Source organism: Salvelinus fontinalis, chromosome 37, assembly GCF_029448725.1.
Source record: "Salvelinus fontinalis isolate EN_2023a chromosome 37, ASM2944872v1, whole genome shotgun sequence".
Classification (NCBI taxonomy): Eukaryota; Metazoa; Chordata; class Actinopteri; order Salmoniformes; family Salmonidae; genus Salvelinus; species Salvelinus fontinalis.
The window spans coordinates 20,206,453-20,335,215 of NC_074701.1; the positions used below are offsets into that span (position 1 = coordinate 20,206,453).

A 128,763-nucleotide genomic window follows, 5' to 3' on the forward strand; every position below is an offset into this window, starting at 1 on the left:
ACTACATGGCCCAGGGGCGTCATAATAACACATGAACAACACCCTCCCTAATGACACCCTCATCACTACATGGCCCAGGGGCGTCATGAAACCACATGAACACCCTCATCACTACATGGCCCAGGGGCGTCATGATAACACATGAACAACACCCTCCCTAATGACACCCTCATCACTACATGGCCCAGGGGCGTCATGAAACCACATGAACACCCTCATCACTACATGGCCCAGGGGCGTCATGAAAACACATGAACAACACCCTCATCACTACATGGCCCAGGGGCGTCATGATAACACATGAACAACACCCTCATCACTACATGGCCCAGGGGCGTCATAATAACACATGAACAACACCCTCCCTAATGACACCCTCATCACTACATGGCCCAGGGGCGTCATGAAACCACATGAACACCCTCATCACTACATGGCCCAGGGGCGTCATGATAACACATGAACAACACCCTCCCTAATGACACCCTCATCACTACATGGCCCAGGGGCGTCATGAAACCACATGAACACCCTCATCACTACATGGCCCAGGGGCGTCATGAAACCACATGAACAACACCCTCATCACTACATGGCCCAGGGGCGTCATGATAACACATGAACAACACCCTCATCACTACATGGCCCAGGGGCGTCATAATAACACATGAACAACACCCTCATCACTACATGGCCCAGGGGCGTCATGAAAAACACATGAAAAAACATTCAAATTTTAGCTACTACAGTATCTCGGGACGGCAGGTAGCCTAGTGGTTCGAGCGTTGGGACACTAACTGAAAGGTTGCTGGATCGAATGCCAGAGCTGACAAGGTACACATCTGTTGTTCTGCCCTTGAACAAGGCAGTTAACCAACTGTTCCCCGGTAGGCCGTCATTGTAAATAAGAATTTGTTGTTAACTGACTTGCCTAGTTAAATCAAGGTCAAATAAATCTAGCTTTTGGTGGAAGCGTTCAGTATTGTGTGTGTGCAGCACAAGGTAACTGGTTGGTTAGGTAACTGGTTGGTTAGCAGCAAGGTAACTGGTTGGTTAGCAGCATCCCATTTTTATATATATATATATTTATGAAGTTTGAATGGCTCAACTAGCAAGCTAATGTTGGACACATTTAAGCTAGCTTTCGTAACACATTGTCAATCCAAATGGCTCAGCTAGCAAGCTAATGTTGGACACATTTAAGCTAGCTTTCCTACACATTGTCAATCCAAATGGCTCAGCTAGCAAGCTAATGTTGGACACATTTAAGCTAGCTTTCGTAACACATTGTCAATCCAAATGCTGCTTGTTGAAGTTGAAGTACAAAACTCAAATGGATGTCAAATAGTGGGAGTTGTTCACCAGAACAAACCTCAGCATTATGAACAGATGTTTTAGCTTCGATTCATGCAGCCTGTTTTGAGGATGAAACGGGGTTCGGCAGACGATGTCACCGGGGTAATATTTGGGAATGTCAGACAGCACATTGTAGCCGGACTCCATTTAATCTCTCCCATTACGCTTTGATACGAGACAGATCAGTGCTATCTGATGTAAGAGAATGACCTGTCGACCATCTCTGTTTTTCAGATTTTCTCCTGGCTCTTTCCTCCGTCTCTCTCTCTCTCTTTCCTCCTTCTCTATCTCTCTCTCTCTCTCTCTCTCTCTCTCTCTCTCTCTCTCTCTCTCTTTCCTCCTCCTCTCTCTCTCTCTCTCTCTCTCTCACTCTCTCTCTCTTTCCTCCTTCTCTCTCTCTCTCTCTCACTCTCTCTCTCTTTCCTCCTCCTCTCTCTCTCTTACTCTCTCTTTTCTCAACATGCATCATCACACACTCCCGCTCTTTCTTCATTCATCTCTTTCACTCCCTCTCCACAATCCCCTCCTTTTCATTCTCCGTTCGTTCTACAGGAAAAGAAGAAGAACAGGGAAGGAAAGACGTTTTATTGTGCTTCATGTTCATCTCCGACAGACCAAGGAGAAGACTCCGGAATCTCAGAGATCGTTGTGGTGACCACGTCTCTCTCTCTCTCGCCGTCATGTCGCAAGCAGGAAACGCAACACAACCACAGAACACACTGTCAGTCTCTGTTTCCTGTTTACCCAGAATGCACACTGTCCAATAGCGAGTTGCTCCTCCTTCCCTTCTCCTTCTTCTTCTCTTGTCATCCTTTACACAATGTTTCTACTTTTTGTCACCCAGCGGTATCCATGGATACCAAGGGCTGCTACAAAAAAATGCATTATTTAAAAAAAAGAAAGCAACACAAAACAGCAATCTAACCAACAAACGGATTAGTTTACTACGTACATTTAGATACCTGCTATTTAAAGAAACAGCTTTGTGTGAGGCTTTAAGAAGAATCTTTGTGTAGCATTTAGAAAAATATGGTTGAGAAAACCATCGAAAGATGAAGTGAAAACTTCAAATTGTCATTTACACACCAAGAAAATAACAACTGTATAAGGCTGTTTAGTTAACAGGGCTAAATGATTTAAGCACATATAAGCAGTCAATCAATAAATCAATCAATAAATACATCATGATCAGATCATATAAGGTGTCAATATCAATCAATCAATACATCATGATCAGATCATAAGATATCAATATCAATCAATCAATACATCATGATCAGATCAATATACAGTGTATCAGAGAGAAATAAAGAGAGAGAAGCAGAGGAAGAGAGAGAGAGACAGAGAGAGAGAAAGACAGAGAGGAAGAGAGAGAGAACGAAACAGACAGAGAGGAAGAGAGAGAGAAAGAAACAGACAGAGAGGAAGAGAGAGAGAGAGAGACAGACAGAGAGAGAGGAAGAGAGAGAAACAGACACAGAGGAAGAGAGAGAGAGACAGAGGAAGAGAGAGAGAGGAAGAGAGAGACAGACAGAGGGAGAGAAAGAGAGAGAATTACAAAACGGTATCTGTCAGCAGGATCAGTATCAGCTGCCGTTTACTTTTCATTATGTAAAGAAGAAATACATTCATCTCCTGTAGTAGGTGTGTAGATATGGATACGCCCCATATGGCACCCCGTTCCCTATATAGTGCACGTGATTCCACTTCCTGTGTCCCAGCATCCATGGAAACCAGGAGCTGTATCCATGGAAACCGAGGGCTGCTATAAAATGGTAAAAATAAATAAATAGCAGCAACCAAACTAACGAATGAAAAGGTTGTTGTAACTATATAGGAAACAGGCTGTCATCTGAGCCCCAGCCAGGGTGTTTGGGGACAGACTGGGCTAGAAGGACGTCTGGGAACTTCTGCTACCACAGCACTTTGGTCATAGAATGATTTGGGTTGAGGTACGGGGAGATTCGATGACAGTCGGCCGGTCGGTCCGTATTGTGCCGTTTGAGTTGTGATTTGGCAGAACTAGAACTCAACTGAGGATGGGGACTGGGAGGGAGGAACTACGGGGATTGGGGGAGGGACAAGGAAGGGACAAGAGAGAGGAATTGTGGGTAAAAAAAAAAATGAATCTGGGAGTTGTAGGCTACAGTGTTTTCAGGGAGGGCGTTTTTAGAGTTAAGAGACGTTTTCTGATTTTGAACAGTGCAGTAATCATCCACGTTAGGGACTTGAAGACATTCGTTAGAGATTGGTAGGATTTCAAAATCAAAAACGTACTGCAGGTTAGGTCAGTTTGGAGCTGGTCTCTCAAAGTCTCAAAGAAGGTTTTCAAATCCCCTCGGTAGAAACACACTAACTAGCTAACTAACTAACAAGACATATTTTTATGCAAATATAGAGCTTTTTCTCTTTCTTCTGAACAAGATCATTCCCCCCCTTTTTTGTAGTTTCACAATAAAAGTCCCCCCGTGTAATACGTCAAGGAACGTTTCCAAATAAGAGTCTGTTAGCGGAGGAAAATAGTGTTCCTTAAGGAAGAGAGAAAGAGTCCTCTGGTAAAAAGAAGAAGAAGAGATCACGAAATGTCTGTCTTCGTCGAGGTTGTTCGTCTGCGGACATTTTGTAATAAGGTTGTGCGACGGCCATTTTGAGTTTCTTCTTTTCTCGAAAGTCACAACAATAGTCACTGTCACAGGACATAGCCATGCGATATTCAAATAATAGCAATGATAATATTAATAACAATAACAATAGTAAGAATCACATTCTTATTCTAACTTGTTTAATATGTATAAAAGAGTGATGAGGCGGGAGAGAGGTTTATACAGTGTTCTACGGTTCTCCTCTACGGTTCTCCTCTACGGTTCTCCTCGGTTCTGCGTCTCAAATCCCACTCTGTTCCCTTCTTCTCGGGAAGAAGGTGCTGTCATCTGAGACCCAGCCAGGGTATATGGGGACAAGAAGGTGCTATGTGAGACCCTTGTTGATTTGGCACATACACTGTAGCGTACCACCAGTCCATATAATATCTTGTGTTTGTTGTGTTTATTTTTTGTTGTGTTCATCCAAACCCTAGTTTTAGTAGAAACAGCTACATAGAAGGGAGAAATAGTCATAATAATAATTTCTCTTGATCTTCTGTTAAAAAATAATGTATTTTTAATCAAGATCTTCATTCGTTGTTTTTAAATCGTATTCATTTCATTTTGGTCCATGTTTTTTTAAAGCAGAGAGAGGTGTGTGTGTGTGTGTGTGTGTGTGTGTGTGTGTGTGTGTGTGTGTGTGTGTGTGTGTGTGTGTGTGTGTGTGTGTGTGTGTGTGTGTGTGTGTGTGTGTGTGTGTGTGTGTGTGTGTGCGCGTGCGCGCGTGTGTGTGCGCGCGTGTGTGTGCGCGCGTGTGTGTGCGCGTGCGTGTGTTCAGCTGTACAGATTGAAACTTAGCTGTCCCTGCTTCAGCGGAGACGGTGAAACGCTGTCAATCAGAAATGAATGGCGGAATCTGTAACGCTTCATGTTTCCCGGTGGAATAGAGCCCTTATAGTCTCCATACGACCTCCGTCCTCCTTTATGCCCAAGTAGTGCCAGAGCCTCATCACATCACGACACCAGCCGCTTCACGACTTCTGCTGTGCCGAGACACCTTTCCAGTAGTCCAGTATGTCGTGCAGATCCTCGTCCTTGGCGACCTGCAAACTCCTCCTCAGCGCGTGTCCCGCCGCCATGTATTCTTCCCCGTATTCCTCATCTCTGTGTCTCTTCCGATGGAGCTTAAACCTCTCCCAGATCCCTAGCGACGGGGTGCAGGAGTACTCCGGACTGGACTCATAGCTCAGGTTGTGGTACTGCGGGGACAGCTGGGCGTAGGCTAAGATCAGACATTAGAACAACACGTTATTCATCCCTGAGAGGAAATTGGTTTGTCAACCTCAGTGTATACACACAGTCAATTAATCAATCAACCAACCAGCCAGCCATCCAACCAATCAACAAACCAACCAACCCACCAATCAATCATTCAACCAACCAATCAACCAACCAACCAACCAACCAACCAACCCACCAATCAATCATTCAACCAACCAATCAACCAACCAACCAACCAACCAACCAACTAACCGACCAATCAACCGACCAACCAACCAATCAACAAACTAACTGACCAGTCACCAACCAACCAAACCACCAACCAATCAATCCACCAACCGACCAATCAAGCATCAACCAACCAACCAACCAACTAACCAACCAATCAACCAACCAACCAATTAATCCACCAACCGACCAATCAACCGCCAACCAACCAACTGACCGATCATCCAACCAACCAATTGACCGATCATCCGATCATCCGATCATCCAACTAATCAACTAATCACCAACCAATCAACTAACCAACCAATTTGCCGATCATCCATCCACCAACAAACCAACTAATCAACCAATCAACCAACCAATCACCAACTGACCGAACCACCACCAACCGACCAATCAACCAACTGACCAATCAACCAACCAACCAATCAACTAACCAACCGACCAACCGACCAATCAATCAACCAACCAACCAACCAACCAATCAATCAACCAACCAATCAACCAACCAATCAACCAATCAATCAACCAATCAACCAACCAATCAATCAACCAACCAACCAACCAACCAACCAATCAACCAATCAATCAGTGTTACCTAGGTCTCTGGGGTGCCGCCCCAGGGTGAGGGGTTCCAGGATGGAAGAGGGTTTCCTGCTACTGAGTTCCTCTAGCTCCTCAGAGTCAGGGAGGGGGTGTTGGGGGCCCGGGTACGAGTGGCGCTGCTCCTTGTACTGTCGGACCTTATAATACAAATAACAATAACTCATATCATAATACTACTATGTAGTTATCCACTAAACTAATACTACTGTAATACTACTATGTAGTTATCACTATACTGTATTAATACTACTGTAATACTACTATGTAGTTATCACTATACTGTATTAATACTACTATGTAGTTATCACTATACTGTATTAATACTACTATGTGGTTATCACTATACTGTATTAATACTACTGTAATACTACTATGTAGTTATCACTATACTGTATTAATACTACTGTAATACTACTATGTAGTTATCACTATACTGTATTAATACTACTGTAATACTACTATGTAGTTATCACTATACTATATCAATACTACTGTGATATTACTATGTAGTTATCACTATACTGTATTAATACTACTGTAATACTACTATGTAGTTATCACTATACTATATCAATACTACTGTAATACTACTATGTAGTTATCCTATCATTATACTATATTAATACTACTGTAGTGCTGCTATGTGGTTATCCTATCGCTAACTGATATTTATACTACTGTGATACTACTATGTGGTTATCACTATACTATATTAATACTACTGTAATACTACTATGTAGTTATCACTATACTATATTAATACTACTGTAATACTACTATGCAGTTATCCTATCACTATACTATATTAATACTACTGTAATACTACTATGCAGTTATCCTATCACTATACTATATTAATATTACTGTAATACTACTATTATAATTGAAGACCATTGTCGAGCCCGATAACTACATGTACTTTTGGTTTGTGGTTTTAAGCATCTTTGAGATGATCTGTATAATAAAAAGAGCTGTATAAAACAAATCTATTATTATTATGATGATATAACACATGTAATACATTTGTTTTGTCGAGCACTTCTATTTGTTTTCAGTTACAGTTATAAACAGTTACATTATCAATCACAAAGCTTTGTAGTGACATGAGCAGCAACTTAATTTCTTTCAAATAAAAATGATTTAAAAAAGTTTTTAGCCAAAAATGAAAAACATATATATATATATATATATAGAAGGTTAGTACACACACACACACACACACACACACACACACACACACACACACACACACACACACACACACGCACACACGCACACACGCACACACACACACACACACACACACGGTACAATACCTTCTGAGCCTCTGCTCGTAAGATGGCGGCGGCGGGCGTCACGGTGAGGACGGTGTCGTCGGTGGTTCCGGTCGGCGAGGTCTTCTCGATGTACTTGGTCTCAGAGGTTCCCCGGTACGGCCCGTCGGAGCGGAAGGTGCGCGGGGAGCGGACGGACCCGCTGGAGGAGGTCGAAGGTCGTTTGGACGGAGCTTCCATACTGTGGTGTCTCTGGAGAGGGTGGTGGTAACCTCCTTCAATCATAATATTAATAAATATTAATAATTTGGTACATTTGTAAAGCGTTTTTCATTATGATAATAATCTCAAAGAGCAAAGTAAAAAGTAATAATAATACGTTCTAACACATAAGTTATAACATTTAATAAGTTATAACATTTAATAAGTTATAACATTTAATAAGTTATAACATTTAACATTTAATACGGTATAACATTTAATAAGTTATAACATTTAATAAGTTATAACATTTAACATTTAATACGGTATAACATTTAATAAGTTATAACATTTAATAAGTTATAACATGTAATAAGTTATAACATTTAATAAGTTATAACATTTAATAAGTTATAACATTTAATAAGTTATAGCATTTAATAAGTTATAGCATTTAATACGGTATAACATTTAATAAGTTATAACATTTAATACGGTGTAACATTTAATAAGTTATAACATTTAATAAGTTATAACATTTAACATTTAATAAGTTAACATTTAATAAGGTATAACATTTAATAAGTTATAACATTTAATAAGTTATAACATGTAATAAGTTATAACATTTAATAAGTTATAACAATTAATACGGTATAACATTTAATAAGTTAACATTTAATAAGTTATAACATTTAATAAGTTATAACATTTAATAAGTTATAACAATTAATACGGTATAACATTTAATAAGTTAACATTTAATAAGTTATAACATTTAATAAGTTATAACATGTAATACGTTATAACATGTAATAAGTTATAACATTTAATACGTTATAACATGTAATAAGTTATACCATTTAATACGTTGTAACATTTAATAAGTTATAACATTTAATAAGTTATAACATGTAATAAGTTATAACATTTAATAAGTAATAACATTTACAATAATTCAGATATAACAGGTGGACATTGAGGCTGGTGGTAGATCACTGCCTCCTTCATATCAAAGTGAATCGGTTTATTTTGATTTAAAATTTTTTAGATAGAGTGAAGAGACCGACCGACTGACCAATCAACAGACAGATAGACAGAGAGGGCGGTGCACAATTGGCCCAGCGTTGTCCGGGTGTGGCCGGGTGTAGGCCGTCATTGTTAATAAGAATTTGTTCTTAACTGACTTGCCTAGTTAAATAAAGGTTAAATGAAAAATAAAAAAAGATACGGACGGACGGATGGACGGGTGTGTGTTTACACTGTAATGACAGTACCTTTATACTGCGGTGACAGGAACCCTGACTGTCTCTGTGGCTGGTCTGAGATCAGCTCTAGTTGGGGTTCAAAAGATACAGACGGGTGGACAGGTGTGTGTATACACTGTAATGACAGTACCTTTATACTGCGGTGACAGGAACCCTGACTGTCTCTGTGGCTGGTCTGAGATCAGCTCTAGTTGGGGTTCAAAAGATACAGACGGGTGGACAGGTGTGTGTATACACTGTAATGACAGTACCTTTATACTGCGGTGACAGGAAGCCTGACTGTCTCTGTGGCTGGTCTGAGATCAGCTCTAGTTGGGGTTCAGCGGTCGACACAGAGCCCGACTTGACCCCCTGGAACGACGTAGACTCTGACTTGAGGACATCAATACAGTTGTTGATGATCTGGTTCACCTTGTCCACCTCTGAGGCGATGGTGGAGATCTCTGCTACTGAACCCTGAGGAGGAGGAGGAAGACAAGGCGGAAGAATGCTTTATTAATCCTCAGGAGATGGGATTCTGCTGTATCCTGAGGAGGAAGAGGAGGAGGAGGAAGAAAAGGATGAAGAAGAAGAATACTTTATTAATCCTCAGGAGATGGGATTCTGCTGTATCCTCCTCCAATACACACACTAGGTTGTACAGACTGGAAGAGTTCATCCACAGTGCAGCCACAGTACAGCCACAGCGTAGCCACAGTGCAGCCACAGCGCAGCCACAGCGCAGCCACAGCGCAGCCACAGCGCAGCCACAGCGCAGCCACAGCGTAGCCACAGTGTAGCCACAGAACAGCCACATTACAGCCACAATGCAGCCACAGTGCAGCCACAGTGTAGCCACAGTGTAGCCACAGTACAGCCACAGTACAGCCACGGTGCAGCCACGGTACAGCCACGGTGCAGCCACGGTACAGCCACAGTGCAGCCACAGTACAGTCACAGTGTAGCCACAGTACAGCCACAGTACAGCCACAGTACAGCCACAGTGTAGCCACAGTGCAGCCACAGTACAGCATCAAATGAACAGGTTACCTGAGGGTTGTCTTGTGGAGAGAGACTACATTCCCTCTCTCTCTCCCTCTCTCGTTCCCGCTCTCGTTCCCTCTCCCTCTCCCTCCGGTCCGGCAGGTCGCCCACAGTTCCTCGCACTTCAATATAGTTCCCTTTCGCTGCCTTTGGAGTATCAATGATCTCCTGTAGATTGTACTGGTCCATCTCACAGGTTCCACCCTGGGGAAGGTAGGGCATCCGCGTGAGACTCTCCCCAGCCGAGAGCATCTGTTTCTGGGATAGCTGAGAGATGGACCCCCCTCCTCCTGTTCCTCCACCACCCTCCAGGTCAGCGCCGTATTTCAGCTCCATCAGGCTCTTCTGTATCTTTCCAATCTTCTTGTTCTTCTCGTCTCGCTGCCTCTTCTTCCTCAGGCAGTGGAACACAAAACTAGAAGAAGAATATTTTATGAAACCATTTTCGAAATGGGGAAAATTTGATCATTAATCATTTTCTCATTTCCGATTTTTTTCCCGCATTTAAATCATTGTGTTTGCCTCTGAACTCTCCATATTACCGTGACTAAACAACAGACTGCATTGGAATTGTAATGAAGTAAGTGCTGACTCTTCCTGTCTGTGGAAGACTAACCCTAGTATCAGGACCATGCTGAAGAGACTGCCCAGTATAGTCATGATGTAGTGGGTAGCAGAGGAGTCGTTGGAGGTCCTCTCCAGACCTGCCTTCCTCCCGGTGGAGATGGACAGACAGGTGTGGTTATAACGGAGCTGGTTTCTTATGGACACGACGCAGTAGGTGTAGTCTGAGAGAGAGAGAGAGAGAGAGAGAGAGAGAGGGGGAAGGAGAAGGGGAGGGAGGGAGAGAGAGAGGGGAGAGAAGGGGAGGGAGAGAGGGAGGGAGAGAGAAGGGGAGGGAGACAGAGAGGGAGGGAGAGAGAGAGAGGAGAAGGGGAGGGAGAGAGAGGGGAGAAGGGGAGGGAGGGAGAGAGAGAGGGAGGGAGGGGAGAAGGGGAGAGAGAGAGAGCGGGGGAGGGAGGGAGAGAGAGAGAGAGGGAGGGAGGGAGAAGGGAAAGGGAAGGACAGAGGAGGTAGGGAGGGAGGGACGGAGAGAGGGAGGGAGGGGGAAGGGAGAGAGAGAGGGAGGTAGGGACGGAGAAGGTAGGGAGAGAGGGAGGGAGTGACGGAGAGAGAGGGAGGGAGGAGGAAGGGAGAGAGAGGGAGGGACGGAGAAGGTAGGGAGGGAGGGAGGAGGAAGGGAGAGAGAGGGAGGGACGGAGAAGGTAGGGAGGGAGGGAGGGACAGAGAGAGAGAGGTAGGGAGGGGAAAGGGAGAGAGAGAGGGAGGGAGGGAGAAGGGGAGGGAGAGAGAGAGAGAAGGACAGAGAGAGGGGGAAGGGAGAGAGAGAGGGAGGGACGGAGAAAGTAGAGAGGGAGGGAGAAGTGAGCGAGAGGGGGTAGGGGGAGAGAAAGAGAGAGAGTAACTTACATGACATTATATTGATATATAACTGCATAGGATATTACATGATGCCATTTAGTATGCAGACATTGTCTCACACACACACACACACACACACACACACACACACACACACACACACACACACACACACACACACACACACACACACACACACACACACACACACACACACACACACACACACACACGGTTGGTAGGGATGATTGAAACTATGTCCTACCCGTGTGGGCTTTCAGGTTGTTCAGTTCAATCTCTTCCTTGTGGTTCTTCAGGTTCTGAATGTCAGTGAAGAAACTGTTGTTGTAGAGGACCAGGATGTACATCTTACTGAAGGGGTGAGGGATCTGGACCGTGATCACTGCTGAGGTGTGGGAGGTCTAGAGAGAGAGAGAGAGAGAGTAGGGAGAGAGAGAGAGAGAGAGAGAGAGAGAGAGAGAGAGAGTAGAGAGATTGAAAGAGAGAGTGAGAGTAGAGAGAGCCCTCTACCAGACCACACCAAAATCACAGTCTACTTGAACAGAGCAATACTCAATCATGAGGCATCAAAGCCAAAGGAACTGAGTAACATTAAGAAATGCTATAGATGGAAGGAATATAGTTTGGAAACTAACTAACAAAAAACTATTAGGCAACAACAAATTCAGTCCCTTTCAGACAATTTCCTGGGTAAAATGTTCCACTGTAATAGTGAATGTGTAAACTTGTCAGTAGAAAATCTTATATTTGACCTCTCAGCTTCTCTATCAAATCGAAACATCTCAAATAGAAAACTGAAGAAAATGAACAACAAGGACAAATGATTTGATGAAGAATGGAAAAATCTAAGAAAGAAATTGAGAAACTTGTCCAACCAAAAACACAGAGACCCGGAAAACCTGAGTAAGACACAACAGAGAACCTGAGTCTACACCTTCACTGTGGTGAATCACTAAAACAATACAGAAATACACTACGGAGAACGAAGAAACAGCACGTCAGAAATCAGCTCAAAGTAACTGAAGAATCCATAGACTCTAACCAATTCTGGGAAAATTGGAAAACACTAAAACAACAACACAAAGAGTTATCTATCTAAAATGGAGATGTATGTATAAACCACTTCTCCAAACTTTTTATCTCTATAACAAAGAACAAACAGCAAAAACATATACATGATCAAATACAAATCTTAGAATCAACTATTAAAGTGTACCAGAACCCACTGAATTCTCCATTTACCTTGAATGTACTACAGGACAAAATACAAACCCTCCAACCAAAAAGGCCTGTGGTGTTGATGGTGTTCTCAATTAAATGATCAAATATACAGACAACAAATTCTAACTGGCTATACTAAAACTCTTTAACATCATCTTCAGCTCTGGCATCTTCCCCAATATTTGGAACCAAGGACTGATCACCCCAATCCACAAAAGTGGAGACAAATTTGACCCCAATAACTACCGTGGGATATGCGTCAACAGCAACCTTGGGAAAATTCTCTGCATTATCATTAACAGCAGACTCGTACATTTCCTCAGTGAAAACAATGTACTGAGCAAATGTCAAATTGGCTTTTTACCAAATTACCGTACAACAGACCATGACCTAACTGAAAAACAAACAAACCAAAACAAAGGCAAAGTCTTCTCATGCTTTGTTGATTTCAAAAAAGCCTTCGACTTAATTTGGCATGAGGGTCTGCTATACAAATTGATGGAAAGTGGCGTCGGAGGTAAAACATACGACCTTATAAAATCTATGTACACAAACAACAAGTGTGCGGTTAAAATAGGCAAAAAACACACATATTTCTTCCCACAGGGCCGTGGGGTGAGACAGGGATGCAGCTTAAGCCCCACCCTCTTCAACATATATATCAATTAATTGTCGAGGGCACTAGAAAAGTCTGCAGCACCCGGCCTCACCCTACTAGAATCTCAAGTCAAATGTCTACTGTTTGCTGATGATCTGATGCCTCTGTCACCAACCAAGGAGGGCATACAGCAACACCTAGATATTCTGCACAGGTTCTGTCAGACCTGGGCCCTGACAGTAAATCTCAGTAAGACCAAAATATTGGTTTTCCAAAAAAGGTCCAGTCGCCAGGACCACAAATACAAATTTTATCTCGACACCGTTGCCCTAGAGCACACAAAAAAACTATACATACCTTGGCCTAAACATCAGCGCCACAGGTAACTTCCACAAAGCTGTGAACGATCTGAGAGACATGGCAAGAAGGGCCATCAAAAGGAACATAAAATTCAACATACCAATTAGGATCTGGCTAAAAATACTTGAATCAGTCATAGAACCCATTGCCCATTATGGTTGTGATGTCTGGGGTCCGCTCACCAACCAAGAATTCACAAAATGGGACAAACACCAAATTGAGACTGCATGCAGAATTCTGCAAAAATATCCTCAGTTGTCACGACTTCCGCCGAAGTCGGCCCTTCTAGTCACCACCGATCCATGTTTCAGTTTCGTTTTGTTTTGTCTGTATTACACACACCTGGTTTCAATTCCCCTATCATGTTCCCTATTTAACCCTCTGGCATACATTTCTGTTCTGTCCGTGATTGTTTGTGTCGTTAGTGATTGTTGTATGTGCTAGTGTGCTTGTTATATTTCCTATGTGAAATTTTACTTGTATTTTGAGTAAACTCCGTTGTGTTGCTCAACACCTGTGTCCTACGCCTGACTCCGCTACATATCTGCACACAATCGCTGACATCAGTGTACAACACAGAACACCAAATAATGCATGCAGAGCAGAATTAGGCCGATACCCGCTAATGATCAAAATCCAGAAAAGAGCCATTCAATTCTACAACCACCTAAAAGGAAGCGATTCCCAAACCTTCTATAACAAAGCCATCCCCTACAGAGAGATGAACCTGGAGAAGAGTCCCCTAAGCAAGCTGGTCCTAGGGCTCTGTTCACAAACACAAACACAACCCACAGAGACCCAGGACAACAGCACAATTAGACCCAACCAAATCATGAGAAAACAAAAAGATAATTACTTGATACATTGGAATTAATTAACAAAAAAACAGAGCAAACTAAAATGCTATTTGGCCCTAAATAGAGAGTACACCGTGGCAGAATACCTGACCACTGTGACTGACCCAAACGTATGAAAAGCTTTGACTATGTACAGACTCAGTGAGCATAGCCTTGCTATTGAGAAAGGCCGCCGTAGGCAGACTTGGCTCTCAAGCGAAGACAGGCTATGTGCACACTGCCCACAAAATGAGGTGGAAACTGAGCTGCACTTCCTAACCTCCTGCCCAATGTATGACCATATTAGAGACACATATTTCCTTCAGATTACACAGATCCACAAAGAATTCGAAAACAAAGCCAATTTTGATAAACTCCCATATCTACTGGGTGAAATACCACAGTGTGCATCACAGCAGCAAGATTTGTGACCTGTTGTCACAAGAAAAGGGCAACCAGTGAAGAACAAACACCATTGTAAATACAACCCATATTTATGCTTATTTATTTCCCCTTTTGTACTTTAACCATTTGTACATTGTTACCACACTGTATATATACATAATATGACATTTGTAATGTCTTTATTCTTTTGAAACTTCTGTACGTGTAATGTTTACTGTTCATTTTTATTGTTTATTTCACTTGTGTAGATTATCTATTTCACTTGCTTTGACAATGTCAACATATGTTTCCCGTGACGATAAAGCCCCTTGAATTAAATTGAGAGCGAGAAAGAGATAGATAGATGAAAGAGAACAAAAGAGAGAGAGAGTAGGGAGAGATGAGAGAGGGAGATGAGTGAGAGCGAGAGAGTAGGGAGAGATGAGTGAGAGAGAAAGAGAGAGCTGATTAATGAGAGAGAGAGAGAGAATGAGAGAGAGAGAGTAGGGAGAGATGAGTGAGAGAGAGAGATGATCAATGAGAGAGAGAGATAGATGAGAGAGAACAAGAGAGAGAGAGAACGAAAGAGAGAGAGTAGGCTTGTTGTTCAGATCAGGGTAGGTGGGGCTCACCTGTTTCACCTTCATACTAGGCTTGTTGTTCAGATCAGGGTAGGAGGGGCTGATGCTGATTGGGTCCTCCGGGGACATTCCAGAGGGGCAGTCGTCCAATCCGCAGGGAGAGTACGGTGGGAGGGTCGTAAAATCGGACTGAACAATGATGTTCGGCAAAGAGTTGCTACCGTCGTCGGTACACACCTATAATAATAATCATCATCATCATCATCACCATCATCATCATCCTAAATATAACCATACAAATATTTTATAAAAGTAATCATAAAATCAGAACAATAACAATAATTAATTTGTATAGCTCGTTTCCCACACTCAATGAATATAAAATATAACATGATGTAATGTATTCTAACTGCTATGAACGATATACTGTTACTATGACAACATACTATGGTGTTCTACAGTGTCTCAACACTCTATCATGCATCATACCAGATGTATTTCTGCATTTTTAAAGTTTACACATCTTGAAAACATGATTGCTGACAAGCAAAACGTTTTGGGACAATATCAACAATGGACAAATGAAACAAATACCAAAAGATAGTTGATTTTAGGGTGGATTTATTAAATAAAGGATACTAATAACGATATGTGTTAGTCTACAGACCACATTGAGCATGTGCAGAGCGTTGCGGTTCGCAGGCATCCTGGGGTTCTGACTGAGGAGGCTGTAGCCTGAAAACCCGGCCGGAGTATCACACACCATCCTCTCGTTGGTCCTGGTCGGGAACACACGGCGGTTACCAGTGTTTGGCTCAAATCCAGTTCAAGGCAGTCAATGTAGGAAGTCATTTTAATTTACATTTAAAAAATAAATAAAAGTGAAACACTTTTGAAATAAATAGCTTATACTTATTGACATGTCATTGAAAATAGATTGAATATTACATTTTGCTTCAACTTGTGCTTTTTACCTGTTGGGGAAGACTGCCAACCAGCGTAGAAATCCCAGCAGCTCACAGGAGCAGTTGAACGGGTTGGTGTAGAGTTCACACGTGGTTAATCTACCGAGCCCCGTAAACAAGCCTCCGTCCAGCACCTGGATCCTGTTCATGGACAGGTCAATGTTCTCTATGTTAGGACACTCCTCAAAGGTGTTGGGGGTGACCGCCTCGATCAGGTTGGCCTGGAGGTAGAGGTACTGCAGCTTCCCCAGCCCTCTGAGGATTCCCTCTGTTAGGTTCCTCAGACGGTTAAACCCCAACTGCAGCACCTGGTAAGAAAGATAAGGTAAGAAAGGGTAAGGTAGGGAAGGGTAAGGTAGGGAAGGGTAAGGTAAGGTAAGAAAGGATAAGGTAAGAAAGGGTAAGGTAAGGTAAGAAAGAGTAAGGTAAGGTAAGAAAGGGTAAGGTAAGAAAGGGTAAGGTAAGTTACGAAAGGGTAAGGTAAGAAAGGGTAAGGTAAGGTACGAAGGGGTAAGGTAAGAAAGGGTAAGGTAAGAAAGGGTAAGGTAAGGTAAGGTAAGAAAGGGTAAGGTAAGGTAAGAAAGGGTAAGGTAAGGTAAGAAAGGGTAAGGTAAGGTAAGAAAGGGTAAGGTAAGAAAGGGTAAGGTAAGGTAAGAAAGGGTAAGGTAAGAAAGGGTAAGGTAAGAAAGGTTAAGGGAAGGTAAGAAAGGGTAAGGTAAGAAAGGTTAAGGGAAGGTAAGAAAATGTAAGGTGAGGTAGGGTAAGAAAGGGTAAAGTAAGAAAAGGTTAGTTAGAGTACGGTATGAAAGGTTAAGGTGAGGTAAGATAGGGTAAGGTAAGAAAGGGTAAGGTAAGAAATGGTAATGTAAGGTAGGAAAGTAATGTAAGAAAGGGTACGGTAAGAAAGGGTAAGGTGGGGAGAGACATGGTAAGGTAAGGTAGGAAGGTAAGGTTAAGTATGAAAGGGTAAGGTGAGGTAGGAAGGTAAAGTAAGAAAGGGGAAGGTAGGAAAGATTACGGTAAGGTATGAAAGGGGAAGCTAAGAAAGGGTAAAGTAAGGTAAGGCAAGAAAGGGTAAGGTAAGAAAGTGTATGGCAAGGTAGGGTCATAAAGGGTAAGGTAAGAAAGGGTAAGGTAATAATGAGTAAGGTAAGAAAGGGTAAGGTAAGACAGGATTAGGAAAGAGTAAGGTAAGAAATTGTATGGTAAGGTAGGGTAAGAAAGGGTATGGGAAGGGTATGGGAAGGTAAGAAATGATAATGTAGAAAAGGGTAAGGTAGGGTAAGAAAGGGTAAGGTAAGAAAGGGTAAGGTGATGATGAGTAAGGTAAGAAAGGGTATGGCAAGGTAGGGTAAGAAAGGGTAAGCTAAGAAAGGTAATAAAGGGTAAGGTAGGGTAAGAAAGGGTAAGGTAAGGTCCAAAAGGGTAAGGTAAGAATGAGTCAGGTAAGAAAGGGTAAGGTAAGAAGGGTAAGGTGAGGTAGGGCAAGGTAAGAACCAGTAAGGTAAGAAAGGGTAAGGTAAGATACGTGGGGTAAGGTAAGGTTGGGTAAGAAAGGGTAAGGTAAGGTAAGTGGGGTAAGGTAAGAAAGGGCAATAAAGGGTAAGGTAAGGTATGAAAGGTACGGTAAAGTAAGAAAAGGTAAGATAAGGTAAGATAGGGTAAGGTAAGAAATGGTAAGATAAGGTAACGTAAGGTAGGGTAAGGTAAGGTAAGGTAACGTAAGATAAGGTAAGGTAACGTGAGGTAACTTGAGGTAAGGTGACGTACGGTAACACAAGGTAAGGTAATGTATGGTAAAGTGAGGTAACATGAGGTAAGGTACCGTGAGGTAAGGTAAGGTAACGTAAGGTAAGGTAATGTATGGTAACGTGAGGTAACATGAGGTAAGGTACCGTGAGGTAAGGTAACGTAAGGTAACGTGAGGTAAGGTAACGTACGGTAATGTGAGGTAAGGTAATGTAGGTAAGGCATGGTAACGTAAGGTAACGTGAGGTAAGGTAAGGTAACGTGAGGTAACGTGAGGTAAGGTAACGTGAGGTAAGGTAACGTGAGATAAGGTACCGTGAGGTAAGGTAACGTAATGTAATGTGAGGTAAGATGATGTAAGGTAAGGTAACGTAAGGTAACATGAGGTAAGGTAAAGTGAGGTAACATGAGGTAAGGTAATGTGAGGTAAGGTAACGTAAGGTAATGTGAGGTAACGTAAGGTAAGGCAACGTGAGGTAACGTGAGGTAAGGTAACGCGAGGTAAGTAACGTGAGGTAACGTGAGGTAAGGTAACGTGAGGTAAGTAATGTGAGGTAAGTAATGTGAGGTAAGGTAACGTGAGGTAAGTAACGTGAGGTAACGTGAGGTAAGGTAACGTAAGGTAAGGTAACATATGTTAAGGTAATGTGATTGAAGGGTAAGGTACCAAATGGCACACTTCTCCCTACATAGTTCACTAGAGCGCCAGGAATCCCTGTGAAGTTCAGGACCAACCTGTAGGTTGAACTGGGCCGAGAAGGCTCCATCCTCCACGTACGAGATCTCATTCTTGGTGAGGTTGAGGTACGTCAGGTTCCCAAAGCGGCTGAGCGATGAGAAATGGATACTCTTGATCTTATTCTCGTTGAGCCTCAGGTCCACGATGGTGCTGTTCAAAGCAGACTTTTATTTAAAGTGCATTTAAACTTGCAATAAAATACACTTTACAAAAGAAACTGACGAAGGTCAACAGGTTGATAGAGGGCTTTCTTTTCTTAAAAGGCAATTTACAGTGAAACAATCACATTTTTTTTTTTTTTACATTTATTTAACTAGGCAAGTCAGTTAAAGAACAAATTCTTATTTTCAATGACGGCCTAGGAACAGTGGGTTAACTGCCTTGTTCAGGGACATGACAACTAGTTAAACCTAACTGGAAGTAAACATAGACGAACAAAAAGGAAAATAAGACACACAAAATGCCTCAACAATGCCGTCTGCCTGGGGTTGCAAAATTCCCGTAACTTTCCCAAAATTTCCCAGATTATCCAGAAATCCCCGGTTGGAATATTCCTGGAATCAGTTGGGAATAAGCAGGAAATCAAATCAAATCAAGTTTATTTTATATAGCCCTTCGTACATCAGCTAACATCTCGAAGTGCTGTACAGAAACCCAGCCTAAAACCCCAAACAGCAAGCAATGCAGGTGTAGAAGCACGGGAAATCTGGGGAATCCAAATTTATGCAATTCAATAAAATGCGTTCAATCAAATGAAAATAAGAGCATGCATTCAAGAACAGTACGTGGGATAATAGAACATATTAATAACACAAATTATGTTTAATGAACCAAATAAAATCACTGATTATAATCAGGATTTCGGGAATCTCTGGAATTTTGCAACCCTATTGCTGTCATGCTTACCTGTTGTGGGCAGGGATAGCTTCATACAGGGGCTGGTTCTTACCTGTTGATGTGGGCAGGAATAGCTTCATACAGGGGGCTGGTTCTTACCTGTTGATGTGGGCAGGGATAGCTTCATATGGGGGCTGGTTCTTACCTGTTGTGGGCAGGAATAGCTTCATACAGGGCTGGTTCTTACCTGTTGTTGTGGGCAGGGATAGCTTCATATGGGGGCTGGTTCTTACCTGTTGATGTGGACAGGAATAGCTTCATACAGGGGGCTGGTTCTTACCTGTTGATGTAGGCAGGAATAGCTTCATACAGGGGGCTGGTTCTTACCTGCTGTGGGCAGGGATAGCTTCATATGGGGGCTGGTTCTTACCTGTTGATGTGGGCAGGAATAACTTCATACAGGGGCTGGTTCTTACCTGTTGATGTGGGCAGGAATAGCTTCATACAGGGGGCTGGTTCTTACCTGCTGTGGGCAGGGATAGCTTCATACAGGGGCTGGTTCTTACCTGCTGTGGGCAGGGATAGCTTCATACAGGGGCTGGTTCTTACCTGCTGTGGGCAGGGATAGCTTCATACAGGGGCTGGTTCTTACCTGTTGATGTGGGCAGGAATAGCTTCATGTGGGGGCTGGTTCTTACCTGTTGATGTGGGCAGGAATAGCTTCATATGGGGGCTGGTTCTTACCTGTTGGTGTGGGCAGGAATAGCTTCATGTGGGGGCTGGTTCTTACCTGTTGATGTGGGCAGGAATAGCTTCATACAGGGGCTGGTTCTTACCTGTTGATGTGGGCAGGAATAGCTTCATGTGGGGGCTGGTTCTTACCTGTTGATGTGGGCAGGAATAGCTTCATACAGGGCTGGTTCTTACCTGTTGACGTGGGCAGGAATAGCTTCATATGGGGGCTGGTTCTTACCTGTTGACGTGGGCAGGAATAGCTTCATACAGGGGGCTGGTTCTTACCTGTTGATGTGGGCAGGAATAGCTTCATACAGGGGGCTGGTTCTTACCTGTTGATGTGGGCAGGAATAGCTTCATACAGGGGGCTGGTTCTTACCTGTTGATGTGGGCAGGAATAGCTTCATACAGGGGGCTGGTTCTTACCTGTTGTTGTGGGCAGGAATAGCTTCATATGGGAGCTGGTTCTTACCTGTTGTTGTGGGCAGGGATAGCTTCATATGGGAGCTGGTTCTTACCTGCTGTTGTGGGCAGGAATAGCTTCATATGGGGGCTGGTTCTTACCTGTTGATGTGGGCAGGAATAGCTTCATACGGGGGCTGGTTCTGGCTGCAGATAGCCAACCACACGAAGCCCTTCTCCCCCTCAATCAGCCAACAGTCGCCCGTCACCGTGGGAAATTGGATGATTGACAGTAGGGCAAAGCCATAGAGGAAGGCAAACCAACTGGTTGCCGACAACGCCACCGAAACCCCGCCCACTCTGTTGTTAAGCCCCGCCTCTCGGGGTTGTGTTGTCGTTCTAATGATGACGTCCATGTTGTTGATTATAGTTGTTTTTGTTTATTGATTAGTTTATTTATCCAGGTTAGCGTCACTGCGAGGAAGAGAAGTGTAAAGAATGAAGATTGTTACTAATGTCCAATTTCCATCTGGCATGGATTAATAAAGTATTCTGCTCCTTCTAGTTGAACCTGTCCAACGAGCACCTTGTGCACTGTGATCTCCAGAGCTATACAGCCTCTACCCATGTTAGCGCTCCACTGTATTGTTAGTCCACTCGGCAGTAAAAGGCAGGGTAGGGTTGGAAGGAGAGAGTTTTGCTGGCCGTTCCTAGTCTTTGTCTCAGGTTAGTCCCACACAAAAAGGTTTTAAAAGGAAAAGTGTGCACTCGTCTTTCTCTCAGGTTAGTCCGTAGGAAGGACCCAACATTTTTTGGACTTGCGGACCCATTACATTTTTTTGCTTATCCAGATTCACTGGGGAGGTTTTTTTCTCTCGCACCAACCAACGTTTTTTGGGGAGATGGTTCTCTGATTGGTCTGGAGGAAGGATGGTCCTCATTTGATTGGTCCGGAGGAAGGATGGTCCTCCTTTGATTGGTCGGGAGGAACGGAAAAGAGTTAGAGGGAAGTACCTTGACGTAGCTCATTGGACAGAGTCTCTGCACCTTTTATTTATGCACTGACATCTCAATCTGAGCCTCCATTTTGTTTCCCGTGTTTTCCACAGTGTGTGAGAGTCAGGGATGACGAGGCCCGCCTCTGCAACTACATTTGTCTGTGGTCCTGGGGACTGTCGTCAGGGAGACGGCTGGGTGTGGCTCTGTTCTTTTCCTCCCATCTGATTGGCTATTTCACCATTTGATGGTTGGTCTTCGGCATCCCTGATTGGATCCCTGTCTACTCTCCTGCCTCCTCATTGGTGGTTCATAGGTTGGCCAGAAACTGGAGAGAAAGGAGAGAGAGTACATCAGACAAACTTCAAAATTGGGGAAAAAACAAACGAATGAAATCTTAAAAGGGAATACATGTTTTCTCCCCTACTGATGTACAACATCCTGACTTAAATGTGCTGGAACATCAGAAACAAGGTTTCTATATTGCTGTCCATCAATGACACACAAACACATTTAGTGATCTTGAGAAATGTTGACAAAAAAGGATGGGTAAATGTTGCCCTAAGAGTTGGTAGAATTTAATTTTAAATGAGTCCCAGCTGTAATGGCTGCCAAATATGCTTCCACCAAGCAATAACTCTGGGGCTGTGAAGACTTACGCAATCAAGACTTCTTCATTTATATATTTTTTATTAATTTGATACATGTTGAGTAGGTTGTGTAGAGAAAAAATCGAATTCCCTTTTGAGATTTAAAGGAGGTTAAATGTGAAGACCGGGCCGGAGGTGTGTAGACTTTAACTAGCGACTGCATCTTCATACAAAACATCAACGTTTTCAACCAAAACCCATCGTAATGTTCATCTCTAGGGACTAATCATCTCTGGTGCTGTTACTAGAGACTAATCATCATCTCTGGTGCTGTTACTAGGGACTAATCATCATCTCTGGTGCTGTTACTAGGGACTAACCTTCATCTCTGGTGCTGTTACTAGGGACTAATCTTCATATCTGGTGCTGTTACTAGGGACTAATCGTCATCTCTGGTGCTGTTACTAGGGACTAATCATCATCTCTGGTGCTGTTACTAGGGACTAATCATCATCTCTGGTGCTGTTACTAGGGACTAATCTTCATCTCTGGTGCTGTTACTAGGGACTAATCATCTCTGGTGCTGTTACTAGGGACTAATCTTCATCTCTGGTGCTGTTACTAGGGACTAATCATCTCTGGTGCTGTTACTAGGGACTAATCTTCATCTCTGGTGCTGTTACTAGGGACTAATCATCATCTCTGGTGCTGTTACTAGGGACTAATCATCTCTGGTGCTGTTACTAGGGACTAATCTTCATATCTGGTGCTGTTACTAGGGACTAATCGTCATCTCTGGTGCTGTTACTAGGGACTAATCTTCATCTCTGGTGCTGTTACTAGGGACTAATCATCTCTGGTGCTGTTACTAGGGACTAACCTTCATCTCTGGTGCTGTTACTAGGGACTAATCTTCATCTCTGGTGCTGTTACTAGGGACTAATCATCTCTGGTGCTGTTACTAGGGACTAATCTTCATCTCTGGTGCTGTTACTAGGGACTAATCATCTCTGGTGCTGTTACTAGGGACTAATCTTCATCTCTGGTGCTGTTACTAGGGACTAATCATCTCTGGTGCTGTTACTAGGGACTAACCTTCATCTCTGGTGCTGTTACTAGGGACTAATCTTCCTCTCTGGTGCTGTTACTAGGGACTAATCTTCATATATGGTGCTGTTACTAGGGACTAATCATCTCTGGTGCTGTTACTAGGGACTAATCGTCATCTCTGGTGCTGTTACTAGGGACTAATCATCTCTGGTGCTGTTACTAGGGACTAATCATCTCTGGTGCTGTTACTAGGGACTAATCATCATCTCTGGTGCTGTTACTAGGGACTAACCTTCATCTCTGGTGCTGTTACTAGGGACTAATCATCTCTGGTGCTGTTACTAGGGACTAATCTTCATCTCTGGTGCTGTTACTAGGGACTAATCATCTCTGGTGCTGTTACTAGGGACTAATCTTCATCTCTGGTGCTGTTACTAGGGACTAATCATCTCTGGTGCTGTTACTAGGGACTAACCTTCATCTCTGGTGCTGTTACTAGGGACTAATCTTCCTCTCTGGTGCTGTTACTAGGGACTAATCTTCATATATGGTGCTGTTACTAGGGACTAATCATCTCTGGTGCTGTTACTAGGGACTAATCGTCATCTCTGGTGCTGTTACTAGGGACTAATCATCTCTGGTGCTGTTACTAGGGACTAATCATCTCTGGTGCTGTTACTAGGGACTAATCATCATCTCTGGTGCTGTTACTAGGGACTAACCTTCATCTCTGGTGCTGTTACTAGGGACTAATCTTCATATCTGGTGCTGTTACTAGGGACTAATCGTCATCTCTGGTGCTGTTACTAGGGACTAATCATCATCTCTGGTGCTGTTACTAGGGACTAACCTTCATCTCTGGTGCTGTTACTAGGGACTAATCTTCATCTCTGGTGCTGTTACTAGGGACTAATCATCTCTGGTGCTGTTACTAGGGACTAATCTTCATCTCTGGTGCTGTTACTAGGGACTAATCATCTCTGGTGCTGTTACTATGGACTAATCTTCATCTCTGGTGCTGCTACTAGGGACTAATCTTCATCTCTGGTGCTGTTACTAGGGACTAATCATCTCTGGTGCTGTTACTATGGACTAATCTTCATATCTGGTGCTGTCACTAGGGACTAATCATCTCTGGTGCTGTTACTATGGACTAACCTTCATCTCTGGTGCTGTTACTAGGGACTAATCTTCCTCTCTGGTGCTGTTACTGGGGACTAATCTTCATCTCTGGTGCTGTTACTAGGGACTAATCATCTCTGGTGCTGTTACTAGGGACTAATCATCTCTGGTGCTGTTACTAGGGACTAATCATCATCTCTGGTGCTGTTACTAGGGACTAATCTTCATATCTGGTGCTGTTACTAGGGACTAATATTCATCTCTGGTGCTGTTACAAGGGACTAATCTTCATCTCTAGGAGGGAGGGAGGGAGGGAGGGAGGGAGGGAGGGGCACAGATAGATATGGAGGGAGGGGGAGGGAGAGAGAGAGAGACAGAGAGAGAGAGGGGAAAAGGCTCAGATAGAGAGGGAGGGAGGGAGGGAGGGAGGGAGGGAGGGAGGGAGGGAGGGAGGGAGGGAGGGAGGGAGGGAGGGAGGGAGAAAAAGGCTCCGATAGAGATGGAGGGAAATCAAGAGATAGAGACAGATCACTACTCTGCTTACCCACTGTAGAATCTGCTAGAACAACCATACATCTGCTTTCTCTCTGAATTAGATTGGATGCATTGAAATGGGGCCTTATAAACTGTGCCTTTGTCAGATAAAGAACTGTCACCCTTTTATATACATACAGAGAGGGATGAAAACATGTAAAGAGAGAGGGAAAGTGTGTGTGTGTGTGTGTGTATGTGTGTGTGTGTGTGTGTGTGTGTGTGTGTGTGTGTGTGTGTGTGTGTGTGTGTGTGTGTGTGTGTGTGTGTGTGTGTGTGTGTGTGTGTGTGTGTGTGTGTGTGTGTGTGTGTGTGTGTGTGTGTGTGTGTGTGTGTTGGGGTGGTGGCGCTACCAGCCACTCAGCACAATCTATAATTGATGGTGAGACTTCCTCCTACGTAGCATGAGACAAACTACCCACTGTGGTGAGGCCACTGCCTGCTGCCAGCCTTCCAGCCTTCCAGCCACACACACACACACACACACAACAGGAAACGTTAATTCTGTTGCAATACAATAAAACATTTTTAGCTTAGAGAAAAATATAGAGAGAGAGCGAGAGATAGAGATAGAGATAGAGATAGAGACAGACAGAGACAGACAGACAGACAGACAGACAGACAGACAGACAGACAGACAGACAGACAGACAGACAGAGTATAGAGAGAGAAAGAGAGAGGGAGAGAGAGACACAGTGAATATAGAGAGAGCGAGAGAGAGACAGAGAGAGAGAGAGACAGAGAGAGAGAGAGAGAGAGAGAGAGAGAGAGAGAGAGAGAGAGAGAGAGAGAGAGAGAGAGGGTGAAATACCAGTGTGCATCACAGCAGCAAGATTTATGACCTGTTTCTACAAAGAAAGGGCAACCAGTGAAGAACAAACAACATTGTAAATACAACCCATATTTACATTAATTTATTTTCCCTTTTGTACTTTAACCATTTGTACATCGTTACAACACTGTACATAGACATAATATGACATTTGTAATGTTAAAGACATTCTTTTGGAATGAGTGTAATGTTTACTGCTAATTTTTTGGTTTATTTCACTTGTGTAGATTATCTACTTCACTTGCTTTGACAATGTTAACATATGTTTCCCGTGACGATAAAGCCACTTGAATGTAATTGAATTGAGAGAGAGACATCAAGTTGTCAGTTAAAATGGGCAAAAAACACCCATTTATTCCCAGAGGGCCGTGGGGTGAGACAGGGATGCAGCTTAAGCCCCACCCTCTTCCCAGGGGGCCGTGGGGTGAGACAGGGATGCAGCTTAAGCCCCACCCTCTTCCCACAGGGCCGTGGCGTGAGACAGGGATGCAGCTTAAGCTCCACCCTCTTCCCACAGGGCCGTGGGGTGAGACGGGGATGCAGCTTAAGCCCCACCCTCTTCCCACAGGGCTGTGGGGTGAGACAGGGATGCAGCTTAAGCCCCACCCTCTTCCCACAGGGCCGTGGGGTGAGACAGGGATGCAGCTTAAGCCCCACCCTCTTCCCACAGGGCCGTGGAGTGAGACAGGGATGCAGCTTAAGCCCCACCCTCTTCCCACAGGGCCGTGGGGTGAGACAGGGATGCAGCTTAAGCCCCACCCTCTTCCCACAGGGCCGTGGGGTGAGACGGGGATGCAGCTTAAGCCCCACCCTCTTCCCACAGGGCCGTGGGGTGAGACGGGGATACAGCTTAAGCCCCACCCTCTTCCCACAAGGCTGTGGGGTGAGACGGGGATGCAGCTTAAGCCCCACCCTCTTCAACATATATATCAACGAATTGGCGAGGGCACTAGAATAGTCTGCAGCACCCGGCCTCACCCTACTAGAATCCGAAGTCAAATGTCTACTGTTTGCTGATGATCTGGTGCTTCTGTCACCAACCAAGGAGGGCCTACAGCAGCACCTAGATCTTCTGCACAGATTCTGTCAGACCTGGGCCCTGACAGTAAATCTCAGTAAGACCAAAATAATGGTGTTCCAAAAAAGGTCCAGTCGCCAGGACCACAAATTCCATCTAGACACTGTTGCCCTAGAGCACACAAAAAACTATACATACCTCGGCCTAAACTTCAGCGCCACAGGTGTGAACGAGCTGAGAGACAAGGCAAGAAGGGCATTCTATGCCATCAAAAGGAACATAAATTTCAACATACCAATTAGGATCTGGCTAAAAATACTTGAATCAGTCATAGAACCCATTGCCCTTTATGTTTGTGAGGTCTGGGGTCCGCTCACCAACCAAGACTTCACAAAATGGGACAAACACCAAATTGAGACTGCATGCAGAATTCTGCAAGAATATCCTCCATGTACAACGTAGAACACCAAGTAATGCATGCAGAGCAGAATTAGGCCGATACCCACTAATTATCAAAATCCAGAAAAGAGCCGTTAAATTCTACAACCGCCTAAAAGGAAGCGATTCCCAAACCTTCCATAACAAAGCCATCACCTACAGAGAGATGAACCTGGAGAAGAGTGCCCTAAGCAAGCTGGTCCTGGGACTCTGTTCACAAACACAAAGAGACCCCACAGAGCCCCAGGACAACAACACAATTAGACCCAACCAAATCATGAGAAAACAAAAAGAGAATTACGTGACACGTTGGAAAGAATTGACAAAAAAACAGAGATAACTAGAATGCTATTTGGCCCTAAACAGAGCAGAAACTGAGCTGCACGTCCTAATGTATGCCCATAGACACATATTTCCCTCAGATTTAACACACACACAAAGAATTCGTAAACAAATTCAATTTTGATATACTTTTGATACTTGCACTAACTGTGGACATGTGCTGGGAACCCTGTGAGGTGAGATGGAAGGCGTGTATGGTGAGACTTTAGAATAGACTGTTGGATATGCCAACTGCCAGAATAACTAGTAAAGTTTTCAATGGGATCTATCCATAGGGGGAGCCTGGGCAACTGAAATGTCTGATCTATTTCAATGGGATGTATCCATAGGGGGAGCCTGGACAACTGAAATGTCTGATCTATTTCAATGGGATCTAACCATAGGGGGAGCCTGGACAACTGAAATGTCTGATCTATTTCAATGGGATCTATCCATAGGGGGAGCCTGGACAACTGAAATGTCTGATCTATTTCAATGGGATCTATCCATAGGGGGAGCCTGGACAACTGAAATGTCTGATCTATTTCAATGGGATCTATCCATAGGGGGAGCCTGGGCAACTGAAATGTCTGATCTATTTCAATGGGATCTATCCATAGGGGGAGCCTGGACAACTGAAATGTCTGATCTATTTCAATGGGATCTATCCATAGGGGGAGCCTGGGCAACTGAGATGTCTGATCTATTTCAATGGGATCTATCCATAGGGGGAGCCTGGGNAGTGTTGACAAATGCATTGCAGACTTTCCATTTGTTGAGAGGATCTAAATTTGTCTCCGATTTGAATTGAACTCTAAATTATCGCTTAATTTGGTTCCACAGTGATGTATGCATATACGGTGGAACTCTCATTTATTGTCTTGGGATGGTGGGAGTCTTCTGTTGGTCTGGGAGCTAACTGGATATTTCTGTCCATCTGTAAACATCCATCTCCCTCATTTTCTCTGCATGTATTTCTTTCTCTTTCACTCTCTCTGCTGCATTACGAGTAGACTAGCCCCAGGGTTATGTCGCTCTCTGTCACTCACACACACACACACACACACACACACACACACACACACACACACACACACACACACACACACACACACACACACACACACACACACACACACACACACACACACACACACACACACACACACACACACACACACACACACACACACACAATATTTGAGGCCTCACTAGACAGAAGAGGTAGGCTATACACTGTATTGTTGCCTCTAGCAACCACATCACTCTGTGTCTCACTCCCTTGTCTCTTTTACTCAGACCAACTCCTGTGACATGTGACATGATGTCAGATAATAGCCGATCCCTAGGGCCCAAACAACACACAGAACCCAGCTCTGATTTCCACCCCCAAAACTGATAGTGAGCCATTTATTTCTCATTTGATCCTTCATCATGTAATTCCCAGTAGCAAAGAGCGCTGTCACATGTCAATACCCAGTAGGAATGGATTCTCTGATGGAACTGGGGCACTGAAAAGACAGTCTGACAGTTGATTGACTGGTACATGCTGATGCCATAGAGCCTATCGGGAAGGAGTAAGTAATAGACTAGTCATAACTCAAAGTGGAGATTTCACTTTATGCTGACATTGAAAAATGCACTCCATATTTATGTACCGGCATAGATTTAATCGGTTTGGCCAATTGACAATAATGAAATGCAAATCAGACTCTGTTTTTCAGCTGTATTGATGAAATACCAGAGTCTGTCAGAGCATAAACTACAGATCAATATAGACTGTTACACGAGATAAGGAGCCATATGATAGTGTCTTATGGGAGAACAAAGCAACACCATGTTCAATATTTTCTAAGCACAAGCAATTCATTGCATTTAAACAAATAGGCTACCTGATATGGTATAAAAACTCCAGAAAATCAACATCGCTGTCAGAGAAGGTGTAACCTATGCTGATCTCTGTGATGCCCAAAACCATGCAAGGATGTCATCAAACTTGAAGCCTATTTGCCTGCAACTAATCCACAATCTGAGACAGAGTCTATAGGCCTATACGTTTCCTGCTACAGGCTACTGGTTTACCTAGCTACCATATATATTTTTTTATCTCTTTTTATTGTAATGTTTGCTCAATTGGTCTGGTGAGGACAACCTGCAATTCAAATTCAAAGTCACGACAATAATTTAGAACCAAAGCAAACGTCTCTCCGTCTCTCTCTCTCTCGCTGTCTCTTTCTCTATCTCTCTCTCTCCAACTCTCTCTGTCTCTGTTGTTAGGGTGAGTTCATCTCCATCCTCAGCGGACACTGACGTGTTCCTCTAGCAGTATGACAAAGTATCCCTCTTTTTCCTCCCCTTTCCTCCAGTCTCTATCTCTCTTCGTCCATTCCAGTCTTCCCCGTCCGCTTTCTCTCCACATCGCAGTTTATCATCTCTCTGCACTGAAGCTCCCGCACCTGCTTCTCACCACTGCCCGCTAGACACCGACTCAACCAGCATCCAGCCCCGGGAATGATACCCTTTCTCCCGGACACTACGGGAGTAGAGGCCAGTGGATAGGTCTGCTTTTTGGTCTGTTTTATAAGCTATTTGTGGTTTATCGGAAAGGTTGTGGGCTGAAGGCATGTTAAGAGGGATTACCTATTGTTTTTAAGGGGTTCGCTTCGTTGCTCTGTTGTTCGAGGGATATGATCATCTCTACTTTTATCCGGGAAGAGACTCAGCAAACGGTCCCGACCCGACGCGGACGTGACTATGTTTTCATAACCCTAAAGGGGATGAATTTGGAGATTTATGACAGTTTATTGGAGATAACAAGAAACAAAGTCCTCATGTCAAAATAATGGTCTTATGTGGTCATTAAAATTATTTTGGATAGTGAAAATTGTCGCCGAACGTTCGAATAATGCTTGGGTGTGATGGAGTGAGGTAAAGTGAGTGCACGGCTCAGATGTTTATCCCCTAACTTCGGCAAGATGAAATCGCTCTTCTACAGCCGCTTCTTCATCCTCCTGCCCTGGGTCCTCATCGTCATCATCATGATCCATATTGACACAAGGACGTCCGTCGGAAGTCCATCCCTGGGCCGCGGAGTGGGTGCACATAGGCAAGACAGAACTAGCCCACCCCGGGCCAACCGCTCCGCTCTCCCGGTAATCTACGCCATCACCCCGACCTACAACCGGCCAGTCCAGAAAGCTGAACTTACCCGGCTCGCTAACACCTTCCGCCAGGTTCCTCGCTTCCACTGGATAGTAGTGGAGGACTCGAGTGTGCGCACGGAGCTGGTGGTGCGCTTTCTCGCCCACTCGGGGATGCAGTACACACACCTGAACATCTTTACGCCCCGCCGGTTCAAACGTACCGGGATGCCCCGTGCTACTGAGCAGAGGAACACGGCTCTGTCGTGGCTGCGGTCGCATCGCTCCAGCAAGGACGTGGGGATAGTGTTCTTCGCGGATGATGACAACACATACAGTCTGGAACTGTTTGAAGAGGTAATAATAAATCAACGACAGATACATAGCATGTCATTATCAACAGACCAAAGCTTAGGGACAGTTCGACATTTACTCGAAAATGCTTTAAAAAATGATTACCACCACAAATAACTATAACTGTAGCAACCCTGTATCAATAAACGTGTATATCTACCACTTCAGCATGGTTTTGTAGCACAGCAGATGCCATGCAGGGCTACTGAAGAGAAGGTTGCGGGTTCAATGGTTCGCCGATCACCATGGACCACCAGCTCACTCTCTGTTCTTAACTCATTACACTATGATCAGAGCGGGCTGCAGACAATGATCAGCCAGGGGGAAATCCGATGTTCAACATATTATCATTATATTAAATACTGTATGTGCAACGAATTTTGCAACCAACAGTTTTCTGTGCCCATGCACCACACATGATCAATGAGCAACGGAAAACTGCATATGCTACACACCTCTAGTGCTTCATCATGGTTTGCGTTTCAACACCACAATCAAATAGAGTATGTCAATAACAAAAAAACAAAAAATACATCCCTCCCTACTCAGTATCAATGGCTTGGCTTTACAACCTCTGAACTTCATTAAACATTCTGGTGTTCTGTAACAGATGTCTCTTTCCATTCATCAAATGGCCATGGGCAGTTTGAATGCTGGAATTATATTAGAGTGGAGTGGATGAAAGTGTTCAGATAGTATACAGGAGACTTGTGAAGTAGCCGACCTAATCAGGCTGATTGTGTTTCTGCCACTCATAAAGGGTAATACATTTGAAAAGTGAAATGGCAAATATTAAGGCTATGTTGAAGCATTAAGTGGATTCTAAGTCCTGGGTCAGCATCTAGGTTTGGCCTAGGGCCAATATTTTTCTGAGCTAATAGTTGGCGGGCCAAAACATAATTAGCATGATAGCAGCCCAATCCATACAGGCCCTCACTACAAATTGAACAAGATTTTAACACATCTGGTTAGTATATAATCAATGACAATAACATCATCATTTCGATCTGATTACACTGATAAAATGAACAATGGCTCTATTAAATTCGTTTTTCTATGTCAATTTCTCTGTGTATTGATTGCAGAAAATCAGCTTGCAATCAAGAGAACATGTAGCTCTCATAGCCTCAACAGAAAGGTGGATAATGAACATAGGAGTTTCAGGGAAGAATGGACACAGAAGTATGCATTCTTACCATATTTCTCCAGTGTCAAACCAGTATCTCTTTGCAAATAGTTAAGAAGTCCTCATGAATCTAAGCATAGCCTACTTTCAAAAGTTACCTTCCCACCCAGAGGCCCGACCCAACACAGAAAAATGGAAGCTTCAACTGCTGGCTACTTGTCCATTGCTTAATTAGGCAGAACCCAACAACAGAAGGTAACAAGTGCTTCCCTAAACTCTGCCTGGGTTTAAACATATTCTCTTTTCAGAAAGTGAATCGCTGAAACAGACATAATAATAGTCATTTTTTGTCTCCTGGAATATAGAAGGCCGTGGCTCAGCCTCAAAATGGAATAGAGATGAAGCAAATATATCACCATATGCTTTGGAGTCACAGCTTTCACAGGTATTGTTTCTAGCATAAGGCATGTGTGATGTAGTGAACACTATGCCATAATCCAGTCCGTGTATTCGTACTGTGGGATTCCAGTTCCATGTTTTACAGGAGCCAGGCGGGGGGAGTGATATGCCATGTGAACTGTGTAATGCCAGGATACTTCTGAGTAAAGTTAAACTAAAGTATTCGAACGGCCGACCTCAGTTCTTATAGACATAAGCAATCTAAGCAACTGTGGATGTTACAGCCATGTTTCTAGCATAGCCGAGCATCATTATAGAACGCTCTATGTAACTAGGTTCCTTTTTACTTGTTGATTTTCTATATATAAAGCTAACAATAGGTAGGCTATCCTTTTTGCCCAGCTTTCTTTAACAAAGGGCATGGCATTCCCTCACCAGTCATATAGATGTCGCTAACCCTCACATAGCCTACCACCTTAATTCGAGACCTGGTTTTAACCAAACCTTTGACATACACAGAGATATTTAAGGAGTGCATGGTGACAATAGGCCTATTGGTGGATTTGGCTACCAACTGAATCTGTGGATAGCATAATTGTGTTTGTCAAACAGGTAGGCCTACCTCTTATTTCTTAAATAGGAAGAAAAAGGCTTCAACAAAGCCCTCTTGTTGTTAGTGAAGGCAATTGTTGAAATTAATTAGGCCTACTCAAATTACTTTCAGCACCATTCGCTGTCCACCTCTGTTTGATTATGCCGCGGCCGCTGCTACAAAGCTGTCTGCTGCTTGCCTTATTAGCTCGTTGACTGTCTCCTGCACTCTCTTTTCTCATGAACTGAAGTTTAAATGTAACTTTTGCATTATTCAGGAGGGGTAACCTTCGGTTGGGACATTACTTTTGGATCATTTTGCATCACGGCTCCGAGATCATTATTATTTAAAAATTCTTAATATGTTTTTTTTAATGTGTGGTATAATTGCTAGTTAACACAAAATATCGTAATCAGTGACACGTGCAATGACACACCTGGCCTCTCTGCTGCCCATCACTTATTCCTCTATGTTCTTATGGCTTTATATTGAAATTGGTGCAGATTTGAATGATTTTGTGTGTGGTATGGTTGCTAGTTAAGCTATTGGAGATCTGCACAAACCACTATTGTCACTATGGATGGAGGTCAGGATAGACTTGTAGACTATATTGACCTGTGGTATAGCACGCACAGAAAAGCATAGTGCATAAGGGAAGTACCAAAACACCTAGACAGGGGAGGCACCTGCAAGCAGATGAGAAAATGTGGATATATGGAAGAAATTATAAAGTAAAACCTACTAAATGGGGAATGTAAACCAGGGAAAAAACGCACTGCCCTCCCCTGTGACCAATAAAAACAACACAACCCTCCTCAAAGCAAAAACAAAAGTTTGACAACCCACCCATATTTTGCCCCCCACCCCAGTACATTTCAAACTGTCCCTTATCAGTTTGCTAATCTAATATAGGGGTAATCAGATAGCATATGTGTGCATTCAGACACCAGATATGGAAATGAGGCTAGGATATCCTGAAGGGCCGACTCTGGTCCTTGAGGGCCACTATGTGTGCAGGCTTTAGTTCCAGTACTGATTCTGGATGGAATAAAAACCTGTACTTACAAAGTACATTTCAAGTTCCTTGGTGTCCACATCACCAACAAACTAACATGGTCCAAGCACACCAAGACAGTCGTGAAGAGGGCACGACAAAACCTATTCTCAGGAGACTAAAAAGATTGGTGCCAAGCTTCCTGCCATCCAGGACCTATATACCAGGCGGTGTCAGAGGAAGGCCCGAAAAATTGTCAAAGACCCCAGTCACTCAAGTCGTAGACTGTTCTCTCTGCTACCGCACGGCAAGCGGTACTGGAGCGTCAAGTCTAGGTCCAAAAGGCTCCTTAACAGCTTCTACCCCAAAGCCATGAGACTGCTGAACAATTAATCAAATGGCCACCCGGATTATTTACATTTGTTTTTACACTGCCCGCTACTCGCTGTTTATTATCTATGCATAGTCACTTTACCCCTACCTACATGTACAAATTACCTCGACTAACCTGTACCCCTGCACATTGACTCGGTACCGGTACCCCCTGTATATATAGCCTTGTTGTTGTCATTTTATTGTGTTACTTTAAAAAAAAAAGTACTTTAGTTTACTTAGTAAACATTTTCTTAACTCTATTTATTGAACTGCATTGTGGTACGTAAGCATTTCACAGTAAGGTCTACATCTGTTGTATTCGGAGCATTGGGACAAATACAATTTGATTTGATTTGCCTATCACTTGTTTTGAGCGAGTCGTCTCTGTGGCTGTGTAATCTTCAATATAATTTCCTGTTGAAATAACCTGATCGACAGCAGGGGCTCGTCTCTCATTGATTGCTCCGGAGATAGGAAGCAAATGGGTTTTGCGTTGTGTGCGTGTGTGTGGGCTGGGGGGGAAAGGGAAAGAGGAGCATTGTACCCTCATCAACCAGTGATAACTTCAGATATGATGTGACTCACACAAGGCCACCTCAAACATTCTCTAAATGTATTCTAACCCCCTGCCATGCCACCAGTTCAACTGAGAATCAGGGTCCGTATGTATCAAGCAAGCATCTCAGAGTAGGAGTACTGATTGCTCCAGTATGAAGTTGCCCTTAGACACCGTTATAATACCCTTTATGATTTGTGGAGATGATCCTAAATCTTTGCCTAATGACAAAGTCTACCTAACAAGAGAAAAAACTGCTGACGCACAACCAATTTTAGAAATTGCACCTTTTCTAACCCTCAACTGTAAGTTGATACACCAACTAAGTTCCTATATCTATACAGTATACAGTATTTGTAAGGAACAGTGGTGACCCGTCATTCATTCACCTGTTTCGAGACCCACATTTTCAGCACAAAAAAAACAAAATATATATATTGTCACGCCCTGACCATAGAGAGCTTTTATTCTCTATGTTGGTTAGGTCTGGGGGGGGTGATTAAGGGTGGGTTATCTAGGTGAATTCTATTTCTATGTTGGCCTAGTATGGTTCCCAATCACAGGCAGCTGTTTATCGTTGTCTCTGATTGGGGATCATATTTAGGTAGCCATTTCCTCATTGTGCTTTGTGGGATCTTGTCTATGTATAGTTGCCTGTGAGCATTATTTATAGCTTCACGTTTCGTTTGTTTGTTTTGTTCTTTGAAGTTTTCTTTTCCAAAATAAAGGATGGAAACATACCACGCTGCATCTTGGTCTACTCCTTATGACGAATGTGACATATATATATATATTTGTTTGTTCATTTGTTTTAGCAAGTCAGCCATATCAGCTATGTTTTTTTAAAAGACAGTAAATGAGGCTGAATGAACTGCTGCCAGACAAGGCTCTGCTGATAGCCAGGTGAAACAGTGGTAAGGTGTTGGGACTGCTGTTGGGACAGCTTTATGTAGGCCTTAATAGTTTGTGGGCACCGTTTGTCACCATTATAATGCAATTCATGTATTGGTTAATGTTGTGTTGTGTAGTGGCTTTGCTGGCATGCATCCCACATTTTTTCTGTTTGCCCCAACAAGATTTACATGCTAAAATCGCCACTGGTAAGGGATTATCAACGAGGGGCTATGCGTTCTCTGGAAAATAATCAACAACATGTTCGCGCTAGCGGAGTGGAACAAACCTTCCACAGAGTTGCGTTATTTTCCAGAGAACGCATAGAGCCCTGAGTTGATTATCAATCATTCAATCAAATGTATTTACATCAGCTGATGTCACAAAATGCTGTACAGAAACCCAGCCTAAAACCCCAAAAAGCAAGCAATGCATGTGTAGAAGCACGGTGGCTAGGAAAAACTCCCTAGAAAGGCCAGAACCTAGGAAGAAACCTAGAGAGAAACCAGGCTATGAGGGGTGGCCAGTCCTCTTCTGGCTGTGCCGGGTGGAGATTATAACCGAACATGGCCAAGATGTTCAAATGTTCATAGATGATCAGCTGGGTCAAATAATAATAATCACAGTGGTTGTCGAGGGTGCAACAAGTCAGCACCTCAGGAGTAAATGTCAGTTGGCTTTTCATAGCCGGTCATTCAGAGTATCTCTACCGCTCCTGCTGTCTCTAGAGAGTTGAAAACAGCAGGTCTGGGACAGGTAGCACGTCCAGTGAATAGGTCAGGGTTCCATAGCCGCAGACAGAACAGTTGAAACTGGAGCAGTAGCATGGCCAGGTGGACTGGGGACAGCAAGTAGTCATCATGCCAGGTAGTCCTGAGGCATGGTCCTAGGGCTCAGGTCCTCCGAGAGAGAGAAAGAAAGAAGGAGAGAAATAAAGAATTAGAGAGAGCATACTTAAATTCACACAGGACACCATGTAATAAGACAGGAGAAATACTCCAGATATAACAGATTGACCCTAGCCCCCCGACACAAACTACTGCAGCATAAATACTGGAGGCTGAGACAGGAGGGTTCGGGAGACACTGTGGCCCCGAACCCTCAGACAGGGCCAAACAAGCAGGATATAACCCCACCCACTTTGCGAAGCACAGTCCCCACACCACTAGAGGGAAAAATTCCACCACCAACTTACCATCCTGAGACAAGGCCGAAGATAGCGCACAAAGATCTCCGCCACGGCACAACCCAAGGGGGGGGGGGGGGGGGGGGGGGGGGGGGGGGGGCGCCAACACGGACCGGAAGATCACGTCAGTGACTCAACCCACTGAAGTGACGCATCCCTCATAGGGACGGCATGGAACGGCACGGCACCAGTAAGCCAGTGACTCAGCCCCCGCAATAGGGCATAGAATCCCTGTGGAAAGAGGGGACCCGGCAAGGCAGAGAGAGCAATGGTGCTTCTTTGCTCCAGTGCCTTTCCATTCATCCCTTTCATACCATGGCTATAATTTAGCATATTTATCTCTAGAAATGTGTTCAACATTCACTGAAGTAGCTAGCAAGTTTACTAGATAGTTACAGTAGTTGACGTGGTAACCAAACAAACAGACTTCCTAGTTTTGCTATCCAAACCATCAGTCCCATCTTGCTAGTATGACAATTTAATTCAACAATGCCAATAATGTTTTCTATTCTACTTTTGCTTTCAAAAGCAGCTCAAACGTAGAACATGTAAGAATGAAGTATATCCATTTAATCCTACCATGCAAATATAAGGTGCATTATAGGGATTTATACAATGGGTGGGTCCAAACCTGAATCCCGGTTGGTTAAAACTGTATTCCAGCCGGTGTACCACAGATGTACCACAAATCTATTACGTTAAAATGCCTACTCTGTTCCATCTGACTGCGCAATCCACTGTCTCATCAGCCAAGCCAGGCAATTGATAAAGTTGAAGTCGGAAGTTTACATACACCTTAGCCAAATACATTTAAACTCAGTTTTTCATAATTCCTGACTTATTTCAGCTTTTATCACATTCCCAGTGGGTCAAACGTTTACATACACTCAATTAGTACTTGGCAGCATTGCCTTGAAATTGTTTAATTTGGGTCAAACGTTTCGGGTCGCCTTCCACAAGCTTCCCACAACAAGTTGGGTGAATTTTGGCCCATTCCTCCTGACAGAGCTGGTGTAACTGAGTCAGATTTGTAGGCCTCCTTGCTTGCACATGCTTTTTCAGTTCTGCCCACATATTTTCTATGGGATTGAGGTCAGGGCTTTGTGATGGCCACTCCAATATCTTGACTTTGTAGTCCTTAAGCCATTTTGCCACAACTTTGGAAGTATGCTTGGGGTCATTGTTTATTTGGAAGACCCATTTGCGACCAAGTTATAACTTCCTGACTGATGTCTTAAGATGTTGCTTCAATATATCTACATAATTGTCCTTCCTCATGATGCCATCTAGTTTGTGAAGTGCACCAGTCCCTCCTGCATGATGATGCTGCCGCCCCAGTGCTTCACGGTTAGGATGGTGTTCTTCGGCTTGCAAGCCTCCCCCTTTTTCTTCCAAACATAACGATGGTCGTTACGGCCAAACAGTTCTATTTTTGTTTCATCAGACCAGAGGACATTTCTCCAAAAAGTACAATCTTTGTCCCCATGTGCAGTTGCAAACCGTAGTCTGGCTTTTTATGGCGGTTTTGGAGCAGTGGCTTCTTCCTTTCGGAGCGGCCTTTCAGGTTATGTCGATATAGGACTCGTTTCGCTGTGGATATAGATACTTTTGTACCTGTTTCCTCCAGCATCTTCACAAGGTCCTTTGCTGTTGTTATGGGATTGATTTGCACATTTCGCACCAAAGTACATTCATCTCTAGGAGACAGAATGTGTCTCCTTCCTGAGCGGTATGATGGCTGCGTGGTCCCATGGTGTTTATACTTGCATACTATTGATTGTACAGCTGAACGTGGTACCTTCAGGTGTTTGGAAATTGCTCCCAAGGATGAACTTGACTTGGGAGCATTTTTTTCCTGAGGTCTTGGCTGATTTCTTTTGATTTTCCCATTATGTCAAGCAAAGAGGCACTGAGTTTGAAGGTAGGCCTTGAAATACATCCACAGGTACACCTCCAATTGACTCAAATTATGTCAATTAGCCTATCAGAAGCTTCTAAAGCCATGACATAATTTTTTGTGAATTTAAAGTGAAATAATCTGTCTGTAAACGATTGTTGGAAAATTACTTGTGTCATGCACAAAGTAGATGTCCTAACCGACTTGCCAAAACTATAGTATGTTAACAAGAAATTTGTGGAGTGGTTGAAAAACGAGTTTTAATGACTCCAACCTAAGTGTATGTAAACTTCCGACTTCAACTGTAAACTTGATCTCCACTATAAAAAGCATCTAGACATTATCTCACATTTCTTTTAGACTAACATTTAGTTTTCAACAGCAGGGATTTGTATAAACCTCGCTGTTTGTCTCTCCAACATTTGCAACATTGTTTCAATATTAAAATTCAATCTCCAGATGTCCGATAGTAATGAACGTGTCTGGAGTCGAGACAGACAGGCATGCAGACAGCGTTTGCCAAACATTCGAAATCATGAATCAGCTGGCTTCCTTTTTATGGATATACAGTGCATTTGGGAAAGTATTCAGACCCCCTGACATGTTCCACATTTTGTTACGTTACAGCCTTATTCTGAAATGGATTACATAGTTTCTTCCCCCTCATCAATCTACACACAATACCCCATAATGACAAAGCAAAAACAGTTAAAAAAAAGATCACATTTACATAACTATTCAGACCCTTTACTCATTACTTTGTTGAAGCAACTTTGGCAGCGATTACAACCTCGAATCTTCTTGGGTATGACGCTACAAGCTTGGCACACCTGTTTTTGGGAAGTTTGTCCCATTGTTCTTTGCAGATCCTCTCAAGCTCTGTCAGGTTGGATGGGAAATATTGCTGTACAGCTATTTTCAGGTCTCTCCAGAGATGTTCGATCGGGTTCAAGTCCGAGCTCTGTCTTGGCCACTCAAGGACATTCAGAGACCTGTCCCGAAGCCACTCCTGCGTTGTCTTGGCTGTGTGTTTAGGGTCGTTTTGTGGTGGAAGGTGAACCTTCGCCCCAGTCTGAGGTCCTGAGCACTCTGTAGCAGGTTTTCATCAAGAATCTCTCTGTACTTTGCTCTGCTCATCTTTCCCTCGATCCTGACTAGTCCCTGCCGCTGAAAAACATCCCCACAGCATGATGCTGCCACCACCATGCTTTACCATGGGGATGGTGCCAGGTTTCCTCCAGACGTGACGCTTGGCATTCAGGCCAAAGAGTTCAATCTTGATCAATCTTGTTTCTCATGGTCTGAGAGTCCTTTAGGTGCCTCTTGGCAAACTCCACGCGGGCTGTCATGTGCCTTTTACTGAGGAGTGGCTTCCGTCTGGCCACTCTACCGTAAAAGCCTGATTGGTGGAGTGCTGCAGACAATTGGGTCCTTGTTTGTTGACTTGGCTTTCGAAGACCTTAGGAAGGCATGGTAGGATAGATATAGGTCTGTAGCAGTTTGGGTCAAGAGAGTGTCCCTCTTGAAGAGGGGGATGACCGCAGCTGCTTTCCAATCTTTGGGAATCTCAGACGACACGAAAGAGAGGTTGAACAGGCTAGTAATAGGGGTGGCAACAATTTCAGCAGATAATTTTAGAAAGAAAGGGTCCAGATTATCTAGCCTGGCTGATTTGTAGGGGTCCAGATTTTGCAGCTCTTTCAGAACATCCGCTGACTGGATTTGGGAGAAGGAGAAATGGGGAAGGCTTGGGCGAGTAGCTGTGGGGGGTGCAGTGCTGTTGACCGGGGTAGGGGTAGCCAGGTGGAAAGCATGGCCAGCCGTAGAAAAATGCTTATTGAAATTCTCAATTATAGTGGATTTGTCGGTGGTGACAGTGTTTCCTATCTTCAGTGCAGTGGGCAGCTGGGAGGAGATGTTCTTATTCTCCATGGACTTTACAGTGTCCCAGAACTTTTTTGAGTTTGTGTTGCAGGAAGCAAATTTCTGATTGAAAAAGCTAGCCTTGACTTTTCTAAATGCCTGTGTATATTGGTTTCTAGCTTCCCTGAAAAGTTGTATATCACGGGGGCTGTTCGATGCTAATGCAGAACGCCATAGGATGTTTTTGTGTTGGTTAAGGGCAGTCAGGTCTGGAGAAAACCAAGGGCTATATCTGTTCCTGGTACTAAATGTTTTGAATGGGGCATGCTTATTTAAGATGGTGAGGAAGGCATTTATTTTAAATAACCAGGCATCCTCTACTGACGGGATGAGGTCAATATCCTTCCAGGATACCCGGGCCAGGTCGATTAGAAAGGCCTGCTCGCTGAAGTGTTTCAGTGAGCGTTTGACAGTGATGAGTGGAGGTCGTTTGACCGCTGACCCATTACGGATGCAGGCAATGAGGCAGTGATCGCTGAGCTCTTGGTTGAAAACAGCAGAGGTGTATTTAGAGGGCAAGTTGGTTAGGATGATATCTATGACGCTGCCCGTGTTTACGGCTTTGGGGTGGTACCTGGTAGGTTCATTGATAATTTGTGTGAGATTGAGGGCATCAAGCTTAGATTGTAGGATGGCTGGGGTGTTAAGCATGTTCCAGTGTATGTCGCCTAGCAGCACGAGCTCTGAAGATAGATGGGGGGCAATCAGTTCACATGTGGTCCAGAGCACAGCTGGGGGCAGAGGGTGGTCTATAGCAGGCGGCAACAGTGAGAGACTTGTTTTTAGAGGGGTGGATTTTTTTTTAAAGTAGAAGTTCAAATTGTTTGGGAACAGACCTGGATAGTAGGACAGAACTCTGCAGGCAATCTTTGCAGTAGATTGCAACACCGCCCCCTTTGGCCGTTCTATCTTTTCTGAAAATGTTGTAGTTCGGGATGAAAATGTCCGAATTTTTGGTGGCCTTCCTAAGCCAGGATTCAGACACGGCTAGAACATCCGGGTTGGCAGAGTGTGCTAAAGCAGTGAATAAAACAAACTTAGGCAGGAGGCTTCTAATGTTAACATGCATGAAACCAAGGCTATTATGGTTACAGAAGTCATCAAAAGAGAGCGCCTGGGGAATAGGAGTGGAGCTAGGTACTGCAGGGCCTGGATTCACCTCTACATCACCAGAGGAACAGAGGAGGAGTAGGATAAGGGTACGGCTAAAAGCTATGAAAATTGGTCATCTAGAACGTCTAGAACAGAGAGTAAAAGGAAGTTTCTGGGGGCGATAAAATACCTTCATGGTATAATGTACAGACAAAGGTATGGTAGGATGTGAATACAGTGGAGGTAAACCTAGGTATTGAGAGAGATATTGTCTCTAGAAACATCATTGAAACCAGCTGATGTCATCGCATATGTGGGTGGTGGAACTGAAAGGTTGGATAAGGTATAATGAGCAGGGCTAGAGGCTCTACAGTGAAATAAGCCAATAAACACTAACCAGAACAGCAATGGACAAGGCATATTGACATTAAGGAGAGGCATGCTTAGTCGAGTGATCATAAGGGTCCAGTGAGTAGTGAGGTTGTTTGGGGTCACGGCGATTCAGACAGCTAGCCGGGCTATCGGTAGCAAGCTAGCATAGGATGGAGGTCTGTTTTCGTGTGTTTCCGTCGGTAGATTAGTGGGGTTCTGTGTGGTAGAGGGGATCAATCTAATTGGCAAAATAGATATAGTTATAGTGACCCAAGAAAAAATTGTCCGATAGACTTATTCAGATAGCAGCCGAAAAGACAGCTAACGATTAGCGGGCCGCAGATGGGCGTTCGGGTAACGTCGTGACGGAGGTGCCAGTTGGATAACTCCCTCGGGTAGATGACGTCGGTAGTCATTCATGAAGGCCCGGTGGGGCTCTGCATTGGCAGTAAAACGAGTCCGGATAGGTGATTGTAGCCCAGGAGTGGCTGATGGAACTCTTCAGCTGGCTGGCTCCGGAATAATTTATGTTTGCTCCGGGATCAACGTAAGCCAATAGTCACATGGGTAGCAGCTAGCTAGCTGCGAAGTCAAGGTATACATGTCCAGAGCTTGCGGTTGAAATCCGAGGATATGGAGAAAAATAGGTCCGGTATGTTCTGGTCTGAGTCGCGTTGTACAAAAGTGGCAATAGATTTTCGAGCTAAAGGAATAGCTGATGACCACAAACCATGGTTAGCTGAAATACTAACGTTAGCCAGTAAACTGGCTAGCTTCTGGGTAGCTTCTGGCTAGCTTCTGGTTAGCTTCTGGCTAGCTTCTATTGTGGATTTTCAGATTTGAGGTAAATAATACTTTTTTTTGTAATTGGTGAGGCGGGTTGCAGGAAAGTGTTTTGAAGTTCAGTTTTTGTAAAAAAATATATATAAAAGATATGCGAAGAAAGGTGTAAATATATATATATATATATATATATATATATACGGGACACGACAAGACGAGGACGTCTGACTGCTACGCCATCTTGGAAAAATATGAATGAGAGTATGAAGAGTCTTGATGTTTCCAAACTTCTTCCATTTAAAATGATGGAGGCCACTGTGTTCTTGGGGACCTTCACAGCTGCAGATATTTTTTGGTACCCTTCCCTAGATCTGTGACTCGACACAATCATGTCTCGGAGCTCTACACACAAAGCCTTCAACCTCATGGCCTGGTTTTTGCTCTGACATACACTGTCAACTGGGACTTTATATAAACAGTGTGTGTGCCTTTCCAAATCATGTCCAATCAATTGAATTTACCACAGGTGGACTCCAATCAAGTTGAAGAATCCTTTCAAGGATGATCAATGGAAAGCTCAAAATCGAGTCTTATAGCAAAGGGTCTGAATACTTATGTAAATATGGTATTTTTATTCGTTAATTTTATACATTTGCAAAAATGTATAAAAACCTGTTTTTGCTTAGTCATTATTGGGTATTATGTGTAGATTGATGAGAAAAACATATCATTAAATACATGTTAGATTAAGGCTGTAACGTAACAAGATGTGGAAAAAGTCAAGGGATCTGAATACTTTCTGAATGCACTTTATTTATGTAAATTATTGTTATTTATTTTTAAACATTTGGTCAGGGGCTCCCAAGCGGCCAGGGGCCCTAAGCGACCGCTTATGTCGGTTATGCCTAGGGCCAACCCTGCTACCTGCAGCTCCAAAGATAGGCCTGTGTAAAAATCTGTATTTTTATAGGCTGATAGTCACCCTGCTCTCTCCACCTTGTCCAGGTCATTACAGAACTCACCTACGTAGTAATAGTCTGTCATAGAGCATTAATGACCTGTCAAATTGTGGTAATAACATGTCAAACCTGTCATGTTGTTTATTTTAGCATTTCACAGATAGTGTAGCTGTCAAACCAAGGCTATTTATTTTCTCATAAAGCAGTTTTATATTCAAAATAAACAATATCAAGCTAGACCACATCAGAACTGGATTTGTAGAGTCAATGAGGAAAAGTAAACATTATGAAGAGCCTAGTATATTTAATCAATACGGCCTGAGGGGTGTGGTATATGGCCAATATACCACGGCTAAGGGTTGTTCTTAGGCACGACTCACCGGGTATACTACAGCTTTCAGCCAATCAGCATTCAAGACTTGAACCACCAAGTTTATAAAGGGAAATAATGCACGCTCTAGAATGCCCTTCTTTTTACTGCTCTAATTACGTTGGTAACCAGTTTATAATAGCAATAAGGCACCTTGGGTGTTTGTGTTATATTGCTAATATATCATGGCTAAGGGTGTTGCGTTGTGCATAAGAAATGCCCTTAGCAATGGTATATTTAAGCAATAAGGCACGAGGGGGTGTGGTACTGTATATGGCCAATATACCACGGCTAAGTGTTGTTCTATGGCACGACGCAACGCGGCCTTATTGCTATTACAGTAAACTGGTTACCAACTGGTTACCAACGTAATTAGAGTAGTACAGATAAATCTTTTGTCATACCCGTGGTATACGGTCTGATATACCATGCCTGTCGCCCAATCAGCATTGAGAGCTTGAACCAGCCAGTTTCTAATGGCATATAACACACCCCATCGGCCTTATTGCTTAAATAATGCCCAGTATATTTGCACGGTAGAATTCAATGGCTATAGTATATTTTTATGTTTGAGATGCTTTTGAAAGCAAAAGTCGAATTGAAAACAGTATTGGTATTGTTTAATACAATTTTCATAATAGCATTCTAGGACTGATGGTTTGGCTAGCTAAACTAGCAAGTATGTTTGTTTGGTTACCACGTCAACTACTGTAGCTATCTAGTTAACTTGCTAGCTACTTCAGTGGATGTTGAACACATTTCTACCGGCAAATGAGCACATTTCTAGTGTTAAATGTGTTAAATTATAGCCATGATAATCAGCTCGGGGCTCTGTGCGTTCTCTGGAAAACATTAGAATGCCTAGCCCTCATTGATTATCCCTTACATAATTAATAACACCACCATTTAATTACTGTGACTTAGTGAGTGAGTGGTGTCATTAGACTTACTGATTTTAGAGTAGCTGTTTGATCATCCTAGATGTTATTTCTCTCTTTTGTGTTTGGGACAGTTCGAAATATACTGGGGTGGGGGGGGGGGTTGTCTAACTTTTTTTGTGTGATATTTTTATTGGGAACAGGGGAGGGTAGTTCATTTTTTCCCTGGTTTACGTTCGCTCTTTTGCAGGTTTTACTTTATAATTTCTTCCATATATCCACATTTTCTCATATGCTTGCATGCACCTCCCCTATATCAATGGGGTTTTGTACATCCCTTATGCACTATGCTTTTCTGCACGTTAACTATTACTATGCCACAGGTCAATAGTCTACCAGTCTGTCTATCCACCATTCATAGTGACAGTAGTAGACGGTGGATCATTTGTCCGGACTTGAAATATGTTAACTAGCAATCATATAACACATAAACATTTATTCAAAGGTGCATCAATTTTCAATATGAATCCACAAGAACAAGTAGGAATAGCTGATAGGCAGTTGAGAGGCCAGGTGTGTCATTGTGCATGAAGGAACAGTGAGACACACAGATCAAAAAGCTCCCCTATTGATCTTGTTTAGGGACAATAGAATTATCCTACCTAGACTAGCCTACAACACCACAATGCAATGAATAATTGCATTACTGTTTTCAAGTGGGTACAACATTCTACTCTAGGCTAGAAACCGCAGTGAAAATGTCCTTTGAATAATGGTGCAAAAGCCCTGTGATTTGAATGTTCATTCCATGTGGATCAGTTGTGGGTCTATTTTCAACAGTTTATAAGGTCTATAAAGGGACAGTAGTAGCCCAGTCTGGCTGTATTTTAACTTCTGATAATGAGATGCTCTGTCTGTTGCAGACCATCATTCTCCCAAGTCGTCCTATAATAACGTGGCCACATATGCTCCCAGCAGTACCAGTCATTCAGGAAGGCTTAACACGCGCTCTGCCTCCTCTCCAATCCCAGCAGCTTTTCCTCACGCACCTAGAACCTAATACTTCAATATAGCCTAAATATTTTTCATTTAACTGTATTACCTTTATATGCCTTCTATTTGAGGTGGATATGTACATGAAGGCAGGGTAAAGTAACTAGGCATCAGGATAGATAATAATAAGACTAAAATAAAGAACAGTGTACACTCCATAAACACAACGTGTCACAATGTTTTAATTTGATTAGGCTACTTCAAAAGTCCTGTAGGCTATCTGTGCACGTTGTCCAAAATGTAATTCCAGCATCCAAACTGTGCAGCAGCCATTTGATGAATTGAAAGAGACATCTGTTACAAAACACTAAAAAGTTTAATGATATTCGGAGATTGTGAAGACAAGCCTTCAATACTGGCTAGGCCTGCAAGGTAGGGAGGGATATATTTTCTGTTTGTCAAGATTTACATAGTCTGTTTAATTGTGATGTTGAAAATGCAAACCATGATATTGAAGTGCCCGAAGTCAGTATATGCTTTACTTATTGGTTGTGTGGTGCATTGGTACAGAATCCTGTTGGTGGATAACTAGTTGCATATATTATATATAATTATAAATATAGCATCAAAATATAGAAAATCTGATTTCCCCCTAGTTGATCATTGTGCATCCAGCTCTGATTGTTGTGTAATGAAACAGGCAGAGTGAGTAAGCTCGTCTGTGGTGGTCGGCGAACCCTCTACCTTCTGGCCCGTAGCCCTGCCTGGCATCGACTGTGCCACAAATGCATGCTGAAGTGGCAAAGTCACTATCCATGTTTATAAACACAGGGTCGCAACTGTTATTTTTATTTGTGGCCGTCAACATTATTTTTAGTAAATTTAATGAGGGGGGAGGGTGTGCAATTTTTTTTACAGTACAAGGGGAGGGTCATGTGAAAATAGTTTTTACGTTGAGGATGGGGGGAGTACATCTTTTTTATGTCAACTACCAGCAAATTTCTAATGGTCCCTTATGTCTGAGTTTGAGAGGAAACCAGCTGATAATGCTTTGCATGAAGAAATAATTATTGGATGGTTTCTCTGTTATCAAGCATTAACAGGTCATGGCTCGGCACAATTCATTATGTGTGCCAGACATTCCACCAGCTTTGCTGCCTCAGAATGGAGTGTCAGCAAACAGAACCGTGCATATTTCACATGAATGCCCTGTGAGCTATCATAGCCTCTGGGTGAGTTTGCATTTTGCTCCAGGGCAGTGGGGCGTTGTGAGCTAGTGGTAACAGCGTAACTGCAGCACCGTAGCCAATACTGAATGGCTCCCAAGTGTTTGGGTAAGCATAGTCTGCCAGTCCGTCAGTCAGAAATGTGCATTGGTCTGACTTAAAATTACTGCAACCAGACAGCTTGTCAAATAAAGCTGTTCACTCAAAGGCTTAAAGGAAATGGCAGGCCTATAGTCCTTAAATCACATGTGCCTAATACAACAGGTGTAGACTTAACCATTAAATGTTTGCTTGCGAGCCCTTCCCAACAATGCAGAGTTAAAAAATACAAATAGTAACATGAGGAATAAAATACCCAAGAATGGAGCTATATACAGGAAGTACCCGTACCAGATCAATGTGGAGCTATAAACAGGAAGTACCAGTACCAGATCAATGTGGAGCTATAAACAGGAAGTACCAGTACCAGATCAATGTGGAGCTATAAACAGGAAGTACCAGTACCAGATCAATGTGGAGCTATAAACAGGAAGTACCAGTACCAGATCAATGTGGAGCTATAAACAGGAAGTACCAGTACCAGATCAATGTGGAGCTATAAACAGGAAGTACCAGTACCAGATCAATGTGGAGCTATATACAGGGAGTACCTGTTGCGTGCGCACTTAAGGTAAGTGAGGAGTCAAACGCAGGATAGCAGAAATGTCAGTGTAGAGTGAAACTTTTAATCAGGGCAAGTCCAAAACAAACACAGTCCAGTACAAATACCCAAAACCCAATGGGAACAAACAGTTCACCCGTAAGGCGTAGAACCACAACGCAACTTACTAAAATCAGTACATGCGAAAATACACTGAGGCAAGCCTCCACAAGCAACAAGAAAAAATAAACCCGCACAAACCTAAGCGGGGAAACAGGGGTAAATAGACACACAGAAATCAAAGCAAATGAAAACCAGGTGTGACAGAACCAAAGACAAAACAAACGGAAAAGGAAACATGGATCGGTGATGGCTAGTAGGCCGGCAACGCCGGCTGTCACCATAGGAACACTTTTTGAATAACCTTTTTGGGTTCCATGTAGAAATGGAACCCATGTTTGGGTTCCATGTAGAAACCTTTCTACAGAGGGTTCTACATGGAACCCAAAAGGGTTTTACCTGGAGCCAAAAAGGGTTCTACCTGGAACGATAAAGGGTTCTCTTATGGGGACAGCCGAAGAACCATTTTGGAGAAAAAAAAATAGAAGAAAGTAGCAGCAGCATATGATGAGTGTAAAAGTGTGTTTGTATGTGTGTTTTTGTTGTGTTGGTATGAGTGTGTGTGTATGTGTGTTTGTGTTGTTGGCATGCATGTGTGTGTCTTGTGTGTGTGCGTACAGTCTGTAGTGTATGTGAATATGTTTGTTTTGTGTGAGAGTGTTTGTGAATGTGTGCATATATAGTCTTGTGAGTGTGCATAGAATCAGTGCAAGATAGGATCAGTGCAGATAGTCCAGGTAACCATTATTTAACTATTTTACAGTCTGATGGCTATGTAGCAGTCTTATGGTTTTGGGATAGAAGCTGTCTCTGAGCCTGTTGGTCAGAGAGCTGATGCTCTGGTATCGTTTGCCGGACGGTAGCAGAGTGAACATTCTACGGCAGGGATGGGCAACTCCAGTCCTCGGGGGCCTGATTGGTGTCACACTTTTTCCCCATCCCTATCTAACACAGCTGATTAAACTAATTGCATTCTAAACTGAAAATCATGGTTAGTTGATTATTGGAGTCAGGTGTGTTAGTTGCGGCTGGAGCAAAAGTGTGACACCAATCAGACACCCGATGACTGGAGTTACTCATCCCTGGTCTATGGCTTGGGTGGCTAAAGTCTTTGGTAATTATTTTGTCCTTCCTCTGACACCGCCTGGTATAGAGGTCCTGGATGGCAGGGAGCTCAGCCCCAGTGATGTACTGGGCTGTCCACACAACCCTCTGTAGCGCTTTGCGGTCGAGGGTGGTGCATTTGCCATAAGTGGTGATGCAGCCAGTCAAGATACTCTCGATGGTGCAGCTGTAGAACTTTTTGAGGAACCAAATCTTTTCAGCCTCCTGAGGGGGAAGAGGCGCTGTTATGCCCTCTTCACAACTGTGCAGGTGCGTGTGGACCGTGTTATGTCCTTAGTGATGTAGACACCAAAGAACTTGAAGCTCTCGATGTGGATGGGGGGGGGGGGGGGGGGGGGGGGTGTACTCCCCTCTTTCTCCTGTAGTCCACGATCAACTCCTTGGTCTTATTGAGGTTGAGGGAGTGGTTGTTGTGTTGGCACCACATTGTCAAGTCTCTGACCTCCTCCCTGTACGCTGTCTAATCAGCATCGGTGATCAGGTCTACCACTGGTGTTGATTCGTGCATAGCTATGCAGTCGTGATTGAACAGGGAGTACAGGAGGAGACTAGGCACACCCTTGAGGGGCCCCCGTGTTGAGGGTCAGCGTGGCAGAGGTGTTGTTGTCTACCCTCACCACCTGGGGCCGCCCCGTCAGGAAGTCCAGGATCCAGTTACAGAGAGAGGTGTTCAGTCCCAGGGTCCCCAGCTGAGGGGACTGTGGTGTTGAACGCTGAGCTGTAGTCTATGAACAGCATTCTCACATAGTTATTTCTCCTCTTGTCCAGGAGGGAGAGGGCAGTGTGATGTGCAATTGCGATGGTGTCATCTGTGGATCTGTTGGGGCGGTATCTGAATTGGAGTGGGTATACGGTATCTGGAATGATGGTGTTGATGTGATCCATGACCAGCCTTTCAAAGCACTTCATAATTACAGATGTGAGTGCTACTGGGTGATAGGCACACGAGACGTGCTGGTAAAAGTGAGGTAGAACGTCCTACCAATTAATGAAAAGTGTCAAGGCTCAGGAGAAGACCCAGATGCAGACTGTTTCGAAGTAACAAAAGTTTATTACAAAAACAGGGGGGCAGGCAAACGACAGGTCACGGGCAGGCAGAGGTCAGTAATCCAGAACAGAGTCCGAAAGGTACAGGACGGCAAGCAGGCTCAGGGCAGAAAGAATGGTCAAAACCGTGAAAACTAGAAAACAGGAACTAGAGAAAGACAGGAGCAGGGGAAAACCGCTGGTAGGCTTGACGAGACAAAACAAACTGGCAACAGACAAACAGAGAACACAGGTATAAATACACTGGGGATAATGGGGAAGATGGGCGACACATGGAGGGGGGTGGAGACAATCACGAAGACAGGTGAAACAGATCAGGGTGTGACAGAAAAAAATTGAACACAATTATGTCTCTCTCTCCCTCAACAAGGGTAGAAACTATGTTCTGAAATGAGCAGACTATTAATTGGTGTGGAAGATAGGCCTACATACTTAAGGATAGGTCTACATACTTAAGGATAGGTCTACATACTTGGACTTGAACTACACTGACACATTGCCAGGACAAATTCAATCAATGGCCATGGTTTCATAGTGTTCAGTAGGCCCCTAGAAAGGGAACAAAGGAACAGCAAGAAAGAGAGGAAGAGCAAAATCTGAAATCCAATTCCATCAAACCCATGTGAGCAATTATCATAATTACATACTAGAGGGTTTTTTCTCTGTCTGGGAACTGAAGCAGAAAGGAGAGAATCCCACAGATAGAAATTGGCTGTCTGAGTAGGTGGTGGAGAGGAGGAGGGGGAGAAGGAAGGGGAAGGAAAGAGAAAAGGTAGTGTAGTGAAGAAGAGAGGGTGGTGAGAAAGATGGAGGAGGTGTGAGAGAGGTGAAGAGCGTAGAACAGGGCGTGAGAACAGACACTTGATTTTACACTAGCTCTGGTTACTCATTACTGCACTGGCACACCCCTTCTATTCTCCCGCGCTGTCTCCTCTCCACTCTCCTTCTCTCTTTTCCTTATTTCTGGATCCGTTCCTCTCTCATCTCCTCCCTGCTTTCCTTTTCCATCCTCTCCCACTCTTCTCTCTTTCCCTGTGTCCTCTTCTCTCTTCTCTCTTTCCTTGTGCCCTCTTCTCTCTTCTCTCACATCCTCTCATGTACTACCCTCTCCCTCTTTCTCTCCCTTCCTCTATTCCTCCCTCCTCATCCCTCTCCTCATTTATTTCTCCACCCTCAGGAGCAGTGTGAGTCGTGAGTCTGTCAAAATGCTGGCATTGTCTACCCTCCAACCCTGAACCCACCCCCCGCCCCACACCCAGCTGCTTAGAAGGATGGAGACAGAAACGATGCCCTTAAAGCACAAACACACACCCACACACGCACACACTTCATCATTCTTTCAGACACAGCAAACTCACCCCCAACGCCTTACACCAACCCGCGCACACACCATGTATCATTGCATCACCATTTCATAACCTCCTCATTTTCTCTCCTCTAATTTAATTCATCATTTCTTTCTCCCTCTCTCTCTTTCATAGCCCCCGCTATGCATATTAATGACACATGGAGAAGGATTGATTAAAATCGCACCAAGGAAAGAGTGTATGAGCACACAATTAAATGACAGCTTATTCTCTGGGAGAGGAACACATTTATAATGGATTTATACTGTGTCATTAAATATCCTATTGTATATGCATACAATTTACATATCACCTCTGTTAATATGGAGTAAACAAAAGCAGCCTAGACATTCACTGACTATGTTGCAACTCAATATTAGATAGATGACATTGTCTCAAAATTAGATAGATGACATCTTAAATGGTAACCTGAGGTATTCTCCTATTCCCCTTGTCAAAAGTTCACTCCGAAATCCACAGACGATGTAATTGACATTCCACTGCCCTTTCCCATCTGGACAAGAGGAATACCTATGTAAGAATGCTGTTCATTGACTACAGCTCAGCCTTCAACACCATAGTACCCTCCAAGCGCATCATTAAGCTCGGGGCCCTGGGTCTGAACCCCGCCCTGTGCAACTGGGTCCTGGACTTCCTGATGGGCCGCCGCCAGGTGGGGAAGGTAGGAAACAACACCTCCACTATGCCGACCCTCAACACAGGGGCCCCACAAGGGTGTGTGCTCAGCCACCTCCTTACTCACTCAATCATAAAGTTTGCAGACGACACAACAGTAGTAGGCCTGATTACCAAAAATGACGAGACAGCCTACAGGAAGGAGGTGAGGGCCCTGGCAGAGTGGTGCCAGGAAAATAACCTCTCCCTCAACGTCAACAAAACTAAGGAGCTGATGGTAGACTTCAGGAGACAGTAGAGGGAGCACGCCCCCATCCACATCGATGGGACCGCAGTGGAGAAGGTAAAAAGTTCCTCAGCGTACACATCACTGACAATCTGAAATGGTCCACCCACACAGTGTGGGTGGACCATTTGGTAGAGAAGGCGCAACAGCGCCTCTTCAACCTCAGGAGGCTGAATAAATTAGTATTTGCCCCTAAGACCCTCACAAAGTTTTACAGATGCACCATTGAGAGCATCCTGTCGGTCTGTATCAATGCCTGGTACAGCAACTGCACAGCCCGCAACCGCAGGGCTCTCCAGACGGTGGTGCGGTCTGCCCAACGTATCACCGGGGACACACTGCCTGCCTTCCAGGACACCTACAGCACCCGATGTCACAGGAAGGCCAAAAAGATCATCAAAGACATCAACTACCTGAGCCACTGCCTGTTCACCCCGCTACTATCCAGAAGGCGAGGTCAGTACAGGTGCATCAAAGCTGGGACCTAGATAATGAAAAAGAGCTTCTATCTCAAGGCCATCAGACTGTTAAATAGCCACCACTATCCGGCCTCCACCCAGTACCCTGCCCTGAACTTAGTCACTGTCACTAGCTGGCTACCACCTGGTTACTGAACCCTGCACATTGGAGGCTGCTGCCCTATGTACATAGACATCGAATCACTGGCCACTTTAATAATGGAACACTGGACACTTTAATAATGTTTACATACTGTATTTTACTGTATTCTAGTCAATGCTATTCCGACATTGCTTGTCCTAATATTTATATATTTCTTAATTCCATTATTTTACTTTTAGATTTGTGTGTATTGTTGTGAATTGTTGGATACCACTGCACTGTTGGAGCTAGGAACACAAGTATTTCGCTACACCTGCAATAACATCTGCTAAACATGTGTATATGACCAATAAAATGTGATTTGATTTGATTATCCTTTAAGGTATGACTTTTTTCTGTACCACTCAGACAGACAATGCCACTATGTGGAAAGTATACCTCCATTTCAGATAGAGACCAGGAACCCATCTACTGTGTCAAAATCCAATGTATGTCAATAATGGGATCTGGTTTCCTCGATGTCCCAAAACGCCAGCATAGAGCCAGTAGAGGTTATAGGTCACAAAGCAATTCTTTTTTTGGTCTATTTTTAGAGCTTGAATTCTCTGCAGAGTGGATTCTTTCTGAAGGGTATTGACTATTTCTCTAGCACAGGTATTATACGGTTGATGTTGGTTTTGACAGTCTGGGTCCATGCCTGCAGAGGCTGGAGCTTTTAATCAATCTTTACAGTTCCCAGTTCTGCCTTTGCTTTTTCTCTGAGGCCCTGGTCCAATTGAACATTCGTTCTTCTTACCTCCCTTCCTTTTTTTAATCACTGATCTGTGTGTGATTGGATAGCAATCATCTCCGATCTTGGAGTGTCTAGTGGGTAGGACTATATGGGTACTATGGGGGTACTTTGTAATTAAGAATACGTTGTAAGAATTTTTAACGATGTCTTTTAAACAACTGCTCCATCCCTAAGTCTCCATTCATTTGAGGAATTATGCATATCCAAACAAGGGTCAGGATCTGGACGAAACATAATTAGAACCAAATGAATGTCGACTCATTTTTTGCTGCTACCCAGTGTCAACTATTTGATTCCTCCACAACTGTCTTCATCAGGCTACTCAGGTTAAAACCCCATCAAAGACCATTAAGGCTGGAAACGATGCTGTACCATAAGGCTAACATGAAGATTACATACGGGAACAGTAAACAGTGAGCGAGCGGACATTCACTCTCTTTTCATCTCCGTTTTGATAGACGCGGCCAGTAGCCTTTGAAAAAAAACCTGCAGGAAACAGAAAGGTGGGGAAGGGTTTTAGCATCGCACATGCTCAAGGGGTACAGCATTTGAAGAGAAGACATCTAAGCTGTGTGCATGAGTAAAGGGGGAGAGAGAGAGAGCCTTCCCATCACTCCGTTGAAAGCTGGGAGGTAGAGAGGAGACATGAAAGATCTAGGCCCTGCCTTGACCTTTTGTGTGAAGAATCACACGACGACATCGTCGCTCTGTAATCCCCAATACTGTCTTGTATGTTTTGCGCCATGAGTGACTTCCTTCAGGTGGTTTGAGGTTCTGAAAGGAGAATAACACTAGAATGGAAATCTATACTGGAAATGATGTATGAAATGTTACACACACACCAACACACAAACAAATGAATGCATGCACACACACAAGCAAGCATATATACACACACACATAGTAACTATATACACACACTCACATGTGTTCCACACTCCAAGGCTAAACGCAATTTACACACTTACACACAAACAGTCTGGCTCTACCCTGCTGCCGGCTGTCTGTAATTAATTCACGGTGAAAATGTACCCGGGCCCCATTCTACTCTGCTATTTCATTTAGTGTAGGATCCAGTGAAGCAAGGAGTCTAGCCATGCTGATTTCTGCCTTATCAGATTTCTTCAGATATTTCATCCGACAATTGCCACCAAATAAATGTGGTTGTTGATCTACTTCACAGCTTGATTTGGGGAGGGCGGCGGTTCTACATATGGACACAGACGGTTCATCTCAAAAGTCTAAAACTGCCTCCTTGTCTGCTATCCTCTATCTACACTGATATGAACGAGCTGGAAAGGCCTGGAGCTAATTCACACCAAGAATCCTATTGCTTTGACCTCTACTGTTTTCGGATCAAAGTGCCTGTCTGTGTGGCCTATGGGGCTTCTGTGTGTTTGTGTTTGTGTGTCTAACTCTCTCTCGCTCTCTGTTTCTCTAGATGCGTTCGACGCGGGGTGTGTCAGTGTGGCCGGTGGGGCTGGTCAGTGGGCGGAGGTACGAGCGCCCCATAGTGGAGAAGGGCAAAGTGGTGGGCTGGTACACTGGCTGGAGGCCCGACCGCCCCTTCGCCATCGACATGGCAGGTAAGAGCACATCTAATCATCTAGGGCAGAGGAACAGTACCCAGTGGTTTTTAAAATCTGGAATGCAGCCCAACATGGTGTTGTAAACTGCTTCACACTATTTAGGGGCTCTTGTGTTTGCGGTGAGGAGTGGGCGACTGTTCTCGGTCTCTCTCTAAAAGGGTGCGTCAGGGAACGGTGCTTCTCAGCTGTAAGCACAACTAAAAGCAAAGTGGGATGCTGCTCACCACTTCAGCCTTCTCTCTCTCCCCCTCTCTCTCTGTACCTCTTTCTCTGCTCTGCTCTGTCCATAACAAACCCATCTAGTGGTCCCTCCTGCATTAATGGTTCCACTAACCACACACTAACACTCAAGCGTGCAAATAAAGGGACACAGCCAGACATGCGATACACATAGACACACGTTTTACCCATACTCTGTTCTTGCAAACACACACAGACAAATAAGACATTGTAACAGAAGAGCCTACTCCTATCCTCATCTTCTCTCCTCCTCCCCCCCTCCTCTCCTCCTCTCCTGTTCTACATCTCCCCTTATCAACCTTTTTCCTTTTCTCCTGTGCTTTCCTCTATTCTTCCGATCTCCCCTAGACTTTCTTATCTTTCTGTGTGATTCAGTTGGTAGAGCATGGCTCTTGCAATGCTAAGGTTCATGGGTCAAATTCATGGGTCATTGTCGCTTTGGACAAAAGCGCCTGCTAAATGGCGAGAGGTAGCCTATCGGTTACAAATTTGGGCCAGGTCGTTTCGGTTACTGAATTCCAAGATGGCAGAGCAGTCAGGAGTTTTTTTTTCTTGTCGTGTCCCGTGTATATATATTTTTTTCTTCGCATATTTTTTACAAATATTTTTTTAACCTCAACTTCAGCATACTCTCATGCAACCCGCCTCACCCAATGTGGTATGGATCTGCTATTTTCTTTACGTTAGAACCGAAACCCCCAACAAAGGCTAGCCAGCTAACTAGCTACTAGCTAGTAGTCAGCTAGCCACTGCTAGCGGGTCATCAGCTAACCTTTAGCCTGGACAACTCCTGCTAGTTTGCACAGCGCGATTTAATCCAGAGCGTATCGGACTTCTTTTTTCCATATCTCCGGATTCCTACTGCAAGCTCTGAACCTTTTCACATGGATCATCGCAGCTAGCTAGCTGCTATCCGAGTGGTTACTCCTGGCTAACGTCTCTGTCCCAAAGCAAGCACCAATTAGCCTGGAGCTAGCCTATGCTAGGCCCATCTCCCGGCTAGCTGGAGAGGTCCATCAGCCATTCCTTGGGCTGCAATAGCTATTTTTCCAATTGGCCTGGACCCCTTTTACTGCCGATATGGAGCCCCGCCGATCCATCACGACTGGACTACCGACGTAATCCGCCCGAGGGGATTTTCAACAGGCTCCTCCGTCGCGATGTCCCCTGAATGCCCATCTGCTAGCCTGCTAGACCCGGCCCGCTAGCTGTCTGAATCGCCAAATATTGTCTTATTTCACTGTAGAGCCTCCAGCCCTGCTCAATATGCCTTAGCTAACCCTTTTGTTCCACCTCCCACACATGCAGTGACCCCCTGGTTTAAATGGTGTCTATAGAGACAATACCTCTCTCATTGTCATTCAATGCCGGTGGTAGGCTAGTGATTAGAGTGTTGGACTAGTAACCGAAAGGTTGCAAGATGAAATCCCTGAGCTGACAAGGTAAAAGTCTGTTGTTCTGCCCCTGAACAAGGATGTTAACCCACTGTTCCTAGGCCGTCATTGAAAATAAGAATTTGTTCTTAACTGACTTGCCTAGTTAAATAAAGGTAAAATAAAAAAACTTAATGCCTAGGTTTTCACAGCCTACTGTACATTATGCCTTGAATCTATTCTACCGTACCCAGAAACCTGCTCCTTTTACTCTCTGTTCCGACTGTACTAGATGACCAGTTCTTATAGCCTTTAGCCGTACCCTTATCCTACTCCTCCTCTGTTCCTCTGGGGATGTAGAGGTTAATCCAGGCACTGCAGTTCCTAGCTCCACTCCCATTCCCCAGGCGCTCTAATTTGTTGACTTCTGTAATCGTAAAAGCCTTGGTTTCATGCATGTTAACTTCAGAAGCCTCCTCCCTAAGTTTGTTGTATTCACTGCTTTAGCACACTCTGCCAACCCAGATGTCCTAGTCATGTCTGAATCCTAGCTTTGGAAGGCCACCAAAAACCCAGAAATGTCCATCCCTAACTATAAAATTTTCTAACAAAATAGAACTGCAAAGGGGGCGGAGTTGCAATCTACTGCAGAGATAGCCTGTAGAGTTCTGTCTTACTATCCAGGTCTGTCCCAAACAATTTGAGCTTCAACTTTTAAAAATCCACCTTTCCAGAAACAAGTCTCTCACTGTTGCCGCTTGCTATAGACCACCTTCTGCCCCCAGCTATGCCCTGGACACCATATGTGAATTGATTTCCCCCCATCTATCTTCAGAGCTCATGCTGTTAGGTGACCTAAACTGGGACATGCTTAACACCCCGGCCGTCCTACAATCTAAGCTAGATGCCCTTAAACTCACACAAATTATCGATGAACCTACCAGGTACAACCCCAAATTCGTAAACATGGGCACCCTCAAAGATATCATCCTAACCAGCCTGCCCTCCAAATACACCTCTGCTGTCTTCAACCAGGATCTCAGCGATCACTGCCTCATTGCCTGCATCCGTAATGGGTCTGCGGTCAAACGTCCACCCCTCATCACTGTCAAATGCTCCCTAAAACACTTCAGCGAGCAGGCCTTGCTAATCGACCTGGCCCGGGTATCCTGGAAGGATATTGACCTCATTCCGTCAGTAGAGGATGTCTGGTTACTCTTTAAAAGTGCTTTCCTCACCATCTTAAATAAGCATGCCCCATTCAAAAAATGTAGAACCAGGAACAGATATAGCCCTTGGTTCACTCCAGACCTGACTACCCTTGACCAGCACAAAAACATCCTGTGCCATACTGCATTAGCATCAAACAGCCCCCGCGATATGCAACTTTTCAAGGAAGCTAGGAACCAATATACACAGGCAGTTAGGAAAGCAAAGGCTAGCTTTTTCAAACAGAAATTTGCATCCTTTGGCACAAACTCCAAACAGTTCTGGGACACTGTAAAGTCCATGGAGAATAAGAGCACCTCCTCCCAGCTGCCCACTGCAATGAGGCTAGGAAACACTGTCACCACCGATAAATCCACGATAATGGAGAATTTCAATAAGCATTTCTCTACGGCTGGCCATGCTTTCCACCTGGCTACCCCTACCCCGGTCAACCGCCCTGCACCCCGCACAGCAACTTGCCCAAGCCTCCCCAATTTCTCCTTCACCCAAATCCAGATAGCTGATGTTCTGAAAGAGCTGCAAAATCTGGACACCTACAAATCAGCCGAGCTAGACAATATGGACCCTCGCTTTATAAAATTATCCGCCGCAATTGTTGCAACCCCTATTACTAGCCTGTTCAACCTCTCTTTTGTATCGTCTGAGATCCCCAAAGAATTGAAAGCTGCCGTGGTCATCCCCCTCTTCAAAGATGGTGACACTTTAGTCCCAAACTGTTACAGACCTATATTTATCCTACCCTGACTTTCTAAGGTCTTCCAGAGCCAAGTTAACAAACAGATCACTGAACATTTTGAATCCCACCGTACCCACCGTACCTATGCAATCTGGTTTCCGAGCTGGTCATGGGTGCACCTCAGCCACGGTCAAGGTCCTAAATGATATCATAACCGCCATCGATGAGAGACAATACTGTGCAGCTGTATTCATCGACCTGGCCAAGTCTTTCAACTCTGTCAATCACCACATTCTTATCGGCAGACTCAACAGCCTTGCTTTCTCAAATGACTGCCTCGCCTGGTTCACCAACTACTTCTCAGACAGAGTTTAGTGTGTCAAATCGGAGGGCCTGTTGTCCGGATCTCTGGCAGTCTCTATGGGGGTGCCACAGGGTTAAATTTTCAGGCTGACTCTTTTCTCTGTATATATCGATGATGTCGCTCTTGCTGCTGGTGATCCTCTGATCCACCTCTGTAAACTCTCCTTCCAGACTCACATTAAGCATCTCCATCCAAAATTAAATGTAGAATCGGCTTCCTATTTTTAACAAAGCATCCTTCACTCATGCTGTCGAACATACCCTCGTAAAACTGACTATCCTACCTACCCATGACTTCGGCGATGTCATATACAAAATAGCCTCCAACACTCTACTCAGCAAATTGGATACAGTCTATCACAGTGCCATCCGTTTTGTCACCAGAGCCCCATTTACTACCCACCACTGCGACCTGTATGCTCTCGTTGCCTGGCCATCGCTTCATATTCGTCGCCAAACCCATTGGCTACAGGTCATCTATAAGTCTTTGCTAGGTAAAGCCCCGCCTTATCTCAGCTCACTGGTCACCATAGCAGCACTCACCCATATCACGCGCTCCAGCAGGTATATTTCACTGGTCACCCCCAAAGCCAATTCCTCCTTCGGCCGCCTTTCCTTCCAGTTCTCTGCTGCCAATAACTGGAACGAATTGCAAAAATCTCCATACATGGAGACTCATATCTCCCTCTCTAACTTTAAGCACCAGCTGTCAGAGCAGCTCACAGATCACTGCACCTGTACATAGCCCATCTGTAAATAGCCCATCCAACTACCTTATCCCCATACTGTTATTATTATAATTGTTTTGCTCCTTTGCACCTCATTATCTCTACTTGCACATTCATCTTCTGCACATCTATCACTGCACATCTATCACACATCTATCACAGTGTTCAATTGCTAAATTGTAATTATTTCGCCACTATGGCCTATTTATTGCCTTACCTCCCTTATCTTACCTCATTACCCCCGGCCAATTTGGATCCTTTATATTGGGCAGACAGACCAGTTCCCTACCTCCTCCCGCTGCTACCTGCCTCCTCCATTTTTGGGGTAATACTGTAATCAATTGGTTGTACTCTTGGATTGAGCAGACCTTCCCGTACATTTCTGATAACTCCATCAAGGACATAACTCTACCATTCCAATTTACAATATAATTTAAGAACAAAATACCCTTTTCAAACATCTTTCCCATAAATACAGGTATTTTATCAACCAGCACATTTCAGTTCAGCCATAATATTTTTTGTAATATTTGTTCTATCTTATCAGGGGGATGAAATTGAAATTGTAGCCAGCTCTGCAATGCTTGTTTGAAAAAGAGAGATACTTTGAAAAAAGTATCATTTTCAATTAATCAAAAATGAGACATGGCAATCTGCACAAAGGAAAAAAGTCAATTTTTAAACAATGGATGAGCTTTTCTTAGTAATCTACTTGAGAACCATTTAGGGTTCAAGTAAAACTTTTGAATAAGTGAAGCTTTTAGAGAGAGGTTTAGTGCTTTTATATTTAATAATCTCAACCCACCCAATCATATTCATTATATAGATAGGCACGCTTTATTTTGTCTGTTTAATCGTCCCAGATAAGCAAAATATATGATTTGAAAAACGAATTATCAGGAGTAGGCAGCGCCATAAGTAAGTGAATAAACTGAGTAATGACAAAGGAGTTAATCAGGGCAATTTTTCCATAAATAGACAGGTATTTACCTCTCCATGGTTGCAGGATCTTGTCTATTTTTACAAGTTTTCTATTGAAATTCATTGTGGAGAGCTTATTTATATCTTTTGTGATATGAATACCAAGTATATCTACTTCACCATCACCAGCCCATTTTATAGGTATATTGCAAGGTAATGTATAAGTTGTATTTAAGGATCCAATACGTAATATTGTACACTTATCATTCGGTTTTAGTCCAGAGAGTACAGAAAAATGATCTAGATCTTCAATGAGACATTGCAGGGATCTAGCTTGCGGACTTAATATAAAACTTGAGTCAATCATGGACACCTTTGTTTTTAAGCCTTGGATTTCTAATGTTATTGGATCTGATTTTAATAGCGAGCATTTCGATGTCCATAACAAATAGATACGGTGACAGCGGACACCCTGGTTTAACTCCTCTTGACAATTCAAAACTCTCTGAGAAGTAGCCGTTATTTACTATGACTGACCCTGTAAAACAACACATTTCACTGCACGTATCTGGTGTATGTGACAATAAAACACATTGATAAATACACTACCGTTCAAAAGTTTGGGGTCACTTAGAAATGACCTTGTTTTTTAAAGAAAAGCACATTTTTCTTTCAAAAGAAGGCCAGCATCCCGGAGTTGCCTCTTCACTGTTGACATTGACACTGGTGTTTTGCGGGTACAATTTAATGAAGCTGCCAGTTGAGGACTTGTGAGGCATCTTTCTCAAACTAGACACTCTAATGTATTTGTCATTTTGCTTAGTTGTGCACCGGGGTCTCCCACTCCTCTTTCTATTCTGGTTAGAGACAGTTTGCACTGTTCTATGAAGGGAGTAGTGCACAGCGTTGTATGAGATCTTCAGTTTCTTGGCAATTTCTCACATGGAATAGCCTTCATTTCTCAGAACAAGAATGGACTGACAAGTTACAGAAGGAAGTACTTTGTTTCTGGCCATTTTGTGCCTGTAATCGAACACACAAATGCTGATGCTCTAGATAATCAACTAGTCTAAAGAAGGCCAGTTTTATTGCTTGTTTAATCAGTACAACAGTTTTCAGCTGTGCTAACAATTGTAAAAGGGTTTTCTAATGATCAATTAACCTTTAAAAATGATAAACTTGGATTAGCTAACACAACGTGCCATTGGAACACAGGAGTAATCCATAAAAATGTCTACACTGTTTTTCTGACCAATTTGATTCTATTTTAAGGGACACAAAATGAGCTTTACTTTCAAAAACAAGGACATTTCTAAGTGACCCCAAACTTTTGAACGGTAGTGTACATATATTATATTCACCACCAAACTAGCAGTCACATTTTTTTGCCCACAAAAACCCCCTTTAATCACTATTCATCTGATGTAGAATGGGCAATGTTGAGCAGTGTGTAAATTGCAGCTTTTACCTTAATAACTTGTATTGTGGTATTGGAGGCTATTGTTAGCAGCCAAGTTGGCCAATTAATCCGTTCCAATGCTGCTCTATCTCATTTACTGGGCCACAATTGGGCCAGAGAAGGAGGAGATGGTTTAGTATTCTTCTGGTGCAGGCACACACACGCGAACACACACACACACGCAAGCACAGTTCTGTATATCTCATCCCACACACATGCACCAACACGCATACATGCAAAGCCCTGTCCTTCATTGTCTTGGAGTGGAGCTCTCACCTGAAGAGGATTTTGAGAGGGCAACATGAAAGTGTTTAGTGTTTACACTACAGCGAGTCAGTGGGACAAAAAAACGAGGGATGGCGCATGCTAACACTTAGTCTTTAATGAGTCATGCTATTGCTAATATTAACCCTTTTCTTGACCAATGGTCATAAGCCTCACTCATAAAACAGGAAGTAACCAGCTGTGTCACAGTATTCTAAAATGGGGTCCGACACATTACGAAAAATACATTACAGATTAAAAAAAACGTAACAATTGACATACATTTAAAAACATTAACATGTAGTGTGTGTGTGTGTGCGCGCGCGCACATCTATCAGTTACACATACAGTACATGTCAGTCAGTGGAGGCTGACTCATAATAATGGCTGGAACAGAGCAAATGGAATGGCATGAAACACCTGGAAACCATGTGCTTGATGTGTTTGTTACCATCCACTCCAGTCATTACCACCAGCCCATCCTCCCCAATTAAGATGCCACCAACCTCCTGTACATACACACAACACGTAGGTCACATGGGGGAGAGGCATTTGTCGTTTGTTTTAGAAACCAGGTTTGCTGTTCACTTGCGCAATATAAGATGAAATGGAGTTCTTTGTATCGTTTCTAACACGTACACTACATACAATGCATAGAAACAAAACCATAAAGAAAAGGACAAGGAAAAGAAGCCAGGAAAGGAAGCTGGATGAAACTATTGAGACAGAAACGGCATTGACAGACAGGCATTGCTAACAGATGCACTAATCTTCATACCACCTTAGCTGCAGGTTAAGAGATGTCTATCTTATAATTGCTTTCATACCTATCTATCATACCTGGGGTACAGCTTCTGGGCTTTCACTGCAGTATCACTCACAGCTCAGTAATATGCCTGATAGTCCACTGAGATCTTCCTATTGGGTCAGTCCCAACTCAGACACACTGTGTGTATGTGTGCGTGTTAAACCAGTGACCTTCTTTGACTCAAAATGCAGGAAATACGCAACACGCACTGGCACACACACACACAATCTCTCAGTGGAGTAGAAGGATACCCATGAGAGTAGAGTTATGGCCTAGAAAACCGTGTGCTAGAAACGTGGAGAGGCGAGTAAATGTGATATGCTATTCCATGCAGCCATCAGCACACCCCATGGTATCGCATATATTGTAACTGAGATAAGGAGAGTAATATGAGATACTGTAGTGGGATCTTCATGTGATACTGTCTGGCATTCTCAATGCATAGTCATGAACAGCAAACACACACACACCCACGTGCACACACTCTGCCGCACAGTTGAGATATATCTGATCTCCGGTCAGTTGCACCATAGTTCCAATAGTTCGAGGTCATATGTAGTTACTTCCAGGATGATTAAAGCAAGGAATTAACTGATCCCAAGATTGACATATGATGTGTGAGACATAATCATCTGACCAGGCATATGAACCTCTTCCTCTTCCTTTTCTCCAGGTTTTGCAGTGAACCTCCAAGTGGTCCTGGGGAGCCCACGGGCGTTGTTCAAGCGTAGGGGTTCCCAGCCTGGCATGCAGGAGTCTGACTTCCTGAAACAGATCACCAAGGTGGGGGAGCTGGAGCCCAAAGCCAACAACTGCACTAGGGTGAGTAGGCCATCATTGTGGAAACCCCATTAATCCTTGACCTCTAACCCCATATCAGACCCCAAAGCCTTGCTAATTGGTCAAAACAACAAGTTGGCATGACAGTGAGATTTTTTTAGTTGTGATGAAGCGCCATCTCCTAATATAGCATCTGTGTGTCCCCTCTTCATCAGTTAGGCTACCTCCCTCCTCTCCTGTACAGCTCATGACACTGTTAGTCATCATCATTATCAGCCCATTAGTTTAATGGGGCCGCTGCAGGCTGATATTAATACATACCATTAGCAGGATGTGACATCATCCATTATCACCCACCCCGGTCATATCGCCAGCAGTACGTGACATCATCACTAATAACAACCCAGCACTGCAGTACGACAGAACGGTGCGCTACGTTTTGGGGAAATGTGTCATTTTGTACAAACCATCATGCAACGTAGCAAACGTTGAACTGGACCCCAGGTAAAAGTTGCCTTTAGGCACAGATCTAGGGTCAGCTTACCTGCCCCACATGCTAACCTTAAAGGGGAAATTCTCAATTGAAACAATAAAAGTGTTTCCCCCGCCCCCGTTTCAGTAAAAAGCTGAGGGAGAGGGCTGGAGAAATGTAACCAGTCTCAAATTCATAGACACAGCTAACACAGCATAATATAAAATTGATAGTTTTCGCCATTTTTTTGAGACGATATGTACTTTGTTTACAAACATTGGAGTAAAACGAGCTTACATTCTGGGTTATGATGGGGTGTGACAGTTAAACTAAGCCCATGGAGCATTTCTAAGTTATATTCTTCAAGAATCAATGGGTAAAAACCACTGGGCACAGACCTCAGTTCAGAATCCAGTTTTGATTTACATTTGGTTGAGTTGTCCACTAACGTGAATTCAATGTGGAATCAACAACAAATGTCACCATATCATTGGATTTAGCTTAAAAGCTGGGTTAAAAAAAGACGAAATGCCGTTACGTTATTACTTTATGCAAATCCAATCAGTTTTCCACGTTGAGTCAACAACATCACATTGATTTTTTGGGGTTGAAAGTAGGAGAAAACAACATTGATTCAGCCAGTTTTTGCCCAATGTGATGTCATTCATTTTTTAAGTCCAAATAGATGTAGCAACTGTGGATGGCTCCTTTAAGCATTAGGGAGGAAATACAAAACTTCTCTAACTTCATCCTTGGAAACAAATGCTCAAACTGCTAAAAACTTGGAGTAGAGACAAGAGATGAGAAGGAAGAAGGGAGGGTTAAAGGAGAGATGGAACAAGAGAGAGAAGAGAGAGAGAAATAAATAGACAGAGATAGGGAAGAAAATTAGGTAGGAGAGAGAAAGATGAAAATATTTTAGACAGACAAAGGAGAATCCAATTTGGAAGGAGAGAGAGCAGACAGGAGATGTACTGCCATGGAGTCAGACTGTCTTTTAACTACTAGACACACTGGCACAGGGTGCTCTGCACACTCTGTCAACTCAGCACTTTCGGTGCCAATAGAGATTGGACTGCCTTTAACCTCCCCAAATCTCCCTCAACCTCTCCCATTTTATTACAGATGGGTTCTAACTAGATTCTACCTCAACCTCTCCCATTTTAATACAGATAGGTTCGAATTACATTCTACCTCAACCTCCCATTTTATTACAGATGGGTTTTAATTAGATTCTACCTCAACCGTTCACATTTTATTACAGATGGGTTTTAATTAGATTCTACCTCAACCGTTCACATTTTATTACAGATGGGTTCTACCTTAGATTCTACCTCAAATCGGCACTACAGACCAGACTAGAATATTGCAGAATTTTATGAGAGAGAATGAGAGTGACATGGAGAGAAGGGAAGAGGTGAAATAAGAGGGAAGGGATTTAGGAGAGGAACAATAGAATGAACAAAAACCTATGCCTGCTTCGCTGGCTGCAGCATTTGTCTCGTTAGATATGCAAAACGGCCCAATTAGCAGCCCCGTGTGCAGGAAAGGACATGTTCCACCTGAGTGGAGCCGGGAACGGATGGCACTGCACACCAACCATCCATCACTGTGTATGTGTGTGAACACAAATTACTGGGTTGGAAATAGAAGTGAGGCACTTTCCATGTAAAAGGTAGAACTATCAGTCTATTCGGTCTGATCCACTCCCTCCCTTTCTGCCACAAAAAGCTTTTTCTTGAATATTTTAACAAAGGCACCATTCCATTTCATAGTTGGTTCAGTGATATAGTGTAAGTTATGCATCTATCTGGTGTGTGCTCATCAGAGAACACACACACTAACCCTCTCTCCCCTTCTCTCAGGTGTTGGTGTGGCACACTCGTACAGAGAAGGTGAATCTGGGCAACGAGCCCAGACATCGACAGGACAGTGTGGTTATCGAGGTCTAAGGGGTGGGATAACCAAGGAGGAATAAGCAAGCTCATTGGTCAGACAGACTGACAGTAATTTCTTGAACTACACTACTGACATCACCTTGCTTGACCATAACCTTGATATGGATTACACTATGATGGACAGGACTTTGGACCAATTGCATGGATGGGAACTGCTGCCTGAATGTTGTGAATGGCTCAATGAGATCCCGGACCTCAAAGGGGACCATAATGCCCTGGGGTGACCATTGCTTTCCCAGGGGACTCTGCTCTCGTACTGCAATGTGGCCCAGTCCCTTATAAAAAGTGACTTCCTATGAAGTATGCAGGCTAAACAAGACTGTCTGTCTACATGTACGTGTGTATGTAAACTCAGCAAAAAAAAAACATCCCCTTTTCAGGACCCTGTCTTTCAAAGATAATTTGTAAAAATCCAAATAACTTCACAGATCTTCATTGTAAAGGGTTTAAACACTGTTTCCCATGCTTGTTCAATGAACCATAAACAATTTATGAACATGCACCTGCGGAACGATCGTTAAGACACTAACAGCTTAGACGGTAGGCAATTAAGGTCACAGTTATGAAAACTTAGGACACTAAAGAGGCCTTTCTACTGACTCTGAAAAGCACAAAAAGAAAGATGCCCAGGGTCCCTGCTCCTCTGCGTGAACGTGTCTTAGCCATGCTGCAAGGAGGCATGATGACTGCAGATGTGGCCAGGGCAATAAATTGCAATGTCCGTACTGTGAGACGCCTAAGACAGCGCTACAGGGAGACAGGACGGACAGCTGATCTTCCTCGCAGTGGCAGACCACATCTAACAACACCTGCACAGGATCGGTACATCCGAACATCACACCTGCGGGACAGGTACAGGATGGCAACAACTGCCCGAGTTACACCAGGAACGCACAACCCCTCCAATGCTCAGACTGTCCGCAATAGGCTGAGGGGCTGGACTGAGGGCTTGTAGGCCTGTTGTAAGGTAGGTCCTCACCAGACATCACCGGCAACGTCGTCTATGGGCACAAAACCCACCGTCGCTGGACCAGACAAGACTGGCAAAAAGTGCTCTTCACTGACGAGTCACGATTTTGTCTCACCAGGGGTGATGGTCGGATTTGCGTTTATCGTCGAAGGAATGAGCGTTACACCGAGGCCTGTACTCTGGAGCGATTTGGAGGTGGAGCGTCCGTCGTGGTCTGGGGCGGTGTGTCACAGCATCATCGGACTGAGCTTTTTGTTATTTGAGGCAATCTCAACGCTGTGCATTACAGGGAAGACATCCTCCTCCCTCATGTGGTACCTTTCCTGCAGGCTCATCCTGACATGACCCTCCAGCATGACAATGCCACCAGCCATACTGCTCGTTCTGTGCGTGATTTCCTGCAAGACAGGAATGTCAGTGTTCTGCCATGGCCAGCGAAGAGCCCGGATCTCAAGCCCATTGAGTACGTCTGGGACCTGTTGGATCGGAGGGTGAGGGCTTGGGCCATTCCCCCCAGAAATGTTCGCGAACTTGCAGGTGCCTTGGTGGAAGAGTGGGTAACATCTCACAGCAAGAACTGGCAAATCTGGTGCAGTCCATGAGGAGATGCACTGCAGTACTTAATGCAGCTGGTGGCCAAACCAGATACTGACTTACTTTGATTTTGACCTCCCCTTTGTTCAGGGACACATTATTCCATTTTTATTAGTCACATGTCTGTGGAAGTTGTTCAGTTTGTCTCATTTGTTGAATCTTATGTTCATACAAATATTTACACGTTAAGTTTGCTGAAAATAAACGCAGTTGAAAGTGAAAGGACGTTTCTTTTTTTGCTGAGTTTGTGTGTGCACCAGATCAGTGAGTATGAAACTGAACAATGTGTGTGTATGTCTGTAAAGACACACCAACAAGAACATGGGCCGTGATTAGTAGATCACCTGCTGGGTGTCGACTAACGATGGCCATTCGACATGCACAATCGTCGGGAAATGAACAGAAAATATCTTCCGATGTTCTGTGGTCAGCGGCGACCGGACGGCCAACCCGCTACGCACGGCTAACATTCCGGTTGGTTTTCTTGTCCTCAAGTGTCTGTGGGTCTGTGACACACTGGACCACAGAGACAAACTCCAGGAGTACAACTTTTATTCCAAATGACCCTCTAGTAAAAGCAGGAAAAAGAAAAGAAAAAACAACTTCACAATAAAAGAGTCATTGGACAAAAATGGTCACAATAGTTCATGGCTATTCACTGTTTAATGCACGGAAATAACATTTCTCTCTGTACTAGGCACCAGAAAATGTAAACACCACTAGAAATAAACCTGGAGGACATGCTGTGTGTATGAATTATCTTGTGTGTGTGTGTGTGTGTGTGTGTGTGTGTGTTCTCTTGAGTGTGTGTTCTCTTGTTATCACATGGCAGGGACCCTGTATGTGGATAGAATCTCCAGCTTAGAACTACACTAAACACGGAATGTCTGTGTTTGATCTATTGTTTGTTGATTCCTAGTGCACCACCTATTTCCCCCTGCAGTATTTCTTCACCTTCTTTCCCCACTATAGAATCTATAAATTGACATAAAGCAGGATTAGACCGAGATTATGTCATCATAGAGGCCAGGAAGTAAGCACACGTGATGTTAAGCCAACTGTTCCAATCCCTGACAGCTCCATTAGGCTCCCAATGTCAACACACTTCCTGAATCATCTGGAGCTTTATGTCACCACTGGCATCATCTCTTTCTTTGTCGTATTCTGGTCCCCTCCCCCTCCCATTTCATGTAAGCTCCCTGCCCCACCGACTGTAGTCCAGGTTTATTTGCCTCAAACTAATGCCTGATTCACACTAAATGGCCACCCCGAACCATACTGTGCTGGCTCAGATAATATAGTCTTTTCACTGTCATTTCCAGCAACTATGGTGGATGCGTAACCAGGCCAGCCCAGTATGGCTTGGCTTTATAGTGTCAATCAGACAGATCTGTGCTTCTTCTTGTTCTGCACACAACAAAACACCACAGTAAGATGGCAGAACACAACCTCACTGGGGGGGGGCTATATCTCACACACATACAGTAATACAGTACTGGATCATACAATGTCTTGCTACAGGAGCTTTGAATGCACAGAGGGGAGCACAGTATAATATACACACATGATATTGATTGGGGGGGTGGGGTGGTCACCAACATGTTATCCATATCTCTCCATTTAAATATCTATTTACTCACTATCGGTTTTGGTAATGATATATTATTATTATTAGACGCTTGTATTATCGGTCCAGCAGCTTTTCTCTTTCACCAATATGTTTTTTTTTAACAAAAGAAAAAAAGGTCAAAAGAAGAAGAAAGTAAAAGTCCCAAGTAAAAAGATGAACACACAGCTGCCAGTCTGTTTTCACCCGAGACTCCGCCCCCTTGCCCTTTGACCCTCAGCACACAGAGGGAGAGAGGGGTCTCTAAAGGAATGATAAACGGAGAGGAGGGAGAACAGTGGAGCAGTCCATAGACTGACCCATGTGCGTTGTTTCCTGTTTTGCAGTTGGTGAGTGAGGGTTAAGGAGGAGATTTGGGTTGACGTGGTTGTTCTGCCTCCCTCTCCCATTCTCCCCCCTCCCCTTCCTCACTTCCACAGCTGGGTACTGAGGGTCTGGCCCGAGGGAGGACCCACCCCCCCACCCATGGGAGCACCTGGTGGAACAAAGCCGGGTGGCGCTGCCACACCACCACTCATGGCGATGCCCGATATCTGCTGGGTCATCTGAGAGAGATAAGAGATAAAGAGACATGGTGTGTGAGAGAGGCAGAGAAAGAGAGGAGGGAGGGGCAGAGAAAATAGAGACCGTTAGAGGGTTGGACAAACCATTTAGACAATTCTAGAATGACAGCAACAACCAGCTTAAAGGGATACTTCGGGAGTTTGATAATGAGGCCCTTTATCTACTTTCCCCAGAGTCCGATGAACTTGTGGATACCATTTTTATGTCTCTGTGTCTAGTATTTTTATTTTTTTAATTTTATTTAACCAGGAAGGGCTCATTGAGATTTAAAATCTCTTTTTCAAGAGCATCCTGGCCAAGATAGGCAGCACCAAGTCACCACAAAAATTACAGACAAACAACATGAAAAACTACAAGTAATCTAGTAAAAACCATTGAATTCACAAGAGTATAACAAAATCAAAACAGCAAATTAAAAACATTGACAGGTCAGGGAATCAGCATCAAAATGCTTCATCAGTGATTTAAAAACACCAAATCGGGACAAGTTCTTCCAGTTTAAAAGTATTTTGTAAGGTGTTCCAAGACGATGGCGCAGAGTACATAAAAGCCCTTTTACCAAATTCAGTTCGGACATTTGGAACAGTTAGCAGGATAAAGTCCTGTGAATGAAGAGACATTTCTGAACAATAAAAATGTCCAAATAAAATGGTAGTAAACCCAAAATGTCTTTGTAAATAAAGGTATACCAGTGACTGAGCCTACGAGTGACTAGAGAAGGCCAGCCAACCCTGGTATACAAAGTGTAGTGGTGCGTAAGGGTTTTGCAGTTTAAAATAAATCTCTAAGTGCCATGGTAAAGAGTGTCAATTGATCTCAAACACTGAGCGGAAGCATTCATATATAAAATATCCCCATAGTCTAGTAAAGGCATAAATGTAGCTGATACTAGCCTCATGCTGGCTTCAAAAGAAAAACAGGCCTTATTCCGAAAATAAAATCCCAATTTCAGCTTCAATTTTTTTGTAAGTTGTTGAATAAGCAATTTAAAAGAGAGGCCGTCGTCAATTAGAATTCCAAGATATTTATTAGAGGTTACAACCTCAATCTCATTGCCCTGACAGGTAGTAATAGGTGAAAGGTTCAGAGATCTATTTCTTGCTTTAGAAAACAACATTAGTTTAGTTTGTCAGTATTGAGGATAAGCTTCAACTGACAAGGTATGTTGCACAGTATAAAAAGTAGTTTGCAAATTCGGAAAGCTTTTGTGAGAGACGAGGCACAACAGTAAATAATAGTATCATCAGCATAAAAGTGAAGTTGTGCATTTTGCACATTTTTTGTCATTTATATAAATAGTGAATAAGAGAGGACCAAGTACAGAGCCTTGGGGCACACCAGTAAGGACAGACAATTTAACAGACATAAGCCCATCAAATTGAGTGCACTGAGTTCTATCAGACAGATAGTTAGCAAACCATGCAACTGCATGCTCCGAAAGACCTACACTCAACAATCTCTGCCTTAGTATAGCATGATCAACTGTATCAAAAGCCTTAGAGAGATCAATAAAAAGTGAGACAGTGCTGTTTTTTGTCAAGGGCTTCAGTGATATCATTTAAAACCTTCATGGCTGCTGTAATTGTGCTATGCTTCTTCCTGAAGACCGATTGGTACATGATGAAATAGAGTTAGTAAATAAAAACTATTTTAGCTGTTCACTTACAAGGGTTTCAAGTATTTTCACCAGGGGTGACAGCTTTGAGATTGGTCTATAATTATTTAAAAGAGTTGGATCTCCCCCTTTTAAAAGTGGTAGGACAAATGCTGATTTCCAGATCTTTGGAATTTCATTACATTCCAGGGTTAGATTGAACAGATATGCAAGTGGTTCAGCTATGAAACCAGCTGCCAGATTTAAAAAGCAGGGATCCAAAAGATCAGGACCTGCAGGCTTTCTTTTATCTAAGGATTTCAGGGCTTTATGTACCACCTGCACTGAGAATGGCAAAAAGCTAAAAGTTTGACCAGCTCTCACTGATTCATCCACACAGGGTTGTACAGAGACAGAGGACACTGATTCATCCACACAGGGTTGTACAGAGACAGAGGACACTGGTTCATCCACACAGGGTTGTACAGAGACAGAGGACACTGGTTCATCTACACAGGGTTGTACAGAGACAGAGGACACTGATTCATCCACACAGGGTTGTACAGAGACAGAGGACACTGGTTCATCCACACAGGGTTGTACAGAGACAGAGGACACTGGTTCATCCACACAGGGTTGTACAGAGACAGAGGACACTGATTCATCCACACAGGGTTGTACAGAGACAGAGGACACTGGTTCATCCACACAGGGTTGTACAGAGACAGAGGACACTGGTTCATCCACACAGGGTTGTACAGAGACAGAGGACACTGGTTCATCCACACAGGGTTATACAGAGACAGAGGACACTGAATCAAACAGCCTACCAGATGATACAAAGTGCTCATTGAAACAATTCAGAATTTCAGTTTTGTCATATATAGCAACAGAGTCCTTCAAAACACATGACGGTAATTCATTAACATTACTGTTACCAGACATAGACTTAATAGCATTCCAAAACTTTCTAGGGTCATTCAGGTTATCAGTGGTAACAGACATAAAATATTCAGACTTGGCCTCCCTTAGAAGAAAAGAACACTTGTTTCGTAACTGCCTAAAAATAAGCCAATCAGCATCAGAACAATATTTCCTTGCTTTAGCCCAGGCTAGATTATGGTCGTGAATAATACAAGACAGCTCAGAAGTATGAAGTCATTTAGAGGTAGATACGTGAGCCACTGCTAATTAGCATTAGCGCAATGACTGGAAATTGGTATTTACTGGCTTGCTATCAGATGACTGGAATTTTATTTCTTACTGCATGTGTAAAGGACCGGATAGAGTATACCCTCCTCTCATCTCTTTAGTCCTCAGTCAGTCCATCTCCCTCCCATCCCCCTTGCCCATTTCTCCTCTGCCTCTCCTGCCACTGTCCAGTCTATCTAATCCATTAGAAATGCCCTTGCAGCAGTAGAATTATCGGCTTGTCTGAGATGTGTGTGTGTGTATTTGTGTGTGTAGCCCAGACAAGCCTAATGATTCGAGAGCACTTTTGAGTAGCCCCCCCCACCAACCATCCTTCCCAACCCCCACCCATAGGTTAAAAGCCCAACAGCACGCCCTGAACCCATTACAGTACACACACGACCATATCATGTACCGCACCGAGGCAGTGTGTGTGTGTTTGATGTGTTGTCAGTGGGAGCACAGTGATTTATGATCTCTCATTAACCTCCTGCAGTCGTCAGGAAAATGACAATGCTCACACACAGAGGTCGGGTAAAGCTACAGAGAGAGACACAGAGGGGGGAATGAGAAGAGAATTTCACACATGCTCACCCACTGTGTGTGTATGTGTTTATTACCTGGTTCACATTCCACTGGCCCTGCTGTTGCTGCTGCATGGCGGCGTATATCTGGGGAGTCCCCGCCCCCGCTGGCATAGCTCCGCCCGGAGGCCCCATCATGCCTTGCTGCATACCCATGTAACCGCCGTTGGGCATCGCCATACCGACCATCATGCCAGAGTTCTGCCCCATCATGGCTCCTCCTCCCTGGGGCATAACACAGGCCGTCATGGTTGTGGGTGGCGCTCCTGGGTAAGTCTGGAAGTTAGGCTGTCCGGAGGGCTGGCTGGGGAACTGCTGCATCGGAGGCTGGCCCATATACATAGCAGCAGCTGGAGGATATGACACACACACACACACACACACACACACACACACACACACACACACACACACACACACACACACACACACACACACACACACACACACACACACACACACACACACACACACACACACACACACACACACACACACACACACACACACACACACACACACACACACACACACACACACAGAGAGAAAGCATTTGGGTCAACACTTAATATCAGCAGAGGAAATGCATTCTCAAGGTTACCTCCACTAGATTTCTCCTGCAGCAACGCTACATAAGGAATAGGTTCACTCAGCTACAGTTGAAGTCGGAAGTTTACATACACCTTAGCCAAATACATTTAAACTCAGTTTTTCACAATTTCTGACACTTAATCCAAGTAAAAATTCCATGTTTTAGGATCACCACTTTATTTTAAGAATGTGAAATGTCAGAATAATAGTAGAGAGAATAATTTATTTCAGCTTTTATCACATTCCCAGTGGGTCAAACGTTTACATACACTCAATTAGTATTTTGTAGCATTGCCTTGAAATTGTTTAACTTGGGTCAAACGTTTCGGGTAGGCTTCCACAAGCTTCCCACAATAAGTTGGGTGAATTTTGGCCCATTCCTCCTGACAGAGCTGGTGTAACGGAGTCAGGTTTGTAGGCCTCCTTGCTGGCACACGCTTTTTCAGTTCTGCCCACAAATTTCTATAGGATTGAGGTCAGGGCTTTGTGATGGCCACTCCAATACCTTGACTTTGATGTCCTTAAGCCATTTTGCCACAACTTTGGAAGTATGCTTGGGGTCATTGTCTATTTGGAAGACCCATTTGCGACCAAGCTTTAACTTTCTGACTGATGTCTTGAGATGTTGCTTCAATATATCCACATAATTTTCTTTCCTCATGATGCCATCTATTTTGTGAAGTGCACCAGTCCCTCCTGCAGTAAAGCACCCCCATAACATGATGCTGCCACCCCCGTGCTTCACGGTTGGGATGGTGTTCTTCGGCTTGCAAGCATCCCCCTTTTTCCTCCAAACATAACGATAGTCATTATGGCCAAACAGTTCTATTTTTGTTTCATCAGACCAGAGAACATTTCTCCAAAAAGTCCCCATGTGCAGTTGCAACCGTAGTCTGGCTTTTTATGTCGGTTTTAGAGCGGTGGCTTCTTCCTTGCCGAGCGGCCTTTCAGTTTATGCCGAAATATAGGACTCGTTTTACTGTGGATATAGATACTTTTGTACCTGTTTCCTCCAGCATGTTCACAAGGTTCTTTGCTGTTGTTCTGGGATTGATTTGCACTTTTCACACCAAAGTACCTTCATCTCTAGGAGACAGAATGCGTCTCGTTCCTGAGCGGTATGACAGCTGCGTGGTCCCATGGTGTTTATACTTGCTTATTATTTTTTGTACAGATGAACGTGGTACCTCCAGGCATTTGGAAATTGCTCCCAAGGATGAACTTGACTTGTGAAGGTCTACAATTATTTTTCCTGAGGTCTTGGCTGATTTCTTTATAGTTTCCCATGATGTCAAGTAAAGAGGCACTGAGTTTGAAGGTAGGCCTTGAAATACATCCACAGGTACACCTCCAATTGACTCGAATTATGTAAATTAGCCTATCAGAAGCTTCTAAAGCCATGACATAATTTTCTGGAATTTTCCAAGCTGTTTAAAGGCACAGTCAACTTAGTGTATGTAAACTTCTGACCCACTAGAATTGTGATATAGTAAATTATAAGTGAAATAATCTGTCTGTAAAAAATGAATGGAAAAATGACTTGTGTCATGCACAAAGTAGATGACCTAACCGACTTGCCAAAACTATAGTTTTGTAACAAGAAACTTGTGGAGTGATTGAAAAACAAGTTAACGACTCCAACCTAACTGTATGTAAACTTCCGACTTCAACTGTATGTATGCATGTATGTATGTATGTACTGTATGTTGCATTACCTGGGGCAGCAGGCTGTGGGCTGACCGTGGTGTTGCTGTAGAGGGAGAGGATGGAGTCCTTGGAGAGGGGTTTCTTGGCCCCCTCCTCCGTCTTGGTGCTGCTACTGTTCTTCTCACTGAAGAGGTCTAGATTAGCCTGGGGGCCAGCAGCACCCCCCGATCCCCCCGCGGACGCCGCTACTGCTGGGGCGCCTGGGGCTGCACTGGAGACCGCCTGGAGGGACAGAACAACGCATAGGAACAGAGAGAATGTGTGTGTGTGTTTGTGAGATAGATCTATGGCCAAATTGATTTACTGAAGCCAACCTGCATGAGCAGAATGCACAAACACACATACATGCATGCATACACTCACAACGTAGAGGTAGTACGACTGACAGGCAGCGCTTAAAAAAAAAGAGAGCGAGAGAGAGAGAGACAAATAAAAGGAAGAGAAGAGGTGTTGTCACCTTAAGTGAGATGGATGATATGAATTAGACTGGTGCAGAAGAGAGAGATGAATAGAGCGAGAACGAGGCTGAGAAGACACACACACCCTTTATAAAACCTTTTAACCGTTGTCACAGCCCCCGTCATCGCATATACATGTTGAAAATGGCAGATTTTGTCATTGATAAGCGTTTAAATTGGAATGCGTTGGCGGTACAGCAACATGCTATATATGACGACAGAGCCCACCGTGCTATAATGGTTTTGACTGACAGCATTTATAAACTTGAGCACCGCACGTGACAAGAAGTTACCCCCAATTCCTTTACCCATTTGTTTTCTGAGTGGATGTGTTCTGAAAGATGAGATGTTGAGGACTATAATAAATACCGCTTTGATGTCATACAAGCAAACCACACACCTATGAGTCCAAATGTGCACTTCACGTTTCCATATTTGAAAACTCATGTCATTTACAGTATCAACGTTTACGATCACTATATTTGATCCAGTTACAAGGATGACATGCGTTACGTCCTGGGTTGTCCTGAACACAACGAGCCTGTTTGTCGTATTGTGAAGATAATTTGCCACGGAACACGTACATGAAGGCATGACTCCTGTCTGTGTGCACCAACATGACAATCTGTCTGTCTGAAGTGCCTTTGGAAAGCCTGACACTGTAAGATCTTATTTTAGAACTTAGCTAGCTATCTTGGCAATAGAATACACTTTCAAATTATGCCCACCTGACCCAGATTGCGATAGATAACGGTTTGCGTAAAAAAACAACAGTAATTGTGTTAAGGTGCGGATGCAGGGCTGTGTTCCAAACAAAATAATACAAGTGTCCTTGCTTCAGTTCCGCAACAGAAAAGCTAGGAGCTCAGAAAAAGCACCTTATAGTTAAGGTCCTTTCCTAGAGTCAAAAGGTACATTGAAAGGTGTGTGACCACTTGGAGACACCAGTTAGTTCTCTAACTCAAACCCTGCTAATCACTTTTCTTATCTGGCACCTGCTCCAAAATGTCAATGAATATTTGTGATGTTACTGGATGTATCCAGAGTATTTTCAGATTTCATTATTGAACAAAAATGCACATCAAATCAACAGTGTGATGTTTGGATTCGGACTTGTGAACTGTGGTGTCCTCACCTTTGGTCTGATAAAAACCCCATCATCTCCAAAGTGTTCACCTTCAATTGCTACCATGGTCATGCATATAGTTATTCTGTTAGAAAAGGTTCCATTTGGCCCAATTTCCACGAGTGTCAGGGCTTAAATACGCAAACATACCTACCCACACAGACACCCGTTAAGTCTAATGGATGGGGATGGAGAAAGGGTGGCGTAAAATATGTGTATGTGCGTAGGAAGGGCTAAGATAGAGGCTGCAATGAGGAAGAGAGGGAACGGGGAGAGGACAGGGGAAATGAGAGGAGCGATAGAGAGGAGGGAAGAAGGGAGAGAGGAGGGAGTCAGTTCATGAATAAGGCGAGACGGGAGGGAAGTTGCGCGATGACGGAGCTTTTACGCGCATGTACACACGCGCCACAGGAAGGGCTCTGTGTGTGGTGGCATTCGGCTGCTTAGCAGGCGGCGCTGCTCTCCCAGTCTCTCTGCAGTCTCTCTGACTGGGGAACGAGGGAGCAGGAGAAAAGAGGGGGGAACGAAGTAGAAAAGCAGTGACTCATACTTACACACCTGTACACATGGCCTCGTACAAACAGACAAACTGAGTCCGAGACAGACAGTGGTGATTAAACACACAAACGTGTACTATTCATGAGCGTGACCTTTTACTGTCTGCACACACACACACACACACACACACACACACACACACACACACACACACACACACACACACACACACACACACACAGACTATACTAGGGCCGAGACAGATGAAGGTGACAGGCTCTGGAGCGTTGCAATATGTATCAGTGTGCTATAAATACCCAGGCATTTGCATGTGGCCCAAAAAGAAGCGTTTCCCTAACGTTAGATGTGTGTTTCTGTCTGACTGCCTTCTGGATCACTAGTGATATAAGAGTAGGAGAGGGAGGGAGGGGTGTGTGTCTGGTCAATGTGGAGGGAATAAAGAGATGGTAGTGGAAGAAAATCAGCAGGGACTGTACATAGTGGACACAGACATGCACACAACACACAGATCTGTGCATGGCTGGACTCCCACTCTAACACCAGTATCCGTGTTATACTCCCCTCTGTTGATTCTCCACAAAGCTGTGAATTAGAAGTGGCATTTCCATTCAACAGCCTTTTCCCACCGTGTCAGTATTCATATACTTCTACATTCAGACCCACAAATACTTAGCAGCGTGTGTTCCAGCCTGCCCGATTCTGGCAGAACACACACACACACACTACCCCCCTCTGATACACCATCTGCAGCCGACAATCCTACTGAGCAGAAGGTTGTGTGTGTATGTGCGTGCACGTAATACGGTATGTGTACGGAGGGGGGGGTTATTTTACTGAACACAGACCTGGCCACAGAACAGAGAGAGGGGGGGGGGGTTTATTTTACTGAGCACAGACCTGGCCACGGAAGAGGGGGGGGGGGGGGTTATTTTAATGAGCACAGACCTGGCCAGGGAAAAGAGGGGGGGGGGGGGGGGGGGGGGGGTTATTTTACTGAGCACAGACCTGGCCAGGGAAGAGGGGGGGGGGGGGGGGGGGGGGGGGGGGGTATTTTACTGGACACAGACCTGGCCAGGGAATAGAGAGAGAGAGAGGGGGGGGGTTATTTTACTGAGCACAGACCTGGCCACGGAAGAGAGAGAGGGGGGGGGGGGGTTATTTTACTGAGCACAGACCTGGCCAGGGAAGAGAGAGAGGGGGGGGTTATTTTACTGAGCACAGACCTGGCCAAGGAAGAGGGGTGTGGGGGTGGGGGGGGCAGCTTGAAAGACTAATAACCGACAGGTGGGAGAACACCATCTCTCCGCCTGTGTTATTCCAGAATATTCAGAGGGAAAAAGGGTGGTTGGTTGAAAAGCTGGGGATAACACAAATCCCAGGTCATGGAGATCTGTAATCACATTTTCAGAATTGACATACTGGAGATAGAATCCACACCAGAATCCTGGTTGATAGTGGAGGGAAAGCAGAGTAATGCTGTCTAGTGTATGGCTGTGTGTTTGTGGGTGTGTGTACCACAGCTCAAACCAGTAGCACAAACCAACCATAGGCAGCCAGTAGGAAAGTGTGTATTCATGTGTATTCTTTCATTGTGTGTCTGGATTCCTTCCATGTGCAAACAGTGCAGATGTGTTGTGTGTGTCCTACAGGAACAGAATACAGGCAGGGAGGGAGAGACAGAGATGGGAAAGGAAGGGGAGCGGGGAAGGAAAGAGGAAGCAAGGAGGGAGGATGGAGGAATGGCGGGAAGGAGGAGAGGGTTGGAGAGCAGATGGAGGCAGGGGAGGGGCTGAGAGAGAGAAGGCAGGTTGGGGTTGGTAACAGCGGCAGTTGGAGATGCTGGTACCAACCACCCATAATTGCTCTTCATGCTCAGAGTCAGGACTGGGCTGTGTCCTGGGTTGTGCTGTGTCCATGCTCAGAGTCAGGACTGTGCTGTGTCCTGGGTTGTGCTGTGTCCATGCTCAGAGTCAGGACTGTGCTGTGTCCTGGGTTGTGCTGTGTCTATGCTCAGAGTCAGGACTGGGCTGTGTCCTGGGTTGTGCTGTGTCCATGCTCAGAGTCAGGACTGTGCTGTGTCCTGGGTTGTGCTGTGTCCATGCTCAGAGTCAGGACTGGGCTGTGTCCTGGGTTGTGCTGTGTCCATGCTCAGAGTCAGGACTGTGCTGTGTCGTGTGCAGCCGGTGTATGCTGTGAGCCGTAAAACAAGAAAGGGGAGATCTGTGTGTGTGTGTGTGTGTGTGTGTGTGTGTGTGTGTGTGTGTGTGTGTGTGTGTGTGTGTGTATATGTGTGTGTGTGTGTGTGTGTGCGTGCGTGCGTGCGTGTGTGTGTGTCAGCAGTGGAGAGCCAAGGGAGTTTGGAAGTGGGATGAAGGGAGTGGTGGGGGAATGACTGTGGCACCTATCAAACACACCTCATTCACAAATGCTTTATTTAACCATCACTCCATCTCTCATTCTCCACTGCTGTTCTCAGACGTGGAGACAGCTGAGTGAGGAAAATACTCTGTGTGCTCAGTCTCTGTACCATGTTCAGACTATCCTCTCTCTCTGTACCATGTTCAGACTATCCTGTCTCTCTGTACCATGTTCAGACTATCCTGTCTCTCCCTCAGTCTCTGTACCATGTTCAGACTATCCTCTCTCTCTGTACCATGTTCAGACTATCCTCTCTCTCTGTACCATGTTCAGACTATCCTGTCTCTCCCTCAGTCTCTGTACCATGTTCAGACTATCCTCTCTCTTCCTCAGTCTCTGTACCATGTTCAGACTATCCTCTCTCTTCCTCAGTCTCTGTACCATGTTCAGACTATCCTGTCTCTCCCTCAGTCTCTGTACCATGTTCAGACTATCCTGTCTCTCCCTCAGTCTCTGTACCATGTTCAGACTATCCTCTCTCTCTGTACCATGTTCAGACTATCCTGTCTCTCCCTCAGTCTCTGTACCATGTTCAGACTATCCTCTCTCTCTGTACCATGTTCAGACTATCCTGTCTCTCCCTCAGTCTCTGTACCATGTTCAGACTATCCTGTCTCTCCCTCAGTCTCTGTACCATGTTCAGACTATCCTCTCTCTCCCTCAGTCTCTGTACCATGTTCAGACTATCCTCTCTCTTCCTCAGTCTCTGTACCATGTTCAGACTATCCTCGTGCTCTCTCCCTCTCTCTTCCTGCACTCTGTCCCAATCTCCCTCTTCTCCATCACAATCCTTTCCCCTCTCATCCTCTTCCCTCTCCAGTGGTAATATCCACAGATACATTGGAGCTGTGTCCTTTCATCTGACAGGCCTTAACTACCCAACAGTGTCAGCTGTAACTGGGGAGCTGGGGACAGGGACACACTGTGAAATTAACACAATACACTCCGACCTCTCTCCATCTCTCGGATGATATGGAATGTGGGGACTAGACTGCACATTAAATGTTTGTCTGTTGTGTGTGTGTGTGTGTGTGTGTGTGTGTGTGTGTGTGTGTGTGTGTGTGTGTGTGTGTGTGTGTGTGTGTGTGTGTGTGTGTGTGTGTGTGTGTGTGTGTGTGTGTGTGTGCATGAGTTGAGGTCAATGTGTGTGTATGAGTGTGTTCTTACTGCAGAGGAACACAAAACCCAATGCTCCAGTCTGTCTTCACTGACTTCAATTGTATCCACAGGGGAGAGGGCATAGGCTGACAACACTGGGAGGTGGTCCAGAAGAAGACGTGGTACCTGGGGGTTGTGGTGGGAGGTGGTACCTGGGGGTTGTGGTGGGAGGTGGTACCTGGGGGTTGTGGTGGGAGGTGGTACCTGGGGGTTGTGGTGGGAGGTGGTACCTGGGGGTTGTGGTGGGAGGTGGTACCTGGGGGTTGTTGGAGGAGGGCAGAGGGTTGGACACCATTGGACCAAAGATGTCCTCATCACTGACTGGTACAGCAGAAGAACTGGTTGCAGCTCCACCTGCAGGTGCATCTGAGAGAGAGAGAGAGTAGACATTGACCTGGAGGCAGTATAGATTTTGTGCGTAATCTCATATCCGTGTGTGTGTGTGTGTGTATGCATGACTCATGGTTATTTATGATGCGCTGCCTATTCCCCTTCCCTCCTCAGATGTAGGAGGATGTTTTGGGATATTATTTACTTGGGGTTCAGAACCATAATACAATGAAAAAGCCCAGTCAGCCCTCTCCACACAGGTATATGAACATAACTCAATGCTATTTCAAAACAGTCAACTAAGAAACGGCCCATTACTTTCAGGTGGATATGGATTTTCGTTCACAGTGATTTCACTTCTGAAGTTGAAATGGAATTCAATTTCAATTCGTGGATCACAAACTGCCAATTGTTTTCAAGGGCTATTTTTAGAATCATTAAATCGGATTTTCAAATGTGATATAAGCTCAATAGACAGACCAAGACAGAGACAGACGACAGAGACAGAGAGACAGACAGACAGAGAGACAGCTGGGAGAGAAATAGGGATGTTGACTGATCGTGATCACAGACACATTGCCCATCTACAATCCAGCTGCTCTCCACAACAGGAGGGAAAGCACCATGGGACATTGGGGAGAGAGAGAACGAGAGACACAGGGAAAGAATGAGAATGTGGCGAGAGGAGAAACTGTGTCCCCCTCCTCAAGAGGTGAGACCATTAGTAGACAATGTACCATTCAGACAGAGAGAATGAGACATGTATGATGGGGAGTTTGACCAGAGAGCAGTATAGAGAGAAAAAAAATAGAGCGAGAGAGAAGAGAGAAAAATTAGAGAGAGAGAGAAATAGAGAGAGAGGTAAGACAGCATGATGGTAGTCTTTATATAACACTATGTTAGAACATCCATAATTTAGCCCTTTAAGTGTGAACAAAATTTAGCCCCTTGAGAGAGAACAGGAAATAATTGAGAGAGAGAGAGAGAAGAGAAAGAAGCTGTGCATGGTGGGGATTTTGAACAGAGAGGGACAGGGCAATGCAATGAGAGTGCCACAGGCTCTTCCCCACTTGAAAGTAGCCTCCCTTTGTTCCGGCTTCAACTGACCATCTATTATGGGATGGCCACTCTGGGAGCGAGAGCTGAGCGAGCCATGGAAACGTACTGACTCCATCAGGAAGACGCATGGTTTAATTTTGGGTCCTTTTAGACAGACCCAAACCTCCACCCCACCTCCCTGGCCACGTCAGTTTAATTAACCTGACACCTCTCACCCTTCTACACGTGCCTCTTTCATTCTGTCATACTGCCCCCTCTAGACACACACACAGATAGAAAGAGCTTGATAAAGTGGGGGCATTTAGAGTATCCATTTCTAGGATCTGGGATCTGCTTTTGACTTACCCAGGCCGAGCAGGTCGATGGCCGGCTCGGGGGTTCTCCTGGGATTGGCTCTGGAGTCTGTCTGAAGCTCCACCTTCTTCTGTGGAAACCGGAAGGAAGAGGAAGAGAGAGGAAGAAAGAGAGCAGAGATGTCAGCACATAGTCAAAGGTAGAACATAGCTCTACAATACAGGTTTACAACAGGATTCCATACGGCTGGAAAGTTATATTGTTGTAAAAGGGTTGAGCTGAATTAGTACGCACCATTACTAATCAGTGTCCATCAGGCACACAGTTATGGTCACACAGTTGAAGGCCCAGTGCAGTCAAAAACTAGATTTTTTTCTGTGTTTTATATTTTCACACTGAGGTTGGATTAATACTGTGCAATTAATGATAATGTTCTTTTAGTGCAAGGGTTTGTTTAAAACGACTGAAATGTCAGCCTGTTTTGGTGGGACAAAGTTTTGGCCTGCCTGGTGACATCACCAGTTAATAGACCAATAAGAAAGGGAGTTCCAAACCTCTCTGCCAATAACAGCTAGTTTTCAGTTTTGCACTCCCTACTCAGACCACTCCCAGACAGTCCTAGCTAAATTCTTCCTTGAGAAATTGCTCTTTGCTAAGAAGCTATTTTTGTTTTCAATTAAAATGGTGAAAAAGAAACACACAATAAGATACTTAATTGTTACCCAGAAATGATTTGCTATTGAGATAAAAACAGCTGCGTTGGACCTTTGAGCTAGAGAAAGGCCTACAGTTGTCATTCTGAAACACAGACATACATTGGCAAATGCCATCTCAAATAAACGGTTTGCATCTCTAGGAATCGGGACTGATCGATTGTAATTGGCCTTCACCGCTGATTCTAGTTGGTGATTGGATCTCAGGGCTGTCTCTAGATTGTGATTGGATGTAAGGACTGGCTCTAGTTCGTGATTGGCAATTGGGCTCTCAGGACTAGGTCTAGTTGTTGTTGACAGTGGATTCCTAATCTGAGGTGAGGCCAGGGAACCATTCAACTCCAGCAACGCCAGGCAAACAAAGTGAGCATTGTAATCAACAGCCAAACACTCTCCTCCACGTCCACTATCATCACCTTCACACCTACAGAAGAGCAGCAAATAACTGCATACCAAGTAGGAGTACAGTCAAAAGCAGGACACGCCCACACAAAGCAAACGTCCATAGTCCACACAAAGCAGACAGAGACCGCTGTTTTAGCAAAGATCAGCACAAACTAACCCAACCAAAAACATACCAGCAGAAATCAAGATACTACAGACCAGCCAGGAACTGCAAACCTCCACGCAATAGAGCGCCTAAACAAACCAACCAAGACGACCAAAACGCTACACAATACCACCACCGTGGAGAAGAAGCAGTGTAAAACAGTTCCCTGACACGGTGAGACTCATCTTGGGAAGAAAAGGTCCAGCAGGAGAAAAACAAATAGTCTGGCCCCGCTAGCTGCCTGTCACACAAGGATGTCACCAGCCAGCCTGACAGCTGCCTTATTAACACTACAAAAGAGAATGATAACGCTGCCACTGTCTGGGGATGTGTGTCAAGAGAGATGGAGTGAGAAAGAGAGAGACGAAAAGAGACTTTAAAATGCTCTTTAGTAAAACTAAATGGCAACAAAAGGGCTTTAGGAAATAGGAGAGCACTGACACTGAAGCTGCAACCTCAGGTATATTCACTCATCATCAAAAAGTAGTCCACACAGCTCCACAGCAACACCATACTCGTTATGAAGTTAAAATACACTAAATAGATTTCCAAACCATGGCCTGACTAGAAACCTATTCTGGAACACACCTGAACCACAACACAACCGTTATTCATCAAGCCCAGGGCTTCTGCAATGTCTCTCTGGGCATGTTGGCTGTTTGATGCAAGTGTGTGTGTGTGTGTGTGTGTGTGTGTAGTAGAGTTTGGGAGTGACAGCGTGTTACTGTGGTGAATGGTGCAGAACCGCTGCAGCCTGACGGACTTTAACAGCATCTGACAGTCTGATGCGCAACACACACACACACACACACACCTTCTCTAAGAGGTTTTGTCACATAGGGAAGATCCTAAGCTGCCTGCCACACAGGAGTGTTTCTTCCAGAGCTAAATTCATCTGACAGTCAGGGAAATGTCCCTTCGTTTGAGCCGCAGACCTGCAGAACGAGCGCACACACACCATTTTCACACACACCATTTTCACGCCCTCTGGAGTCTACTAGATTGTTGGGGAAAGGTCAGGGCCAGTGTTTGGGAGTTGATGCGTGACTACACGCACACACACACACACACACACACACACACACACACACACACACACACACACACACACACACACACACACACACACACACACACACATTTAGAGCTGATGAGAGGACTACTCAGAAACAGTGATCTCACACTAAAGCTTCCTCTCTCCCTCTCTGTGTTTTGGCTATTCCTACATCAAGTGTGAGGTGTGAATTGAAAATGTGTTTTTGTATATCCCATTTCCCCCTGAGACACCCTCAGAGAGTGGGGTCACGGATCAGACATTATTGACGGCAAGCAATTAGGGTTAAGTGCCTTGCTCAAGGGCAGATTGACAGACTTGGGGATTCGAACTAGCAACCGTTTGGTTACTGGGACAACGCTCTAACCACTAGGCTACGTGATAGACTCAGAGCACTGCTAGTGAACGCAGACCTGTTTTCCTATTTTGTTCTTATTATAAAACACTACTCAGCCACTTTGCATAAAGTAATTGGATTTATGGCTTTTTATACCCAATCCCAGCTCGACCGCAGAGGGGGGTCACGGAAACGTTAATACAACACCGATTTGGAGACTCTTTGGTGTGTGAGTGTGTGTGTCTGTCTTTATTGTGACGCTTTGTGTGTGTGTGTGTCTGTGTATGTATGTATTGCAATGCTGTGTGTGTGAGAGAGCGATGCTATCTCCCTCGTGCTAATACTAACTTCAGCGCTGGCACAACGGGCAGATACGTGGTCTTTCGCTCCCTGTCTGTCTGCGAGCGATAAAGTTTTAATTAGTCGTTTTTACACAAAAGGCTTTAGAAATGCTAATCTATTGGCTTCGCGGGAACAGAGCAAACGCAGTTTGAGTCAGTCAACAGTCAAAGACCAAACGAGGTCAACGCTGAGCCGACTGTGGTTGGACCACTCACACATACAAATAAAAAACTAAGCTGCATTTCCAGTGTGTAACTATTTTTCTAGGGTGGGATTTGGTTGTGAGCATTCAAGATATGGTCCACACACAGTGGGGGACTGGGGGTTGGGAAAGTCTCAGCTCATCCTCCTACTCCAGCAGTGTCAATCCAATATTGATTAGCCTCCCAGTGGCTACGCTATCGATCCACGGCCTGCTACACCCCCCCCCCCCCCCCCCCCCCCCCCCCCCCCCCCCCCCCCCCCCCCCCCCCCCCCCCCCCCCCTGCGAGAAGAGTTGTTAGTCTCAGGATGCTACTCGTTTGGGGTGCCTGTGTGTGTGTGTGTGTGTACACATGCAAGGGGATTGGCTGTTAGTCAGAGGATACGGCTCCCTTCACACCATTTGCTCAACTCACTCCCATTGACCAGAGATGGCACACGGTGTAACATGTGTGTGATGTCCGCGTCTCTCTCTGTGTGTGTTGAATCTCATCTCCCTCCCAGAGCCAATCCCCGTCCAGATGTGCTGTGCCCCTCTCTCGCTGATAAAGTACCCCTGTTACAGTAGCTGTCACACACAGACACACACAACAAAGACCACGCCGCAACTTCCGATGCAGGGAACATCACTTGTTCTCCTTTGATATTTTATTCATGGACTGAAAAGAAAACATAAGCTTCCGCTCTGATGGGAGGGAGATGCCTTGCTGTTTGGTGAGGGGGAGAGAAACAGAAAGAGTAAGAGGGGGGGAGCAGGAAGAGAGGGAGATGCCTTGCTGTTTGGTGAGGGGGAGAGAAACAGAAAGAGTAAGAGGGGGGGGAGCAGGAAGAGAGGGAGATGCCTTGCTGTTTGGTGAGGGGGAGAGAAACAGAAAGAGTAAGAGGGGGGGGAGCAGGAAGAGAGGGAGATGCCTTGCTGTTTGGTGAGGGGGAGAGAAACAGAAAGAGTAAGAGGGGGGGGAGCAGGAAGAGAGGGAGATGCCTTGCTGTTTGGTGAGGGGGAGAGAAACAGAAAGAGTAAGAGGGGGGGGAGCAGGAAGAGAGGGAGATGCCTTGCTGTTTGGTGAGGGGGAGAGAAACAGAAAGAGTAAGAGGGGGGGGAGCAGGAAGAGAGGGAGATGCCTTGCTGTTTGGTGAGGGGGAGAGAAACAGAAAGAGTAAGAGGGGGGGAGCAGGAAGAGAGGGAGATGCCTTGCTGTTTGGTGAGGGGGAGAGAAACAGAAAGAGTAAGAGGGGGGGAGCAGGAAGAGAGGGAGATGCCTTGCTGTTTGGTGAGGGGGAGAGAAACAGAAAGAGTAAGAGGGGGGGGAGCAGGAAGAGAGGGAGATGCCTTGCTGTTTGGTGAGGGGGAGAGAAACAGAAAGAGTAAGAGGGGGGGAGCAGGAAGAGAGGGAGATGCCTTGCTGTTTGGTGAGGGGGAGAGAAACAGAAAGAGTAAGAGGGGGGAGCAGGAAGAGAGGGAGATGCCTTGCTGTTTGGTGAGGGGGAGAGAAACAGAAAGAGTAAGAGGGGGGGAGCAGGAAGAGAGGGAGATGCCTTGCTGTTTGGTGAGGGGGATAGAAACAGAGAGAGTAAGAGGGGGGGAGCAGGAAGAGAGGGAGATGCCTTGCTGTTTGGTGAGGGGGAGAGAAACAGAGAGTAAGAGGGGGGGGAGCAGGAAGAGAGGGAGATGCCTTGCTGTTTGGTGAGGGGGAGAGAAACAGAGAGAGTAAGGGGGGGGAGCAGGAAGAGAGGGAGATGCCTTGCTGTTTGGTGAGGGGGAGAGAAACAGAGAGAAAGAGGGGGGGGAGCAGGAAGAGAGGGAGATGCCTTGCTGTTTGGTGAGGGGGAGAGAAACAGAGAGAGTAAGAGGGGGGGAGGAGGAAGAGAGGGAGATGCCTTGCTGTTTGGTGAGGGGGAGAGAAACAGACTGAGTAAGAGGGGGGGGGGGGGGGCAGGAAGAGAGGGAGATGCCTTGCTGTTTGGTGAGGGGGATAGAAACAGAGAGAGTAAGAGGGGGGGAGCAGGAAGAGAGGGAGATGCCTTGCTGTTTGGTGAGGGGGAGAGAAACAGAGAGAGTAAGAGGGGGGGAGCAGGAAGAGAGGGAGATGCCTTGCTGTTTGGTGAGGGGGAGAGAAACAGAGAGAGTAAGAGGGGGGAGCAGGAAGAGAGGGAGATGCCTTGCTGTTTGGTGAGGGGGAGAGAAACAGAGAGTAAGAGGGGGGGAGCGGGAAGAGAGGGAGAGAAACAGAGAGTAAGAGGGGGGGAGCGGGAAGAGAGAGAGAGAAACAGAGAGTAAGAGGGGGGAGCGGGAAGAGAGGGAGAGAAACAGCAACTGATAAAGAACAGAACAGCTTGTGAGTGATAGATTGAGTGGAAAGCAGAGACAGGGGAACTACATGCTACCATCCACTACCCCAGAGGCTGTCGATGCCCAAGGCAACACACCTGTGTGTGGAAATCACAACACTGCAGTATATGCTCCTACCTCAACATGCTACTGCAGTGCAGTGTGTACATTTGGTCTCTCCCTCCCTCCCAATAAAATCCACCTCCTCAACACCCCTCCTTCCTCCCTCACATATGTATCACACACACACACACACACACACACACACACACACACACACACACACTGCAGGTGTCACACTGGCTTTGCACTCAGCCAGAGTTCAGCCAATGAGAGAAGACACAGAGAGAGGCCAGCAGATGCTGCTAGGACAGAATCATTGCTAGAGCTTAATTACAGCCCACAGGCAGTGGACATACAGAGAGGGGGGAGGGTGAGAGAGATGAAACAGAGAGATAGAGAATGGAGGGAGGAAAAGAGTTAGACGGCGTGAGAAAAGGAAGGGGAGAAAGATGAGAGGGGGTGGGATGGAGAGCTAGAAAAGAGAGAGTGAGACGTGTGTGTGTGCGTGGGTTGAATGTGTGCGCGTGCACGGCGAGAACGCCACAGCTTACCCAGGCTTCAATAGCGAAGGGAGAGTCTTAATGATCGTCCTTCTCGGTAGGCTGCCAGATGCAGGAGGATGCAAATAAGTTCCCCAACAGCATCCAGATGTTATTCATTACCCAGCCTATACAGCTGGGCCTGGGTTTATACGGTCTTATCTAGTTGATCACCACATCAAGACATTACCTAGTACCTATCTGCTAGTGCTACCTAATGGAAAAGCATCTAAACCCTAGACCGTGCAACTCATGACAACAGCCTAGCCAGGGATGTCACTGCACCCATCTCACCATCTCATAACAGCCATTAGAAACTGGGTGATTCGAGCCCTGAACGCCTGACAGCCGTGGTATATCAGACTGTATACCACGGGCATGACAAAACAGTTTTACTGCGCTAATTACGTGGGTAACCAGTTTATAATAGCAATAAGGCACCTCTGGGGTTTGTGGTATATGGCCAAAAAACAGCGGCTAAGGGCTGTATCCAGGCATTACGTGCCACGTCATGTCCAAGAACAGCCCTTAGCTGTGGTATATTGGCTATATACCACAAACCCCAGGTGCCTTATTGCTTAATTATACCACATCTCCCCTATCTCTGGATCATCTAAAAGACCGAGATACAGAATCTCCCAGTAGATGCTGAGTTAGGCTAGTCGGGCTGGCTCGGGACGGCTGAGTGGACTAGGCCTCTATATATCAGGGTTTTAAGTAGGCTATATGTACAGCTGCAGGATACATGGGATATGGTGCAATGCATAGGATCTACCCGTACATCATCTGTCTGAAAACACTTGATATGCCTAGCAGCTACATCAACAAATGTGTAGGCTATATTCAAATGGGAGATGATGGCATGTGCATTGTGAAGTGTCTATGTTACTATTGTGATGTACCTTTAGGGTTAGCTATGGAACAGACGTAGCCTTAAACATGGAAATGGTCATTGCTGTGTGATTGATTTGTCGATTGGTTGACAGATTCACATACATAAAGGGAAAATTTGAAAGTTTACATACACCTTAGCCAAATACATTTCAACTCAGTTTCACAATTCCTGACATTTAATCCTAGTAAAAATTCCCTGTTTTAGGTCAGTTAGGATCACCACTTTATTTTAAGAATGTGAAATGTCAGAATAATAGTGGAGAGAATTATATATTTCAGCTTTTATTTCTTTCACAATCCCAGTAGGTCAAACGTTTACATACACTCAATTAGTATTTGTTAGCATTGCCTTGAAATTGTTTAACTTGGATCAAACATTTTGGGTAGCCTTCCACAAGCTTCCCACAATAAGTTGGGTGAATTTTGGCCCATTCCTCCTGACAGAGCTGGTGTAAGTGAATAAGTTTGTAGGCCTCCTTGCTGGCACACGCTTTTTCAGTTCTGCCCACAAATTTCTATAGGATTGAGGTCAGGGCTTTGTGATGGCCACTCCAATACCTTGACTTTGTTGTCCTTAAGCCATTTTGTCACAACTTTGGAAGTATGCTTGGGGTCATTGTCCATTTGGAAGACCCATTTGCGACCAAGCTTTAACTTCCTGATTGATGTCTTGAGATGTTCCTTCAATATATCCACATAATTTTCTTTCCTCGCGATGCCATCTATTTAGTGAAGTGCACCAGTCCCTCCTGCTGGAAAGCTACACCACAACATGATGCTGCCCCACCAGTGCTTCACGGTTGGGATGGTGTTCTTCGGCTTGCAAGCATCCCCCTTTTTCCTCCAAACATAACGATGGTCATTATGGCCAAACAATTGTATTTTTGTTTCATCAAACTTGAGGACATTTCTCCACAAAGAATGATCTTTGTCCCCATGTGCAGTTGCAACCGTAGTCTGGCATTTTATGGCGGTTTTGGAGCAGTGTCTTCCTCCTTTCGGAGCAGCCTTTCAGGTTATGTCAATATAAGACTCGTTTTACTGTGGATATAGACACTTTTGCACCTGTTTCCTCCAGCATCTTCACATGGTCCTTCGCTGTTGTTCTGGGATTGATTTGCACTTTTCACAACAAAGTACGTTCATCTCTAGGAGACAGAATGCGTCTCCTTCCTGAGCGGTATGACGGCTGCGTGGTCCCATGGTGTTTATACTTGCGTACTATTGTTTGTACAGATGAACGTGGTACCTTCAGGTGTTTGGAAATTCCTCCCAAGGATGAACCAGACTTGTGGAGGTCTACAATAATTTTTCTGAGGTCTTGGTTGATTTCTTTAGATTTTCCCATGATGTCAAGCAAAGAGGCACTGAGTTTGAAGGTAGGCCTTGAAATACATCCACAGGTACACCTCCAATTGACTCAAATAATATCAATTAGCCTATCAGAAGCTTCTAAAGCCATGACATAATTTTCTGGAATTTTCCAAGCTGTTTAAAGGCAGTCAACCTAGTGCATGTAAACTTATGACCCACTGGAATTGTGATACAGTGAATTATAGGTGAAATAATCTGTCTGTAAACAATTGTTGTAAAAATTACTTGTGTCATGCACAAAGTAGATGTCCTAACAAACCGTAGTTTGTTAACAAGAAATGTGTGGAGTGATGGAAAAACGAGTTTTAATGACTCCAACCTAAGTGTATTTCAACTTCCGACTTCAACTGTATATACACAGCGCTTCGTGTGATGGTGTGAAATTCCATGCAGTGTGTAGCAATATGACTGCATATGAATTCCTATTTAAAGCAGCATGAGCTTGTTTCTAAGTCCCATCTCTAAGACCGAGGATGTACACACGTCCTCACTCCCTCCTCCTTTACCTTGAGCTCCTGCTGCTTTGAGAGGTACAATTATTCTAAAAGCCCCTCCTTCCTCTGTCTATCCTTCCATCCACTCCCTCCTTCTACACCCTTGCTGGAGTGTTGTATAACCGGATTCAGTGTGTGGGAGTGCGGAAGATTAGTGTGTGCAACCATTTAGAGAGAGAGTGTGTGTGGTATTTTTATTTCTCAGTTGAGGGAAGGAGAGAGACAGAGCGAGGACGAGAGACAGAGCGAGGACGAGAGACAGAGCGAGGACGAGAGACAGAGCGAGGACGAGAGACAGAGCGAGGACGAGAGACAGAGCGAGAGACAGAGCGAGAGACAGAGCGAGGGAGAGAGCGCGAGCGAGCATGAGAGAGAGAGAGCGAGCGAGCATGAGAGAGAGCGAGCATGAGAGAGAGAGAGCGAGCGAGCATGAGAGAGAGAGAGAGAGCGAGAGAGCATGAGAGAGCGAGCATGAGCGAGAGAGAGCGAGCATGAGCGAGAGAGCATGAGAGAGAGAGAGCGAACATGAGCGAGAGAGAGAGAGCATGAGAGAGAGAATGAGAGAGAGAATGAGAGAGAGAGAGAATGAGAGAGAGAAAGAGAGCATGAGAGAAAGAGAGCATGAGAGAAAGAGAGCATGAGAGAGAGCGAGCATGAGAGAGAGCGAGCATGAGAGAGAGCGAGCATGAGAGAGAGCGAGCATGAGAGAGAGCGAGCATGAGAGAGAGCGAGCATGAGAGAGAGCGAGCATGGGAGAGAGAGAGCATGGGAGAGAGAGAGCATGGGAGAGAGAGAGAGAGAGAGAGAGAGAGAGAGAGAGAGAGAGAGCGAGCATGAGAGAGAGAGCATGGGAGAGAGAGAGAGAGAGAGAGAGAGAGAGAGAGAGAGAGAGAGAGAATGAGAGAGAATGAGAGAGAGAATGAGAGAGAGCATGAGAGAGAGCATGAGAGAGAGCATGAGAGAGAGCATGAGAGAGAGAGAGAGCATGAGAGAGAACATGAGAGAGAAAGAGAGTGAACATGAGAGAGAGAGAGAGAACATGAGAGAGAGAGAGAGAACATAAGAGAGAGAGAGAGAACATAAGAGAGAGAGAGAGAGAGAACATAAGAGAGAGAGAGAGAACATAAGAGAGAGAGAGAGAGAGAATGTGAGAGAGAATGAGAGAGAGATGATGAGAGAGAGAAGATGAGAGAGAGAGAGAGAGAGAGAGAGAGCATGAGAGAGAATGAGAGAGAGAGAGCATGAGAGAGAGAGAATGAGAGAGAGAGAGAAAGAGAGAGAATGAGAGAAAATGAGAGAGAGAGAATGAGAGAGAGAGAATGAGAGAGAGAGAATGAGAGAGAGAGAACGAGAGAGAGCGAACATAAGAGAGAGAGAGAGCGAACATAAGAGAGAGAGAGCGAACATAAGAGAGAGAGAGAGAACATGAGAGAGAGAGAGACATAAGAGAGAGAGAGAACATAAGAGAGAGAGAGAGAACATAAGAGAGAGAGAGAGAACATAAGAGAGAGAGAGAGAACATAAGAGAGAGAGAGAGCGCGAGAGAGAGAGCGCGAGAGAGAGAAAGCGCGCGAGAGAGAGCGAGAGATAGAGATAGAGAGAGAGAGCGCGCGCGCGAGAGAGAGCGAGAGCGAGAGAGTGCGCGCGAGAGAGAGATGAAGATTAACAAGCTTGCAGCGTGTTAACACACACACACACCCTTGAGCGCATATATAAAGTATACACAAAGAAACACACAAGAACAAGCGCACGCACACACACGTATGAACATTTGTCTACAACGGCCTCAAACACACAAATATCTCCTTGACACTGGGTCCCATTGACAGCTGGGGCCCAGCTGATAAGCAGAAGTAAGGAACAGAGAGGAGCAAGTGAACTGCAAGTACACAACACACTTCCCCATACACGCATCACATAGACTGACACACACAGCGGTCATCGCACAGTCTGACACACACACACACACACACACACACACACACACACACACACACACACACACACACACACACACACACACACACACCCCCACACACACACACACACACACACACACACACGCGCACACACACACGAGAGTGCCCACACCTCAATCAATCTGCACTCAGACTGCAGGTCAGCACAAAGGGCACATTCCTCTGCTTTCTGATTCCCAGCATGCTTTGCCTTGAGTCTGGGGCTCTGACAGGGTTGTGTGGGGTCAGAAAACGACACAGTCGCCGGGTCACTCACTGTGGCATCATTAAAAGTGTTCAAATAGAACTGTGGCTAACTGGTGTGTGTTCAGTAAAACTACTGGATTACTCAGGGAGTACTTTTGGTAGGACTTGGATCCCTGTGTCTGCAGTAAGAGGACTGAATGTTCCATGACAGTAGTTTATGTTCAGTAAGGGTTCAGTTAAGACTATGAGTAGCGTTCAGGCTTTGTTCAGTGTGTGTCGAGTAGTGGATGTTCAGCAACAGAACTAAGGAATGTTCCGTGTGTGTTCAGTATGGGTAGTGTTCAGTATAGCCTTGGTACAGTACACAAGGGTCTTCGTGGCTGTGTTATTCCCTGTGGGCAGCCAGCCCCATCATCACTGTATAAACCCAGACACACTACCCTATTCCACAGGCCATGGAATTACTCACATCACTAACCATTACCCAGAATACTCACACACACACACCACTAGAGCTGCATTTCTCACCAAGTCCTAAAGCCACTCAGTCAGAATTCAAAAAGCGCCACAAGGACGCGTGCACACATAAACACACACATACATTACCTACCATGACCCCAAACTACTGTGACAGAACATGCATAATGAGCACCTGCTCACACGCACTGTAAATGTCATGTCACCACAACCACCTTCAGCAAGGCTTTCCTCTGGGGGTCTCAATACATCCATCCTCCCTCCTCCTCCCGCTTCATCTTTACCTTCTCAGAGGAGCTTGGTCTGTTCACTTCCTCCCTCCCCCTCCCGCTTCATCTTTACCTTCTCAGAGGAGCTTGGCCTGTTCACTTTCTCCCTCCCGCTTCATCTTTACCTTCTCAGAGGAGCTTGGCCTGTTCACTTTCTCCCTCCCCCTCCCGCTTCATCTTTACCTTCTCAGAGGAGCTTGGCCTGTTCACTTCCTCCCTCCTCCTCCCGCTTCATCTTTACCTTCTTAGAGGAGCTTGGCCTGTTCACTTCCTCCCTCCCCCTCCCGCTTCATCTTTACCTTCTCAGAGGAGCTTGGCCTGTTCACTTCCTCCCTCCCCCTCCCGCTTCATCTTTACCTTCTCAGAGGAGCTTGGCCTGTTCACTTCCTCCCTCCCCCTCCCGCTTCATCTTTACCTTCTCAGAGGAGCTTGGCCTGTTTACTTCCTCCCCCCATCTTTACCTTCTCAGAGGAGCTTGGCCTGTTCACTTCCTCCCTCCCCCTCCCGCTTCATCTTTACCTTCTCAGAGGAGCTTGGCCTGTTCACTTCCTCCCTCCCCCTCCCGCTTCATCTTTACCTTCTCAGAGGAGCTTGGCCTGTTTACTTCCTCCCTCCATCTTTACCTTCTCAGAGGAGCTTGGCCTGTTCACTTCCTCCCTCCCCCTCCCGCTTCATCTTTACCTTCTCAGAGGAGCTTGGCCTGTTCACTTTCTCCCTCCCGCTTCATCTTTACCTTCTCAGAGGAGCTTGGCCTGTTCACTTCCTCCCTCCCCCTCCCGCTTCATCTTTACCTTCTCAGAGGAGCTTGGCCTGTTCACTTTCTCCCTCACGCTTCATCTTTACCTTCTCAGAGGAGCTTGGCCTGTTCACTTCCTCCCTCCCCCTCCCCCTCCCGCTTCATCTTTACCTTCTTAGAGGAGCTTGGCCTGTTCACTTTCTCCCTCCACCTCCTGCTTCATCTTTACCTTCTCAGAGGAGCTTGGCCTGTTCACTTCCTCCCTCCCCCTCCCGCTTCATCTTTACCTTCTCAGAGGAGCTTGGCCTGTTCACTTTCTCCGGGTCCTTTTCTCTCTTCTTCTTCTCTCGTTCCTTCTATCAACAAAGAGACACTGGAGGTTAGGTCAGTAACGAGATGACACCTGGAAGGGGAACATTCAGCGTGTACATGCAGTCTAACAAAACACACACAAAACAAATTAAACAGGGTTTGAAAAACGGCCTAAAAAATTGGTTTCACCCCCTATCCGTTGTTACAGTCACAGACGCACAGCCAGAGTGTTTTGGCTGCGCTCACACAGACACACGTAGAAAGTCATGACACCTTCTCTTTCCGCCGACCTCTTGTGGAGCAATTTAGTGCCATTATGAGCAATCAAAATATCATATGGAGTTATTATCACGTCTCTCAGAGTAATACAAGCTTGCTGGTTGTCTGTGGGGAGTCAGTGTGTCTGTGGGGAGTCAGTGTGTCTGTGGGGAGTCAGTGTGTCTGTGGGGAGTCAGTGGGCTTAGTGAGGGGAAGTGGGCTGGTGCCTTGGTGCTCTACCAGCCTCCATCATTCAGCCATTCAACCTCTTTACCACAGGATTGATTCGGGATTGAGATATCTCCCGTCATCCCTACCACACACACACACACACACAACCCCCGCACACACTACACACTCACAATTTGTGTACTTGAGGGGAAAGTAATGTATGTGATTAAGGGGCTATTGGAAAACCATTAGAAGAAAGAGCACCACAGCACAGCAGAGCCCAGCACACAGAAAGGATCAGCACACAGAAAGGATCAGCACACAGAAAGGATCAGCACACAGAAAGGACCAGCACACAGAAAGGACCAGCACACAGAAAGGATCAGCACACAGAAAGGATCAGCACACAGAAAGGACCAGCACACAGAAAGGACCAGCACACAGAAAGGATCAGCACACAGAAAGGACCAGCACACAGAAAGGACCAGCACACAGAAAGGATCAGCACACAGAAAGGACCAGCACACAGAAAGGATCAGCACACAGAAAGGATCAGCACACAGAAGCAGCTTTTAGCAACACCGGGTGGCACGACGGCAAAACATCAGACCTCCTGTCTGTTCTTCTCAGCAGCCTGTGAGGCGGGAGAGGTAGAGAAGGCAGCGGCATCAGACGACTTCTGCCCGGGAGAAAGATCGAGGGAAGGAGAGAGAAAAAAGGGATGGGGTAGAGAGAGTGGTTAGAGGCAGGACAGGGAGAGAAACAGAAAGAAGAAAGGAGGCAGGCAGAGGACACAAGAAGGGAGTGGGGAGGGAGAGATGAAAAGGGGAGGGTTAGTAGACAGCCTGTAGTGGAAGCTGGGGTGTTTTTACTCCCCAGCCTAGTAGAGTCGGAGGAAGAGACTGTCAGCACATTCACCAGAAGGTCACACACACTCCCATAAGATACAGAAGCAGATGAAAACTCATGGTGAATGATTTGAGCAATCACACACATGCCTTAGGCTAGAACAATCCTGTGTGTGTGTATTTGAAACAACAAAGGCCTTTTCTGCGTGGGCCAAGTCAAGTGGCTCTACTTGATCACCTGAGTGACAGCCCTACTCAACCCTGACCTCCCTAAGAGACAAAAGAGCCATAGAGAGAGACAGAAACCCTCTACTATTTACTGCCCACTAGGCTTCTCCTAGCTTCTCTTGGCCAACCTCAGTAGGTCACAGCCTAACTGAAGGTGCACTGATAGCACATCAACACAGGATAACTTAGTTTTGCTCCCCTATCTCCCTAGCCAGACCTGCCCAGACCTGCATACAGTGCTGTTTAGGCTGATAGCAAAACGGCACTAGCGTTCGTTGGCAATCGGCGCCTGGAGGTAGGCAGAGCTTGAGTTCAGAGAAAGCAAGAGAGAGCTTGCATTATATTCCAAATCTGTGTTTCTCTCCCCCCCCTTCTCTTTCCTCCTCTTCCGCTCTCTAAATTACCCGAGGGGAGAACACACACGGAGAAAGTCTATCTAAAGTGAATTTTTAGCAATTTCCTTCTCAGTTATTCATCAAACCAGCCTCTCTCACACCTCTGGATAAAAAGTAAAGTAAAAAAAAACATTCAGGGGATTTTCTTGAGTGAGATTTTTGTTCCATTGTTTTTTTCTTCTCTTACTTTGATACGGAGAACGGAGACAGAGAAGCAGCATTAACAGGCACATTTAGGATGGAGCTGAGGAGTGAGAGAGAGTGAGAGAGTGAGGGAATGAGGGTGAGAGAGAGTGAGAGAGAACAGAGAGAACAGAGAGAGAGAACAGAGCTGGTGAAGGAGATTAAAATGTGTTGGCATCAGAGGCAGGGCAGGGGTGTAGTGTTAGGGCTCGTACACACCAATAGCGTTTTCCGGCCCGAGAGTGCCGGGTTCATCTCTACAGACACCCTGTTTGATGGGATTTTACCTAGTCAGGACAGCATCTCTCGAATTGTCTCGATGACATTTTCACTATATTTGCTAGGGCCCTCAAACTCAATTCTGGACCTCTAAGCCAGTTCCACTGCATTTTCTTTGTTATTGTTTCCCTCTAATCAGGGACTGATTCAGACCTGGGACACCAGGTGGGTGCAATTAATGATCAGGTGGAACAGAAAAGCAGCAGGCTCCGGGAGTTGAATACCCCTGGCCTAGGGGATAGGGGCCAAGAGTTCATTTTGGGATTCGCTGCATCTCTTTCTCTATCTTGTCTCAACCCCCTTGTCACCATCTCTCTCTGGGCATTTGGAAACAGTGATTGTCCCAGGAGTGTCAGGTAGTCTTAGACAGCGAGATTGTGAGGTCTTGTTGACTTCAGTGTTGAGAGCGCGCGCGCGCACACACACACACACACACACACACACACACACACACACACACACACACACACACACACACACACACACACACACACGAACAAAGACACACAGACAGTACTATGGCATTCATGGCAGAACAATGGGCTCATGCAAGGACTGTTACATCAGATGTGTTCATACCCACAATGCATCATTGTTATCTCAGTGATGGATGTTGGACTAGACACAAGGGCTCTATTCTGTCTTTCACACACTCACCTCAAGCACACACACACGATGTAAGTTCACATATGCACAAATTAACACACACATACAGTACAAACCTTATACACAGGTGTCTACCCAACCAGAAATATTTTCAGAGCTCTCTTAACACACACACTACGTGATCCCAACCGCCATCCGCGCAAAATGACTTAAAGTGATAATGAGTTGTTTTTAATAATTAATTTACATATAAAAGGCAGCATCTGTGTGGCTGGCAGAGACAGATCCTAGATCAGAGTACTCCGGCTGGCAGAGCCTGAGAGAGACAGAGACAGACAGATCCTAGATCAGAGTACTCCTGCTGGCAGAGCCTGAGAGAGACAGAAAGAAAGAGACAGACAGATCCTAGATCAGAGTACTCCTGCTGGCAGAGCCTGAGAGAGACAGAAAGACAGAGACAGACAGATCCTAGATCAGAGTACTCCTGCTGGCAGAGCCTGAGAGAGACAGAGACAGACAGATCCTAGATCAGAGTACTCCTGCTGGCAGAGCCTGAGAGAGACAGAGAGACAGAGACAGACAGACAGATCCTAGATCAGAGTACTCCTGCTGGCAGAGCCTGAGAGAGACAGAGACAGACAGATCCTAGATCAGAGTACTCCTGCTGGCAGAGCCTGAGAGAGACAGAGAGAGAGGCGCGAGACAGAGACAGATGTGAGAGTATGAGTCTGCATACATCATGTGTGTCAGCAAGGCTATCAGGCTTATGCTAGGTAGCAGGTGTGAGTGGACGGGGGAGAGGGTTAGGCCTCAGGTGGAAAATGGGCTTTAAACACTCAGTGATCTGAGAGATGTGTGCACACACACACACCGAGAGCTGGGCATGCAATTAATCCATACATACTTTTCTCCTGAGACCAGTATAAAAGTTTTAATTTCGTCAACTAAAATAGTGACAAAAATGTCAAACACCTATTTTTCAGTGGCATTTGACGAGACGATCTGACTAAATAGACCTATAAAAACTATAACTAAATTAAAATGTTTGTTTTACATTTGGGTTGACGAAAACGAAACAAGACTAAATGATCTCTGTGACTAAAATCAGACGAGTAAGTGGACTGGACAAGAGTTTTTGGAGAGGTTCAGATCTTTTCAGTGTTATCTGCAATCTGGCGGCAACAAATCATAGACGCAAATAAGGCACACGCCATGTGGTTAAAGCTCCCGGTAGAAAAGAGGCCGATGTTTGGAGCAACTTTACTTATCGAGTAGATTCAAACAAGACCAAATGCAACGTTTCCACAGGAACAGCGTTTGCACCCACAAATTGACGGGGGGGAAGAAATACTACTGACCTCAAGAGACAACTGAAAGTGCTACGCTCAGGTTGGCTAAAACAGATTAACAACGCTAGCTAGTAGTTTGCAGCAACCTATCAGACCCCGACTTAGAACACTAATTACAATACAACTACAGTATGTCAAGGGGCAAAGCTCCAAACTGACCATTTAGTGGCATTTTGCAACCCTTTGACTTGCCTCGGAGTTAAATTTGTAAAAAGGTTGCACGCGAGCTAAGCATTCATTAGATGGTCACCTCACTCAAAAGTATCAAAATGTCCTATTTTTTTGAGGGGGGGGGGGTAAAACCATGATTTGGTCAAACAGTAAAGTGTATTATCCTCATGATTAGTGTATTGAAATTGTCTGCCCAGCCCCTGATCAACTGGGACCTGCTGCTGTGACAAGCGAGCCACTTGATGTGCGCTCCAGGAAAGAGAAAAAGGCTTCTGATTGGATAACATTTCAAAATCCCAAATCTTTTGGAAGCAACTACTGTTGTTCTCAGCTTTCTGTGAGTAAGTGTGCCTATTAAGCTCACCAAAATCTGTGAAAAGACTGTGTCTGTAAAATGTGTATAAGATGTATAAATTGAAGGTAAAAACAGAAATGTTTATCAGTTTACTCCAATTGGGGGATCGGCGGTAGGGTTTGCGGGGAATAATAATAAAGGTATACTCTTTAAAAAAAAGTATGTATGTCTATGTAGGTATGTGTATGTATATATGTGTATATGTATGCATGCGTGAATGGATATATATATTTACCCCAAAAAATATGGGGGATTGGAAATGATGCAGACAATTACATTGGAAGCAACATTCTTTCCGCAATATTAAGCTGATCCACCCCCCCAGAAAAAAAAACTCACCAAAATCTAAATGTAGACATTTCTAACATATGCTGCCCTATTTTTTTTTAAAGAAAACTGGAGATAAAATTAAAGATAAATCTCATGTGAAGTCATATGAATTTACTTACATTTTCTTTTTACAAGATTACCATATTGCTATCACTTTACTTGACAGATGTTAAAGCACACTCCCCTGACGTTATTGACTGCATAAGCACAATGTAAAGAGAGATGAATTGATTTTGGTTTAGATACGGTATTGGAACAAACTTGTTTCAGGTATGTTCGTTTACAGTAATCTCCCTCTCTCTGCAGAACTTTAATATGCTGTGGTGGGAGGTCTGAGTCACAGCTCCATCTCTCGTCTGAAGGAGACCCACCCGCATCTGGTCCCCGAGGTCCCCAAGGTCAGCACACACCCCTGCCTCTGCTCTGTCACAGTCTCACTAATATCATCTGATGGGATTCTACATTTTACTTTACTTTAGATCATGGTCGTATTCATTTAGAATCTGCTAAAGATACATTTAGACCAATTCATCAACTACCATGTAGGGATGGTTGCAGAAAGCACACCACACAGAATTGATACCGTTCTAATTTCCTGGCATTTGATGTTACATTTGATAACATCTGTATCGTATCGATTGCTGTCATGTCACTCTCGCTGTATCTTTCCGGTGCTGTATTTAATATCAGAAACACTTTAGTTGACACACAGCGTCATAACACGGTCATAACCAATTCTTAATACGTCATAACAGCTGACAACTCGTCAACCTGTCATAATATGGTCATAACACTATGACAAAACAAGGCAAAATCATTCCATTACACCATAGCCTACTTTGTCAACAGTATTTATCAATTTAATATGGTACATTTCTGAAAAATGATCATAGTAATTGCGCACATATTGATGTCAGAGATGCACCTACCCCAATGTTGTGTTGCTGGTGACTGATTTCAGGAGACCCTCTCTTTTTGACTGATGACTGACTGACATAAGGGCATGTACGTGAAAGGCCTATCTGGCGTACATGATTATGATGGTTATAATACTTCTTGTGTGTTTTCTACAAGATCATTCAAATATGATGGGGGAAAAAAACATGACGAAAGAATTCACTACAAAGCATTTAAGAAAAACGTTTAAATGAAAGGAAACTTCTTGAACACAAGCAAATGATTATTTCTGCGATGGCATATATGAAATATGAATGAAACTGTTTCAAATGTTGCAGTCAGAGTGACTGCTCATTAGGTCCCTCGAGGCCCAGCGGGTCTAGCGTTAAGATACGAAGCGTGCAAAATGAGCAATTGCTCATCGGCCATTGCCAGTCCATTGGGTAGCAAACCTCTACAATTGCAACGCTTTTTAAGACATTACATTTACTGTTAGATTAATACATGGCTATTAGCAGTGGGTATTCTATTTACTGTTAGCAATCGCTCTAATGTGTTTTGAGTTTTCACTTCCTCATGTGGTGAATAAGCCCTAAAATAAATTAGCCTATGATATTTATGCACATAACGGTGAATTTTCCTACATCTCTATTGAAAAATTCAAAGTCTGAAAATTCTGTAACCCTATTTTAACATTATAATATAACAACAATAGCCTATTGTAAACTTGCAATTCTAGACAAATAACTGGATTTGGTTGCACATCAAATGATCTTGAACCATGCATTCCTGCTTGGACATGTTAGATGAAACAACTTGTTGTTGTTGTTGAATAGCCTACGATCTTAATAGTCTATTACACACAGTCTAAAGCACTGCGGATTACTTTCAAAGGTGAATGATAGATGTTTTCTATTGCGTGATGCCACTTCGTTTTCTACTGGTGCGACAAAATCATGGGCTGGGGCCACTGGAAAAAAGTTGGAGCCCTGTCAAGAGGTCAGATGTTTTATCTGCTGCAGAGTAATCTATTCTTCTGCCAATTTGGCTGTTGGGAAGAAAATCATGCGATAGGAAGTCATGCAGAAAAAGATGTTGGTAGGACAAGGCCATGTATGTTTGTGCACAAGGAAGTCAGTGATTTATGTTGACTATAAATTAATGGGGCAATACAAATGTGACGTGACTAATATGTTACTAGTTGACTAAAATGGCCCACTGTCATTTTGACAATAACTAGACAATAACTAAACGACAAAAATGTGACTTAATTATATTTGAGACAAAATGACTAAAATTTTAAAAAGGGTGCCAACATGAACACTGCTGTATATGCAGCCAGACACACAAACATGCCTCTCACAAAGAACTCCCATTCACATACAAACCCCACACAAATAATGGTATGTACACAGACACACACCAATTATTCGTGCCAATTGCTGTGTAACAGATCAGTGTTGTGGACAGTGTGTGTGTATGTGTGTATACACACTTACTGAAGCTGTTTTGAGGCCGTTCTGGTCGTAGTATTTCTTCCTTTCGTACTTATCCCGGATGAAGAACTCTACTGCTCTGAGGTCAGGGGTTAGGGAATGACACTGTAGTACACACAGTCACACACAGCTATGTCTTACTATACAGTGCCTTCAGAAAGTATTCACACCCCTTGACTTTTTCTACATTTTGTTGTGTTACAGCCTGATTAAATTGAGATTTAGTGTCACTGGTCTACACACAATACCCCATAATATCGAAGTGGAATTATGTCTTTAGACATTAGACATTCAATAAGTATTCCTGTGTTAGAGCAAGCCTAAATAAGTTCAGGAGTAAAAATGTGCTGAACAAGTCACATAATTAGTTGCATGGACTCACTCTGTGTGCAATAGTGTTTAACGTGAGTTTTGAATGACTACCTTATCTCTGTACCCCACACATACAATTATCTTTAAGTTCCCTCAGTCAAGCGGTGAATTTCAAACACAGATTGAACCACAAAGACCAGGGAGGTTTCCAATGCCTAGCAAATAAGGATGTTATTGGTAGATAGGTAAAGAAAAAAGACAAAGAATATCCCTTAGAGCATGGTGAAGTTATTAATTACACTTTGGATGGTGTATCAATACACCCAGTCACTACGAAAGATACAGGCGTCCTTCCTTAGTCAGTTGCCGGAGAGGACAATAACCACTCAGGGATTTCATTTTTAGCGCAATTGTGATCTACAATAGTTACTCCTCAATACTAACCGAAATGACAGACTGAAAGGAAGGAAACCTGTACAGAATAAACAAATATTCCAAAACATGCATCATGTTTGCAATAAAGTGACAAAGATATTAACTGTGTGTCCTAAATAAAGAGTTATGTTTGGTGCAAATCCAACACGACACATCACTCTTCATATTTTCAAGTATGGTGGTGGCTGCATCATGTTATGGGTATGCTTGTAAATCGGCAAAGACTTGGAAGTTTTCCAGGATTAACAGAAATGGAATACAGCTAAGCACAGGTGAAATCCTAGACAAAAACCTGGTTCAGTCTGCTTTCCAACAGACACTGGGAGACAAATTCTCCTTTCAGTAGGACAATAACCTAAAACACAAGGCCAAATATACACTGGAGTTGCTTACCAAGACGGCATTGAATGTTTCTGAATGGCCTAATTACAGAGGCAGGGGAGGAAAGAAAGGGAAAGACTGAAATTCACAATGCAGAAAAACAAGCGAAGGGAGGTCGCTGTCAAAGCAGGCCCAAACACCCTGAAGAAAAAGTGGTGCGTGAATATATTCGGATGCTGCTCCTGTAGGCACATCTTTATTCATGCTGGAATTTACATGGAGACGAGTCAGAGGCCAGAGCTGAAGGGGGGAGGGGGAAAGAAAGACAGACAGAATGCAATGTCAATAATACTTGCCAATATGTTTTGGCTTTCATACCATGCCATGAGGCCTTTCAGTCATATTGAGAGTTCCCTACTACTATGGCTTTAGTTTATTATTATTCACATTCATATTGTTGTTGCTGTTAGTGGTAATACTATTTCCACAACTACTATTATTACTGATGCCTTATTGCTGTTGGTCCCACCATTGTTGTTGTGTGTACTTTGACAATGTACAGTACCAGTCAAAAGTTGACAACTACTCATTCAAGGGTTTTTCTTTATTTTTACTATTTTGTAGAATAATAGTGAAGACATCAAAACTATGAACACATATGGAATCAAGTAGTAAAAAAAAAAATAGTATTAAAACAAATCTAAATACATTTTATATTCTTCAAAGTATCCACCCTTTGTCGTGACAGCTTTGCACACGCTTGGCATTCTCTCAACCAGCTTCACCAGGAATGCTTTTCCAACAGTCTTGAAGGAGTTCCTACATATTCAGAGCACTTGTTGGTTGCTTTTCCTTCACTCTGCAGTCCAAATCATCCAAACCACCTCAATTTGGTTGAGGTCGGGTGATTGTGGAGGCCAGGTCATCTGATGCAGCACTCTCCCTCTTGGTCAAATAGCCCTTACACAGCCTGGAGGTGTGTTGGGTCTTTGTCCTGTTGAAAAACAAATTATAGCCCCAGTAAGCGCAAACCAGATGGGATGGCGTATTGCTGCAGAATGCTGTGGTAGCAATGCTGGTTAAGTGCGTCTTGAATTCTAAATAAATTACTGACAGTGTCACCAGCAAAGCACCCCCACACCTCCTCCTACATGATTCACGGTGGGAACCACATATGCAGAGATAATCCGTTCACCTACTCTGTCTCACAAAGACACGGCGGTTGGAACCAAAAATCTCAAATTTGGACATCAGACCAAAAGACACACTTCCACCAGTCTCTTCTTATTGGTGTCCTTTAGTAGTGGTTTATTTGCAGCAATTCAACCATGAAGGCCTGATTCACACAGTCTCCTCTAAACAGTTGATGTTGAGATGTGTCTGTTACTTGAACTCTGTGAAGCATTTATTTGGGATGCAATTTCTGAAGCTTATAACTCTAATGAACTTATCCTCTGCAGCAGAGGTAACTCTGGGTCTTCCTTTCCTGTTGCGATCCTCATGAGAGCCAGTTTCATCATAGCGCTAGATGGTTTTTGCGACTGCACTTGAAGAAACTTTTAAAGGTCTTGAAATCTTCCAGATTACTTTAAGACATGAAGGTCAGTCAATTCTCTTTGCATATTTGAGCTGTTCATGCCATAATATGGACTTGGTATTTTACCAAATAGGGCTATCTTCTGCATACCACCCCTACCTTGTCACAACACAACTGATTGGCTCAAACGCATTAAGGAAAGAAAGAATTTTGACAAATGAACTTAAGGCACACCTATTAATTGAAATGCATTCCAGGAGATTACCTCATGAAGCTGGTTGAGAGAATTCCAAGAGTGTGCAAAGCTGTCATCAAGGCAAAGGGTGGCTACTTTGAAGAATCTCAAATATATTTTGATTTGTTTAACACTTTTTTGGTTACTACATGATTACATGTGTTATTTCATATTTTTGATGTCACTATTATTCTACAATGTAGAAAATAAAGAAAAACCATAGAATGAGTTGGTGTCCAAACTTTTGACTAGTACTGTAAGTAATTTAACTTGCCATGTCAAAGTCTACTGAATTGAATTTGAAAAAAGAGAGTGAGACGAGCAAACCTGACAACAGAGAAGTAACAGAAAAGGAGATGGGCAAGATGGGAGTGAAGAAAATACAGACAGACAAAGGAACCATGAAAAAGGAAAGGCACTTTAACAAAAAAGGTGAGGGGGAGAAGGACAACATGAAAGCAAAGAGAAACACAGCCTTATTTCAAATACTCCAACTACCCACACAATGAATACGTAGGCCTACACATTTGACCTACCTACCAATTAGTCTAGCTAGTTCGACCCTACGGCTTTGAACTACTGTCAGAACTAGCAAGAGCCATCAAAAAGGCTAAACTGATGCCCATCCCCCGACAAAGCTAGGCACCAGATGATTTATTAGAGACTTGAACCAGGCAGACCGTGTGAATTGAGTCAGAGTTTGAACAGGAACAGCTGTTATCAAGAACACACATCTGTCCTGTCTGAACAGCAGGCAGCCCAGATACCATGCTGCCTTACACTCTCCTATACAACCCATATGCACGAAAAGGGGCCGTGTCAAAATGTGTCATCACAACTGGGTCCAAAGTGACATGGGAAGAGGAACTGTGTTGTGATGGGTGCTGGTCAAATGCAGATGCACACAGAGGGGTTCATTATTACTAAACACACAGAGAGAGAGGGAGACGAGAGGATACTGGTCGGTCTGCGGACGTCTGAAGGTGTCTGGGAGGTGGGCTTCGTACAGCTGTTTGGCCTTGTTGTTCCCCATGTCTACCATACTCTACACACACGGGAGAGAGAGATAACAGCCTTGAATATATCATTAGACATCTCTAGCTTCATAATGCATCACATATTCAAGCAGAGGGCAAGGTCTTCAAAACAATGGAATTAAAAGAAAGTGAGAAAGTGTCACCACAACTGCTTTGAAATGTTATATTTACATTTCAGTTTGTACTTGGTAATGACACACATACACAAACAGGCAGGCAGGCAGCCCCCCCCCACCACACACACAGAAGATGAGGAGAATGATGGATTTGATAGGAGGAATGAATGAGCTAAAGTTGGAATAATTACCCATCAGGAATTAATTAGCCATTAAAACAGCAATTAACATTCAGAGAGATGCAAGCTCCATCTACCCTGACAGACAACTCCTCAACAAACCACAGACAGGCCTACACTTTGGGTTTAATTTAACCCCCCCCCCCATCCTCAAACACACCATTTTTTCTTCATCTGTCTAATTCACACACACACACACTCAGCCGCAACCAAAACACCCCAAAAACCACCCACAGACCTCATTGTCCGTCACACACCCCCATAAAACGCACACCCCATGGTACCTGGATCTGTTCTTGGGTCCATTGGTCCAGGTTGACAGATTTGACTCTGGAGATGTGGACGCCCAGGTTCCTGTGGATGCCAGCACAGCGGATACACATGAAGACCCCCAGGTTCCACGACGCCCATCGCGGACCTACACAGAGGCAGACACACAGTTATTATTCTGCTACTGTACCAACTCCAGGAGTGTAACAGTTTTTGTTCCAGCCCAGCACTAAAACACTGATTCATTCAATTAGGCTAAGCGTGGTCCAGACTAAAGAGCATTGATTAGCTGATTAGTCATAACACCCTGCCAAAGATCAACCACTGACTGACTATAGACCTGATCAGCCAACCTAACAACCCCCCCCCCCCACACACACACACACACCCCTGGAACCTCGGTGAGTGACAGTGTAGCTTTCAAACTAGTGGAGACAAGCAGCCAAGCTTGAAATTAAGGCCACTGCCATCAAACTGAGGACAGGGCTTGGTGTGTATGTGTGTTCGTAGAACAGGGAAGCTGGTGGCCGTAGATGACAGTTCTCCAGAAGATACTGACAGGTCGTCTCAGCATCTTCCTACTCCTGGCCTTGTCTGTGTCACCATTGTTCAAAGCTGTGGAAAATTAAATCCACCCAATCAATGACAAAGTGCTTGAGGAACAAGTTGCAGTAGATCAAGTTGCACTCAGCCACTGATACAGGGTTAGGCTAGATATGTGTCACCGCCCTGAACTGATCTAAGATCTGATAGGCCTGCTAATCCTAACCAATAGGGCCTAAAGGTTAGTGTTAGCAGTCCTATCTGATCTTAGATTTGTGGGTAAGGGGACAAGTTCTACCTCCAGCACTGGAGAACAGCGCTCTGCTGCTCCCTGGTGGTGGCTGGATGCAGTGCAGTCCAGGTTAGGTTGCAAGGCTGTGGCACTAGTCCCCAGAGAAGGCCAGCCGTGTTCAGTAGAGTCAGTTCGGTAGTCGGTTTCATTCGAGGAATGAACCAAAGCATTTCGGTTCGACATGATGCGGTTCCATGTATTAACATTTGTTGCATAAAGACATTCACTTAATCCATTGCTGACGGGTCTCAGAGCTGGATCTGTCGGAGCCGATTCCTCTGAACTGTGTGTGTGTTAATGATGTCTATGGTGAATGCAGGCACCTGGTCCTGTATCCACAAAGCATCTCAGATTACCAGAGCTGATCTAGGATCTGTCTATATTAGTCTTATTCATTATGAACTAAAAGGCAAGACTCATCCTAGATCAGCACTGCTACTCAGATGCTTTGTGGATACTGGCGCTGAGCCATAGGGCAGACTGGGCATCTACCACCACATTATCAGATAACATTCAAATTACTAGGTTACTTCTGTCCCCTGAAGAAAATGAAGTAACACAACGTATTGGGTTGAGAGATCATAAAATGAGGCTTCCTCTACATCGATTCCCTGACCTTCACCCACTGAGATATTGGGCTTCTGGCACCACCTATTGGTGATAAGAGGAACAGTAGGCAGCCCATGAGGACACAGCGAAGATGGGAGAGGCTTCTTAACTTCAAGAGCCATACAATATATGGGCTTCGGCTCCCACAGGCACGCAGAGGGAGAGAGGGGTATCCGGGGGGGGGGGGGGTCAGAACAACCATCTGTGCCCATCTGGCCCTCTTGCCAAGCTTGCGTGCCAACACAGAGAAAATCATGCCAGCGCAGAGAGAGTGCCCCTGCCATGCCAGATAATAGCCCACCAATAAGCACATGCTACGGTCCCAGCACAAGTAGGATAGTCTAATGATCGAAAAGGAAAGCCCTCTGTTCTAGCCTAGGCTTATATGCCTTGAGACACAGCAACGGTAGAGGTATACACAAACATTTGTTCACCACACCCTGAGAATTTAGGGCAGTGTGCACACAGTGTTTACAGGCACAGAGACAGGCAGGCAGGGTGGAATTACAGCTGAGCAGCTCAGGTGAGTCACTCATCACACTGCAGTAGTCAAAGCTACAGGCCAACGCCCCATCTATTCACCATTATTGCAGGTCTGTCACGCATGGTCCTGGCTGTCTAGGAACACACACAACGTAGCCCTCTCCCCGTTTCACTGCAGAGGTGGAAATGAAATGAGAGGCATTCTTCCTGTGTGGTCTGGATTTAGTAGGCTAGGCACAACAAAGCCAACTGATAGTGTGTGTGTGTGTGTGTGTGTGTGATCAGATGGAGCCTGATGATGTAACCTATGAGCCACACCCACCTGGCCTGGGCCAGCCTATCAGAGGGCTGCCCTTCCAGTCATGGGTTAACATGCCTCTGGGGTGTGTGTTGAGAGAGATACCATCGCCCTCTTGCTAATACTAACTTCAGCACAAGCACAAAGGGCAGATACGTGGTATTGAGAGACCTATTGATAGAAAGAGAGACAGTGCAACATGTCTGTGCCAGCTTGCGTATTTGACTAAATAGTGAGTGAAGCGAGAGTGCCTCAGGCCCTTGTTACTCAGTGACGTCTGAAGTCAAATGACTATCAACTCTTACTGCAGCATGACAAGACGGAGGAAGACAGCAGCTGAACATATCTTCCTCTGATTGCAGAGAAGAGTTGACCCCTAAGCCTGATGAAGGTCTTACCACTAATTCCCAAGTGTATAGTCCAGACTCCAAACAACCCCAGCTCTGATCTCAAAGCCATGGATACTGGTAAAGCAACATGGTGGAGACTGTCCTGAAACCTGAGTTGTAGGTGGGAAGCCATTAAAACAGAAACACACTGCTTTGCCTCATCTTGTAGGCCATGGAAGGAGAAGCAGTGAAGGATGCTGGGTAATTTTCCTTTCCCATTGTGTGGACACTGTAGAGATAGAAACCAGAGCTTAGGCAATGAGAAGATAGAGAGAGAGACAGTATGGGGAGAGGAGATAAGCAAAACCCTAGTATAGAACGATCCCTCTCTCTCTCCTGCTTTCCTTCCATTTTCTCTAACACAGTGCTAACAAATATGAGCTGACAGCATCATATCACAATCATAACACATAGGCTATGCACACACACAATTTACAGGAACAATGCCTCACGATACACACACCACACACTGGAGCATGTGAGCCATTCACACAGGCACGCACGCATACAGACACACTTACAAACACAAAGTGGGCAGATGAAGAGGTGGACGAAGATATGGATGCAGTGTGAGCATTCACATATACAGCACCCAAGGATGCAGCTTGAGTGGAGCTTTCACTTAATAAACAAACACTGACACTTCCTTTTACCTGACTGAGCTATAATGCAACGTTACATAAAGCAGGATTACATAGGCTACGAATAGAAAGCAAACAGAACCATTCTGCAGATTAGAGCCTGTCCAGGATCCATTAGCCATGGGTGGGTGTCTTGTGCACAAATTTGATAACACACTCCTGGGATAATACCCATGTAGGCTATACAATATATTGTATTCAGACGGAGGAAAATCTGGAATTTGAAAGAGCAATGTGTAGTGTGTGCCGGGTCAACTTTTGTGTCTGACAAAGGATAGTGCAAAGTTGTCACCTGTCCTCTTCCTGGATGCTTCCCTCCTTTTACAGCATCATCCATAAAGGTGCTGTTCATTGGCCCTTTCTGTCAATCAAAAAAAACAGCGTCCCCAACCACGTGAAAACCAGTCTGGACTGGACTCTCTCGGAGCTATGGCAACTACAGTCACGTCTCAAAAGCCTAACTTTGAGACCAACCAGAGAAACTCGAGGGCAAAGCAAGGACCCAGTTGTATGAAATATGGCCACGTCATGCTGTTGACTGATCATTGCTCGCATGGTCACGGTCAACACACTTGCAGCTGAGAGTGAAATAAAAATAGGGACTGTCCATAAACGAAAAGGTAAATGTTAGCAAAACACGTCATCATGACGCAAGAGGCATTCATTAATCACAGATGGGTGGTTCGCTGAACTGAATCAAAACCTGCTTGACAGTCACTGCTACATCAGCATTGTATTATCCGCCCATATTGGCTTGTGTGCTGGCAATACTGGAGACTGATTACCCTCCGTTATCGTAGACTGGTCTTCGACATTGTTTTCCGCTCATAAATAAATTGGAGGGAAGGACATCGGAGCCAATACCTGCTTTTTGTGTTGCTTCCATCGTGCTAGGCTAGCAAGCTAACAAACCTGTCAAATGGAATGACCGGTGTACCTTGGCTAGCTAGCCAATGTCTGTTAGCTTGCTCATTCACACTCAGGCAGAAGTCAAACTCCCATGTGTGGCTGGATGGGATGGCGTATATGGAACCACAACCACTAGGTGGGTTAACCTAGCTTCACTGTCTATATTTCAGCAGCTGAGATTACCTTTAGCCTCGCAGTCAGCGCAGTGCTTGTTGTCGTCCTCTCGGAGCATTTTGGACAGAATGGCCTGATGCTGCTCGTTCAGTTTCTGGGCTTTCTCTCTCTCCGACCGCGTCGACATCGCGCAACAAGTTATGGTGCACTGTTCCTAAATAAAACCCCTACTGTACCCTTACCATCTGTGTCTAATTTAAATGCATTAAAGGAAGACCATCCCTGGGTATGTGCAGCTTACCACAACCGTACTGCTCGCAGCCAAGCTCAATATGGGGGCTGTGTTCCGCTAGCAGTACCAATGAGTGGTCACTAGTTACCCCAGCCATAAATGTATAAACCACGCCTATTTCTACAATTTATATTCCTAAAAACTGATTTGAAACATAACATTAACCCTAGCCTTCAACACACTGCTAACCTTGTGCCTAACCTTAAATGAAGACCGAAAGGCAAATTGTTTGCTTTCAATAATGTTTACGATACAGCCAATTTTGACTTTGTGGCTGTGTTAACTGATGGCAACCGTACAGACATGGGAACATCCGGCTTTGAATCTTTAAACTCCGTTGACTTTTATTTGCAATAAAGTGTAACTGCAGACATTGGCTGTGTTCGAGAGCATTAAAACCGTGATATATCATGGGTAAATTGTGATTGACTGACATCTACAAATAATATTGAATAGTTATTTATGATGCAAGGTGATTTGTAGCTCAGTCAGTCTCACCTTTAAAGTCGGCTGCGTGCCCATCACGTCTGCGAGGTCGAACGCGCCCATCATCTCTCAGGCTCCTCACTATACTGCCACCTACTGGTGGGATAAGTTTAGACATCATCTCTCAGGCCCCTCTCTATACTGCAAGCTACTGGTGGGTAAATTTAGACCATCTCTCAGGCCTATTTCTCAGGCCTCTCTTCAATGCCAAGACCCCTCAATGATATGACTATACTGCCACCTATTGGAGGGATGAGTTTTCGGTTTTGAATAAAATGGTCTGAATGAATCTTATCATAGGGTAAATCCATTTGAATTAGATACATTTTTGCAGCAACCTTTTTGATTTAAACAAAACGTTCAATACATATCTGACCACGAAAGAAGTGGTCAGAAAGTGACTTTTTGAACCTGAATGCCAAACCATTCAGGAGATAAAGGGTCTCAGTTGACCCATTTTGAATACCCCACCATACCATAAGGCATTTCTTCATCACCTGAAAAGATAAACGGTTGACTTTGATATCATTTAAAAGCTTACAAACAGTGTTGTCTCATGATTGATAGGGTTAATGTGCAATGTGTTATCTTAAAATTGATGTGTAATCTGTTGATGTTGGAACTGTGGGAAAACAGTGCTCTGCAATAAAACAGTGGCAGGGGCGAAGGACACTTTGTACCGGTGTCCTAGCGAGATAACGTAAACTCACTCACTTTTGTACATCGCCTTGGTCTGTACAATTGACCTTATTTTAGCGCCCCAAAAACATAATACTTCCAGATCAACTGTAATGTCAATACCATTGTAAAGCACAATTTCTCCCCTTTCCAACAGAATCAATTACATGAACCCCACGCTGCCCGTTTCTGCATAATTCAACAAGCCAATGAGCTCCGTCGGGTCTTTAAAAAATGGCAGGTGGGGAAGCGAAACTAATGCGTGATAGTGAGAAGGAGATGTTGTGTGGGAAAATTGCTTTTTTTCACTCGATCTGTCCAACTTATCACCTTATCGCCTCTAAAATGTAAATAAAACACTATAAAGAGTTTATATAGTGTGTCATTACATACCTATTTGAAGGTTTGTGTCGAATTTGAATCAGGTTTTTAGGGAGGTGCTAAAGTGATCTTAGAAGTAAACAGCGTCTTTGAGAATGATGATCGCATGCAATGATGACGCAAAAAATGACTAGGTATCCCCCCTTACCCCCGTCACTGTCCATTTCTTGTTTTTAAACGATGACAAGTGCTACACCTGGTGGGGAGAGATTGTAAAACAGAAATAGTTGCTTTATGCGTGCTGTACGTTACAACATGACACATCACGATGTAATGGAGGGTCCGTTTTTTTTCAACTTTTCTCCAATACTATAGAGCCATTACCATGTCGATCAACGCTTGAATAGAAACGTAGTTCACACCCCTGATTTTGAAGTCAACACAGTCGCTACAGTCATATTAGTTTTCTTGGTAGCCTCGTATGAATGTTGCAATTGCGCACATTTGTACGTAATTGGGTGAGTTTACGCTAGCTAGTTCCTTCCCTCCGCGTATCATTAACAGACCTCCCGGAAAACAGTGCTCGGCCGGCGGGAGCAAAGGACACTGTATACCGGTGTCCTAGCGAGCTAGCTAGCTCCTTCCCTCGTTGTAAAGTTAACAGACCTGGCGGAAAACAGTGCTCGGCAGGCGGGGGCGAAGGACACTGTGTAACGGTATCCTAGCGAGCTAGCTAGCTCCTTCCCTCGTTGTAACGTTAACAAACCTGGCGGAAAACAGTGCTCGGCAGGCGGGGGCGAAGGACACTGTGCACCGGTCATGGGTTCATTGTGTATTAGTTTAGATCTAGTGTGTTGTCAGTCGTTTGGACACGATCCTCTCTGAGGTAAACAGAAAAAATTATCCGCTTCATGTGTCAGGCCCGGAAGTGACGATCCTGGCGTTGGAGAGGGGCCTGAGAGATGATGTACAGTTCCTTCGGAAAGTATTCAGACCACTTGACTTTTTCCAGATTTTGTTACGTTACAGCCTTATTCTAAAATGGATTGAATTGTTTCCCACCCTCGTAAATCTACACACAATACCCTATAATGACAAAGCAAAAACAGGTTTTTAGACATTTTTGCTAATTTATATAAAAAAAACGGAAATATCACATTTACATAAGTATTCAGACCCTTTCCTCAGTACTTTGTTGAAGCACCTTTAGCAGCGATTAAAGCATTGATTGTTCTTGGGTATGACGCTACAAGCTTGTCACACCTGTATTTGGGGACTTTCTCCCATTCTTCTCTGCAGATCCTCTCAAGCTCTGTCAGGTTGGATGGGGAGCGTTGCTTCACAGCTATTTCCAGGTTTCTCCAGAGATGTTCGATCGGGTCCAGGCTCTGGCTGTGCAACTCAAGGACATTGAGACTTTACCCAAAGCTACTCCTGCGTTCTCTTGGCCAAACGCTTAGGGTCGGTGTCCTGTTGGAAGGTGAACCTTTGCCCCAGTCTGAGGTCCTGAGCACTCTGGAGCAGGATTCCATCAAGGATCTCTCTGTACTTTGCTCCGTTAATCTTTGCCTCGATCCTGACTAGTCTCCCAGTTCCTGCCGCTGAAAAACATCCCAACAGCATGATGCTGCCACCACCATGCTTCACCGTAGGGATGGTGCAAGGTTTCCTCCAGACGTGATGTTTGGCATTCAGGCCAAAGAGTTCAATCTTGGTGTCATCAGACCAGAAAATCTTGTTTCTCATGATCTGAGAGTCTTTAGGTGCCTTTTGGCAAACTCCAAGCTGGCTGTCATGTACCTTTTACTGAGGAGTGGCTTCCATCTGGCTAGTCTACCATAAAGGCCTGCTTGGTGGAGTTCTGCAGAGAGGGTTGTCCTTCTGGAAGGTTCTCCCATCTCCACAGAGGAACTCTAGAGCTCTGTCAGAGTGACCATCAGGTTCTTGGTCACCTCCCTGACCAAGGCCATTCTCCCCCGATTGCTCAGTTTGGGCGGGCAGCCAGCTCTAGGAAGAGTTTTAGTGGTTCCAAACATCTTCCATTTAAGAATGATGGAGGGTATTGTGCTCTTGGGGACCTACAATGCTGCAGAAATACTTTGGTACCCTTCCCCAGATCTGTGCCTCGACACAATCCTGTCTCGGAGCTCTACGGACAATCCCTTCTTCCTCATAGCTTGGTTTTTTCTCTGACATGCACTGTCAACTGTGGGACCTTATATAGACAGGTGTGTGCCTTTCCAAATCATGTCCAATCAATAGAATTTACAACAGGTGGATTCCAATCAAGTTGTAGAAACATCTCAAGGATGATCAATGGAACCAGGATGCACCTAAGCTGAATTCTGAGTCTCATTGCAAAGGGGCTGAATACTTATATAAATAAGGTATTTCTGTTTTTAATTTGTAATGCATTTGCAAAAATTCTAAAAAACTGTTTTTGCTTTGTCATTATGGGGTATTGTGTGTAGATTTCTGAGGATTTTCATTTATTTAATCCATTTTAGAATAAGGCTGCAATGTAACAAAATTTGATAAAAGTCAAGGGGTCTGAATACTTTACGAAGGCACCGTATGCAGCTGGACCCCTCTCCTTTTTTTGAGGTAGCCAGTGCTCCCAAATGCTGCTAGCAGAACACAGCAGCAAAGGACCGTTTCCAACTATAGGACCCAATCACAGTAATGGTTCTGAGACAGCTGACAAGAGCCCTGTTCAATTACATAAAAATCTTTCCTCTCCTCAGGAATTCAGATAATTGATAAGATGACAGCAAAGGAACCATCCTCCAGGTTTCTCCAATTCAAACTTTGAGATATTCATATTTATTATGTTGAATAAAGTAATGTGCCATTTTATTTCAGAATCTAGACATAGTCCATATTTAAAGCACAATATAAAGAGTATAATGACACCAAGATATTGTCTGTGTCACAGATCATATCAGAATAAAATGTTTATTCTATTATTATCTATTGAGCCATTTAATCTATTGAGCCATTTACTTTATGTTATTATTCTATTGAGCCATTTACTTTATGTTTGTATACTCATCTTTTATTATTTCATTTTGTTGTTGCATTGTCGAGAAGGAACTTGCAAGTAAGCATTTCGTTGGACAGTGTATACCATGTGTATATTCTGTAGGCTATATAAGTCTAATAAAAACTTGAAACGTAACTATAAGTATACAAAGGGCCGAAAATGAGCTAGATCTACTCAGGGTTTTCTAAAGCTAGGCGGCTTCAGTTCGCTTCCCACTCCAGCTCAGGCTTCATCCGTACGACGACGGTGGACATGACTCGCTAGCAGGCTTGTAACTGCGCATGTATGTCGCACATCGCTCGTCGAATGCGGAACTCTTTGAGACAATGATGAAACGTGAATCCGTGGGCAAGTCAGTGACACATTTGTGCCTAAATTAAAGTTATCTTGCAAATGCAGCAGGCTATCGTGTGAAGAAGACTTTTAGAAGTGCCATCTTTATTTTATTACTTTGGTGTGCTTTGACGTGGTAACAATGCACAAGCACCCTTTTCCCCACCCCTATGTATCCATAAAATCGTACAGAAGTTTTACTGGGCGTGAAGTTTCAAATGCATTTGTAATCATTAAATGATTCATGTGATAGATATTTGATCATGACTATTATTTAATACACAAAACATGATTAATACAATATTTAATAATTTGTCTTACTCAAATGAAGTAGAGGATGACATAATCTGATTTCAGGGAGGGAATCTGATTTCATTGGTCCTCAACTGGCGGCACAGACACAACATAGAGCCCCACAATGGAGGTGTCATAATGTTCATAAAACCTAGTGGTCAAACAGGGACATTTTTCCAGTTGTTTTTCCACCTTTCATTTTTTCCCCATAGGGGACTCTGGAAACACCTAACATAAGGGCTCTGTTTCATATAGGCTTACCCTGGCGTGGCATGTAAATCTCTCTCGGACAACGTGACTTTTATCAATATATTCGGCTCAATTTACTCTCAGATTTGAAAACGCTAATTAGCATCAAAGTAGACCATGCAAGACTACAAATCCCTGCAAGCTCCTGCATGTCATCTCCAGCTGACACCTTTACTAATGGGTACTGTGTCAATTTAAAACTTGCACAAGACAATTCACAGAATTGTCCATTTAAAGACATTTAGCCAATTTATTCATTACTACATTTAGCCAACATTCGATAGTTAATCCAGAGATGTCACGATTGTCTTCTTTAAAGAGAGTGGACCCAGGCGCAGCGTGTGCAAAATACATCTTCTCTTTATTTTGAAGATGAACATGAAACGAAACACTTCTACAAACTATACAAAACAACCGTGAAGCTACAAACGAAAGTGCACACACAAGCTACTTACGTTCAACATAGACAATTCCCCACAAACAGCTAAAGCCTATGGTTGCCTTAAATATGGCTCCCAATCAGAGACAACAATAACCAGCTGTCTCTAATTGAGACCCAATTCAGGCAACCATAGACTTTCCTAGATACCTACACTCAACCATAGACACAGCTAGACTTCTATACTAAACATAAACCCAACAACTCTAATAAACCCCCTAAACCTTACAACCACCCTAGACACTACAAAAACACATACATTTCCCATGTCACACTCTGACCTAACTAAAATAATTAAGAAAACAAAGAAAACTAAGGCCAGGGTGTGACAAGAGATTCTTACCTTTTGGCTCGATTTGGCAGTCTCGTCCAGATCATGGCATTTGTAGTTCTTTATGATAGCCACATTAGCAGTTCATATTCTTTCTCATTGGGGAGGGGGGGGGGGGGTAAATATAAGCGACTATTTTGATAAGGCACCTTGTCCGAGAGAGATTTACACAGTTATCAAAACCTCATGCCAGGGTAAGCCTACACAAACACAGCCCTTATTTTAAGTGGTTTCCCTTCTGGAAAAATGTATGGTGAAAAAATAGGAACCATTTCCCTGTTTGACCACTAGGTTATGACTATTAAATGTAGTAATGCTGCCTTCAAAACAACTGGGACCTCGGAAATCTCCGGTCATCCAACCCAGAATTCCACTCAGGCCTCTTTCTAGAGCTTCGACTTTCTGTCCTGAAGATCACGGATGTCATGATTTGACCTCATCTTGAAAGCACCATAAGCCCTGAGTTAGCCTGCCCTGGAGCAGGTTAGATCTGAAGAATTCGTTGCCATATAAATGTACCTGGCTCAAAGGTGAGCCACTTTCGTGGGACCGGTTATCCCAAGTTGAACTCAGAGTTGACCAAGGTTACCTTGCTTACTCCTCAAACTACATTCGTAGAATAGGGCTCAGGATGCATCGGTATCCAAAATAGCACACAGTAACAGATACACTGTAGATATACTGTAGGGTAAACACAGAGATACTGTGGGGTATAAATATTACCAGGGCAAGCCTGTGCCACATACACACAGAGTAATAATATATACCCTTTCTGTTCAATAGGCAGTGGCAAGGCAGTGGTGAGGTACAATAAAGAAAGTAACAATGACCAAACTGGTTCCTCTTTATTTCATGATAATGAACACAATTTATTTCTTAACATTATAGCTGAAAGTGTCAGGTAAACTTTTGTTAAGTCAGGATCAACTTCAGCACATTATTAACAAACTCTTCCCTGTCAATCAATTCCTGACAATTAAAACAGCTGAGGAATGGGGCTGGAGAAACATTACCACTTTCAAATTCATAGGCATAGCTATGGATGCAAGGACTGACCAGCCATTAGATGAAGGCTATACAGTGTTCGTAAACAAACATTGGCATAAAAAAGGTTTCTAATGGGTCACGACAGTTGAACGAAGCTCGTGAGGCATTTATAAGTTATATTTAAGCAATAAGGCACAAGGGGGTGTGGTATATGGCCAATATACCACGGCTAAGGGCTGTTCTTAAGACGACGCAACGCAGAGTGCCTGGATACAGCCCTTAACTGTGGTATATTGGCCATATACCACAAACCCGAGGTGTCATACTGCAATTATAAACTGGTTACCAACGTACAGTACCTGTCGAAAATTTGGACATGTCTACTCATTCAAGGGTTTCTTTATTTTGACTTTTTTTCTACATTGTAGAATAGTGAAGATATCAAAACTATGAAATAACACATGAAATGTAGTAACCAAAAAAGTATTAAACAATAAAAACATTGTAGCAAGTTCAAGGGTGTGGGGTTTCCACGTTACCAAGTTCAATAACCAAACACACACAAGGAGCACAACTAGAACATTTATTATGGAGTTTAGCACACTGGGGAAAAGGGGGGAATTCACCAACCATTTCACAGTCCACAATCCATTCTCGTTGTCCGTTCCATTCTCCAGGGGTAATCCTAAAATTCAGGTCCTCAGCCAAACCGGTTTAGTAGACAGTGGGGGTAAGCAGACAGTCCAGGTCACACAGCTATTTCTCTCACGCCTTCCTCTCCATTCTCTGTCCTTTTGTGCAGGCCGCTTCCTCTTTTATCCCCAAGTACTCCCTGGCTTAATGATCCACAGGCTCGCCTCGTTGGGGCAGGAAGTCCATATAAGGCTCGGGGGGGGGGGGGGGGGGGGGCAAGTGTGCTGAAAGACATCTCCCTTCAATAACCACTCCCCTCACCTCTCCCTGCCACAATATATTTCATATTTTAGATTCTTCAAAGTAGCCACCCTTTGCCTTGATGACAGATTTGCAGACTCTTGGCATTCTCTCAACCAGCTTCATGAGTAATGTATTTCCAACAGCCTTGAAGGAGCACTTGTTGGCTGCTTTTCCTTCATTCTGCGGTCCAACTCATTCCAAACCATCTCAATTGGATTGAGGTCGGGTGATTGTGGAGGCCAGGTCATCTGATTCAGCACTCCTTCACTCTCCTTCTTGGTCAAATAGCCCTTACACAGCCTGGAGGTGTGTTGGGTCATTGTCCTGTTGACAAACAAATTACAGTCCCACAAAGCGCAAACCAGATGGGATGGTGTATCACTGCAGAATGCTGTGGTAGCCATGCTGGTTAAGTTCTCCTTAAATTCTAAATAAATCACTGACAGTGTCCCCAACAAAGCACCATCACACCTCCTCTTTCATGCCTCGTGGTGGGAACCACACATGCAGAGATCATCCCTTCACCTACTCTGTGTCTCACAAAGACACGGCCGTTGGAACCAAAATTCCAAATTCCCCCAAAAATTGGACTCATTAGGCCAAAGGACAGATTTACACCAGTCTAATGTCCATTGCTTGTGTTTCTTGGCCCAAGCAAGTCTTCTTATTGTTGTCATTTTGTAGTGGTTTCTTTGCAGCAATTCGACCATGAAGGCCTGATTCAACCGGACTCCACTGAAGTTGATGTTGAGATGAGTCTGTTACTTGAACTCTGTTAATAAGCATTTATTTTAGCTGCAACTTCTGAGGCTGGTAACTCTAATGAACTTATCCTCTGCAGCAGAGGTAACTCTCGGTCTTCCTTTCCTGTGGCAGTCCTCATGAGAGCCAGTTTCAGATGGTTTTTGCGATTGCATTTGAAGAAATTTTCAAAGTTCTGGAAATGTTCTTGATTGACTGACCTTCATGTCTAAAAGTAACAATGGAATGTTGTTTCTCTTTGCTTACTTGAGCTGTTCTTGCCATAATATGGACTTGGTCTTTTACCAAATAGGGCTATCTTCTGTATACAACCCCTACCTTGTCACAACACAACTGATTGGCTCAAATGCATTAAGAAGGAAAGAAATTCCACAAATGAATTTTTAACAAGGCACACCTGTTAATTGAAATGCATCACAGGTGACTACCTCATGAAGCTGCCAAGAATGTGCAAAGCTGTCATCGAGGCCAAAATCGAATCAAATGTAATTTGCAACATGCGCCGAATACAACAGATGTAGACCTTACAGTGAAATGCTTACTTACAAGCCCTTAACCAAAAATGCAGTTTTAAGAAAATAGTAAAATATATATATATTTTAAATAAGAGATAAGAATAACAAATAAATAAAGAGCAGCAGTAAATTACAATAGCGGAGCTATATACAAGGGGTACCAGTACAGAGTCAATGTGCAGGGGTACCGGTGTCGAGGTAATTGAGGTAATATGTACATGTAGGAAGAGTTATTAAAGTGACTGCATAGATAATAACAGAGAGTAGCAGCAGCATAGAAGGGGGGGGGGGGGGGGGGGGGGGGCAATGCAAATAGTCTGGGTAGCCATTTGATTAGCTGTTCAGGAGTTTTATGGCTTGGGGGTAGAAGCTGTTTAGAAGCCTCTTGGACCTAGACCTGGCGCTCCGGTACCGCTTGCCATGCGATAGCAATGAGAACAGTCTATGACTCGGGTGGCTGGAGTCCTTGACAATTTTTAGGGCCTTCCTCTGACACAGCCTGGTATAGTGGTCCTGGATGGCAGGAAGCTTGGCCCCGGTGATGTACTGGGGCATATGCACTACCCTCTGTAGTGCCTTGTGGTCGGAGGCCGAGCAGTCGCCATACCAGGCAGTGATGCAACCCGTCAGGATGCTCTCGATGCTGCAGCTGTAAAAACTTTTGAGGATCTAAGGACCCATGACAAATATTTTCAGTCTCCTGAGGGGAAATAGGTTTTGTTATGCCCTCTTCACGACTGTCTTGGTGTGCTTGGACCATGTAAGTTTGTTGGTGATGTTGACGCCAAGGAAATTGAAACTCTCAACCTGCTCCACTACAGCCCCGTCGATGAGAATGGGGGCATGCTCGGGTCCCTTTTCCTGTAGTCCACAATCATCTCCTTTGTCTTGATCACGTTGAGGGAGAGGTTGTTATTCTGGCACCACACGGTCAGGTCTCTGACCTCCTCCCTATAGACTGTCTCATTGTTGTCGGTGATCAGGCCTACCACTGTTGTGTCATCAGCAAACTTAATGATGGTGTTGGAGCCGTGCCTGGCCATGCATTCATGAGTGAACAGAGTACAGGAGGGGACTGAGCACGCACCCCCTGTGTTGAGGATCGGCGTGGCGGATGTGTTGTTACCTACCCTTACCACCTGGGGGTGGCCTGTCAGGAAGTCCAGAATCCAGTTGCAGAGGGAGGTGTTTAGTCCCAGGGTCCTTAGCTTAGTGATGAGCTTTGAGGGCACTATAGTGTTGAACGCTGAGCTGTAGTCAATGAATAGCATTCTCACGTAGGTGTTCCTTTGGTCCAGGTGTGAAAGGGCAGTTTGGAGTGCAATAGAGACTGCATCATCTGTGGATCTGTTGGTGCGGTAAGCAAATTGGAGTGGGTCTAGGGTTTCTGGGATAATGGTGTCACTCAATGGCGCCGGAGGACATGGCCGCCGTTTTACGGTCTCCTAACCAATTGTGCTATTATGTGTTTTTTTCGCAATATTTGTAAATTATTTTGTACATAATGTTTCTGGGGGGGCGCCAACCCAGACAGGAAAACCACGTCAGCGACTCAACCCACTCAAGTGACGCACCCCTCCTAGGGACAGCATTGAAGAACACCAGTAAGCCAGTGACTCAGCCCCTGTAATAGGGTTAGAGGCAGAGAATCCCAGTGGAGAGAGGGCCAGGCAGAGACAGCAAGGGCGGTTCGTTGCTCCAGAGCCTTTCTGTTCACCTTCACACTCCTGGGCCAGACTACACTCAATCATATGACCTACTGAAGAGATGAGTCTTCAGTAAAGACTTAAAGGTTGAGACCGAGTCTGCGTCTCTCACATGAGTAGGCAGACCATTCCATAAAAATGGAGCTCTATAGGAGAAAGCCCTGCCTCCAGCTGTTTGCTTAGAAATTCTAGGGACAGTTAGGAGGCCATGAGTCTTGTGACCATAGCGTACGTGTATGTACGGCAGGACCAAATCGGAAAGATAGGTAGGAGCAAGCCCATGTAATGCTTTGTAGGTTAGCAGTAAAACCTTGAAATCAGCCCTTGCCTTAACAGGAAGCCAGTGTAGGAAGGCTAGCACTGGAGTAATATGATCATATTTTTTGGTTCTAGTCAGGATTCTAGCAGCAGTATTTAGCACTAAAAAAGCTGTCCTTGAAACAGTCTTGATATGTTTGTCAAAAGAGAGATCAGGGTCCAGAGTAATGCCGAGGTCCTTCACAGTTTTATTTGAGACGACTGTACAACCATCAAGATGAATTGTCAGATTCAACGTACAGTCACTTTTGGGGGAACGTCCTCAATGCACTTATTGATAAAGCCAGTGACTGATGTGGTGTACTCCTGAATGCCATCAGAAGAATCCCAGAACATATTCCAGTCTGTGCTAGCAAACAGTCCTGTAGTGTAGCATCTGCTTCATCTGACCACTTTTTTATAGACCGAGTCACTGGTGCTTCCTACTTGAATTTTTGCTTGTAAGCAGGAATCAGGAGGATATAATTATAGTCAGATTTGCCAAATGGAGGGCAAGGGAGAGCTTTGTATGCGTCTCTGTGTGTGGAGTAAAGGTGGTCTAGAATTTTTTTCTCTCTGGTTGCACATTTAAACTGTCTAGGATCAGCGTGGCGCTAGTGGCACACCCCCCCCCCCCCCCACTGAAAAACCAGTGCCGCGAAATTCAAAAAAAATATTTTTTTAAAATATTTAACTTTCACACATTAAAGTCCAATACAGCTAATGAAAGACACAGATCTTGTGAATCCAGTCAACATTTCCGATTTTTAAAATGTTTTACAGGGAAGACACAATATGTAAAGATGTACATCTATTACCTAAAAACACATTAGCATAATCCACCATCTTTTATTTGTCCACCAACACCAGTAGCCATCACCAATTCGGCTAAACTAAGATATTTATAGCCCCTAACCAACAAAAAAACTCATTAGATGACAGTCTGATAACATATTTATGGTATGGGATAGGTTTTGTTAGAAAAAAGTGCATATTTCAGGTAGATGGCATAGTTTACAATTGCACCCACCGTCACAAATGGACTAGAATAATTACAATGAGCAACGTGTTTACCTAACTACTAATCATCAAACATTTCGTAAAAATACACAGCATACACGAATCGAAAGACACAGATCCTGTGAATACAGACAATATTTCAGATTTTCTAAGTGTCTTACAGCGAAAACACAATAAATCGTTATATTAGCTTAGCACATAGCAATTAGCAGCCCAGCATTGATTCTAGCCAAAGTGAGCGATAAAAGTCAACATCGCCAAAAGATATTAATTTTTTCACTAACCTTCTCAGAATTCTTCCGATGACACTCCTGTAACATCACATTACAACATGCATATACAGTTTGATCGAAAATGTTTATATTTAGCCACCAAAATCATGGTTAGACAATGTGAAATGTAGACAAGCTGGTAAAGAAAAAGTCCTTGCGCCACTTAGACAGTGATCTACTCTTATACATAAATACTCATAAACGTGACTAAAAAATATAGGGTGGACAGGGATTGATAGACAATTTAATTCTTAATACAATTGCGTTATTGCATTTTTTAATTTATCCTTACTTTTCAATACAGTTTGCGCCAAGCGAAGCTACGTCAAAAAACATGGCGTCCTAAGCCACTAAAATGTTTCGACAGAAACACGATTTATCATAATAAAAATGTCCTACCTTGAGCTGTTCTTCCATCAGTATCTTGGGCAAAGGATCCTTTCTTGGGAGCAATCGTCTTTTGGTGGAAAGCTGTCCTCTTGCCATGTGGAAATGTCAACTGCGTTCGGGATGAACTGAAAAGCGTGCCCAACTTTTCACATCGTTGCAAAAATAAATGTCCCAAAATCGCACTAAACGGATATAAATTGCTATAAAACGCTTTAAATTAACTACCTTATGATGTTTTTAACTCCTATAACGAGTGAAAAGATGACCGGAGAAATATAACAGGCTAAACTAACGCTTGGAACAGGTGCGCGCCGGTGTCCTCTAGGCTCATGACGCAGCTCCAAAAGAATGACTAGCTTCAGGGTTTTTTCATTTGTAGGGCCTGTGAACGCGCAATCGACCCCATTGGAATCGTCATCACGTAAAGGCATCCAGGGGAAGACGTAAGAAGTGTCCGTATAGTCATAGCAATGACAGTGCCCTTTTAACTGACTTCAGAAGAGTGGCCAACATTTCTCAAATCTGACTCCATGTCAGGGAAATTGCTGTAGAATGGGCTCTGTTCCACTTAGAGACAAAATTTCAACTCCTATAGAAACTATAGACTGTTTTCTATCCAATAATAATAATAATATGCATATTGTACGATCAAGGATTTTGTGGGAAGCCGTTTAAAAAATTAGCCAAATTAGCATAAATAGTCTAAACAGCGCCCCCATCCCCAACAGGTTAACATGCTGATAGAAATGAGGTCAAACTGATTTAAGTTTCCCTGCACTAAAGTCCCCGGCCACTAGGAGCGCCGCCACTTTGAATAATCTCAAATATAAAATGTTTTTTGATTTGTTTAACACTTTTTTGGTTACTACATGATTCCATATGTGTTATTTCATAGGTTTGTTGTCTTCACTATTATTCTACAAAGTAGAAAATAGTAAAAGTAAAGAAAAACCCTTGAATAAGTAGGTGTGTCCAAACTCTTGACCAGTACTGTAATTAAAGCAGTAAAAATAAATATTTTGTCATACCTGTGGTATACGGTCTGACATACCACGGCTCTCAGCCAATCAGCATTCAGGGATCGAACCACCCAGTTTATAATCTTTAAGAAACAATGGGTATATATCATTAATTTAATAAGATATACTGCTATCTCTGGCTGCAAATGATAGACAACAGTTTCAGGTCTGAAAAAGGTCTATGTTGAAAATAGGTCAAAGTTCAGATGAGGTTAGAGGTACCTCTCTGATAATCAGTGATTGGTATGCTATGCTTATGCTATGCAGGATGTTTAACTTGTGTGGATATATCCAACTCTCCATAGATGGGTTGACAACATCACAAACACGATGTAAGTACTTCCATGGGGCAGAATTCAGTGTGTTGTTGTGATTCTGGATGGCCAGATTGCTAGCAATGACTAGAATGACAAGAAACTGCCATGTGGGGAATCGTAAATGGCTAGTTGTATCTTGTTATTGATACCATGTCTTGTTTTGAGGTGTTTTGACTGATTTCCCGTCAATGCTAATATGGCTAAATTTCGCTAGCTTACCAACAACTTGTAATGATGTATTTTCGAAGTTTCATTTATGTATGTTTTCAATAAACATACAAGACGGAATACAGCTTTCATGTTGTCAACAATCTAAGCCAACCCCATCTGTTTTGCCCCATGGTTGCGTGCTTCTCGTTTTTGTTGCTAAACAAACAACCCGTCTAATATACAAGCCATTTTTTTTCTCACCACTAGGTGTCTCTCTTTACCATGACACTAGCTATTCCTATTCCACTCTTTTTAACAGTTTCTATCTGATGTGTCAATGTAAAAAATCAGTTTCTATAAATTTCTGCATTTTCAAACAAATACAGTAGCCTCCTTTTGTAATTAGGCCTACTCCGTTAAAAACATTCCACGGCACAATCTGAAATATTTCTTGATATTCACTGTCCATCAGTGATACATGTATAATTGATTATTGAATAATTCTGCCTCATGACCATAGTACAACAATATAGAGCGTGCCAGCTTGTAGTCTTAAACCCTGGAAATTACCTCTGGTTCGTTCAGTCATTTCTATGGGGAAAATTAATGGGAAAATAATAGGGTTTTGAGATAAACACTGAAAATAAGGTATGAGGTTAATACAAGCTTAGGAGATCTCATACGTTTTGTTCTATGAGATAATATCAGTCAGTTAACATGACCTTTGTGAATTATAAAGCCTTTATGTGCTTTTTAAAATTACCTAAATGCTTCCAAATTTTACAAAAAGTGATGTTAGCGGATGAAGATGATCTCATAGAACAAAATGTATAAGATTTCATAAGCCTGTGTTTACCACAGACCTTGTTTTCGGTGATTATCCCAAAATCCTCCAAAAACCCATTAATTCCTACATAGG

At 44.2% G+C, this 128,763-nt stretch overlaps 3 protein-coding genes across 7 annotated transcripts; 1 reads left to right on the top strand and 2 right to left on the bottom strand.

The window, feature by feature from the left end:
* Window positions 1-1,926: 1,926 nt before the first annotated feature.
* On the bottom strand, window positions 1,927-22,007 carry LOC129836333 (protein ELFN1-like). The gene is made up of 12 exons (XM_055902363.1): window positions 20,832-22,007; window positions 18,692-18,845; window positions 16,217-16,515; window positions 15,910-16,021; window positions 15,294-15,479; window positions 11,507-11,663; window positions 10,436-10,607; window positions 9,826-10,234; window positions 9,048-9,252; window positions 7,370-7,602; window positions 6,046-6,190; window positions 1,927-5,220 (listed from the first exon to the last, which is right to left on the bottom strand). Exons 1-12 carry the CDS (start codon window positions 21,083-21,085, stop codon window positions 4,970-4,972), a joined length of 2,577 nt encoding a protein of 858 aa, XP_055758338.1. The 5' UTR covers window positions 21,086-22,007; the 3' UTR covers window positions 1,927-4,969.
* Window positions 22,008-29,789: 7,782 nt separating this feature from the next.
* On the top strand, window positions 29,790-69,408 carry LOC129836335 (galactosylgalactosylxylosylprotein 3-beta-glucuronosyltransferase 2-like). Its single transcript, XM_055902370.1, has 4 exons — window positions 29,790-31,064; window positions 55,669-55,813; window positions 64,552-64,700; window positions 66,996-69,408. Exons 1-4 carry the CDS (start codon window positions 30,543-30,545, stop codon window positions 67,080-67,082), a joined length of 903 nt encoding a protein of 300 aa, XP_055758345.1. The 5' UTR covers window positions 29,790-30,542; the 3' UTR covers window positions 67,083-69,408.
* Window positions 69,288-113,921, bottom strand: LOC129836334 (stromal membrane-associated protein 1-like). Of its 5 annotated transcripts, none has more exons than XM_055902367.1 (11): window positions 113,798-113,921; window positions 108,744-108,877; window positions 108,087-108,172; window positions 104,291-104,366; window positions 97,761-97,829; window positions 96,697-96,765; window positions 83,924-84,002; window positions 82,446-82,555; window positions 76,519-76,732; window positions 74,249-74,562; window positions 69,288-70,824 (listed from the first exon to the last, which is right to left on the bottom strand). In XM_055902367.1, exons 1-11 carry the CDS (start codon window positions 113,904-113,906, stop codon window positions 70,687-70,689), a joined length of 1,398 nt encoding a protein of 465 aa, XP_055758342.1. In that variant the 5' UTR covers window positions 113,907-113,921; the 3' UTR covers window positions 69,288-70,686. The 5 variants fall into 5 exon arrangements, with proteins under 5 accessions (XP_055758342.1, XP_055758341.1, XP_055758339.1 ...); XM_055902366.1 differs by lacking the exon at window positions 113,798-113,921 and adding an exon at window positions 113,077-113,376 and having other exon boundaries at window positions 96,697-96,762; XM_055902364.1 differs by lacking the exon at window positions 113,798-113,921 and adding an exon at window positions 113,077-113,374.
* Window positions 113,922-128,763: the final 14,842 nt, after the last annotated feature.

Excerpts from the sequence above, each read along its gene's own strand:
- LOC129836334 (XM_055902364.1), bottom strand. The coding sequence starts at position 113,194 with ATGTCGACGCGGTCGGAGAGAGAGAAAGCCCAGAAACTGAACGAGCAG. Across the intron at positions 97,830-104,290 it reads ACGGCCTCAAAACAGCTTCA|AAGTCGTCTGATGCCGCTGC; the intron begins GTAAGTGTGTAT and ends TCTCCCGGGCAG. Across the intron at positions 82,556-83,923 it reads CATCGACCTGCTCGGCCTGG|ATGCACCTGCAGGTGGAGCT; the intron begins GTAAGTCAAAAG and ends TCTCTCTCTCAG.
- LOC129836335 (XM_055902370.1), top strand. The coding sequence starts at position 30,543 with ATGAAATCGCTCTTCTACAGCCGCTTCTTCATCCTCCTGCCCTGGGTC. Across the intron at positions 31,065-55,668 it reads GTCTGGAACTGTTTGAAGAG|ATGCGTTCGACGCGGGGTGT; the intron begins GTAATAATAAAT and ends CTGTTTCTCTAG. Across the intron at positions 64,701-66,995 it reads AAGCCAACAACTGCACTAGG|GTGTTGGTGTGGCACACTCG; the intron begins GTGAGTAGGCCA and ends CCCTTCTCTCAG.
- LOC129836333 (XM_055902363.1), bottom strand. The coding sequence starts at position 21,085 with ATGGACGTCATCATTAGAACGACAACACAACCCCGAGAGGCGGGGCTT. Across the intron at positions 16,022-16,216 it reads TTGGCAGTCTTCCCCAACAG|GACCAACGAGAGGATGGTGT; the intron begins GTAAAAAGCACA and ends GTTCCCGACCAG. Across the intron at positions 9,253-9,825 it reads CTCCACAAGACAACCCTCAG|GGTTCAGTAGCAGAGATCTC; the intron begins GTAACCTGTTCA and ends CCTCCTCCTCAG.